The following is a 137,288-nucleotide window of genomic DNA, read 5'->3' on the forward strand; positions in this document are numbered from 1 at the left end:
CATTACATTACATGTCATTTAGCAGACGCTTTTATCCAAAGCGACTTACAATAAGTAGTAGCCTATGCAAAGGGAGGATCTGTTTTTTATCTCGAGCTTTTCTCAATCAATAAGTACATTTTTATTAGCAGGTTTATGATTTCCACAGTTTAAAACATGTAATGTTGACAATGAGTTAATAAATGATGTGTAAAGCATAGATAGTCTTCACTTTAGATGAGGTCACACAAAATACTTAACTAATGACTAACTACCTGAATTAATCATGAATTTCAAGATTAAAACATGTTCAAAAAGGACATATAATATCTATCTATATTATTATATGTATAAATAAATGCATGAATAATTGACATTTAAATCTTGTTTTTATCATCTACTTATGTGTTTGTAATCAGTGGCGGCTGGTGAATTTTTTTTTTGGGGGGGCGCAGTTGGGCGACGCGGTTTAAATAGCACTCAACAATGAGAAGAAAAGAGGTTTTGAGTAGAATATTGTAAAAACCAAAGCTTTATTTCAAGAACACAGCGTGCTCATCAACACTGTCCAATAACAACTATCAACACACTGTAACTTTGGGCATGAGAGGTTCAGAGCAGAATTCTTTAAGAAACATTGGGTTGGGTTTTAGAGGTTTGCAAAATAAAAGAGTTTCACCCTCACATGAAAGAGGTTCAGAGCAGATGTTACAGATGTGGAACGGGCATGGAAGAAGTCGGCTCAGATGGTGGATTTTCCCAGCACTTATTTATTCTGCAGAAGACAACAGAACACACACATTTGCCTTCTGATCTGTCTCTGCACTTCCACTTCCTCAGCAAAATAAAACCATTGTCCATGGAAGACAGGACCACATTAAATCTAAATAATAACAATTCTCATCAAAACCATGACATGTAACATACAAGGGAAAACAGAGACCCCTAATGGACAAAATAAATAACTACATGAGCTAGAGTCATTTCAGCAGAAACAGAGAAAATTCTAACTTTGAACAAAGGAAACACATACCTGCAGAAGACAACAGAACACACATTTGCCTTCTGATCTGTCTCTGCACTTCCACTTCCTAGACACGCAAAACACAATTTACACAAGGAAAATATACGTCGGGGCGACCGGATGTAGCTAAACAAACGGTGCCAAAGTGGCTCAATGAGACCGCCACCAAACGTATATGTTGACGGTCTAAATGACACGACAGCTGGACGCCGTGATCGTATTTGCGACCATTACTGTATGTAACATAAACGGTTAATTTTTATAAAAGAATATAGCCAAAATAGTGCAACATCGTTTTTCACTCAACTCACCCTCAGCAATATAAAACCATTGTGAGCAGGGTTGCCAGGTCTGTGTGACAAAACCAGCCCAATGGCCAATCAAAACCAGCCCAAAAACCAGCCCAATATCAGAACTCAAAATATGCCCGTGCCAAACCATATACACTGCTTTTAAAGTCCAACAGCATTGCTATCATTGCCAAATGTATTGTAATATCTACAAAGTAACAACATATGTTTAGTTTGCCAGCATTAAAAGCAGTTTTCCCTAAACAGTTATTTCCCCTATGTCCTAAAATGGCCTTGTGTAATTAGATACAGTATATTATCATAAATAAAATGTGTGTACGTGCTGATCTGGAGTCAGTTTGGTAGGATTTGGGTATGAATAAATTATTTCATTTAAAATATGGATTTTTATTTAAAGATATTCATGTAATTTGCATGCAAAATAGGTCTACCCGAACCAAGGACAAAAAATTCAACCCGCAACACTTCAAAGTGGCCCGATTCCGCAGGAAAACCGCGGACCTGGCAACACTGCTCTATGGGCTGAGGGAACATACGGGTCTCTGATCTGCCGAATAATCCAATCGCGTGCGCACATTTGTGCGCCCCAAGATTCAGTTTCATCCGCCAAGGTGAAGCCGGCCTTTGCCAAAACGACTGAAATGTTGTATCAATGGCGCACACACACGTTAGAGCAGCGCCCGAAAAGGGAGGGCTTCTCTCCGTGATAATGGCGATATATTATATTTTTCACATTAACTTAAGTGGTTGTTGACAGGGCTTACGGTCTCCCACACACATTTAGCGCGTCAACACGGTATATTTACTATTTAAATGATTTGGCATATAATGTTTTTTGACAGATTTTTTTTTTCTTCTTCTTTTTTTTTCATCTCCAAATTTTAAGAGGGGCGGCGCCCTAGCGCCCCCTATGGACGAACCGCCACTGTTTGTAATATATACTTAATTTAAAAATGGGGAATACATCATTTAAAGTATGAAAACCCCATCATGAAACGCATAATAGTCAACCTTATTAATCAAGAAGAAAATAGTTCGAACAGTTTTTATGAATTGCATACTAATGAGTGTTAATGTTGGAACAATGCTTTATGAATGATGAATTAGTTTTTTACTCATAACTCATGCTAAATAGTGTGTAGTTATTATAAAGTGTTACAAAACTTATTTCTTATCCAACATACATAACATAATTATAATTAACATGGAAAATTAGGCCAAGGCCTTGAAGCATTCACCAGACCTCTTGAGCTCTAACAGTCCACGAGTACATTGTTGTGTTTGGGCCTCCTCACAGTAAATCTCCCTGATGCAGTCGCTCTTACAGCATGGTGACAGACACCTCTGATGCCCTCTGAGAGGGTTTTGTTTTTTTAATGTTTTATTTACTTAATTTGCTTCAATATAAGTCACTTTTTAAAATGTGTATAAATCCACTATATTTAAAAATATATTTGATTGGGCTAGAAAGACCATTCCAGTCTGCATAGTTGTTGCTATAGAGCACCATCTCCACACATTAACACATCATATATTCTTGTCTCCGTCTCCCTTTCGTCCCAACGTACACATTTTTTGTTTCTTCCTTTTTCTTCCTTTGTTTTCTTCCTTTCCTTAAACACATATTCAACCTGTACAGCGCACCCAGCGTCAGATGCTCTTGATGTCATTTTGATATGCCACAGTAGGAGACGCACAGCTGTAAACAATAAAAGGAGAGGCGCTTCACACTGTCGTGACTTGCTAACTGACTTCAATAGAACAGAGGCATAGAGGCGTCGTAACACCTTTGCTTACCTTTTAAGGCAGGTTGATATCCCCCAATATGTCTCTTAATACTTTCACTTACACGGTTCACAGCTATTCTCTGTCTGGGATTGAAGTAAAAACATTAAACAGTAGAACATAACAGCAAAGATAAATCCTGACTGAAGAGTGCGAGGAATTACAACAAATCAAGTGACAAAAATGCAACGCATGCAGCGATGTGTTGTAATTGCAATTTATTTTGGTAAATAAATACAAAACAGAGACATTAACATGAAAATAACCTTATTTTGGACAGTTACGGTGTTCTCCACTCTTTCAGTTGTTTACAAAAAAAAAGAATCCAGACGTAAAAGCTTAATCTCAGAGCTATAATGAGCACCTTCTGCTTTAACAGGCATTGTTTGGGACGCCTTGGCAGGGGTCCTTTGAAGGCCTGTTGTTACACACAAGCACAAGTGTGTAATTATAGCAGCTACCTTTGACAGTTTAACTTAAGAAAACAGATTGCCAAATTAACAGTTTTGCTGCCATACAATGTGCTCATCATAAACACACACACAAATCCCAATAAGCACGCACGCACCCACGCACACCTAATAAAATGTATTCTGTATATAACGCTTTGCGTACTCTCCTACTAGAATAACCTGCCGGCGGTGTCCTTTTGAACCGAGTGAAACCGAAGCAAGTTGTGAGCCAAACGGCGAGTGTGTGCGTTTGATTCCCTCTTCGGAACCAAGCCTCTGCTCGTGTTCCTCCAGGACAGGTTCAGGTAGCTTCACATTGTTCACACTATTTAAACATAATAATAATGTAGTATATACTGTATAAAGAAACCTATTTACTGTACAAAACTATCCAAAACTTAGAGGTCCTACCTCTGTGTTACACACTTGTCTGTGCCGTTGGTTCCCTAAAGTCAGTGCGAGGAAAAAACTGGACGGGATCAAACCGTGGCAGACAACTGGCGCTGGACTACTCTTTTAACACAATCGCTCGGGGAAGCGAAGCGGGTGAATGCGTTGACATTTAGATGCAGGTGGTGAAATAAAAAGAAGAGAAGTCCACATGGGAATAGGCAGTAAGTCGTACGATAAAACCTTCCAATTATTTCACAGCATGGACGTGGAACCTACAGACGTTTAGAAAACACACCTGAATATAAGTAAAAGTCATTTGGAGAGCCGATAAAAGTCAACTCAGAGGGGAATTAGTTGATGGTGGTATCACGAGCACAGCCATAGTGTGTATGAATCTCTCGTCTGTCATTTCACACAATACACGGCAGAGAGATCAAAATCAAATCCCCCATAAACAAATGAGATACAGCAGATTACTAAACACTAAATTGGCTCATCTGTGCCTTAAATTGCAAAGGTGCTTTCCTCCTCGACTGTTTGTTTTGCAGACATAAATACAAATCTGTACCATAATACTCGACGGTTCCATAAAAGGTCTTTTATTTTTTTTTATTGTCCCTTTTTTCCCACACTGTTTTGTCCTGAGTGCAAAATGGTCTGTTGAGGATGATGAACGGGCGATCTTGAATTTTCTTCGATCCCAAACTCTCAGCTTTGCTGAATTACTTTGATCCGATCAAGTGTTTCATCAAGTCATCTCCAGCCAACAGTCTTTAGAGTCACTGTTATGAGTCTTTGTGGAAAACAGGACAAGGAAATAGGGACACAGTATTGCTTCGACAGCTCCGGCTTTGGCGGGCTCTTTCATTGGGTCTTTTACCACCTGAAGGAAAAGAGGAGGCCATCGTGGAGGACAAACAGGACAGAACAGGACATAGGGGCGCGTATCCTCTCCTCCCGGTCCTTAGCAGAGGACAGCTTTCAGCCGTGCGTGCCACGCGCACGTGTTGCTGTTCTGCCTCCTGTGATTGGTGGACCTTTCAGACCTGCGTGGATTTGACTCGTCTGAGAGGATGTCGTCCTACGGGGTGGGCAGGGCAGGGCGGGGGGCATTCAGTGGGCAGGTCTAGACTGCGCTGGTGAGGCAACGCCGAGAGGGGAGGAGCACATCGGGAGGGGCGGGGGACGGGATTGGCTGATGGTCATGTGATCTCAGTATACGGTAGCCCTGGAGCCTAACAGGACGGAAGAGGACAAGAGAAGAAGATTAGGAGAGATAGAGAGGAACAGATAAAGGGTATAAAACATTTAAAAACATGTGAGAAGTTGGAAACAAGGAGGAATAGAGCAGATAAACTTCACTTGACTGAGACGGCGAAAGACAAGAATGGAAGAATGATGATGTTTTGCAAGAGATGGGGTGTAAACAACATATCAGTGAGGACAAAAGGAGTCAAAGACACCCTGACGCACATCTAGACAGAACAAGGCCTTTAACCAACTAGCGGCTCTGTGAGGCAGTCAATCAATCAATTAAACTTGTATTTAAGACTCAAGGTCCAGATAGTACAAAACAATAAGTAGAATAAAATACAAATGTGTGCAACATGTTTAGTTTATCATGTTAACATGCAAACATATGAATCACTAAATTCAAAGCACAGCTGGACCTGATGGGAATGCAATTAGTTTGATAGATATTTGGTCAGAAACAAAACCGCAAAATCCGAATTGAAATGATGGGGAGCAGCATGAATGCGTGTGGGACTACTGTTTCTCATAATATTTCACTCATAACCACCAATGTCAGCCTCATGGTGGCGCTAGGGGAAAGTCATGGGACAACCAAAGTCAGCATTCATCTTCTCGGGAGTAGCCTATGAATGTCTCATAGCAGTTGAGATATTTACGGAGAAGTAAAATGGGAGCAGAACAGACATTCCCATTCAAATCAATGTAGCACGGTGGTCAGAGCGGCGGCCATTCTCATGTGTAGAATGTTTCCATTGCCACCCTGGTATGCGGCTAACTTCAGTTTAAACTAAACCGACTTACAGCGAGTTGCTGACTCACTGAGGTGAAGTTTTGCAGTCACGGCTAAAACCAGCGATTAAGTCGTAATGTTTCAAAGCGTAGAGAGTAAAACAGTAACATTTACCAACTTAAGGCTTCATCCACACGCTCTTCCTCGCTAGATAAGTGACTTTGTTAGGCAACATTTCTGGATTGCATGACAGCATGGTGGAATTCGCTAGATAGCTTATACGCTAGCGCACGAGTGCCCTAGTTAGCCAGCTTGCTAATCTCACAATGCTCGACAGCGCGGGGTTAATCGCTTCCTCCGCCTCATTCCCCTTGGTGGACTGACCACATGACGTTCCCAGAGCCGCGGCGCCAACATGTCGAATAACAATTTGCACACCAAAAGACACTTTTCAGTCAAAGAACATGATCATGATTGTGCTGCTAACGATTGCTTCAACTACTTAATCAATGTTTTTTCCATGATGTTCTCCCCTTACCTGGAGTCCACTTAACTTTTCGAGTGGGCTCTCCACGCGGGGCAGGCTGAGGAGAGGAAGGCCCATCGCGAGCTCTGGACGCCGTGCAGGTGGAGGAGTCTGCATTGCTATCTGGGTCTGCTTGAAATTGTTGATCACACACGAAACCTGAAGGAGAGCAAAGGAAAAAGTTAAGAGGACAGAGATTCACTCCACTGCACTTGGAAGAGGGAGGGTTTTCTGGTGCGTGAAAGAGATAAGATAAGATAAGATATATACTTTATTAATCCCCAAGGGGAAATTAGTTCTCTGCATTTAACCCATCCTTAGTTATTAAGGAGCAGTGGGCTGCAGTGATGCGCCCGGGAAGCAACTGGGGGTTCAGTGCCTTGCTCAAGGACACTTCGACTTGCAACTAATGGGGAGAGCGGGGATCGAACCCACAACCTTGGGGTTGCAGGACGACACAGGAAGAGCACACAGGAACATTACTGAAGAGGACACTTGCCGTATGAGAGGGAGACAAAAAGAATGACATATTGTAGGAGGCTTGGAAAGATAGGTGTGCCAGTGTGTGCGACGCCATCAAAGTGTTTCTCAAACTTTTTTCCTGGGGAAAAACATCACAACCCAATTCTTTGATTGATCTCTGCAATTCCCTCCATCTCTTCTTCCACCCTTCTTTCCCCACACCTCCCTCCCTCCCTCGTACCAGGAAGGCAGCGATGGCCCCTCCGGTGATGAACCCAGCCAGGACATCGTTCCAGTGGTTTCTGTGTTCGGTCACCCTCACCACCCCCACCAGCGCGGCCAGAGACAGCACCACCAGGCACAAGGTGGGCTTGGTCAGACGGGTCCCTTTGGTCCGGTACACCAGGGTCACGTACATCTGGGGGACAAATCAAGTCAAAACGTCATGGTACAAGTCTTCAGTCAGCCAACTGAGCAGATTGTGTCTGTCTAATGTAAGAACAAGTCTGTGGTGCGTTCAGAGAGAGGCTGAGAGAAGGTCTACAATCATCCAGGATGTCAAACTGACAGTTAAAACAGGTGTAAGAGAAAGGCACAGATCTGTGGAACTGAAGCACACCTCGCCTGGCGATCGAGACAGACGACAGTTGAGGAGCAACACTGTTCCTGTGTGACGATGTGCTCACGCACTCAGCCAATGCTAGCTCCACCAGCTTTTACGTGTTAACGTCTTTTTTTTAGAAAGTACCACTGTTACACAATGTTTAACCACGACTCGCTCCAAATCTACTCAACCAGCCTGAAAATGAAGAACATCTTAAATGACTGCACTAAATTGTCAGACCCTGGTCAGAGCTGTGCTATGACTGGCCAGTCTGTGTGTGAGGGGCATTTGAGAAGTAGAAGATGTGTACCCCATGGTTACAGCCCTGGTGCATCTCCTGTCACCCCCCCCCTAAAGTTTCCCTACCACTGTGTAGATGGCTGAGTAAAAGCTGAGCGCTGCGTCTTTGGAAGGGAAGGACTTGCGGGCGGACGCCACCAGGTAGGGGTTTCCTGTGCAGGCCCGGCGCTCGGCGATGTAGTGCAGCGGAGAGTGGCAGCCCAGAGCCGTGTAGTTTGGCCTGCAGGCCGACAGGAAGTGCGGCGTCTGGTTTCCGGTCACCACTTGACCGGTATTGGCAAAGATGGTGGTGGTGAAGAGCCCGAAGGAGTAGACACCTGTGTGAACGGGGGTGGGGGGGGGCGAAGAGACACAGTGGGTGAAGAGGGAGGGTTGTGCGTATGTAAACACAAAATGTGTGAGTCGAATGAGAAACAAGCACTTGAGTGGGGATTCGATGCTTACGCTGACTGCTAACTGTGTGGGAGTGAAAGGCCAGACATGGCCTTTGCTTTTATGCTTCATATTTAAGGTCCATCAATAAGATTCATAATGTGGATAAATAAAGGCAACAGAGAAGATGAAAACGATTATCAGCAAAACATGAGGAGAGGGGAAATGAGTCCACAGGAGACCTAAAAGGACAAGCTCCCTCTGGCCTCGTCGGACTGCTGGTGCGAGTCTAAATGAGCCTCGGTCCCAGCGCACAAAGGCTCTATTCAGTCCGAGCTGCAGAACCTCTGATCTTTATACTAGAACTGACCCAGAAAACGTACAATCCTGCGGAGGAGAGGGTTGAAATAACAGCAGTCGGCGGTCACGATGGTCTTCTCCTGAGCTCCCTCTGTCTTCACAAAGAAACTGGTCACTTCCCCGATCAGAATCTGGGACAAAAAGAGAGACGGCACACATTATATTTACATCTTTGTCAAACAGACAGCGAACACTGTGTGATTAAGGATTCATCCGCTTCACCAAATATTCTGTCAGTTAAATGTGGTGCGCAGCAGAAGTTATTCACAAGTGTTCCTCCCTCGGCCTCGCAACCTTTACATTTCTCCTCCTTGGCTTTTAATTCTTTATAGCTCCCTCACCATTTGGCTGCTTTTATGCCGCTTTAGTAAATCCCAACATTAACACCTCCCATTCACTCTGATCAGTTGGAGTTTGTCGACCTCAAGGTCTCATACACCTTCTATCTCTCCGTTTATCTCTTTGTATTCCGTACACATTGATAGCAGCTCGATAAAACCAAGGCTACACTTTCATTAATAATGATGGGCGGGTTAATAACCGCAAAAGTGAACATTGGGTTTGCCAGATAGCATAAATCAAACACATCTTGTACTATTTTCATTAAATATTTGAAACACATTAATGAATGTTTTACCCCACCCGGATCGCACCTCAATAGAAGCTCCATTAAGTCTTTACCATTATAGCCGTAACACATCCAGAACACCTTTTAAAGAACGCACCCTGCAGGCCTCTGGCAGCCGTTTGAGTCAAATCAGCAGGACATTGATCCCTTAGATAGGGGAATCAATCAGCTAAACACCACGGAAAGCACATTCTTGGACACTGCCCCCCCCCCCGACAGAGTCATGGATGGATGTAGGCTCCATGCTCATCCAATATGTATGGCCCTGAGCCAGGATGCTACTGCACCAGAGTCCACTGCGCTGCTCGTGGCAGAAGAAGGTGGAGGTTTTACACCTTAGCGCCGACTGTTGTGGAAAGTCTCGGCAAGGGGTCGTGGGCCTTGTGTGTCAACATGAATTATGTCCTTTTTTGGAGTTTCGAGGTGACCCGAGTGCCGCAAAGTGATGCAGCTCCGAAGTCATGAGAGGTGGTGAGAGAGGGTTTTAAGAGATGAGGTGTGCTTGTCTTCTGCAGTGCTCCGCTCAGCTTACCAGTTTAGAGAGTCTGGTGGACTTCGCTTTCGTCTGGGTGCCTTGATACCGCTTTTAGAGCCAGGCTAAAAGCTATTAATATGTTGCTTTATCAAGTTTTAATATGTTGTCAGGCGAGAAAGTAACCACTAAGATTCCCAATTTGGGAATTGCATTTTTTATAGCACCTTTCAAGTCTCCCAGGCCACAAAAAGTGCTTTACATTCACCCACTTATGCACTGATGGAAGGGGCCCGTCAGGATCTCATCTAAATATTCATTCACACACCAATGGCACAGCCTTCGGGAGAAGTTTGCCATTTCTAATCTTGCCCAATTTGTGGACAGTTTATTTTAAAAAAAACATTTTGCAAAACACAACGATATTCAGTGAGTCTCAAAGGCGATACACTAGGTAGGTATTGGACTCTTATGGGTCAAGCCGTGTTCATAATCGGGACCGGAACGCACAATCTGGTCCCCATCCCTTTTTTCTAGTGAATTCAAGGGTCATTTTGCTCCCCCCCCCCCCCCCCACACACACACACTCTTACTTCTATAAAACAGGGACTCGAAGCCTCCCTCCATTAAAGCATGCAGAGAGCATCACAGAAGGAGAAGGAGGTGGTGGAGGAAGAGGAGCGGAGGAGACAGCAGCCAAAAGGGCAGAAGGCATGAGAGACTTGCAAATGGCAATTAATCAGCATGCAGCTGAGATTACAGATTAGTGAAAAGAGGATGATTGCAACTTGATTGAAACAGAAAAGTCTCACTCTGAACTTCCCGAGCTGGCCTCAACAGCTGTGCATGCAGCAGCGCGGCCAAAACAAGTGTGAGTGGTGCGCATTACAACGGGAAGATGCCATACAATAATAGACAAGTCTGCAGGGCGGCAGTGTGTGAAAACACACACACACAAGGAAGCTGCGAAACATAAGAATAACAGAAGAAAGAAAAGGGAACTAACAGGAAAATCTGATGTGTGTGTCTTTGTGCACTCAAAGAAATGACTCATTGGATGAACTCAATTAAATTGTTGGCAGATTTTCCATCCAATAATTATATGCCACTCCAACTCAAATTTAGCACATCAGTGCAATAAAATGTAATTAAATTAGTCCAACTCATTTGTATCAAATACATCTAAAATAAAATAATGATATTTATTAAATTAAATTAATTTGTGTTTGTCCAACTCAAAATATAAACTAACTAACTAACAAAATATGCAAACTCCACACAGAAGGAACGCCCGGACTGGGAATTGAACCCACGGACAGTGGCGGTTCGTCCATAGGGGGCGCTAGGGCGCCGCCCCTCTTAAAATTTGTAGATGAAAAAAAAAAAACATCCTGTCAAAAAACATTATATGCCAAATCATTTAAATAGTAAATATACCGTGTTGACGTGCTAAATGTGTGTGGGAGACCGTCAGCCTGTCAACAACCACTTAAGTTAATGTGAAAAATATATAATATATCGCCATTATCACGGAGAGAAGCCCCTCCCCTTTTCCGAGGCGATCTAACGTGTGTGTACGGCATCGAGAAAATATTTCAGTCGTTTCGGCAAGGACCGGCTTCTCATTGGCGGATGAAACGTGATTCCTTGGGCAGTGTTGGGAGTAACGCGTTACTTTGTAACGCGTTACTGTAATTCCACTACTTTTTGCGGTAACGAGCGTGTAACGAAGTATTTTTTTAATCAACTAACGCAGTTACAGTTACTGAAATTTAAATGAGTTCGTTACTCGCGTTACTCTCTTTTGTGAAAAATGAACACTTGCAGACAAGAAGACAAGCTAGGCTACTTTAGCTGCTTCTGATCTGACATCGCAGGACCTTGGTGGCGCAATGATATTGTAACGTCTCGGACGTTATGGACTGATGACACGGAGGCGGGCGGCGTTATTATTCCTCCCTTTATTGGGCATTCACAAACACAGACAGCGTGCTCCTCTCAGCTCAGCAGCTCGAACATCAACAACAACGGTTCCCGTCAACCACCCGTAACTTCCGTTTACGACAGGTTAACCCGCCTCCCTCTACTCCGCCAATCACAGGCACGCCCCTCGACCAGCACGCACGGTGCCACACTGTGATTGACAGCCACTTCCAGTGTTGCCAGGTCCGCGGTTTTGCCGCTGGTTGAATTTTGTGTCCGCTGGTCCGGGTAGACCTATTTTGCATGCAAATTACATGAATATCTTTAAATAAAAATCCATATTTTAAATGAAATAATTAATTTATACCCAAATCCTACCAAACTGACTCCAGATCAGCACGTACACGCCTCACTAGCACCCCCCCCTCAATTATATGCAGCACCTCAAGGCACCTTTGTTTTCTCTTTTAATTAGTGTTAATACTGTAGGCCAATCACTTTTATTTCATTGGGCCTAATGTGGTAAAAAAAAAACACTGTTAAATCACTGAGACAGTTATTTTGTATTAAGTTAACTAAAAAAGGGACTTTTGTACTCCTGCTTGATTTGAAGGCCTGTTGCCCTGTTGATTGCAATAAATAGGTCTACAACATATGTTTATTGTGTTTGACTGTTCAGTACTGTTCATGACATTAAAAAAGCAGACATAAAAGTAACTTAAAAGTTACTTTCCCTAGTAACTAATTACTTTTGATATACAGTAACTAGTAAAGTAATTCAATTACTTTTAAAAGAAGTAACTAGTAACTATAACTAATTACTAATTTTCAGTAACTTGCCCAACACTGTCCTTGGGTCGCAAAAATGTGCGCTCGTTGGCCAATGACATTGTTTTATTATTTCACGTGATTGGACTATTCGGCAGATCAGAGACGTATGTTCCCTCAGCCAGAGAGCTCCACGGAGCTACACGAGCAGGTTGCTAACGGAGCTGTCAGCTGGTGCTCAGTGAGTAATGCGCTGTTTAATTTCCCCTGTCTGTTGTTCCAAAGGGACTGAAACTCTCTGGACTACAACGGGGTGAGGGATCTAAAGAGCTTCAGACAAGTGTAAAGCACGAATCTTGCCGCAGTTATCTAGCTAAGAGCATGGAGCTAACTCGCTAACAGCCTGAAGCTAACCCTGTTTACAGTCAGCAGAAGGAGACCGAACTGGCATCGAAACACAACAAAGAAGTTCTGAAACAGACACATTCCCTCAAGAATAATGAAACAGGCTGGTTACAGACATGATTGACTTTAACCAGAGAGTAAAGTGACCACTTTAAAGAGAGGAGGCTACTTGTCTTTACAGTAGTGGGTCTGCTCTGTCACCCAATGTAACATGTGATCTCTTTCTGACTCTATTCTGCTCTGAACCTCTTTTATTTTGCAAACCTCTGAAACCCAACCCAATGTTCCTTAAAGCCGCTCTGAACCTCCCATGCCCAAAGTTACAGTGTGTTGATAGTTGTTATTGGACAGTGTTGATGAGCACGCTGTGTTCTTGAAATAAAGCTTTGTTTTTTACAATATTCTACTCAAAACCTCTTTTCTTCTCATTGTTGAGTGATATTTAAACTGCGCCCCCCCCCCAAAATTCACCAGCCGCCACTGCCCACGGACCTCTGGCTTTGAGACGACAGTGTTAGCCACTACACCACCGTACAGCCCTGAAAGTGTGTTCACCTCATGTAAACAACTGATTTTCAGCTGGCGCATGCGCAAAGGGTAGTCCTCAATGAAACACATTTATTTTGAGTTGATATGCACACCATCTAACCTAAATAAATCTAATAAATGAAAGTATTCCTACATTTTATGTTACACCCATTCAATATAAATATCTTCGTTTTGTAATTGATTTATTTAAATGTATCAAACAATATTTAAATGTGTCACCTCTAAGAAGGGCTTGAATCGTTTTTTTTAGTGTGGTTCCTGACGACTGGAGCCAATTGGAAAGCTCATGCGTTGTGAGAAGCTGCAGGTAATAACATCGGCCTGTTCCCGATCTCCATGTTCTCTCACTGTGATGCATAATGCAGTCTGCCCCCCCCCCCCCTCATTTGGGAAGCAGTTGCCATGTCTACTCCTTCATCGTTCGCTCAATTACTTTCTCTCAACGACAACCGAGCTCATGCGTTCACATGCGTTTCTGCCGTCGATACTAATCCCTTTTCATCTCACCGAAAGGTCGCTTCCTGTTGCTCTGCTTTAATCACAACAAAAAGGTGTGCGATAGAAAAGAACTATAAAAATGCATCGATAGCTCCGGGGCTCTGATGTAACCATTCTCCTCTCCAGCAGCTCAGACGACTGCGGGGATCAATAGAAAGAATGCACAAAGGCTGCAATCGCTTGGTCTTTGGTTAAAATGCTAATACGCTTGCAGACGGTTTCAATGGCGGCTGGGGAGTTAATATGATATCTGAGGAGTCAACAGAAATAATTAAGGCTTTATGTTCAGCATTGAATTTTCTACTTCACTAAAATCTTGAATTATACTTCTTTCTACATGTTTTGTAACGTGTGTGTGACATCAGCTTTAGATGGTGGACAAGGAACATATACATCAATGCAGGTGTTGTGCTGTGGGCGTGTGGAACTTGCCATGTTCAAATAAACATTCATGTTAATTTGACATTTTAAGGCACCAAATACAACACTATCACCACCATGTTTGCTGATATTGTGGCCAGGGGGTATTTATGGTATTATACAAAGCACTGTAATGGAATATATTGTGATAAAAAAAAAAAAACTGCTTCAGTGGTTTTATGACAATATGTTATTGTGACAACTTGGTGTTATGGGATCTTAATGACAACAAGAATGCGTCTTGTCTCAACCAGCAGCGCATATTTCTTTTTCATTCACACCTCTTCATCTCAGCAGAAGCGCTCTTACACCACAGGAAACGAGTCGAAGCAACAATCAATGCTGTTCAACATTTACAATACAGCAACTGGAGTCCATAGGTCTCATTGTGGTCGTCACTGGGAAACAAATCAATCGGCACAACAAACTGCAGTAGATCGCTGGAGATCTTGGCACACTCAGCACTTTATTTTCCTGGACACTTTAACTTGCTGGAAATCCACTTGGTCACTGCCTTGTGGAAATATATATTGTTTCCTCATTATATTTAGTATTTTAGTAACAGTATTTAGTATTGTTATTGTGTTTTGTGTTTCATTTTAATCTTTTATTTTTATTAATGCTCTAATGTGCACCCACTGCTGTGATCCTGAAATGTCCCCACTGTGGGACTAATAAAGGAATATCTGATCTTATCTTATAAAAGGCACACATGCAGAGACACAAGCAAACATAAGGATGTCAAACACCATTCAATGCAACATACTTGGCAGAGAAACACAAAGCAGAAAGCCAGACGCACTAATGGAAAGTTAATGAAAAAAATGTGTATGTGTGAGAGAACAACATAATGAGGATCGAACACAAAAAAAGTAGGGGAAAGATTGGAAAACAAGCCACAATTTCTAGGAAGAAGATGAGATGGGATGACATTCATCAACCCTGAAACACAACGCACAACAGAGTTGCTCTGCTTTGAAAGTAATAGGCGGCCGCAGACGGAAGAGAGGATGCTCATCTAGAGTCTTCCCGCGGTCCAGCAGTAGTCAGCGTGGTGTCATGCACAGCTGAACGACACTCTGCTGTCCACGCCGAGGTGTCGGCTGGACCACGTCACTCAGTCTGTGGATATTACTTTGAAAACTCTGCACAACATTTGACTCAACGAAACAAGCATCCATAGGAATACCGTAGCAGCAACTTGCTGCACCTTGGCAGCCAATTAGCGGTGAGCAGATGTTGACTGCTTCCTCGAGGCAATCACGAGGATTTTTAGGGTGCAATTATTTTACCCTCAGATCGTCAGATGGATGAAGAGAGATCTAAACTAGTCAGAGAAGATGGTGTTATTAGAAGACAGGCTGACGTGTACGTGTCTGTGTGTGTGTGTGTGTGTCAATACCTATAGTTAGAGAAAATGGAGGAGTTGATGAAAATGAGAAAGATAAAAAGGGGCAGACGAGGAATGGCTGACACAAAGTGCCTCAGAGAACAGAGATCACACGGCCCTCTTTTGTCGCGAAAGAAGTCGACAACCTTGTGTGCATGTGTCGCTGCTGTGAGTGGGACTTTGTTATCTACACTCAAAGAAATGACTCATTGGATGAACTCAATTAAATTGTTGGCAGGTTTTCCATCCAATAATTATATGCAACTCCAACTCAAATTTAGCACATCAGTGCAATACAATGTAATTAAGTTAGTCCAACTCATTTGTATCAAATACATCTAAAATAAAATAATGATATTCATTAAATTAAATTAAATTAATTTGTGTTTGTCCAACTCAAAATATAAACTAACTAACTAACTAAGAAAATATGCAAACTCCACACAGAAGGAAAGCCCCGACTGGGAATTGAACCCACAGACCTCTGGCTTTGAGGCGACGGTGCTAGCCACTACACCACCGTACAGCCCCGAAAGTGTCTGCACCTTGTAAACAACTGATTTTCAGCTGGCGCATGCGCAAAGGGTAGTCCTCAATGAAACACATTTATTTTGAGTTGATATGCACACCATCTAACCTAAATAAATCTAATAAATGAAAGAATTCATAAATTTTGTGTTCCACCCATTAAATATAAATATCTATTTTTGTAATTGATTTATTTGAATGTATCAAACAATATTTAAATGTGTCACCTCGAAGAAGGGCTTGAATCGTTTTTGTGAGTGTAACCTAAATAAATCTAAAAAATGAAAGTATTCATACATTTTGTGTTACACCCATTCAAAATAAATATCTTCGTTTTGTAATTGATTTATTTAAATGTATCAAACAATATTTAAATGTGTCACCTCTAAGAAGGGCTTGAATCGTTTTTTTGAGTGTAGAGTGGATAACAACTTTGGAGACTGTATAAATATTAAAAGCATGTAGGGCGCCGCAGAAGAGGAAGAAGAGCATGTGTTTGTTTTTGGAGCGATGGGAGAAGCTCTGGAGAAATTGGCCTTTTGGGATTTTTCTATCCTTTGTGACACTGTGACAGTCGACTGTTGGGACGTTTCTGTTTGCCTCTTTTCTAAAAGCGTGACAAGTGCACTTTCACTTCACGGTGCCTCCGCAAAGATAGAAAAAAGAAAAGACACCACACACTGAGGGATGTAAATGAATAATACACCGCGTACTGTGAGTCATACGAGCGGGAGCCGGTGACGCAGCATTAAATGCCGGCTTGACGTCACAATGTATAAAAAGCATCTAAAGCTCAGAGGGGGGTGGAGGTTTGCGCCAGTCTCACCGTGTGTTCTCCACAGATGTTTTTTTATTTTTATGATCAGTCTCATTTTGGAGATATTGTGAACAAATAAAAATACACTAGCTCCTCATTTACAGTGTGACCTGTCTGGTGCAGTGTAACTCATAAGTGTTTCTGTGTGTCATGTACACTTAAGCACTTTCTAAACAGCTCTGGTTGTGTAAAGAAAATACAAAGGATTACACCATGTCTACATAAAGTATATCACATGACACTTGTTGACATTACAAGCGCTGTGCTCTGCTTTACACACACACACACACACACACAGGCAGCCTTCTCACACACCGCACCAGCGATGGTAACCATGACAATTTAGCTGCTTCAGCATCACCCACACTCTCTCTATCCGTCTCTCTTTTCTCTGTCTCACTGCTTTTATTCTGCAGCGTTCCCAGGTCTTTGTGGAGAAGAAACTAGGTTAACAAACAGCGATTCAAATATAAATGGTCCTTTCTCGCCGGCTTCTTGCTCTCTCTTTGTGTTCAGTAAGGTTTGATATGATCCATGATCCTGTTTGTCTCCTCTGCTCCCCCATCTTTTCTTGTCTCTTTGCATTTCCCCCCCCCCCCCCCCTCCTCACTCTCCATTTCTCATCAAAGTAGAGGCGACTCTTTCCGTCTCAACGTGAGGCAGAAACAGAGGGACCCTGGATCAGTGTGGGAGGAGGCCAGAGTGTGAGTGGATGGCTGGATTAGGCTTCTCATCTCTGGGTTAAAGCTCTTATTACAGGCGATCGCAGTGGGAGCGCACGGCCCGCCGTCTGCGTCTCTCAATCCTCCATCCAGTGTGATTGGCAGCGACCGGATAAAGCCGTGATCATCCCTTCTTATCCCTTTGCCCTTTTTTCCACTGTTCCGTCTCATAAGCACGACCGCGGACGCACCGAACTGTCTGTCTGTCTTACTCTCTCTATCTTGCACATGCAAATAGACACAGAGAGGAAGAATACAAAATGGTTGGACAGATGGTGATGGGCAGTGGTAAAACAGATTATACTAAATACTAATAATTAAATTAGCTTATAATAATATTACACTGATGCCAGCAATCATGAGACTAAATGTCAAAATTATGACAATAGGCAAACAAAAGCAACCATCTGAACCCCAAAACCCGGCGGCGGGATTTAAAGGCACGTTTCCTTTGAATTGTTTTTTTTAAAGAATCGCCAAAACTACACCTTTCATTCTAGCCAGAAGCTGTATAAAAAAAAGGTCGATTTTTTTCCAACTTTCCGACGTTTGTTGAACACATCACACCCAAACTAAAACAAAGCTTAAAACTATATTTCATCCCCAAAATTGATTCCACGCCTCATAAAATCTCGTCCCAAATAAACCTTTTGCTTTTACCAGATTCTGTAAAAAAACATTACGTTCTGCGCTCCTCCGCGTCAGGAAGCCTGAGACCAAAACATCTGTGAAACTTTGACTGAACAGCTGCTGAAGACAGAGCATTGAGGAGAGGACAGGAGAGGCTGTAAAAATATCCCCCCCCCCCCCCAACATTGGTAACATCGGCACAGTGTTGTCCCATTTTTGTAAAAATAAATTATCAAAGACATTTGATGGCATGATGGACTGTGATTTACATCCTCTCTGCTGCGAGCCCTGATTGTGAAACAATCTGGAAAAATGCCCCCAACTGATTGGGGTTGACAGGGTTATTAATCTCTGATATAGGTAGTTTGTGTTTTGGCCTCATTTCCTGTCATTAGCCGTGTCGGCCCCTCCCACTCCAGCAGCTGTCCTCAGCTCCTCCCGCTTGATCCCTACTCACCTCCTCTCCACCTGCCTTCAGTGCACACCTGCTCCTCATTAGCCTGATTAGCTCCTAAAGCACACGGCCCCAGAGACTCTCCCTAGTCTGCCGTACTTTGGAACATGACCACTCTGTTGGCTATCATCGGTTCCTTGGCATGGCGTCCAGATGAACATCACATCTGGTCTTTAAGATTTATATGTGATCTGTATTTTTATTTGATCTGTAATTTTATTCACAATTCTCAGAGACACACAGTCAATATTTTTCTTAGACTTTTGGTATTCTATTGTAAAACACCCACCCACAATGCCATGCTTAATCTGCTAATATGTTGTGTATTTCATAAAAAATATAAATTGGACCCAAAAAGTATTTATCACAAATTTAAAAAAAGATAGCCATGAATTGTACGGGTGGCAAAGTATGATGTCATGTGCTGCTCTTTAGCACGTCAACATAAGAACCTCTTGTTTCTTATTCGTCGTTCATACACAGGTGAACACTAAATGTGCTGAAACAAACAATGGTCTGTAGAACCAAATATTTGCAAATGAATGCGGAATCCGTCGGCTACGGGACAATATTTTGGAATCGGGAGTGTCCTGGTTTCCGCTTGTAGTCCGAGTAGTATTAGTAGTATTAACCAATCACGTCTGAGCGGGCTTAGGCGTGTTGACAGGAAAAGAGGCAGAACTCGAAATGCAATGCATCTGTCTGATGACTATCTGGCTTTTCCCTTTTCATGTTTACCGAGAGTAGACTCGTGAAACAATTCGGTCCGAGACGTCTTCTCTCAACTCCGACTTGCAATGACCGGCGCACGCAAAAGGAAGTCTTCGCCCACCCTGATATCCGCTGACTACGCCATGAACCCCTGATATACTGTCTGTTGCCTTCACAGGCGAAATCACGGTCAGACTGATTGCCGTAATGATACGCTGATTAACTATTAACAGCACATCTCACATCAGTGCCAAAAATCACTTTTGTTGAACTTTTGCGTTATTCCTCTCTCCTACATTCTCCCTGAAGAGGAATTCATCAAGGGAGCTGACCTCACAAACCGATAGAAGAGTTTCAATGTGACACCCACATTTTTTTTTCTCCCGCTTGATGGCGCTTCCCAATCCACGTCCGTCTGTCATCTAGGACTCCATTATTCATGAAGGATTGTCCCCAGGCTGAACAGTATGCACACTTTTGGCACATTTGCATATGGGCATTGGACTGATTTGTGTGTTAAGGAGTCTGGGCCCGTGTGTGTGTGTTTGTGTGTGCACACTTTCCTCCAGCTTATGTGATATCCCGTGAGTCCGATGACACCCCCAATCAACTGGAAAATGTCAGAAGACAAGAATGAACCGCTCGAGTTCTCCTCTCCCCAGATCCATGAAGACGTTCACCTCGCCTTTACTGCGCACAGGTGGGAGTGTGTGATTGTGCGTCTGTGCACGATAGTGTGCGCTTGGGCGATTTCTTTTTGGTCGCTTGTCAAAGATGACAACTGTGATTGCAGTAACAATAGGAGCTAAATATGAAATATAGAAAAGGCGAGAGAGAAAAAACGCAAAACGGGGAAAAGCCTGGGTTTTATGAACAGCATAATTTGAAACGCATTAGCATAACAATGGAGCAGTCAGAGAGCATGATGGGAGCCTTCTAATGCAGGGGAAGTGTGCTGGAGCAGGGCCCACCTACAGCCTCCCACCACCAATCAGACGTGTCTACCTCAAACACCTTAGCAGGGAGGAGAAAAACATTTCCTCATCCAAGTGTTTATGACAGGGAGGGAGAGTGTACGGTCTACATTTCCATATTATATCTGAGATCCAATCAAGAAGATTGGATTTGGGGATTTCGCTGAAGCTGGAAGAGCAGCCTTGCGGTTAGAGAGGAGGGGGTTTGTCTTCACACATTTATATTTGCGGCTGAAATACAATCAGCAGAAGGGGGAGAAGGATGTGTATTCACCTTGGACGTACAGCAAGAGTGTTGATCTTTGATGGAGCACGAGACAACTACATAGTCAGGGCAGATCGTAAAGCCCTCTGAGGCAAATTTGTGATATTGGGTTATACAAAATAAACTGAATTGAATCGTCCAGAATCATATCAGCTGTGTCACTCAAATCAATTCAATTCTGCATAACCCTGCTCTACTGAATGAGAAAGTACCCTCTTCGTGTCCCTTTTGCCACATATGAAACTTGATGAAGATTAATGGTAGCCACTGTAAGCTTTCAGCACTATTTCAGGAGGTTGGACAAATACATTTTCCAATCATTTGGGATTCGATGTGCTATTCTGTAAAGAATATTTTTTTCTTTTTTTGCATCTTTTCAAAACAGGCCTTTCGGCAACCCTGATAACGAGTTGTACTGGAATGTGAGTGATACAGGTAAGTACAACAAGCAACAGGGAAGGTATAGAGCAACACGTTGGAGATGCAGTTGGTCTATTGACGCTCCTGGTGACCTGTGCCTCTTCTTCCTCAGTGGATTTCTACCAGCAACTCGACCTCTCCGTTGTAGTAGCTCTGGCGATATCTCAACAGCATGTTCGTCCTGGAGTCTGCAGGGGAAAAGATAAACCACCATACAACAAAATAAGCATTTCTAAACAGAGCCTTGCTTCTTTTACCCTCACCCTGATCTTTGACCTCTGGAAAGCAAAACAAATTGCCTTCTTTAGCATCCTGCAATCACTTAAATCTGCTTTACTTCTGCCCGTCTTCCTCTTCTACTCCGACCATTGTCCCTCCTCATCTCCTCCCACTGACACTGGACTCGATAGCCCCTCTGAAGAAGAAGACAGTGAGGAAGAGGAGGTTTGCTCCCTGGTATAACCCTCAGACCCGCAAACTGAAGCAAACGTCACGAAAGCTTGAACGCATATGGCGTTCAACTAATCTCGAAGAATCCCGCTTAGTTTGGCGAGATAGTCTTAAAACATATAAGAAGGCCCTCCGTAATGCCAGAGCAGCCTATTACTCATCAGTAATAGAAAAAATAAAACAACCCCAGGTTTCTCTTCAGCACTGTAGCCAGGCTGACAGAGAGTCACAGCTCTGTGGGCCGAGCATTCCTATAAACCTCAGTGGTAATGACTTTATGAACTTCTTTAATGAAAAGATTTTAACTATTAGGGACAAGATTAATATTCTCTTGCCCATAACCAGTGCCAATCTGTCCTCAAGTGGAATGGCCTTGGAAACCGCTGTATGCCCTGGTGTATATTTGAGGGCTTTTCTCCCATCAACCGTGACCAATTATCTTCAACGGTTTCTACTTGAACACGTCTACCTGTCTCTTGGACCCCATCCCGCGAGGCTGCTTAAAGGCGTTTTGCCTTTAATTGGCGGCTCTCTATTAGATATTATCAATGTGTCTCTGCTAACAGGCCACGTACCACACTCCTTCAAAGTGGCTGTTATTAAACCTCTCCTGAAGAAGCCCACTCTGGATCCAGAGGTGTTGGCTAACTACAGACCGATCTCTAACCTCCTTCCTCTCCAAGATCCTTGAGAAAGTGGTGCAAATCAGTTGTGCGACTTTCTACATCATAATAGTTTATTTGAGAAATTTCAATCAGGATTTAGAAAACACCACAGCACCGAGACAGCACTGGTGAAAATTACAAATGACCTCTTAATGGCAGCAGATAAAGGACTCCTCTCTGTCCTGGTCTTGTTAGACCTTAGTGCTGCATTCGACACCATTGACCATGACATCCTGTTACAGAGACTGGAGCAGTCGATTGGCATTTCAGGCACGGCACTAATTTGGTTTAAATCCTATTTATCAGATCGATCTCAGTTTGTATTTGTAGACGATGGCCTCGATAACCACCAACGTTAATCACGGAGTTCCACAAGGTTCTGTGCTTGGACCAATTTTATTTACCTTATACATGCTTCCTTTGGGCAATATTATCAGGAAACACTCCATAAACTTTCATTGTTATGCAGATGATACTCAACTATATTTATCGATAAAACCAGAGGAGAGCAACCAACTCGGTAAAATTCAAGCATGTCTTAAAGACATAAAAACATGGATGACCTGCAATTTCTTGATGTTAAACTCAGACAAAACCGAAGTAATTTTAATCGGCCCTGAGCACCTCAGAGATCAATTATCTGGTGATGTGGTTTCTGTAGACGGCATTGCCCTGGCATCCAACACCACTGTAAAGAATCTTGGCATTATCTTTGATCGGGACTTGTCCTTTAACTCCCACGTAAAGCAAATCTCAAGGACTGCATTCTTTCATCTACGTAATATTTCAAAATCAGGCACATCTTGTCTCAAAAGATGCAGAAAAATTGGTTCACGCGTTCGTTACTTCTAGACTGGATTACTGCAACTCCTTATTATCAGGCTGCTCTAATAAGTCTCTTAGGTCCCTCCAGTTGATCCAGAATGCTGCAGCTCGTGTTCTCACTAAAACTAAGAAAGAGATCACATCACTCCTGCACTAGCTGCTCTGCACTGGCTCCCAGTAAAATCAAGAATCACTTTTAAAATTCTTCTCTTAACGTACAAAGCCTTGATTGGTGATGCACCATCATATCTTAAGGAGCTTGTAGTACCATATTGCCCCACTAGAGAGCTACGCTCACTAAATGCGGGACTACTTGTAGTTCCTAGAGTCTTAAAAGTAGAATGGGAGCCAGAGCCTTTAGTTATCAAGCTCCTCTTTATGGAACCAGCTTCCAATTTCAGTCCGGGAGGCAGACACAGTCACCTCGTTTAAGAGTAGACTTAAGACCTTCCTCTTTGACAGAGCTTATAGTTAGGGCTGAATCAGGTTCACCTGGTCCAGCCCCTTGATATGCTGCTATAGGCTTATAGCTGCCGGGGACGTTTTAGGATGCACTGAGTACCTATCTCCTCTTTTTCTCTCCTTAAGGATGAATTTTCATCTCTCAATCACACGTTACTAACTCTGCTTTCTCCCGGAGTCCTTTTGACTTCACGTCTCATGGGGTCATCGGACCCTATGAGACGGCATAGATCTATCTGCCTGATGGATCATTGAGGTCTGGGTGGAATTCCTGCTCTGACTACGCCACTGTCCTGTTGAGACTCCGCCTACTGTTGAGACTCCGCCCACTCCTCCCCCCCACCGCCATCTGCCTGATGGATCGTGGAGGTCTCCATCGTGGAATATGCCTACTATGAACTATTCATACACTCTGTCATATTCATTGAATGTATTTTAACTCTAAATCTGTCCTTCTGTACACATGACATCTATTGCACCTGTCCATCCTGGAGAGGGATCCTCCTCTGTTGCTCTCCTGAAGGTTTCTTCCCTTTTCCCCCTGAAGGGTTATTTGGGAGTTTTTCCTGGTCCGATGTGAGGTTTTGGGGCAGGGATGTCTATGTGTACAGATTGTAAAGCACTCCGAGACAAATTTGTAATTTGTGAAATTGGGCTATACAAATAAACTGAATTGAATTGAATTGAATTGAATTGATATCAGACCGCACACACACACACAAAATGTGGTTATGACCGTCATCTGTTTTTGAAGATATGACGGCAACAACAGTTCAATGCGGCTGTTTGTTTGTTTTGCCGCATCAAGCGCTCTCACTCAACCAACGGTGGCATAAGTGGATGATATGGTCTGCTTGCATGGTTTGCAACAATCTCCATCTTTCTGTCAACTGGAGCTGCGTCACGCACAAAGGCTTTTCCCAAGTTTAAGGAGCACACAGAGAAAACAAACTTGGAGCAGCGAGTTGCCGCTAAACGGCGTCAGAAAGGCGGTCTCGTTCGCTCTTCCCTCTTCTTCATATCTTTTTTTGGGGTCGCGCCGGGGACAAGCACGGCCGGAGGGATGATGTTTTCAGGTCGTTAGTCGGTCCGTCCGTATCAGAATGGACCGGAGGGCTTTTTTTTCTTATAATTTGGCACAAATGTAGACTTGCCCTCAAGGTTGAACTGATTCGGTTTTGTAGGTCAAATGTCAAGGTCACTGTGACCTCACGTTCCTTTTATTCTCTTGAATGTGATATCTCGCCTCGAGATAATTTCTTTAAATTTGGCAAAAACGTCTCCTTGGGCTAAAGGTTGAACTGATGTGGTCAAAGGTCACTGTGACCGCAACTCAATAATTCTAATAATGACAATTTGACACAGACTTGGACGTAAACTGCAACTTGACCGGTTGGTGGAGGCACGGAACTGTGACGCGGTAGTTCTAGAGGGTTTTCTCTTGTTTTCTACTCCGTCCAACCATTGTGCTCTGCATTTTGAACTCGCTTCGTCTCTCCTCTCAAAGAGCGCGCTCGCTTTGCCTTCCCGCTCTGTTGAGTGGCTTATATTTAGCAGCATGAGAACGGGCCTCCCGGGGCAAATGTATTCAGCATTATTCTCCTGACCAACATGAGACAAAAGAGGTGGAGAAATAAACCTCTAGGTTCAAGTCGTTTAATTCATTCCCCGCCTCATATCCCCTTGCTTCAGCTTACAAGTGCATGTGTGTGTGTTTGTGTGAGAGGGCTCACATTGTGTCACTTGCATCTTAATTCCACAATTACCATTTGATCCTGTGATTGGTCGCCGCTTAACCGCATCGACCGATGGGTGGGTTTGTGGTTTGCAATCAGACCACACACACACACACACAGTCTGCCTTACATAACACACACACATAGACACCCACACTAATAATTAGCAAATGGTTCAAATGGCACTTCACCGTGCTCTTTCAGCTAGCTTGGCAAGAAAATTGGCAGGAATGCAGAAATATGTCACTTGTAGGAATGTGTAGTATATCGGCTGCGTTGGCTGGAGTTGAATATCATATGGATCGCCTGTAGCCACTCTGACTAGTACTCAGATCACAGCACTAGTCTCACACACACACACGCACACACCGACTCCCACCTGCACATGCAGAATCCGCTTTCAGTGGTAGTGGAGGAGAAGATGTGCGCCGTCATCCACCTACGCACTTACCTTCACTGATCCACTGCAACTTCCAGCATATTTGCAAAGTACCATACAAGTGCTTCTATTCCCCTCTCTCTTTGCCTCTTTATCACACTCACACACCCACACCCACACACACACACACACTAATTCTAATCCGGTGACCACATCAATGATCAAATGGTGGTTGACTCAATTGTGCGTTGCCCATATCTCACAGGGCTGCGTTTCAACAGTTTCGATACTTTTGATGAGGCTCAAGAGACGCGGCAGATTCTGTTCTAACCTGCGGGTTTGAAACCCAGACCCAATTTTGCTACAACTCACATCTTTGGTGGTCTATGAGAGTCAGGAACTGTTGTTCCTCATTTCTTTTCTGGCTGTTCTCATTTACTCTTTTGACTTCCTAAGTTTTCCTACTCAGGAAGTTAGGTGACGAAGTTCTTCCGCTATTTCTGGAGCTTATCCCATGGCCTCAGTCAGAGGTGCTGGACTTCGGTCATGTGAAAACTCTAATATAATTTAGAAAATCTACCAGAGATCTAGTATCTCAGACTCTTTGATTCCCACCTTATGGAAGGAATAACACTGAAGGTCTGGAATATCGCTGTTCAACCTCGACGATGTTTACGTTTTTAAGCAGATAAAAGAGCCACGAGGGCAATAGAGTGGTGCAGGAATGACGTGGGCCAAAACCCTGGAACCCTGGTTCCCCCGACAAAGCATCTAATAGTTTCCATTTGATTTTAGATTATTGAAGGAAAAAAACTCTGTGGCAAACAATTGATACTATACTTTCAGCAAGATTATCTCTTCAAAAAAACACAATTTTTATAATTTTTGAAGCCAAAATGCAATCTATAGTAAGGCTGTAAACAAACTACATCAAGGTCGCATGAGCGTTTACACAACAAGGCTGTGAGGGCAGACAAGTTGGGTTTTTTAAGACTCAATTGCATGTTCACAAGAGGGATCCATTTTATATCACAGAAATCTCCTAAGTTTGTGTTCACGACTGAACTTATTGAAGTCATCCAACCAAAAACGTACTCAGAAAACCCATCGTCTTCGATTAGAAGGAACAGGAAGTGCACAAATGTTTGTTCATATCCGGGTCTCATTCCTGCTGCCCAACATTGAATGATTTAAAGTGCTTGTGTTTGCCACAGGGAAACCTAGTTATCCTGAGTTCCATGCCTCCACATCACTGTGCAGAGACGGCAGGAAACACGGAGATGGTCTGCAGCAAAAGCAACAGAGAAGACAGTTCTGAGCTGTCACACGGATACGAGATCGCTGTTCGCCAGTCGAGGAGCTCGTCTAATTTCTGTTCGCGGCTGAAAGGATGAGTCAAAATTCAGAGAAAAGAGAGATGAATATCTACTGTTCTTTATTTATTTTTGCATTGTATCTGAACAGAGGCCCGTGGGATGGAGCGATATCTTGATGCGAGAGAGAACACAGATGCTCTGATTTTCAATGAAGCCGCAAACACTCGCAGGCAAAATCACGCCACTCCGCTTTCAGCACAGCTCAACCGAGCCCCGGTGCCGGCAGCCGCCATCCAGTCCGGAGTTCGGCTCCGAGCAAACGCACACGCAAATAAACAACGTGCGTCTGTCATATGTCACAATGTGTGCGAATGTAGGCAAAAAAAGTCAAACAGCCCTATGTCTTCAAAAACTGCAGAACAGACAACGGTGTGACAGAAGAAGATATACGAGTCACGGCTGTACAGAAGAAATGACCCAGGATCGGTCAACTATGGGGTCGGATCAGTCTCAATAATTAGAATGCATAAATATATTTGTGATTTTTCTTTAACATTAATATAAATCGTAATGTATTTGAATTGTTCTGCGTGCATTTGTGAATCTTCGTGTTTTCATTTGTGAGTCTCTCTGTGTGCATTTGCAATTGTTGAGACTGATCTGACCCCATCGTCAATCCCTCTACTTGTACGTGTGTGTATTTGTCAGTGTGTGTGTGTGTGTGTGTGCATGTGTTGCTCAAACATGTCCTAACCACGACCTAATGCCACTGAGCATTGCAGGGCATCAAAGGGACAAACCCCGGGTGACAAGTCACAGAGACGGAGCTTTGATGAGGACGTGAACCTATGCTTCATTATTAATAACACTCCACTGTGCTGGCAAAAAAGTATGGTGGCCCTAATGGAATTCACCATCTACACTTGTAACATCTACGAGCCTCGATATGTTCATTTGAAACCGGTTTCGTAGAAATGAGAAAAAGACGCTGAATATTTATCTTTGATTCGCAGCGCGTTGCCAGGAACTCGTGACCTACAACTCGCAGTTCATTATTAAAAAGGTGCTTCAACATGCATTGTGCAGCCTCGGAAAAAATTATAATGCGCTCCTTCATGTACACGAAGCCATTTAGAGCTCATGGCTTTATTCCGTGTTCTTAGCGTGCAGTCTGTGAATATGGGCAGACTGTGCACACTGTAGCTATCTCCGACTACACAGTGGAGGACAGATTTAGTGCCCGTTGCCATGGTTATGACAGAGAACGCATCCACACACAATCGGAGCAGCGAGACCACGAGGATGCACGCCTACACAGCTCTGCCCTCTTTCAATCCACAAACACCACGTGTAGATGAGGAGGAACTATGTACGTGTGTATGTGTGTTTGTGTGTGTGTAGGGGATTGTCATGTCTGTCGCGCATGAGGAGCACCTGTGGAAGCACTTTTGTTTTTACAAGTTGAACACAGACTCACCGTCACAGTGGGGATGGCGGTGACGAGGGAGTAGACGAGGACGGGCGGCGCCTTGCTGTTGTCCTCCGGTCCCGGGTTGGGCTTGGAGTAGGCTTTGTCGAAGCAGAAGAAGCCCTGGATGTGCACGGGGAACGTGTCCGTGTACTCAAAGTAGTACGCCAACAGAACGGTGCCTGCCATGATGACCAGCTGGAAATAAAACATAGTGGTTCCAGCTTTAGGATTGTATCCGCAGGAGAGGAGGTGAGAGAAGAAAAGACGGCCGGGGAAGAGAAGTGGAAAAAAATATTGTCATAGGATTTATAGGAGAAAGAAAAAGAAAAAAAAGAGAGAGAGATTTTTCCTTCTCAGAGCAAAATGATGGACGCTTCAGTCATGTGTAAAATGAATCAAATGTGCGTGGAGGGATAGTGAGGGACGAGGATGAGCGGGAGGGAGACAAATATGGAGAAAGATGGATAGAGAGGGGGAAACAGAGAGACCACTGACAGAGATACGAGAGAGAGAGAGAGAGAGAGAGAGAGAGAGAGAGAGAGATCCCTTCAGCGGTGTGAGCGTGCAGAGTGGGAGGGTAAAGAAACAAATGGAGACCGATCAAAGAAAATAATGCTGTATGGAAGCTGATCGAGGATGATGAAGAGCCGGGAGGTGAAAGAGGGGGGGGGGAAGAGAGAGAGTGAAAGAGAGTGAAAGAACCGTGGGAAAAGACAGAGTTACGTGTGTGTGTGTGTGTGTGTGTGTGTGTGTGTGTGTGTGTGTGTGTGTGTATAAGTTACCAGATGTATGCAAAGCACAAACCATGCAGCATAAAATATGATCTTCATAACTATTTAAAATAGTATTTTATAATCGAAATGCATTAGCAATTCATAACATAGAAACAAACATGCCCTTCTGCACAGATGAGAGGGATGCACAAGTACTAATTATTCATTTATACTAATACTACCAGCACTTACTCCTTCGCCCAACTCCCTGAAGGGGAAACAAAACAAAAACATCTACAACTGCACAGTCGGCTTCTCTAACTGAAAACTGAGGGTTTGTGCAATATTTGTTTGCCCTGCGGCTCTGGGCCTGAACCAAGAAAAACTATAAGTAATAAAAGGAAGAAGAGTTTAAATACAGCTGATTAGTCGCTTCATAATCTGAGTCGTTTGTTCGATAAACCTCTCTTGTGCGTGGATGACAAATGTATCGGCACCAGAGACACAAGGAGCCTCACGAGGCAGGAGAAGGATCAGCCGTTTGGCAGTTTTTGGATACAAATTGCTCCGCTACCTTCAAGGGGTTCCAGTATTGGATGGCATTTGAAGGTTAATAATACAATACCGTTGCAAATTATATGATATGAAACAGTTACTATTTACATATGTCAAAGCCAGACCTCCAGCAAGGAGATGGGTTGAATAAACAGAGTCGGTGTAATTATTGACATAATTGCTTCTATGATCAGTTCCACCTGTGAAAAACGTCTGGAAATCTGAATCTGAACCGTTTGGGGTGGAGATTGACTCGATATTAGAAAACAAATGGGAAACGGGCCGTTCCTGCAGCTCTTGTAGGCGTTATTTTGCATTAATGTTGTGTTACTCGGACTGGCGCCCTGTTCGAGGTGTACCCGCCTTCGCCCGTTGTCAGCTGGGATCGGCTCCAGTGCCCCGCGACCCTAAAAAAAAAGCGGTTTGGATAATGGATGGATGGATGTTGTATTACTCTGGTTGCCTGGCAACACTCCCGGAAGTGTCACCATGCAGGGAAATCTTCTGATGCTCGACTGGAAAGCAGGTGAGCATGTTTCCCAAAATGATGAACAGTCCTGATAAGCTTTTAATGCGACTACAACAACATCTACAACCACAGTTGTTCGTATTTATCTGAAATGATTCTTGGACGTGAGAACAGTGTCAGAACGAGTGAGAAACCACTGAGAGAACCTCCTCCAACATCTTAATATTCTCCAGCAAAGTGACAGTATAGCCCAGAGGGCTGTAGGAGGGAGGGGGATGGTGGGGGGAGGGGACTTGTTACACGTGGCGCATTTCAGCATTTTTACACACTGAAGAGTGATAATGAACATGGGAGAGAGCGGCTGACCTAATTCAAACCGCTTTGCGTTGCACGCTCGGCCCCGCTGTCAGCTCAGCTTCTCTGTATCCTTCGTTTTGCCGTTTCCTTTCTTTTCCAGTCACGCAAAATCTGTGGACGACTCCCTGTATGAAAAATCAAATCAGATAATTGATCTGTGCGTACCCGTGGCAAACCTAAGTGACCTAATCAGGGACGTTGTACTGAGGGTCCCCAGTGATGAGAGCATTGCAATGGGGGGAGGGGGGAGCCGATGTGTTAGGTGACGACACACATGCCCCAAGGCCTGTAAAAGCAAAATCTGTATATATAGTATCAACATAGAGAGGCAAACCACACAAACACCTCCAGCTTGTAGTATATATATAAATATATATATATATAGTCCAGGAATGCCAAGCATCTCCATGTTTTCCATGTTCCTTTCCATCTGCATGAGCTTTGTGTGTCTGAGTGTGTGTGTGTGTGTGTTTCCCTACATGTGTTGTGCTATGTCTGTAGGCATGCGGGTGCATTCCCATGTCTGCGCAGGAACTCTTGACACAGCCAGGCTGTGTTGAACATTTCTTTCCATCATCCGTTCCTCTCTTCTCGCCGAGCTACAGAAGGCTTGAGGGAGGGAGGCACAGAGACGTTGTCGGGAGCGAGCGAGGGAGATCCACGAATGCGCATCAAAGTTTAAACAAACACTTGATGTCAACTGTGGAAAAAGCCTCCTGCGCATGTCGTTTCACATCTAATGCTGCACTGCTCATCGGCATTACACGATGTCCCGCAACCAGTGGCGGCTGGTGAATTTTTTTTGGGGGGGGGCGCAGTGGTTTAAATATCACTCAACAATGAGAAGAAGAGAGGTTTTGAGTAGAATATTGTAAAAAACAAAGCTTTATTTCAAGAACACAGCGTGCTCAACACTGTCCAACAACAACTATCAACACACTGTAACTTTGGGCATGAGAGGTTCAGAGCAGCTTTAAGGAACATTGGGTTGGGTTTCAGAGGTTTGCAAAATAAAAGAGTTTCACCCTCACATGAAAGAGGTTCAGAGCAGATGTAACTGATGTGGAACGGGCATGGAAGAAGTCGGCTCAGATGGTGGATTTTCCCAGCACTTATTTATTCTGCAGAAGACAACAGAACACACACATTTGCCTTCTGATCTGTCTCTGCACTTCCACTTCCCTCAGCAATAAAAAAACATTGTCCATGGAAGACAGGACCACATTAAATCTAAATAATAACAATTCTCATCAAAACCATGACATGTAACATACAAGGGAAAACAGAGACCCTAATGGACAAAATAAATAACTACATGAGCTAGAAAGTGGCTCAATGAAACTGCCACCAAACGTATATTTTGACAGTCTAAATGACACGACAGCTGGACGCCGGGATCGTATTAACATTCCATTACTGTATGTAACATAAACGGTTAATTTTTATTAAAGAATATAGCCAAAATAGTGCAAAATCGTTTTTCACTCAACTCACCCTCGGCAATATAAAACCATTGTGACGGAAAGACGGACTCAGGAGCAGGAAGTGCAACAGATGGAAAGCAATTTCCGCAGGAAACAGATTTTTAAAAATAACGCTAAATAAAAATAGCTCATTAAAATAAAATTCACAAACACTCAATAATATCGTTGAACAAACAAAAATAAAATACATTGAAAACAAGAAATGACAGAGTGCATTTCTAACTGTTTGACAGAGTAGACCCACTATATGTAAAGAAAAGTAGCCTCCTCTCTTTAAAGTGGTCAAACTTCTCAATAACTCTGGTTAAAGTCAATCATGTCTGTAACCAGCCTGTTTACATTATTCTGTGTCTGTTTTTCAGAACTTCTTCGTTGTGTTTTCGATGCCAGTTCGGTCTGCAAACAGGGTTGGCTTCATGCTGTTAGCGAGTTAGCTCCATGTTCTTAGCTAGATAACTGCGGCAAGATTCGTGCTTTACACTTGTCTGAAGCTCTGTAGATCCCTCACCCCGTTGTAGTCCAGAGAGTTTCCGTCCCAGGACTTTGGAAAACAGACAGGGGAAACAAAAAACGAATTACTCATGGAGCATGCAGCTAACCAGCTCCGGTTAGCATATAGGCTTGAGGAGAACCTCCGGTGTCGTCCTCCAGCGGTCAGCGCTTTGCTGCACAATTTTTAAATCCGGATGTTCGTCCCAACTCTTTCAGCCTCTTCTTGTCAATATCTGACCGTCGATTGAAAGGTGTTTGGTGTAGAGATACCAGAGTTTTCAGTCGCCGACGCCATACTAACATAAAGCTTCTGCTAGCTATGTTGCTCGCGTACCTCCGTGGAGCTCTGGGCAGCAGGGTTGCCAGGTCTGTGTGACACAACCAGCCCAAAACCAGCCCAATATCAGAACTCAAAATATGCCCGTGCCAAACCATATACACTGCTTTTAAAGTCCAACAGCATTGCTATCATTGCCAAATGTATTGTAATATCTACAAAGTAACAACATATGTTTAGTTTGCCAGCATTAAAAGCAGTTTTCCCTCAAGTTATTTCACCTAGGTCCTAAAATGGCCTTGTGTAATTAGATACAGTATATTATCATAAATAAAATGTGTACGTGCTGATCTGGAGTCAGTTTGGTAGGATTTGGGTATGAATAAATTATTTCATTTAAAATATGGATTTTTATTTAAAGATATTCATGTAATTTGCATGCAAAATAGGTCTACCCGAACCAAGGACAAAAAATTCAACCCGCGCAACACTTCAAAAGTGGCCCAATTCCGCAGGAAAACCGCGGACCTGGCAAGAAGGTCCTGGGTTCGAATCCCGGTCGTCCCGTTCCAGGTCCTTTCTGTGTGGAGTTTGCATGTTCTCCTCGTGTCTGCGTGGGTTTCCTCCGGGTACTCCGGTTTCCCCCACCATCATAAAGACATGCACCGCAGCCTCACCCCGGTTCGTATGGATGTGAATGAGTGTTGGTGGTGGTCGGAGGGGCCGTAGGCGCTGATTGGCTGCCACGCTTCCGTCAGTCTGCCCCAGGGCAGCTGTGGCTACTGATGTAGCTTACCACCACCGGGATGACTGTGTGTGTGACTACTGGACTCTGTAAAGCGACTTCGGGATGTCGGCATGCCTTGAGAAGCGCTATATAAAATAAATGATTATTATTATTATTATTAACACTGCTCTATGGGCTGAGGGAACATACGGGTCTCTGATCTGCCGAATAATCCAATCGCGTGCGCACATTTGTGCGCCCCAAGATTCCCGGTTTCATCCGCCAATGTGAAGCCGGTCATTGCCAAAACGACTGAAATGTTGTATCGATGCCGTACACCAGGGGTGCTCACACTTTTTCAGCATGCGAGCTACTTATTATGTGACCAAGTCAGGGCGATCGACCAACGGGGGTTAGTGACTTTTCTTTGCTCCGTCCGTCCCGATGCGCGCAAACCGGTGTCGGGAGCAGACGGGGGCAGAGGACTGTTAACGCGACACGTAGAGACAGAAATGACATGCTTCTGCTGTAATGTGGCGCTATAGAGAAAGTGACAGGGGGGCGGGCCAATTTTTTTTTATGTCATGCGATATATCAATACTACGCAGCGATCGACTGGCAGGTCGCCGCGATCGACCGGTCGATCGCGATCGACATATTGAGCACCCCTGCCGTACACACACGTTAGACCAGCGCCTCGAAAAAGGGGAGGGGCTTCTCTCCGTGATAATGGCGATATATTATATTTTTTCACATTAACTTAAGTGGTTGTTGACAGGGGCTTACGGTCTCCCACACACATTTAGCGCGTCAACACGGTATATTTACTATTTAAATGATTTGGCATATAATGTTTTTTGACAGCATTTTTTTTCTTTTTCTTCTTCTTTTTTTTTCATCTCCAAATTTTAAGAGGGGCGGCGCCCTAGCGCCCCCTATGGACGAACCGCCACTGCCCGCAACCGTGTGTGGAATTACACATGAGAAGACACGAGCTGACAAAGCTTCGTGTTCATTCTGGGACTCGGTTATCACAATCAAAATTGTCAGTATGACTAAAATAGAAAAGTTGCAGTTCGTCCATCTCATCGCATTAACACAAGACAGGAAATACAGCCTCCTTCCGGAACACGCGCTTATGGGAAGTTTCCGTCAAACAGGAAGCACATTTCTGCCTCGTTTACTCGTGAAGCTTTGACCGCAGCATCATTTGACGGTTGGCTCTGTGAATTTCAACGAGCTTCACCGTATCGAGCACAGAACACCATCGGCTGGTTTCCGACAGCCGTATAAACCCAACAGGTTTTGCTGTTACAACGCCTTAGTGATGCAGATCCATAAAACAAGTCTCTGGTTTCGTACACATACATTTACACACATAGTCGTGTCTCTGTACAAATATGAGGCAATGTAGAGCTTACAGACAGTTACTGGGTATTTTTTTCATGTCTAAATCAACAACTTCAGGACTTTAGTGACTAAAGGAGGAGACTCTTAACACCGATAGGCTTTTGGGAGAAACCATCCAACAAAAAACAACAATCTTGATAATGTGCATCTCATCGTGTCAAGCAAAAAGGGTGCTTTGTATTTGGGGTGAACACTTTTCACACTAATGCTGTTATTTGACATTTCACTTCCCACCCACATGAACAAATAACCAACTTCCTGCACACTTTGCTGCCACAGCCAGTTTGTCTAAATATGAATAAAGGTCAAGGCAACTTCAAGTTGATGGTTTCTAATTAGCACATTCTGCACAGGTCACCTTGGAATATTCATTTGCATAATAAATTATCTCTAAAGTGTCGTCTGCATGTGCAGCATGAAACTACTGACACGTTTAAGCCGCAAAGGGGAGGGGGGGGGGCACGTAAGGCCGACATGAAATCATTCTGTCACATGACTCATCTCCAAACAGGCTGTTTACCCAGGGTCTCAATCACATGGCAGCCATATAGGTGATTGTAAGTTGGAGGAAGTAGACAACTTTTGTAGTTTATTGTCCCCAAAAGCCCCTGGGTCAAATTGGTACTATAGCTTTATGGTGCTTTATTGTACTCTTCCAGATTCAGTCTCAGGAATCCGTCAGCTCAATCCAACTCCGTGATCATGTGGGAAATCAGGCTAGCAGACAACGTTTAAGACAAAGCACCTACGGTCACAAATCGCCTCATCGAATAGAATTGTTAATTGAGGAAAAAAGGCATTAGAGTTCTATCCATACGGTGTAACCAGACACGTCATTTATCCACACCCTCGAGAACAACTCATCCATGGTTTATTGATTTGATGCTCCTATTGGCAGCAAATAATCATTTACCGCTGTTACACATCACTGTTAATGGAGCAATGTTTAAGGTTTGGTTAGGTACAGGGAAACATGGTAGATACAGGGAAACATGGTAGTTACAGGGAAACATGGTAGTTACATTGTGGTTGTATTTATCGTTGATGATCTGTATGCGTGAGGAATGAACAGCAGCCTCCCGTGTTGAGTTGTGATGCTTCTATTGACCCATCCTCCTTTTGAAATCAGCGTTACACCTCGCCAACAAAATAAAAAACAACGGCGGCCGTGGTTGTCGGAAGGCACAACATACCGCAAGGTTTCAAAAGGCCCGTGGATGTTTTCTTTGACAAGAACCAGATCGCTCGAATTGCAGCAAATGTAGATTTGGGTGATTTTGTATGATTCATACAAATTTGGTGTTGTCACCTTAAAAATCTAAAGTGGTTTCACCGACAGGCGTGACAAACGAATGATTTCACCGTTCTGCAAAGTAACCCAATTTAATTTAACATTAATTTGGCCACCAGAGTTTACAACATAAGGCAGCTTTACGATGCTGACCCCGTTCTAGATGACCCAGTAAACTCAACACACTTATCAGGCCGCGCAACTCAGACTCAATGCTCATATTAACCTCTGCACTTTAGGCAGCAAAAGCACAAACAAAATCTAAGAGAATATTACGACACAACGTGACAGAAACAATCCTGCACTCAAAAACCCTTTAACCAGAAAAGATGAAGATAAAACGTGACAGTAATGAAGTGTTATGGGGAGGAAGAGGGCGGCGAAAATTGACGTGGCCATCGCTGATGTCTCCTGGGGCCCAAACTGTGAGCTGGCACATAAGTGTTGCATGTCCACCCTTTGGCCCGTGTGGAGCGGCCAGATGGCGGGAAAGTCAACTGATAAAGTCAAACATGTTTACAGAATGTGAGAATGTGAGGACGGAGGCCGGTGTTGAGATGACAGCCCCCTGCTGGGAGACGACGAATGTCACGCTGCTCAGGATAAACAGGAGACATGCTGCTTCATTTTGCTCTCAAAATGTCGGATGTGTTTTATAATGAGCACTAACTCCCATGTTGAGTGAGTTGCGCCACTTTTTGTTCGTCCCTCCAAGTGATGAAATATAATATTCACAGTTCCCATACCCCCCCCCCTTTTTTTTTAAAGCGCTCGAAGATTAAATCACCACTAAAGCGTATACGTCATACGTCGCAGTTGTTATATATTCAAAGTGTGTTGATTGATTCACATCAACTCATGGGTTGAGTGAAAATATCCACCTAAAAAGTTGCTGATAGCTGCCTATATAATGCATAGGAGCGTCACTGTGAATTAAAGTTTAAAGCTAGCCAACTCTTTAGCTCGGCACACATAAGTAAATGACATCATTCAAATGTCAAACGGATTTAAAACAACAATGCATTTGGTCTTTGGAAACAGAAACGGCGTACGTGTTTATTTGCATTTAGGGCAGGAAAGTGAGATTCAATCACAAGTGGAAGAAGAGCACAATTACATGAGCATTTTTTAAATACATGGTATGGTATTGTATAGAATAGACAAAGAAAAAAAAGGAATTCTACAACACTTGAGTTTATCCTGATTGAGGGCGTTTTTTACCCTCATCACCTAAACTCCCTCTGAGTAACTGGTTAATTAAAACATTTAATATATGAACAGCCATATAAATCTTTGTACAACATCTTAAAATATAAAATCAGTTTCTATATCTCACGAAACAAAGTATCAAGATGGTTTAAAAAATAAAATGCAACCAATACTCTATATAGTTTTGATGGGACACTGAATAAATCAGCTTTTATTTCCAAAACAGTTTTCTTCCCCAAACTGTCTAATTTCATCATTTATACGTTAAAGTGTTTATTATTGTAATGTATTTGTCAACAACTGTAAATTTTCATCTGAAGACATATTTTTTAATTTGCCACCTGTTGTCATGAGCCCACAGGAGGATTAAACACATATTTTGCACACTTATTGTGTTATAAACCATTTATTAAATGTTATAAGTCCCTTATGAATAGGGACTGAAAATAATGCGTTGGCAAACATAACTGCTGAGAAAATCAAGATCTCCTCTTCTTCAATTAAACAACATTATTCTCCCGACTTCATTTAACTCATTCTGCTTGTGCTCATAATCAGCTCTCAAATTAAGTGACATATCAAAAAACATAGAGCATGGTGAAATAAGCACCTCTGTGAGCACATGAGTGTCAGGTTGGTCTTCACAGAGTTAGTCATCAGCACACAAAAAAACAACCCTAAATTAGCACGAGACGAGGCTGCAACACGTCTCCTCCTTTTTCGTGTGATTTGGTTTCCTGAGCTCACATAATCACAAGCGCACGTGATTAGAGCCGGGAATATTTTACCACAGCAGAGGTTTCATCTCTCTGATTTCCAGCAGATGATTAAGAGGATTTTTAGACCGCAAACACACACATCCAGAAAGACACAAACCACTGCACATAAATGAGTGAACCCCCCGCACCCACCCTCCTCTTACACATACTCACTCATCTGCATGAATAACATGTAAATGATGGACACCCCCCCCCCCCCCCCACCACATCTAAAAACCAGCATATCATTGAATCAACATGGATAACAAGCAAATGAATGGCCTCGACTGCCGCCTGCTGTCACCAGATTGTACTGCAACACACTGAGCAAGACAAGCGAGAGACAGATGAGCCGACTGATGGAAGAAAGTGGACGAGCCAAATGGGGGAGACTTAAAGAGAGGACCGGGAGTGAGAACGGGGAGGAAGATAAACAGACGGATGAAACCGTTAATGAGACATTAGTACATCGCAGATTACGCGTGGTAGGGCCGGCCGTGCCGCTGGGAAATAAAACCGAGGAAGGCGCCAGAGAGGAGAGAAAACAAAAAGGGCAGAGGAGGTGAAAGAGAGCAAATGAGGATGTATGAGAGCTTGAAGTGGAGTGAAATGTAAAATACAAAGAGGGAACAAGGGAATAGGAGAGGATCAAAGCAGGCATTCATTTTCAGGGCACCCATAGGCCCTCCCCCCCTTCTCCCTCGCTTCTATTCCACCTCTTTTGTTTGTGTATTTTATCTTAAATTCATCAGCTCTTTTTTCTCCTTCCGTGATCTGTCAAGAAAGATCTTAATCTCTTTATATCTGAGGCACAAAACTTTATGGCACCGTTGTGTGTGGTCACCACGAGAACTAACAACAATCACCATTTTCTTGTAATACTAGTCAAATGACCACAGAAAACAGTTATGTCTGTTTTACTCCTCCTCATTTTCTATAATCTACAGCCTCTGCTTTGCTCCCTTCACACATTCTTCTTCCCTTTCACTTCTCCCTCCCTTTGTTGCAGCAACAATCACATAATCCTCCAAAATCCTCAGTCCTCAAGCAAACATACCCCCGCATCCTACAAACGAAATAAAAGCAGATGTAGGCTCACAAAATACAAACATGTTCCCTGCAGTGCAATCAAATGATCCATTGCAGAGGCCTCTGCTTATATTTATATACATATATATGTATTTATTTGTTCTTATTATTTTATAGGATTTATGTATTTTTATGGTGTTTCTTTAAGCACAGGCAATTCAATAATTTCCCAGACACGTTTCACTTTGATGTCATCTGCCTGAAAGCTAGAAAGGATGCCATTTTCATAAATGGCAAATCTTGATTTTGAAAATCTGAATTTATGTGTTGACATCAGCGAGAATTAATCTGCATTTCTGAATCCTATAATTGTAGCTCAAAAGGAAGCAAGGGGCAAGATTATATCTTACATAATCAATTTTATTTTAGAGACTTACTCCAGCAAAGATCTTATATCTATTTTATGATACGATAATTTGGCCACGTTGCTGCTGCCTATATATAAGAATCAGTGATATATATATATATACAGTGCTGCCGCTAGCCATGTTGGTGCCCTAAGCATAACTCCTTCATGATGCCCCCCCTAAGATAGGAAATGGAGGGACCCACGGCGAGCGGCGGGGGGGGTCTCTTGTTCTGCCTGTTTTGTGATATACATGCCTAAAAGGTGCCTAATATTTCTAGACTGAAATAATATCGTATAATTATTAGAACTATGAGGATTTTTTGTTGTTGCCTATTTTGTGGTGCCCCCTCAGGACTTGGTGCCCTACGCACAGCGCGTAGTGCGCATTATGGGAGCAGCGGCGCTGTAAATATATATATATATATATATATATATGGGGTCTCCCGCGCCTTCATTCCTCCTTAAAGTTATAACATGTGGGAAGCAGCAGCTAACAAGTGTTTCAAACATCCGCCCAGAGTGCAGAGAAATCCCAGCGCAGCAGACAGGCGGGCAGGAGCTATTCATGGAGTCTAGAGAGAATGAGTGGGAAAGGGAGAGAATAATGTAAAAATAAGCCATTACTCTGGCTGTGTCTACTACCGCACACTTTACGTAGTACACTGCAATATAATTCAGTGCACTGTATTGCAGTGCACTGCGTCGCTGATAAGTGCAAATGGAACACTTACGTTTACCACTTGGCGGAAGTGACGGACGCAAATCTGTTCACGGCACCCGCGAAATTAAGCCGGGAGTGACATATGCAAATCTACTTGCCATACCCGCGAAACTCAAAGTGACAAAATGAATGCACTTCTTGCCCTATTTGTGTCCCTTGTTTACCCCTTTCTCCACCCCATGTGGAAACTGCGATACCTCCACAATCGCGGCAGGAGCCTCCGTGGTCTACCGCTTGTGCTACCGTAGCATCTCATCCGCCATTGTTTTAGAAATAAAATGAAAAGCTGGCGAAAGGGCTCCTCCTCTTCCGCTACGTCGCCAAGATGGCGGCCGTTTAGGGCGAGTAGTGTCCATCGTTTTACACTACATTTTTTGCCCGTTTGCAGTGCACCATCCGGGTACTTTCAGTGCACTGAATTCTGCTGGTTTTTTCAGTGGCGCACTTCGAACACTGAAAGTCAGTGCTCAAGTGCTCAAGTGCGCGGTAGTAGACACAGCCAATGTCTTTGTGGAGGTGTGCGCACGAGTGTGTGTGTGTGTGTGTATGTGTTAAAGAGGTAGGGGACACATTTTTATAGAATGAGCACAGAAACTAACACTGGAGAATTAATGGAAAATATATAAACGAGTCTAAGGTAACGTGTTCAGGGACGTGAGGTATTATTTTCTCCGACGTGGTGTATAAATTACCCATGAAAAGGTTAAAGACAACCATTAGTTGTATTAATAAATGTCTTCAAGGGATGATGTATGAGAAGTTGAGCTGCTTCTCCATCAAAACGTATATAACGTAAGAACTTGTAAGGCGTCTCTAGAGTTAGCGTGGAAGAGAGCACTACTTGAGTTTAGTCGGCATATTTGGTGCTTGGATACGGAGAAATTGTGAGTAGTTTGTTTGGGGGGCGGGGGGGATCTCTGTCTCGGCACAAGTCAAGCTGTTCGTAACAAAACATATTTAGCAAAGAGTAAACACATGGAGCAAATATGTTTCTGGGAAGTATAACATGTTCTGAGGCAGTATCAGAGCCAGCAGGGAATACGGATGAAGTGAGCGCTAAGAGAGGAAGATGCTTTGTTGTAGGAAACTGTAGGCCTGATGCATTTAGGATGCTGTTCATTATTGGAGCAATCGAGGCTGTGCTGCCTTCACAGCTCAACCAAAAAAAGACGGAAAAAGATGTCAGAGGCCGTCCATGCTGATACACAGCAGCAGATAGCGTAGACTTCCGGTGTATCCTGAAGTTGCACTAAAAAGCATGATCCTCTGCAAGACATGAAATCCAACAGAAGAGTGGTCTGTAATCCTTCAGAACCACCCTGTCTTCTAGAAAGTATACGTACTGTGTGTATGTACTAATTTTGGCAACGATTTCAGGGAGGAAATGTATTTGCCTTGTTTGATTATGCTCAGTGACTATGCTTTAACAAAAGGAGTAGGGAGATGTTCAGGTTGCAATCATTCTATTTTACACTGGCTTTTGACAATGTTGTTCACATACAATACACGGCAGCACTCACAAAGACTTCTAAACAAAGTTTCCTCCATAGCTCAGGGCTAAACAAAAGTAAGCAGAAGCATAACCGACATTGAACGGTTCTCTCTGGTCATTTAAATAGTAGCCTACTAATGACAATTATTGTTATTTGTTACGATGACCACACGTCACTTGGTCCGCAAAGTGATATTGCAGAGTGGACGCAGCTTCGTAGATGGATTGCTAGCTAATTATCTAGTTAGCTTGTCCTTCTACGGTTGTATGGTTAACAAGCTAGCTAGTCAACTAGTTAGCTCTCCAAAAAAATTGCCCAACAAAGTTGTCACTCATCTAGCAGTAGCAATGTGCTTTTTTTACGCAATGGCAAGCACAGTAAGAAATGACTGAACAGACACAATCTAGAGTCCAGTGATTCTTAACCTGGGTTCGATCGAACCCCAGGAGTTCTGCGAGTCGCTCTCAGGGGTTCGGCAGACACACACGCAGCGTTTCCTCTACCATTATAACAGGGTGACCCGCCCCCCTGTGATTTTCACTTTAGCGCCAGATTACAACAGAAGTGATTTACGCTTCCCCACCTTGTTCTTTGATGAAACTAAACGGCCGTATGTTGTTGATCGTATCTACACAGCGGCATGTCATTTCTGTCGCTTCTCCTGGCTCTCTGTATTGCCGGCGGCAGAGCTCCGCCCCCATGCGCACAGTAACATGCGCAGACACGTGCACACACACAAGTGAGCAGGCTCCCGCCAGCCCGCAGAGAGCGGCCAACATGACGCGTGAAAAGTAAACCGATAAATCAGAGTTTTTTTTTACGTTCCCAAGGTGGTGAAGATGGGACAAGTAGTTTCGGTGTAGCAGAAAACGAGTTGAAACGTGGTGGGGCGCGAGGGGAAATGCAGATTATTTTTGAATTTCAAGACCTTTTTTGAGAACTTCACATATTACAAAGTACACAGACATACAACTAAGTCATGAATAAATAAAGACCGAACTGCCTGTGCTTTCGTGTAAATGTTTACGTTACGGCATTAACATATTCCCTGGAGTTCTGCTGTGAGGTGCCACTTATCAGTCAATCAAAAAGAAGAAATGGGCTACACAATAGGCAATCAGAAAAAAACGTATCTGTTGTATCTGGGTAAGATTTAATCCAGCAACCAATGAAAATAAAGCATCCTGGATAGATATGTCACTCTTGCCTGTCTTCAAAACTTGAGAGCCCTGTTAATGACATGTGGTTCAATTAAGTTCTCACTCTCTTAAACTTTAAATCTTGAAATAATGTGTTGTGTTTGTGCGTGTGATTTTGTGTGGTGATGTAAACTCAGCTGTCATAAAAAGCAGCAGGAGAGCACCTTGTTAACCTCTTGGTATACTGCATGTTCAAAACATCATAGCATTGTTTGTTAAGGCTGCTCACATAGCATTTATCACTTTATTTGCAGGCCTAGGAAAAGGACCCTCTCAAAAAATTTCCAAACAGCTCTTTGAACAAGTAAGATGTATTATAAAGAATTTAACATAAAGACAGGACATTTATGCAATAGAATTAGGCATGTTTTTGTAAATGAGAGTAGAGTTATTAAAAAACATTTTAATTATTTAAGGTAGCTAAGATGCCTCGTAAAAGACCTTTGCCAGGCCAGAATGCAGGGTGCAACATGGGTACAACGCCACATTAATTCAAATTTACTGATATTTGAGCCACCAACGTGTGTGGCTGCGTGCGCGGCAACATTTTGGTCACCCCCGACAAAATCTCACTCCAAGGTTTTTTGAAAAGTTGGCAGCTCTGTTGTAGTCACTTTGTAAGTCATCTTCAGTACAGCTTTTCTCAGCAGGTCAGTCTGGCCTAGATCACACCAACTCCCCGCCGTCCTCCCATCCAGCAGTGTCCAAAGCCCATCAGGAATCACTCAAAATGACTTTTTAAAGAGGGCCCTTTGAAGCTTTGCCTCTGTCGGGCAGCGGACTAGTCCCCCGTGTGGCTTCACAGCACAAAAGAAGCAACAGCAGCAGCATGGAGTGAAAACAAAGAGCGAAAGACATGGGGTGAGATATATTGAGATAGGGCAACTTATCTCCTTTCCATTGTGCTGTTTTTCATCCAATGCAACCAATAGTGACCCCCCCCCCCCTCATTTTGTATGGGAAACCGATCTCTCGCATTTGAACCAAGCAGAAGAATAAAAGTGATGACTATCGGAGACGGAGGAAGGACGGTGGAAGAAAGACACATGGAAAGCGGGGACAGAGGGGAGGGAGAGATAGAGTCATCAAAGTTAGGAGACGGCAGACGAGCCTTGAGATTCAAGCAGCGATGAACTGACAGCGGGACCTGACCGAGAAAGAGGAAAGAGGGCCAGAGACGGAGAGTTGGATTGTGAGGGGAAAAAAGAGGCAAAGAGTGAGGCAAAGAGAGAGGGAGGGAATCGGCGACAAGATCACAAGAGAGGAAGAGGCGCAAGATTGTGCGTTTGAAAGGAAATGGGTAATGAGATGTTAATGTAACAACAAAGGAGCGAGTGCCCTCCGGGGGGAGCTACACTACAGCAAGCTGCTTCAGTGTGAATCACATTTTAAAATGCCCTTTATTAAACTATAGCAATGTACACAGGTTGATTCAGGCTCATATATTTGTGATAAAAACTTAATTACTTTCACATCACCCCACCCTGTTTGAACAACATAAAAAAAAAACAGAGAGAGGGACGATTGAGGTGACAAAGTGGTAAAGAAACGAGGCGCTGAGAGGGCATCAGAGCCTTGTAACACCTTGTCCACAGGAGAGAACAGTTCATGTTCATGACACCCTCCAGCACGCGGTACGAGGTGAAGGCGAGGACAAGTGGGGAGAACAGAAATGAGGCGTTGGGGGGCTGGGGAATGAAAAGAGTGAAGAAGAGAGGATGGAGACCCGTGGGGGAGCATGAGGCTGAAGAAGAAAGGAGGCATTGTGAGTGGGAGAGGAAGCTTTACAAGTAAAGGGGAATAATGGTGAGATGCATCGTGCAAAAGATTACCCAAGAGAATAAGTGCAGGAAAGGAGTGATGTGGAGGATCTGTGTAAAAAAGAGTGACTGGGCAGTACTCAAGAGACCGTCAAAGATAATACTGCAAGAAGTGGGGGGGGGGGGGGGGGGAGCGCCACTGACAGGTATGTTGTAAGCCTAGAGATATTAAAGACGCACGATGAAACAATTAGAAAGCTGGAAAATCATTATGACAATTCCTCAAGAGAAGGCTGAGAATGAAGAAGAATAGGAAAATGAAGAAGAAGAAAAAAGCAAGCTTAGCGCCGTGCATAAAACCCCCAGGGGATTGTGGGAAGTCTGCACTATGAAGAAATGCGGCAGGAACAGAGAGGTGTGTGATGAGGAACATTGTTATATGGAAAGTGTGGCAGATTCACATGTTGGATGAGTTCACAAAGGGAAGATGAAAAAAAAAAAAAAAAAGCCATACTGTGGTCTCAAGAAGATGTTGTGAAATATAGGAAGAATCCTTCAGGAAAGATGCAGTTTACCTCAGTTTGTGTCAACCGGTGGGCCGGAATAACGTCCATATTGGTCCTCAGCTAAAGCTGAACTTCTGACTTTTCACAAACCTCAGACTTTAATACTCAAACCCGAACAAGAATGCAACACAACATCTTTAGGATGAATTAAAAAGCAAAGGTTATTAATGTCATACCCCTCTGCGTATTCAGCTGTCGTTGCTGTAGCTCACAGGACCTGCAGGCTTGGAGCCCGTTCGCGGGGACACGGCCTAATTGGGTTTCCGTTCTTAATTAGGCCAATTAATTAGGCAACGCAGCTGAGAGCCGAGGCCATGAGCGCTCCATCAGGTCATTTAGGGATTACAGGGAGAGGGGACGAGTCGTGGGAATAGTGGCGGAGAAGAGGAAAGGAAACAAGGACTTTTATGAGCAAAAAGGTCACTTGAGAGGTGCCTTTGTTGCGAGAATACCTCAGCAATAAACCCCTTCGCTCCCTCGCTGAATGTTATCTATAAATGTTTCATAGAGTGATGGTAATTACCCGTTTGTAACAATTCTATCCAATCAATCACTGCTTCTTTTCGGCGAATTGAAAACAGAGCCGGCTAATTCATGCAATTTCCCGACTGACTCGCAGTGTTGTTAATCTGCCACGAGAAACATGCGAAGTGATGGAAGAAAGACATTTGAAGAAGAGAGGAAGAGGAACATTCACAGGCAGAAGGCTGTAAAATGTGCTTTCATGTGTCCATCAGTTTGCTCCGTGTGACTCCAAGTTCCAAGAGGTTTTTCTAAATCCTCCAACCCCAGCAGATTGTACAGCCAACTCCTCATTTCTGCCAACTGTACACTATCAGCACATGAAAGCCTGAGATGTAGGATACGTCCAATATGGCAGACATTGCCTTCAGTTGTTATCGGGACAGCTACAAAACTACGCTCCCATACCACTAAACTACACCTTGAGGGCAATGCATCATGGCCGCAGTTTTAAACACGTTGAACATTGTAACTTCATAAATAGCTAAATAAAACCACTTATTTTGGCTTTCAACAAGTATGTTTGTTATGTTATGTAAATCACTCACTTATCTTGACTTGATGAATGAGGGAAAATTGTAAAGCATTTTGGAAAGTAAGTAGATTCTAAAAAAGAAAGGCGCTCCATGCATGCTGTACATTTACGATTGCTGGTGCAGAACGACGAAAATAAATGAACAAACCACCTTCAGTGTTGAGCTCGGGCTCAACAAGCGACGACAACAGAATGTGTCCGAACACTCACCTCCACAAAGAGGAAGCAGGGCACGATGTAGGTGCTGGTCTTCATCAGGCCGATGTCTCCAGGAAGACTCCTCATCGGCCTCCTCTGAGCCGCCAGCTGGCTGTCGATCATCTGTGGGGGGGTCAAAGGTCATTGCAAAGCTTTAGTTTACTTTTGTGCAGAGCTACTGTGCAGTAGGAACACTAATTGCTTTTTTTGTGTTTGGCAAAAGCCAAAATTGCAAATGTTAAACCTAACAATGATTACAATCCATTATCACACAAGCACAAACATAATGAATAAAGATGTGAATCAAATTCTCAGTTGGGAGGAAAGAAGCCTGCATGTGTTGGATTGTGCTTTGTTTGTCCGCAGCTAATCACTCCCACACTACTGGACCCAGCATTCAAATATTGTCCGTGCCCATTTCAGACCGTGGTTGACTCCTGTGAGTGATCAACAACTGTCTCAGCAGCAAAAAGCATTCCCAGCATTTGGCTCCGGTATAAAAAAAGCCTCACCGAGTCTGTTGCAAGCCACGTTTGGGCCTTTGTCGTTTGCTCAATAACTGACATCCATTGAAATGTTGTTGTCCATAAAAGTGTCCAGAATACTCTATTTATCTCTGTGCCTATTTGTTCATCTTTGGGTTTCATAGTCTGTTAAATCATAAGAAGAAAATAATAGTTTGTTCAAGAATTGATTTTTTTACCAGATGAACCTCTATACATTTTTATTTGTTTGCCACCAAATATGTTACGAATAAAAAAAATATACAAAAAGCTGCACGTGTGTTACATTAATGCTGCCGCTTTTGGAGAAGCAGGGCAAAAGTTGACGCCATGCGATAAAAAACTAAGCAGTGGAGACACGTAACCAATCACATTTAATCAAGTTGTACGTACAGTTCAGATGCACTAAGTCTAATCTACAATTCAGAGGGAAATAGTGTACTCTCTATTCTTCTACAAGTATCAGGCAGCTGTAGTTACTGGTGACTTTGCAGATATAGATTATCAGTACAAAATATAATTAACTAAATTATGATGTACATGGCGCCACCTAGTCGGATCAAACCTCCACAGTAAACACTGCGAGTCCAACCACATGCGGTCTTCATTGACAACGAGCACTCTATACCTCTAGTGCAGTGGTCACCAACCTTTTTGAGCCCAAGATCACTGACCTCCGCCTTCATGACCGGCAAGATCTACCTATTGAGGCGTTGAGAGAAAACGACGGTCCAGACTGGACTTACAACTTTTTATTTGGCCTAATTGTCATTTTGGTCCAGCGTTCAAATTGATGTGACCAGGAACACAGAATTTAAGTGTAATATAACAAGTAAGATATTTGTTAACCGCACAATATATGAACAAGAAAAAACACATTTGCAATGAGCAGCTGGATGAACTACCAATATAAATGTTGTATTTATTTACATTTCGTTGCCTCTGTACCTGGACTCTAGCAATGACAATAAATTGAATCCAATCCAATTACAACACAACACTGACAACATGATCAGTCAGTGCAACTCATGTAAGTTCAGCTCTCATCATAATGCCATCAAGTCATGTGACTCCAGTCAGTGTTATGGCTGTGACTGAACTCTGCATCTATGCTTTTTCAAATAATAGAATAAATACAATTGCAATCACTTTCAAGTAAACCAGATTGCTCCATCAGACAAAGACAAAAAAGCTCAATGTTGAGCTTTTGTTTTGAAGGACAACAGCAGAAAAGCCCAACTCACGGAGGTCAGACCTGGCAAGTCGCCAAGAATCTCGGCTGTCGCGCATGCGCAGGCGTAACCTGTTAATGCCTTAACGTAAACATTTACATTAAGGTACAGGCATTTCAACATTTATTTATTGATGACTTAGTTTTATGTCGGTGTACTTTGAGCTTGTGTAATATGTGAAATTATCAATAATGGTGTTTCTCTTTTTCCCCCTGCGCCTCACCTGTAGTGGTACGTTCCCCTCTTACGGGGAGCACAGCTGACAACACGGCTGTCAGAGAACCCGTTTTCAGGCGTTCATGAATCAGGCGGAGATGTTTTCTGACGTCAATCTTCCAGTCAGAATGAAAATGTTTCAGAAGACACTTCAGAAAATGTTCGAAAACAAGGAACAATCTGTTTCTGAATTTATTTTCATTTTATTTTGGAGATCGACAGGGAACGTCTCCGAGATCGACCGGTCGATCGCGATCGACGGGTTGGCGACCACTGCTCTAGTGCCATCCATCCATTAGTTAACAAATAATCACGTCTACGAGCACAAAGAGAATCCCTTTATTATGTGTGTCTTTAATACGCACGCCTAGTTGCCAATGCAGAGATGACACACACACACACACACACACACACACACACACACACACACACACACACACACACACACACACACACACACACACACACACACACACACACACACACACACACACACACACACACACGCACACGTTGGTCGGCAATCAAAAGGAGGAGAACTAGAGTGGAAACAGAGGAGCGAGCGATGATCAAAATCAAAAGCCTGACAGAAAGAGATAAGAGAGAGAGAAGTCATGATGCAGACTCTTCAGACGTGAGGAGTGTAAGGGGAGTGTCAGCAGACTCAGCAACGGGGAAACAACAGCAATCGGGGGATAACAAGTAGAAGTTGGGGGGGGGGGGGGACAACCAGCCTCAGCCGTTCCAAGTGGGAATAGAAGGAGACAGGGTGGGGGATAGTGGGGGAAGTTAGCGCAGCGCGAGAAACGCTCGCAGGCTCCCGACATGCAAATGACGGCACTCGCGCTGAATAATGTCCGCTCTCGTTTTCATTTTGAGGGACGCTTTATTCAGAATCCTCTTTGAATCAAACAGCATGTGCAGTTTTTCCAAGAACTTTGAATTTGTGATTGTATCAATCATGAAACAAGTGCCCTCAGCAGTCTTCAATATCATTGTATTCATTCAGAGATCAATCGGTTCTCCTCTCAGATATCGGGCCTAGTCCCTTATCTCCTTGACAACAATGGCTGACTTTATGGCAGAGGGCAGATCTTGGCGGTCTTTGTCAGCTCTTTCTCCTTCTCTGGTGGCTCCTGGTGAGAGCGTTAGGAAGCAGATGCACAAGTTTGGAATGTGTCCAGGTCTCATCGGCGATCCAGTGAAATACATTTGGGATGTGAAACAAGGACAGAAACTGACATTATCAACAGGAAATGAGATCGGAGTCTTCAAGAGCACATTTTAAAAGTGAAACAGGGTTTTTTTCTGACACAAATACAAGAATCTTCATCATCGTTCGCAAAGAAGACACAAATTGTATATTTGAGGAGGGCAGGAAAAGATTACGATAAAATACTGATGCAACATATTTTAGGAGCATCACAATATATGCATTTATAACTGAAGCATAAAGATGTAATAATCCCAGTAAACCCAGATTCATCATCACGGCCCTCTATTTAAAGCAGGGGTCAGGAACCTTTTTGACTGGGAGAGCCATAAAAGCCAAATATTTCTAAATATATTTCATTGAGAGCCATATAGTATTTTTAACGTATAATAAATTAAATATGTCTTGCTTTTTTTTATTTATGCGACTTCTGGTCGCATTCTGGTCGGTTTTTTTTTTCAACTCAAAATTGTCTCGGAGCCATATGCCGTCACCGGAATAGCCAAATATGGCTCGCGAGCCATAGGTTCCCGACCCCTGATTTAAAGCATCAGGTGAGACTTGACAGAGTCGTTCTGATATCGATACCAGTATCGTAAATTCCTGTTATACAGCCAATAATGCTGCATCCCTCATGATGCTACGCTATCAACAACAAATCCGCGGCGACATCTTTAGGAGGGGATCTTTAACGTTAGTGGTTAGCATCCAGCGGGTAGCGTCGTCCCGCCCGGCTAGATAACGGAGCCGACAGCTACGAAGGTTGCATTGTAAATTTAAATGATGTGTTTAAGATCTGTTCAGTATAAAATTAGTAGTGGACAAAAGTAAATTATCCCGTAACCATGATGTGTTTAATTAAATCTTGTTCATATTTAGGTTTTGACAAGAAACTTGAATAATGCAGTCGTTTTCAAGCAGATGTGTTCACAGCAATATGAACTAGATATTATGAGGGAATCATTTATTTATTTTCACGCACTGGTATCAGATCGGCCGATAGCCAAGTTATCAGAACGGTATCTGGCAAGAAAAAAATGGTTTCCATACATCTCTTCTTGTTAATGGCAGCAAATTAAATGTCTGAAAATGTTCCTTAAAGAATCATCACGAGCCACAAATACAGTATTTCTGTCTGTGCATCGTACAATGTTTAGCCGAGTGACGTGCACACGCAAGCGCAGTGTTTTAAGTGTGTTAATTATTCATGCTGCGGTTAATATACTTGTTCTTTCCACTATTGCCTGTCTTCCTCATGAGAAACGCTACCCCACTGTTACCACTCTAGTCCAATATAAGTACAAGCTTCTGCTATTATCGGTCCTCGGCTACAGCATGAAGTGCTTTGATTAGTGAAACGGCATTTTTTTGCAAGAGAGGGTTGTACAAGTTGTGGCAGAAGATAAAGGGGATTGCAAACACACACACACACACACACACACACACACACACACACACACACACACACACACACACACACACACACACACACACACACACACACACACACACACACACACACACACACACACACACACACACACACACACACAGGAGGCTGTCTCCCTTGAAGCACCCGTCTCCCAAAGCAGTGAGGAGCAATCAGGCGTGTGGTTGGCATGACTGATTGTCTCTTGTGTTGCCGTCCATGTTGCTCACTCTGATGTGCATCCTTAAGCTCAGGCTCATTCACACGCACAAGTGACTGCCATCGCATTCCATGAGAACTGGGCTGTCGGTCCAACAAGTGGTGCTGCCCAGATGATGCCTGTGAGTGTGTAGAGAGAACATCTTGCAGATAATCCCTCTTGTGCTTCACCTCGGGGTTCAACTATTTGGGTCGCGGTGATGCACAATCGCTCGCTCGTGCACACGTGCACGCACGCACACCCCCACGCCCCCCCCCCCTCCCACACACACACACACACACACACCTCCACCCACACACACACAAACACACACACACACAGTCTCTCAAACTGACAGCAGCAGCTGGTTTGTCAGAACTCTCACCTTAAATGTCTGTCTGTTGGAAGCAGTGCCGCTGCACCGTGACCGTCGCCTCCTCCGGGTCTCCGTCTCTAGAAGGATTTGCTCCAGCAGCGGACTCCCATTGTTTGGTTACGCCGTGGTCTCCGTTTCTTTTTCCTTTTTTGTTTTTGTCGCTTTCAAAGCAAGACCACCCCTCACTTCCTCCGCTCCGCCACTGAGAAGCCCATCGGCGCTGAGTGGGAAGAGAGAGAGAGAGAGAGAGAGAGACCACTGCCAGGCACCCAGCCTCTTGGCAGCCTATATCTGTCTGCACTGTGTTGCTAGGTTGCTAAGCTAAATATGATGATCTTCAACAGCACTTCAAGGCTAATTAGTCAAGTGGAGGGATCCACAGGCTTGGTGAGGGAGGCTTCTCTGCGTGGTTGCCGGTGGATACGAGGAGAGAGTCTGTGTGTGTGCATCTGTACGCTTGTGTGTGAGAGAAAAGAGAAGGAGAGGCAAATAAGAGGAGGAGGAAAGCATTGAGAGTGGGAAGAGGGAATAAGAGAATACAACAGCTGGAGAGGAGACTGAAAGCAGAAATGAGCCAGAATGTGTATGAGAGAGAGAGAGAGAGAGGGGGGGAGAGAGAGAAGGAGGGACTGTATGTGTGTCAGAGTCTGAGGCAACACATTGGCTAAAATGGGAGTCTGTGCACCGCTTTGATACTGGGAGACACCATGTGAGTGCACAGGTGTGTGTTTCTGTGGGCACTTATTCGGACATGGACAGACAAAGCAGGGGAGGGGGGGGGAAAGCCATGCGTGATCTGAAGGTATAGTGTCAGTGTTTTGTGTTTGTGTGTCTCAGCTGAGCCGGTACCACGATCCAGCTCCGCTCTTTGGACAACAGACAGCAGGTTAATGACGCATCGTCAGGTGTGAAAGTGGGACGCATCCTGCGCATGGCCCGATGTGGGTCAGAGGCCCCCAGGTACTACATCACCAGCAGCTTTAGGCTGTGTGTGTGTGTGTGTACATCTGTTTAGAAATAAAAGGTGCTAGCAACAACCATATAGGTTCTAGTTAAGAGTCTGAACATTATGGGTTTTAGTTAGAACCATATGGTTTCATTTGTTCCCCCTGGATTTGTAATGGCACCTTAGACCCACAAAAAGCCCATGACAAATAATTTCTTCATAAATGGTTCTGGGTAGAACCTCAGCCCTCTAGGAAGAATCCGCTTGGAACCCTAGACTTCCTCTTCTTCTGTGGTGGTTATCTTTATGAACCAACTCCCGATATTTGCTTAACCATATTTTTGCTTCGCTAGGCAAATCAGCTGCTAGACGTAGATTCATATTTACGATATACACAGGAGTGGTGTTAATTTTCTTATCTGACTCAAGACAACAAAGCAAAGCGCATTTTCCAAATGGGAAAACTATTTCTTTAACCTTTTAGGAAAGTAAATATGATATCTTCTCATACCTAACCCAAAAAAGTATGACAAATCAACCAGGACGATGACACCCCCATCCGTTGGCGTTGAATTTGAGCAACACAATTATGGTGAAGTTCACAAATCTGAGATTTGTTTCTCAACACATTGCACATAAATAATTACCAAAAATGTGAATTGAGACAATTTTTTGGCACTTGATTGTGGAGTTGGACCATTTTGTTTCGGGTTTTTGGGGCGGGCCTGAAATCATGGTTAGATCACCACAGCCAACCGTTTGCTAGCTAGCAGTGGTGTCCCGGCCATTCTGGTATACCAGGACAGATCCTGGTGGGCCACCGCATTGGTTTTGTCCTTGAACCGGAATTTAAGAGAACTATCAGCAGAATAGGTGGCCAGACAAAAAGGTACGGCATCTCTCTTGCCCATACACATTTGAAAACACATTTACATTTGTTACAAAAGACTAATGTGTAAAGAAAAAATCTTCTAAAAGCTGCACACCCTCTCGCTGCACTCAAATCATTCACAGCTAGAAAGAGAGCACGGACCACTCACTGTAAAGTGTCTTTTTTTCCCTGATTGAATTATGGATAGAATTCCATGGTCTGACGGATGTCATAGTTCCCATGGCAACGTGCTGTAAGGACAAGCAAGGAAATGTGCATAAAAGTGCCCATACAATGCTGATGAAACAAGTGGCAATTAAAAAAGGCCAAAGAGCCAAATGAAACCCGTCTGTCGTGGGCTGGCACAAAAACACACTTGATGAAATATCTCAATGCTGTCTGGGGTGACCAAAAATGTCACTGTCTCCAAACGTAGAGATTGATGACAAAGAGGACTTCAGTGAGGAAATTAGCTTAAACATCAAACATTACACCATAAATAATGTGTAATCACTGACATTGTGATCAACAGCTCAACATGTAAGAAGGCAGTTAAGAAGCAGGTTAAGGTGCTGTAGGTTTTTCTTCTCTTGAATAGAAGGGAAAAGGTCAGTCGACTTCCGGTAAGCGCTACAACAAGATGGACGGGTGGTGGTGAGCTCCTCAGAGTCGGTTATTCAATATACCTCCGATTAATATAAAGCCGTACATGTATTATACTAAGTTGAATATGAGAGGATGGAGATTGCAAAGGAAGTGTAAGTCTGACAAGAAAATGAGTAAAAAACAAGAAAACACGGTTGTTACCGAAGTCGGTTATCAGGAAGACGGCGGCAGAGACGACACAGAATCAGCTGCAGGTGAAGAAGCAACTGTAGTTCACCAAAAGGTGCTGCCGGAAGGCCTCGCACAACTGTCTGAGGAACTGAGAGGATTCAAACAAGATGTGAAACGGGACCTTGGTGAATTTAGAACCGATGTCATGAAAACTATGAAAGAAAACTTTAATGAGTTGAAGCCATACGCGAGCTGCAGAGTCAACACTCAAGCATCTCCGAGGCACGAACCCGTATAGCAGACCTGGAATCAGTTTGTCTGGAGATGAAAGAGGCACTACTAACTTCAGAGGAACCAAATCGGTTATTGAATTTGAGATCGTTCATTGAATTTGTAACCGAGTTGTTTAAAAACAATCTTAAAAAGCTTCCCGGGGCTCCAGAGCCCCGATTCCAAAGCCGGCTACGACCTCAACCCCAAAATCAATACTAGTTAGCTTTTTACAGTTTTGTGTTAAAGAACTGATACTTAAGAAAGTGTGGCAGCAGAAGATTGAATTGAATGGCAAACAGTTGTTCTTCGATAATGATGATGCGCCGGTCAAAGCGGTATTGAAGGAGAAAGGAATCCGGTACCAGATGCCCGATACCAAGATGAGAGTGTACTGGGTCACCGGACTGAGGATCTACAAAAGCGCCGACGAAGCTGCACGGGACCTGAATAAAGGTTGGGATAAAGGTGTCGGTAACCTCCACCGCAGCTGCCGTGGAGGAGAAACTGAATGAGCTGTTGCCATGGAAACGTACCAACGCCACAGACAGCACAGCCCAGCGTGCGAGAGAGAAACTCAGACGGAGCCGACCGCCTTAAAACAATGGACTGAAATGAAGTAGACCAGATAAGAAATGAACACTCTGGATCTGAACCGGGTTCTCTCCTTTCTACTCATTATACAACTAAACTGGGAAAAAGGCTATGTCACATTGAAATAGTCAATAGGAGAGACAGAGCCATAGCTTTAGTTCTCTTTACTGCTAACAGCTCATTTTCAACCAGAAGTCTGGAGTTTGAGGTCTATTTTGTTGTTGTTTTTCTTGTTTTCTGACTAGTTTGGCAAGGTCTCTCCCATCTGAAATCACGAGGGAGGGGTCCTACAGTAGAGAGGAACTTAACTCTCCTCCTACCAACAGGGAACCCAAGGGATGGCAAGTTGCACCCTTTCCTTCTGAAGTCACTTTGTTCAATTCATGTTTTTTGGTTCATGTTTCTTTTTGGGTACGTTTAAAACTTAACCTTAGAAACACAAAATGATGGATAACAATATTCATGTACTCATTTAGAGGTGTATATGAAACGGCCAAAGGCCAAGAGTCAAATATGAAAAACTACAGATTGGGAAGAATAAAGGAGGCGTGGCATAACCGTCGGGCATATTTCCATGCAGCTCAAATTAGACGAGCAACCTACTGTGAACCAACGATTATGAAGCAAAATGGAAAAACCTCTAATGATATGTAGAAGGAAGTGAAATTCAAAGCCTTATTGGAAACAGAAATATAGCAAATGATTTACTTGAACAGATTGACGCTGTCACCCGATTTACATTAGAGACGTGGTTCAAATTGGTACGAAAATATAAATTTAGAAGAAGAGCTCAAGCTTCTGCGATGGATAGCCTGTGATAGACATTTTATTCCAGGTACTCTCAATCATAGATTTAAACAATAGATTTCATATGGAATAACAGCAATATGTACAGTTATTAAAGATGGAAGTGTCGTGAATTTCCAAGAGCTGAAAGATAAATATTAACCAAATAACCAGCACAACTTCAGAGACATACAATTAAGAGACTTTTTTGACAGAGAAATAAAGCAAAAAATTAATTTGGGAAAAAATGGGATGATTAGAGCCATAATAACAAATATAGAAACACATCAACTTTATATCGAAATTTGATGGAAAAATTAGAAAAAACAACATTGTATGTAAAACTGAAATGGGAACATGAACTTGGTGTGAATATTAGAGGATGAATGGTCGAATATTTGGAGGATACAACAATCCTCAACATCTGCATGAACTTAGATCATGTATTACTCCCCAAAATACAAGCAAATGTCTATAGTTCAACCATGTTGGAGGAAATGCGGGCCAGTAAATGTAGAGCATTCCCATCTATTTTGTTTATGCCCGAAATTGTACAGTTTGGGGGAAATGTCCATAAGGTTATTGTCAAAATTCTGGGCTATGACACACCCAAGTTTTGTATGTTTCTCTACTTTGATAATATGACAACAAATACTGTGTTAGGGGAAGACAGGTATCTGCTGGAAATTCTGCTAGCAGCTAATAAAATTGATATTATGAAGAGATGACACACGATAGAACCACCGTCACAAGATGGATGGTTGAAAATTGTGACTGATATATATGATATGGAAGTGTTAATTCACATAAAAAGAGCTCAAGAGGAGCAATGTCCTGAGAAGTTGGCGAAATGGATGATGTTTACAAGTCAACAATAACACAAGATAACACTTTCTCAGGATTTAAAGGCCAAGCCGATTTATTTATAGATCGGCTTGGCCGAATGTGCTCTATAAATAAATCGGCATAGCCTTTTCACTTTTCTTTTTGAATAGAGCAAATAATGTAAAGAAATTGCAGGGAAACTCAATTTGCTTTACATTGAAATAAAAACAGAAGAAGAAAGGTATAAAAGGAGGTCCACGATGACTAAAAGCACCATTACCAGCTCCTTCTTGAAAGTCCACTAACGCCATACTCCATTAAACAGCTTCACTAATGTGAAGCCATAAGTGGCAGTGCCTTTAAAAGCTCATAAAAGATGGACATTTTCCCCAGATACAAGTTCTTTTTTTCAACAACAGCACCTAGTTTCTGCAAGGAAAAAGAAACAACTGCAGTTTATATCACTGACTATATTAATATCTGTCTTTTTCAGCCTCTAAGGGAGCATCTGTATTATCCGCCCCATCACTTTTACCCACACGCTGCCAAGTAGCAGCTCTTCCATGACGGTTGACGGAAATGTCTGGTCTCATAGAGTAAAATCATTCTGGTAACTTAAAGAGTGAGAGGAGTTGTCAAAGTCAAGGGGGAAAGGTCAGACACTGCAAGTAGAGCAAATATCCAGAGGTACGCATGTGTAGCCTGCAAGTATCTGAGACACACACTCGCACAACTGTGTGCAAATACACACAATTACTTTCAGTATTTTTACAAAGTTCTTTCAACCAGTCTCCGTGTATCCAATGCGCTAAGTATTGTGGCGTATACGGTGTGTAGTAAGGAGTCACGTAAAAGGTATGGAGGTTGGGCTTGTGGAGTGGCATACAGCGTAGATGACTTTCATGCAGGAGGTCAGAGTTCGTCTCCTGTCACACGTCAGCAATTAATAACACAATCTTTCCCGAACGGTAACCAAGTGTTTTAGTGGCTAAATCGCAACTATGGGTCAGTGGTTAGCAGGTCCGTCTTTCAATCAGGGGGTTGGAGGTTCAATCCCCGCCCTAGTCGATGTGTCCTTGAGCAAGACACTTAACCCTGAGTTGCTCCCTGTAGCTGTGTCTACAGTGTATGTAACAGGATTGTAAGTCGCTTTGGATAAAAGCGTCAGCTAAATGACATGTAATGTAATGTAAATCCTAACCTTTCACAAAATAGGGTAAAATGCCACTGTACATGCTACATGCAGGTCATCCGACAGCAGACAGTCAAACTAGCTGGTGAACAGCAGCTTGGTGTTGGCCGAATGTGTAAAACAGGCAAATGTGAACATGTTCACCATAGCAACTAAAAATGTGATATATCTCAGTAATGTCAGTAATGTGTCTTTAGTGGCCAGCGCCACAATCTTTACTCTAATCATAGCCATGTGACGAGCTGGTCTCGCAAAGGTGAGATTTAAAAAACATTGTGATTGGACGCAAAATGAAAAAAAGCATTTTGGACAAACATTCATTCTAAATGGGTTTTTAATGTGAGGCTCAGGTTCTACCATGAACCATTTGATTCTGAAGAATCCTCTTTAAAGGGTTCTTTGAAAGACTAATGGTTCCATTAAGAACCATATTCATGCAAAGAACCCTTTGTGGAAGAACGTCTTCTTCGAGGGTTGTTGTGTGAACCGTTGCTTTGTTTTGTTCATCCTCAAGGCCACTGTAGGTAATGGTTCCCATGACATTTTTGCTTACAAAATGTTGTTAAAAAATGGATGAAAAACCACTGATTTTTACTTTTGTATGTATGCGAACAAACACAATTGCAGAGACACAAATGGTGCCCTTTTCTACAGTGTGCTTCGAAAACACATACAAGCCAACAAAGAGCGGTGTTTAGAAGGTGCTGGTAATGGCATGCATGAACACACAGGCACAACAGCACATGCATGCAGGGCATTGTTACCCAAACACCCACACACACACACACACACACACACACACACACACACACACACAAAAGAGAGGGAGGGACTGTTTTTTTTCCATTTAGTAAAAGGAAAAGCTGTGTGATACGAGCCTGCGCACTCCCACTTTCTGGCTGCTCATATGAAGATGTTCTCTTGTCTTGGGGAATCAGAAGTAGGCCGAGTCAGTGGATGTGCTCATTTATTTCATACACCATCACTGTGGACGACAGCAAAGGACATTCTCGCTTCAAATGGCCCTATTGGGGAATTTCAGCCGTAAAGTAGCAATATTTAGCAATATGGGATTATAGAATACGGCAGAGTTCAGCTACAAGATGTAATTCATGCGACTAAAACAATGACCATCTCGAAAGGTCGATGGTACTTCAGGGGTTAATACCCTATATTGGGAATTGAGAAAGCAATTCGTCGTGAGAAAATGTGCCTGAATTATATTGTGGTATTTATAAAACAAGAGTAGGTTCTAATGGAGTATACATAAAAATAGGTTGGCCTAGATGTACTTGGAGCTGTAGTAGATACTAGAGTAGCTGGACTGTGCCCTTGGTGTGTCCTCGCCTTCGCTCACAAACAAAATGTTTTATCTTTCCCACACCAGGGTCAACGTCGGTATTATTTTTGTCACATGACGTAAAACAGGACACTTCAAGGTAATTGTTTTTTCTTTTTTTGGTGTGAACAGTACAAATGGAAAAATACACTCCTAACATATTCCTTCCTAAACAAACATTGCAACGAATGTACACTTACACATCTAAATGGTGTCACTGTGGAGAGGCTGGAAAGAAAAACACAAAAGAACACAAGATAGTCTCCTGAAAAATAAAAAAACAAAGTGAGAACTGACATCCCAGCACACCCGGATAGATGTGTTGTGTGTAGTGTTCGACTGATCTTTTCAAATTAGAATAACACTCTACAGAAACCTACTTCAAGGATACACAAACGCCAGCGGCTTGAAGGTTTAGAGCTCCACAGAGGACGAGCAGCCAACGTGGATTTACAATGGATAACCAGTGACTCTTTCACAAAGTAGAAAGAAGTCTTTAAAGTAAGTCGCTTTTCAAACCACACCTGTATCTTAATCCAAGACCTACTATCCACCTGTCAGTTCATAACCTCTGTATTATTTTCCAGTCATTCATTCTCATTAAAATATACTGATATTTTAATAGGTTTTGGTTAAAAAACGCTTTACTCCAGCTATGAGCAGATACTATCAACAACCGATATTCTCTATAAAGTAACCAATGGCGTAACTATCAATATTAAGTTTAAAGTGCTTTTCTTATATGTATTACCCAAACTACTGAAATTCTTTATTTTCAACAAAACTAACAGTGCTCGTTATTGCAGTTCTGTTTTAACAATAGAAAAACATTGTTAGAATTGTATCCAGAGAACACATAGAAAGGGTCTAATTTGAAAAGTAAGGCAAACATAAATGTGGCCTCTTATTTCACGTGAAACCGCAGGATGTGGAATGAAATAGGTTATCCACTAGTGACAGCACAGCTTTGGTCCAGACATGCACGTTTCATTAATTATTTTTCTCACATTCTGGTTAAATGTTTATTCAAGCAAATATTACCTTTTTTCCCTCTTTTTTTTGTGCAGAAATAATCAAAATCACCTTTGATAACAGGAAATGACCTTGAGCACCTGCAAGAAACACACCACGTGCTGCTGCTACAACCAAATCCCCCCCTGGGGATGAAAGTAGGCTATCTATCCATATATCTATCAATATAATGTAATGGTATAAAACATTAAATGTGACCTACACATGAGACTGTGATAATGACCATGTTGAAACTCAAATGAACTTCTCAAATACAAAAGAAAGTGCAAATATAACGAAGTAACTATATGTAAAAGTCAATATCAGTGATATAAGTGGCTTTTTAAAACATGTATAGTTAGAGAAGAGCATCCCAACCTGTTACTTTCGAGTCAACGCTGTTTATCTGCAGTCATTCCGAGCGACAACAACAGGAAACATGAGGCTGCTGTCTGGAGGGTAATAACTGGAGTCAGGTAACCACCGGACAGAGCGGCTCTATTCCTCCTCGCAGACGGGTTCAGGCACGGAGGGAGGCGGTGTGAGAGAGAGCGGCTCACTGGGACGGTTTCACCTCGTGCTTCATTTTTGTAAACATTTTTTTTATTTTTAAATCAACGCCACCACTTTCTCTACCGGACCAAACTTTACGGACCTCTAATAAAAAGAAGAAGAAAAAAAAGTTCGACAAACGTCACACGATCCCGTCGTCCGGTGTCACTTGTGCAGCTCAGCGCGGAGGCGAGCTCAGGTGTTCAGCTACACGGAGAGGAGTAAACTACTTTAGCTCTGCTGCTAACGAATTACGCTGGAAGGACGGGTTTCTCTCTCTCTCTCTCTTTTTTTTATTCTTCGCGTGTCCAACATCTACTTATCGACTTCAGGTCCGTGTCCTTCCCGCAGGTCATTGGACTTGACACGTATCGAACCAAGTGGACACGTTTGAACAGGTACGTGTTTCTCCGGCCACCGTTTCCCTGCGTGAGCCCCAGTCGGTGAACGCGGTGGTCGGTGGACATCTATTGTGACCCGGGCAGAGAGGTGGAAGTGAGCCGGAGCTGGACAGCCCCATCAGCTGTTGACTCGCCTGACCTCTGTTCAGCATCGCGAAGCAAAGACTCAAATATGATCATATATTGATTTAAAATACGACGTGGCTGTCACAATTGACGTTTTCTGGCACTTTTAAAAACGTATTTTAATCCACACCGAGCTGTAAAAAAAAATGCACATGTTGCACTTTCATTCAGAAAATACTTTCACTGTGCAGTCGTCAATTTACATTGTCCACCTTATCATAGTTATTGTAGTATATCTTTTTTATCTTCAAAGATATGCCATGACCTGCACTTTTGACACTTTTCTGCAATACTTGTTTGTCAGTTTCTGAGTACTTAATCCTCAAGTCTGCAGGGCTTTTACAACAGTTTTACGATGCACTGGTTAAGATAGTGGGGCCATCTTTTCACACTTAGCTGCTGCAGCATCAGCAATAAAGATCTCGAGTCCTGTGTGTCAGATTTGTTGTCTGACTTTTAAAATGTGTGAGAAACACAAAGCTGTTACATCACTTTTTTAAACCATGACTGTGCTTCGGTCTGAGCTCAGCCGGTTTTGGCTCGCAAGCCAACAAACAAACAAACAAACGCCTCTCGGCGCATACTGATTTACAGGTCCCAGCAGGAGCTCCTGACGCGGCTGTTCTTCTGTCAGGCTGGAGAACAGAGGGGCCTTTGGGGTCATGTCCAGGGGGTGTTGCCCACCTCTGGCTTAATTTGACTCTCCGGAAATGGTTACCTTCTTGAGTTTTTTTTTTTTAGGGTTAACGAGCATATTTATGCATGAGGTTTCAAAGGGAAGTGTCACATAAAGGATCACTGCACAGGATACATGGCAACGTAACTGTCACAGCAGCCAAAGAAGCAAACAGCGCTGCTGTTTTATGACACACTAAATGGGATGTTCACTGCCCTGGGATAATTATTAAATCAACCTCAGCTGGTGTCAACCAACACTGAACCCAGTAGTTCTGTTTGCTGTTAGCCAAACACACTGCCCGAAACACGAGGAGCGAGCCAACTATTTCCCCCCACTGTGGCCCCAGTGAGGAGGAGGGGTTGGGGAGTGGGCAAGCGTTCAATGTCAGTATTAAGCAGGAAATAAAAGGTGTTTTCAGAAAGTGTGAGTCACTTCAACCTCAAGTAGTACTTAAGCATAGCTGAGCACATTTGAAATATTTCAACTTTGATGCTAAGTTGCGAAAGCCGTGAGGATGCTCCGCCCGTCATCATTGACGTCGTGCCGTTGGTGAATCGAACTGGCTGCTGCTGCCAGTAGTCCTGAAAGCGGCAGTTATCCAGACAGTCGGTGAAATTCAGCGAGCTGCCAAACATGAGGGCGTTAGATGTTCCGACGTTTAAGAGATGTCCACAACAACTATAAAGCAGAAATAGTGGTTATTTCTTCCATGGTGGATGGCTGAAATGATAACTGTTTCCACGGAGTAAAACCACAGAGCTAAGCCACGCCCCTTAAGGCGCGAATGACACAAATAAACCATAACTTGTCGGGTGACTAAACTCACGCAAGTAAAGCGTTGGGAATATTTGCAAAGCTCTTGGTGTGAACGCAGATTAAGAAGCTGCCCCACCTGCATTTATGGTTAAACTTATCAATTACTCGTAATCTTTTGATTACGATTGTATAAAAAGAAGAGGCTCTTATAAAGTCATTGGTCGCGTGAAGAAAGGTCATATCGACCAATATGAAATCAGATTATTTTTTTATATTGTTGTGGAACCAAAAGCTTGTTGAGGTCATCTCTCTTGCGCAACCATCACACAAGATATCCATGTGTAGCTAAAACTTGTGTAGCTTTGTGCACAGCGCCAAATTCAAAGGGAATTAACCGTCTGGTCTGCCGGCCTGTTTGTGTTTGTTTAGCTGACATGTTTTCTTCTTTGACGGATGCAAAATATTGTTGTGCCAGTCAACTTGGAAGGCGGTGTGGTTTTCTTCTGAAGCGGCAGAAATCTCCTCAAATATAGAAGGAGTCAGAGAGATGGGTCGAGTGGGAGGGGTTGTTAAAAGCAGAAACTGTGGTCGACGGCTCCAGAACCAATCGGCAGAGAGTTTTATCTTTTCAAACCGTGTTGGAGAGACTAGGAGCGTGTTGGCCTTTAACAAGGTGGAGGGAGATTAAAAAGATGGCGGGGAGAAGACAAAAGCGTAGCTGGAAGAGATGAAATTCACCACTTCTTTGCTTGGCAACCTGGGTAATGGATGGATTTTCACCAGGAGAGAAATTCCATGCTGCCACACTGCCCCCAGTATATCTCCTGTCTGTCCACCCACAAATGAATTATCCTCTTAGTTGTAGCATTGTCGCCAGAAACAAACTCCACTGCCTGCTGGCACATTTCCATGTTTCAACTAAGCTGTTAATGCGGGCCAAGAAGCATAGCTCTATGATTAATGATACCCTGTGAACAGTAAACTAAATAACAATATTCACACCTCCACCTTGCGCTCCCTCTCTTGAAGTCATGTTTCCACAGCTCATAATGGCTGAGACAGTGCCGCAGGCTGTTGTTTTTATTATGGCTGAACAGAAGATTAGACTGAACAAAGATGGTTCACCTGGAAACAAGAGATCAGGAAGACACTGGCCACACAGAAAGTTTTTTATTAGAGTTTTTATTTTTTGGAACAGTGGAAGTGATGAATAGTTTGTTTTATTAGAGAAATGACTTTGGTACAAAATGCAGAGGAGAAAATAGACATGGTTTGATGTTTACTCAGACATTACTGTATGTAGCATGCTTTTGTTAATACAGCTAAAAGTAGAATACTCAGCAATACTTTTATACTTATTCCAGCTACGTAGGCTTTAAAATCCGGAACCCAGACTTGCATGCAGATACCGTTCGCATATTCTGGTACGGTTTTCATACTTTGGTCCAGTTCACATTAGGTGTAAATACCAACGGTTCCAAAACACAGAGGTGGACTTGCATTTAATGTGAGTATCAGTCGGTGAGTTTTGAAAGGGCCAGGGTGGGTACATAGTACATGATAAGAATCATTAGCTCCTAATATGAAAATAACCTGTGTGACTTTGCTCTGATCAATGTTACTGGGAGACCCGAGTTATATGTAAGTTTATATCTTAAATGGCTTCTCCATCATTTCAGTGTTTCACTAATATGAAATGTGAAGAGAGGGATTCAAAAGTATCGGTCAGTATGCATCAGAGGAAGAGATATCTCGGCAGATATATTCATGACATCACTATGACGTCACCATGATGTCACCAGGGTTATTAGTTGCATAGACTTTGCAGAGCTTCTGCGTTTGACTGCGTAGCACTCGCAGCGATGAGTGAACTCATCTGTGTGATGGGTGAAGATTATTGCAGTCCGACTTGGCAAAATGTGTGCCGGGTCAACGACTAATACTGAAATTATAAGACATATGCTGAAATACTCTCCAGTGATCTCAGCTGACCTACAGTATTTTGCTGCACGGTACCACCATCCACTTCAGTCCAAACATACCTGAGATACCAGCCACGCCCCCACATTCAAGTTTAAACTATAGCCACCAACTCTTCCTTTTGTGCAGCGTCCCCTTTTCCTTTGTGTTTTTGTGTGTTGTTTAGGCAACAGGAGGTGCTTTTCAGGCGGCGTTCTTTAAATCATTCAGCTTGTGTGTGTCTGTGTGGTATTCCTTTCATTCGCAACAGTCAGTCCGTTGACTTAAAAGCCTCCAAAATCCTGGCTGACAGTTGGTGAGAGAAGTAGGACGTTAGAAAACACATTTACCTTCATGTCTGTTGCACACGGTACACTTGCCCTTCTTCTGACACCGGCAGCAATGTATTAATCAGGCTCACAAGGATTAGGCACTCAAGTAATGTGTTATGGCTGTAGAGGTAATGGTTTTGAGGAGATAACTTCAAGATTAACCTGAGCTTTTTGACGGCATATTTGTGCTTCTTCGCTTGCCAGCAATGTTCCCCTCTCTTATAGTCTCTCCATTAAGAAAGCTTTTTCTCGGAACTTTAGTGGCATATGAATATGAATTGAAAAGGATGAAAACATTACAAAACTGTCAGAAACTTGACAAAAAGCCACGATATTATAGATACTGTGAATATGTAGTCAGTTGGCAGTTGAATATAAGGAGCCCTGCCCAGTAGCGGCTGGTGACATTTTTTTTGGGGGGTGCGCAGTTGGGCGACGTGGTTTAAATATCACTCAACAATGAGAAGAAGAGAGGTTTTGAGTAGAATATTGTAAAAAACAAAGCTTTATTTCAAGAACACAGCGTGCTCAACACTGTCCAACAACAACTATCAACACACTGTAACTTTGGGCATGAGAGGTTCAGAGCAGCTTTAAGGAACATTGGGTTGGGTTTCAGAGGTTTGCAAAATAAAAGAGTTTCACCCTCACATGAAAGAGGTTCAGAGCAGATGTAACTGATGTGGAACGGGCATGGAAGAAGTCGGCTCAGATGGTGGATTTTCCCAGCACTTATTTATTCTGCAGAAGACAACAGAACACACACATTTGCCTTCTGATCTGTCTCTGCACTTCCACTTCCCTCAGCAATAAAAAAACATTGTCCATGGAAGACAGGACCACATTAAATCTAAATAATAACAATTCTCATCAAAAACCATGACATGTAACATACAAGGGGAAAACAGAGACCCCTAATGGACAAAATAAATAACATGAGCTAGAAAGTGGCTCAATGAAACCGCCACCAAACGTATATTTTGACAGTCTAAATGACACGACAGCTGGACGCCGGGATCGTATTAACATTCCATTACTGTATGTCACATAAACGGTTAATTTTTATTGAAGAATATAGCCAAAATAGTGCAAAATCGTTTTTCACTCAACTCACCCTCGGCAATATAAAACCATTGTGACGGAAAGATGGACTCAGGAGCAGGAAGTGCAACAGATGGAAAGCAATTTCCGAGAAACAGATTTTTTAAAATAACGCTAAATAAAAATAGCTCATTAAAATAAAATTCACAAACACTCAATAATATCGTTGAACAACAAACAAAAATAAAATACAATACATTGAAAACAAGAAATGACAGAGTGCATTTCTAACTGTTTGACAGAGTAGACCCACTATATGTAAAGAAAAGTAGCCTCCTCTCTTTAAAGTGGTCAAACTTCTCAATAACTCTGGTTAAAGTCAATCATGTCTGTAACCAGCCTGTTTACATTATTCTGGAGGGAATGTGTCTGTTTTTCAGAACTTCTTCGTTGTGTTTTCGATGCCAGTTCGGTCTGCAAACAGGGTTGGCTTCATGCTGTTAGCGAGTTAGCTCCATGTTCTTAGCTAGATAACTGCGGCAAGATTCGTGCTTTACACTTGTCTGAAGCTCTGTAGATCCCTCACCCCATTGTAGTCCAGAGAGTTTCCGTCCCAGGACTTTGGAAAACAGACAGGGGAAACAAAAAACGAATTACTCATGGAGCATTCAGCTAACCAGCTCCGGTTAGCATATAGGCTTGAGGAGAACCTCCGGGTGTACGTCCTCCCGCGGTCAGCGCTTTGTTGCAGAATTTTTAAATCCGGATGTTCGGGTCCCAACTCTTTCAGCCTCTTCTTGTCAATATCTGACCGTCGATTGAAAGGTGTTTGGTGTAGAGATACCAGAGTTTTCAGTCGCCGACGCCATACTAACATAAAGCTTCTGCTAGCTATGTTGCTCGCGTACCTCTGTGGAGCTCTGGGCAGCAGGGTTGCCAGGTCTGTGTGACACAACCAGCCCAAAAACCAGCCCAATATCATAACTCAAAATATGCCCGTGCCAAACCATATACACTGCTTTTAAAGTCCAACAGCATTGCTATCATTGCCAAATGTATTGTAATATCTACAAAGTAACAACATATGTTTAGTTTGCCAGCATTAAAAGCAGTTTTCCCTCAAGTTATTTCACCTAGGTCCTAAAATGGCCTTGTGTAATTATATACAGTATATTATCATAAATAAAATGTGTGCACGTGCTGATCTGGAGTCAGTTTGGTAGGATTTGGGTATGAATAAATTATTTCATTTAAAATATGGATTTTTATTTAAAGATATTGATGTAATTTGCATGCAAAATGGGTCTACCCGAACCAAGGACAAAAAATTCAACCCGCGCAACACTTCAAAAGTGGCCCGATTCCGCAGGAAAACCGCGGACCTGGCAACACTGCTCTATGGGCTGAGGGAACATACGGGTCTCTGATCTGCCGAATAATCCAATCGCGTGCGCACATTTGTGCGCACCAAGATTCCCGGTTTCATCCGCCAATGTGAAGCCGGTCATTGCCAAAACGACTGAAATGTTGTATCGATGCCGTACACACGTTAGACCAGCGCCTCGAAAAAGGGAGGGCTTCTCTCCGTGATAATGGCGATATATTATATTTTTTCACATTAACTTAAGTGGTTGTTGACAGGCTGACGATCTCCCACACACATTTAGCGCGTCAACACGGTATATTTACTATTTAAATGATTTGGCATATAATGTTTTTTGACAGGATTAAAAAAAAAAAATTCTTCTTTTTTTTTCATCTCAAAATTTTAAGAGGGGCGGCGCCCTAGCGCCCCCCATGGACGAACCGCCACTGGCCCTGCCGTACGTCCTTCCTCCATGAGGGTTCTATTCAGTTCTTCTTGAAACTGTAGATGGTTCAAACGTATTGCATAACATGGAGAGGTGTCGCTGTTTGGTATTCAGGGCTCTGTTGTACGTAGCTTCACCCTCTTGAATAACTTCTGGTTGCAAAAAGCCAAGATGGCAAAGGCCAAAATGCCAAACTCGAGGCTTCAAAACACCACTGCAAACCAATTGGTGGTTTCACGACGACTAAACTCCTCGTTATATGCAGTCTATGGTATGTCCCTGCAACATCCTTCCACCAGCTTTCATGAGACATCGAGCCAGTACTTTTTTCCATAATCCTCCTGACAAAAGTTAGTTGTGCAGCTTCAAGACGCCAGACAACAGCATGGCGCTGGCTCCTAGATTACAACGTCTCGTTGGCCGTGGACTGTGGTTATCCATTTTAAATGTTAGTTCTGGGATATGCTTTAAGTTACATTCACAGAAATGATTGAACACATTAATGAATGGCAGAATTAGGCGTTAATTAAGAATCTGTAGATCTTTGTGGCGGGAGAGAGGAAGTGTGCGATGCCAGCGAGCTGTCTAATAATTAGCGTTCTTCCAAAGCTGCAGTTAGTGTGTGATGTAGTCTAGTCAGTTAAAATTGCCAATTAAACTGTCACAACTACCAATTCACAACTACTTTGGTAGAAGCTTACCTGATGCTGAATTGCTCAAAATGGCAACGGCAGATCCACAGCCCATACAGAAAGGAATTTGCCAAGCCGATTATTGTTTGTGTGGTTTTGGTAGCTGTAGATTTGTTTGCGCAGAACTAACATCCTTTTTCACTATCGGAGAAATTTCTCTACCGTTTAATTTCTTGCTGACAAGGGGTGTTTTTTGTTGTTGTTGGTGTGCCTGCCTTTCATTGAAACCAAAATATTCCAACTCTTCTTACACTGCAGCTCGGCACAAGTGGCTTTTTGCTCAAGAACTGATGATCCGTTGAATGGATTTGTCAATCAGGCATTAGAGGCAACACCCAGGGAGAAACAACAGTCCATATTAAGATGTGGCCTTTGTTAGATTGTTATAAGTAGGGCTGCAACTAACGATTATTTTGATAATCGATTAATCGGTTGATTATTTTTTCGATTAATCGGATAAAAAAACAAAAATAATAATTTTCAACCCTTTATTCAAAACGGGGTCCGTACGGTCATGGAAAACCTGGAAAAGTCATGGAATTTTTAAATGACTATTAGCAGGCCTAGAAAAGTCATTGAAAAAAATAAAATCCCAAAATACTTTGTCATGTATAGACAGAGTTTTCACAAAATGTTTAATCATGGAAATTTGGTTTAAAGTCATGGAAAGGTCCTGGAGATCCACTGGTCAGCAGTATGAACCCTGTTCATTGGTCAGCATGTGTATGAACCCTGTCATAAACAGACTGACAGCGGTTTACTCTCCTGAGTTGGCTATTTATGGGTTAAACGCGTCATACGTGTGGTGAGAGCGCGGGGCTTATCTCCGTTGCCTTTCTCCGTGGAAAAATATTTTCCGCCATCCGCCACGGAATAAATAACCACGTTTTCTACGTTATACTCTTGTGGAAATGCCACACACATCGTAACATGTAACGCCCTGGTGTCTGGGTTCATAACATAGCCCGTAGGCGCTCACAGCTCCGTGAATGTCTCCGACTACGTAAATGACTTCCGCATCCAGCGCCACGTGAGCAGCAGCAGCCAATTGGATTCATCAACAGCGGGGCAGCTCAGCGTTGATTGGCTCTCACAACGCAGCGTTCTGTCCTCCGCTCCGCTCTTGTTTCTCCTACGCCGATCTGCGCTCAACTCAACTTTTATTATAATCCGCGACTTATTGAGTGCCGTAATAATCACGCGACACAACGAATCGATAATGAAATTCGTTGCCAACTATTTTAATAATCGATTTTATCGATTCGTTGTTGCAGCCCTAGTTATAAGCATTCTTTTATACCATTAAGGGACAACATATTGTTGCCATGAGCAATATGTTACAGTTTTATACTGTCATTTGAGTTTTTTATAAAAAATAAAAAAACACAAAACAAAACGGTAAAATATCTATTTTTGAGATGGTTTCAAAAACTTCAGTGTGATGCTGATTGTTGTCTGGAAGTGTGCTATCTTTGCAGTCACGCATTGAGCCATCGTTCTGTCTCTGATTAGCAGAAAGCCCTCCGTCCAGTGGTGGACAACTCACCTTGGTTACCTTCCCAGGTCAAGAGAGCGTATCTTGAGTTTCCTAGAAGTATTTAGGTCCTTATGTTCATGAAACCTGAAGAACAAGGAGGGGGGAAAGAACCAGCCTATAGCTGCCTCTGGTTCAGCCATGGTGGTGGTGGTGTAGAGCGCTGTTGACAGAAACCCCACAGTGCTGGGAACCCTCCAAGCCCTTTTAACCATGGACCAAAATGCCTTGGAACCAGACATGGGGGACAAATTAGTGAAAGAAGTTACATTGTCCGTCTGACGAGTTTATTGGTTTATCTAAAGGGTCCAAGAGGGGAACGTATCCTGAACAAGTTTGGCTGTGTAGTTCCGTAAATAACTTCACTCATCAGACATTATCTGAACAAGGTTTGTGAGATCCGTTCTTGATCATGTAGCCGGTTCTGTTGGCGAGTATCAGATTGTAGAACTCCTTCCATTTAAGATAACAAACTCAATAGATAATCAGAAAGTTACATAAAGAGCTGTGAAGAAAAGTTAACAAAGACTCAACCTTTGGGAAGTAACAGAAAGATTGGGCGACAGAGAAGTGGAGGAGGGCAGATGAGAACAGAGGAAGAGGAGAACCTAAGTGATTAGGTACACTGGGAATCCAATCGCATAACAGGTATCTTAATAAAACCTCTGAATATAAAGAGATCTGTTGAAATGGAATGTTGTTGAAATGGAATTGACAGATATCATCTATTGGAGTTTGAAGCGATACATCAAACGGGGAGGGCTGCAGCTCTGATTTTTTTCTTTTCTTTTCTTTACATCTTTGAGCTTTGAATTCGATACAAAAGAGTTTGGAGGTCTCACATTCTCATCTATCTGGTAACAATAGTCTGCCGCCTAGAAGAGATGTCTGACATTGAGCCAATCGCAGAAGGGGAAATCAAAGCATTGCACAGCTGAGATTTGGTCAGATCCTGTTTACATTATGCTGCCATAAGAATGGGAATTTAAAAAATGTAATAATCGATACTCCTCAAAGCCATCAGCGCTAATTAAGAAATGCTTGAAGATCTTTTTAACGCAAAGTCCTCGTTCTCCGCCTTCACAGCTATAACAATGCGTTGTCGCTATAATTTCTTTCATGACGGGCTGGATTTCAGTTTGTTTGTCCGCAGTCACGACGAGGATGGAGGGAAAGTTAAACATTACGTTGTTCCCGATTAAACATTTACAAGGTGACTCCCTCCTCGCATTAGAGATTGGACAAAAGCTGTGTGGCTCAACATTGCAACGTTTTTATCAGCCAGTGGTGAATGACCTACAGATGGACATTACGGTATTTGCAATGCTCTACTGTGTTGCCCTGATGCGGCTTGATTCGGATTTGGGCAGCGCTGTATTTTGTGAGATAATGTGTTTGTAATGACTGAGCCACGGGGCCCTGAGGCACACAGGCCTTCAGGCTTTTGACTCCATGACAATAGCAAAATTTAACCGAGACCGGATTACACCAGTCCTGCATTCCTCTCCAAACCTGTTTGACACACACACACACACACACACACACACACACACACTCACACACACTAATCCTGCACACAAAGACAGACAAATCAGTGAAGCAAGCCAATACATGTCATGTCACACACTTTCCGGTTACAGCAAATGTCACACCAGCGCAATTTTTTTTTTTGGTAGGGCCATCAAATCAATTTCAGTAAGCATCCCAGTATGATTCAATGCAAAAAACGTAGTTCAATAATTCAGTATATTAATATAAATATCATATGACATATAGATATATCATAAATATATTATAATAAAATTTGGGCTGTGAAACGATAAATTTTAATCAAATTAATCACAGGTTTCTGTGGATTAATCATGATTAATCACATATTAATTCAATTCAGTTTATTTGTATAGCCCAATTTCACAAATTACAAATTTGTCTCGGAGTGCTTTACAATCTGTACACATAGACATCCCTGCCCCAAAACCTCACATCGGACCAGGAAAAACTCCCAAATAACCCTTCAGCGGGAAAAAAGAGGAAGAAACCTTCAGGAGAGCAACAGAGGAGGATCCCTCTCCAGGATGGACAGGTGCAATAGATGTAATGTGTACAGAAGGACAGATTTAGAGTTTAAAATACATTCAATGAATATGACAGAGTGTATGAATAGTTTATAGTGGGCATATTCCACGATGGAGACCTCCACGATCCATCAGGCAGATGGCGGTGGGGAGGAGGAGTGGGCGGAGTCTCAACAGTGGGCGGAGTCTCAACAGGACAGTGGCGTAGTCAGGAGCAGGAATTCCACGACCCAGACCTCGATGATCCATCAGGCAGATAGGATCTATGTCGTCTCATAGGGTCCGATGACCCCATATTACCGATATTCTCGGTATATTTTTGTGAGAACATAAAGATTTATGACAAAAGACGGATATATACATTTATACACAGGGATGCACATAACTTGCTCACCAGTGTGCGCGCATCGCGGCTGAGCTCTGCATGTATGTGAGCAGGTGTGTCCCAGACCACATACAGGTATGTGAGCAGGTGTGTCCCAGACCACATAAAGGTATGTGAGCAGTTGTTTCCCAGACCACATACAGGTATGTGAGCAGTTGTTTCCCAGACCACATACAGGTATGTGAGCAGTTGTTTCCCAGACCACATACAGGTATGTGAGCAGTTGTTTCCAAGATCACATGTATGTGAGCAGGTGTGTCCCAGACCACATAAAGGTATGTGAGCAGTTGTTTCCCAGATCACATACAGGTATGTGAGCAGGTGTGCCCCAAACCACATGCAGGTGTGGCCTAAATCACATAAAGGTATTTCAATCAGGAGAGACTTGTTTGTCGAGTTTAATAATAATGTATTACAATTACATATATTTGAATATTGCAAATCGTTGGCGATTAGACTATCAGGATATAGCCTGAATAAGCAATGGGTCAGTAATGCTGATATCTGCGAAAGCAGAATCCCCCAAAAGGAATTATTTTATATGGATACAATAAATTCAAACCTTACCTACAGCCGCAGGGTTATCTAGGCACCCATAGAAATATTTCATGAGGAATTGTTATGGTTGGAATCTGTTAGGGCGAGCAGTACGAGTAAATATTAACCCAGAGTTAAGAAGGTCTAGTTAAACAAAGCAAAAGAGAGTGAAAGGTCTCGATGGACTGCAGACAAGTAAACGGGGGTGTCTATCAACCCCACAAGCTAATAGTGATCCAGATATACAGCACTAAGTATAGCAGGATCCAGATGGATCCTGAAAATGATGGCGGGGTCCGGACTGACCGCAGAGACATGCTTTGGGTCAGGAAGGACCGCAGACGAGGACAGATTGGGGTCCCGTGTAGACCACAGAAGAGGATAGTGTGGATCAACTACCACCGTAAAGTATTGGAAGTTTGTAAGATCTTGGAATTGATAGCGGGGGGTCTCGTCGCACCAAAGGAACGGATATGTCGCGGTCAAGTCGGACCGCAGACGAGAATAGGTTGGGGTCCTGTGTAGCCCGCACAACAGAGTAGCCGAGGGTCACACTTCTTAGACTGCAGAACAGAATAGTCAGGGTCACTCTCAGAAAGCAGGACAGGCAGCGTCAGATCGCATAGTCGGGGGAACACTACATCACTCGTCTAGACCATGTAAAGTTCTTTCGGGAAACGAGAAATTGTCATCTTTGACTGGTTGCTCTTCAAAAATACTTCTACAAATAAATCTACGTGAATTGAACTCTGATCCAAACTCTCTGTGTCCTGTGGGTGTTTGATTACTGAGGTCCAGAGGGTGAGTATCCTGTGGCGTCTCACCAGCAGTCGGATAGGAGAGAGATACAAGTTTATATGCATCAGGTTAAGAGATTAGTCTGAATGGACCAAAAAGGAAGAAATCCAGACACGACACCAAGAAAACAGAAATATCCAGGAACCAAACACTTTATTTCATCTTTGAAGGGTCAACTTCAGAACCAGGAAATAAGTCTGTTTTCCTACCATCTTTTATATTTATAGGAAACTGGAAGATTTGGTTTTGCCAGGCAAGGTAAACCTAGGAAAATAAGAAGGACAATGTTAAGCCAGGCAACGTTTAACCCAGAAAATTAAGAAAGGATCACGTTAAGCCAGGCAACTTAAACCACGAAACTATTACATTTAAGCCAGGCAACATCAACGAGGGAAGGAGAAACTTCACGTTAGTTCTGGGCAACATAAAACCAGAGAATGTTAGAACACGTTTAAGCAAGGCAACATAAAAGCAGGAACTGAGAAAAGATCACACTAAAGCAGATCACATTTGCTCTAAAAATTGATCCGCAAGCCCATTGAGACAGGTTTAACGTGTGGATCAGGATCTTTAGCCCTAATGAGATATGGCTGTACATCAAGTGACTGACACATCAATATCAATAATGCCAACCAAGACGTGAAATGAACACCACCGCCAGTTATATGCATGACTTACCATATAGTGTAAGACTACATTGCTGCAGCATGATGCTGCCACCACCATGCTTCACTGTAGGGATGGTATTGGCCAGGTGATGAGCAGTGCCTGGTTTCCTCCAGACATGACGCTTAGCATTCAGGCCAAAGAGTTCAATCTTTGTTTCATCAGACAGGAGAATTTTGTTTCTCATGGTCTGAGAGTCCTTCAGGTGCTTTTTTGCAAACTCTAGGCGGGGTGTCATGTGCTTTTTACTGAGGAGTGGCTTCCGTCTGGCCACTCTACCAAACAGGCCTGATTTGTGGCGTACTGCAGAGATGGTTGTCCTTCTGGAAGGTTCTCCTCTCTTCATAGAACAACGCTGGAGCTCTGTCAGAGTGACCATCAGGTTCCTGGTCACCTCCCTGACTAAGGCCCTTCTCTCCCGATCGCTCAGTCTGGCTGGGCGACTCTAGGAAGAGTCCTGGTGGTTCCAAACTTCTTCCATGTCCGCATGATGGAGGCCACTGTGCTCATTGGGACTTTCAATGCTGCAGAAATCTTTCTGTACCCTTCGCCAGATCTGTGCCTCGATACAATTCTGTCTCGGAGGTCTAGAGATAATTCCTTGAACTTCATGGCTTGGTTTATGCTCTGATATGCACTGACAACTGTGATACCTTATATAGACAGGTGTGTGCCTCTCAATCATGTCCAATCAACTGAATTTAGCACAGGTGGACTCCAATCAAATATCTCAAGGATGATCAGTGGAAACAGGATGCATCTGAGCTAAATTTTGAGTGTCATGGCAAAGGCTGTGAATACTTATGTACATGTTATGTTTTCGTTCTTTATTTTTAACAGATTTGCAAAAACCTGTTTTCACTTTGTCATTATGGGTTGTTGTGTGTAGAATGTTGAGGAAAATAATGAATTTAAACCATTTGGGAATAAGGCTGTAACATAACAAAATGTGGAAAAAGTGAAACGCTGTGAATACTTTCCGGATGCACTGTATATACTGCTATTCTTTCTCGTGTCCCCTGACAAATTGTTCTCGTTAATTTCTGTCATTAATTCCTGTTGTTAATTGCCGTTGGAAATTCTCTTTGTAAATCACTGCTTTAAAGGGCTCTCCTACAGGTCTAGCTGTTGCATTGACTAGTGAATATCTTAAAGATACTAAAATTGGTTAAACAATCAATTATTTTAGCATACATTTTAACCTCAGGCAGATAATTTTACAATTTAATTTGTAATGCAATGCATACGAGAATCCTAGTTGTTTAAAAAAAATCTAAACTTTGTCAATCAATACAACACATGATATCCTCTCTCCTTGAACCTTAAAATGTAAATTTAAGTGAGCATGTATAAAATAAAGACCCAAATGCAGCTAAACAAACAACATTTCTACACAAAATTATGTTTTTGACTTGAGAATATCCTTGTTGGCATATGTTGTTTTCCAATAAGCACTGTGTGTGTAAAACACTTCTTGTTGCTGTGGTTACCCTTTAAATATAAATTGTGGAGATACTTTGATGTGTGATCCTGCGGCGTACATAATAAATAATGAAAATACTACAGTTCAACAGCTGTTTTAAAATTCTCTTCATATGCACAAGCAAGTCCTAATGGCTCAAGTTTGATTGGCCTGAGGAAATACATCTAGTTAATGTGTTGCATAAACATAACGTATTTAGAAAAACCTAAATGGTGTATCTGTACATCCAGTCTGATAATCCCTAAACTCTTTTCACTGTAAGGTTCCCCAAACTGACTAAAGAGCAACTTCGCTGATTACAAAAATGTTGTAATTTAGCTGACTGACTTCACCATTCTGGGAAACCGCATACACTTCGACCAACACAACAATGTGACTTCTTCACAGTTGGATTAAATAGATAGTCCTGCATGTTAATCATACTCCGTGAGGCAACATGACTCATTCACGCTGCGCTTCCGCTCAACCATGCATATGTATGTTCCACATGATCGTGTTAATCTCTCTAGCCCCTCTGCCGATTTGATGGGTGGATGACGAGGTTTTTACTCTTATTTTATTTTTTTTACAAAGGCTTCCCCATGCTGTCACTTAAAGTCTGCTGCTTTGTTTAAAGACTACAGAACTGATTTTTTTTCCACCCCAAATCCTTCCAGATTTTATAATTCAAATGTGTGCGACAGAATTTTGACATGGCATGTTGGGAAACACACAGAGGGCAATATCAAGCAGTACAGCCTATGCAGCCACAAACAATGTTTAGCTTGATGTCAACTATCTGTGGGTTTGGCTGATGAGATAATTAATGGCAGTTTAGAATATGCCAGTGGGCTCAGCAAGACACACTTGGTGGACCAAGATAACTGTTGTGGATAGATAAATATAGCTGGTACTTTTTACAGTACCAGCTCTGTTGAGGTTCCAAGCGAGCTGGGCAGATACGAGAAGGTGGAGTAGGTAATTAATTTACGTATTGTGTTCATGTCCGATGAGGTAGTGCGCAGATCAACCGGCGTCGGTGAAGGTCAACTGGCAGCTTGAGGGCGTGGCATAGGTGTGTGTGATACGACACAGAGAGGTCACTGTTCGTTCTCAACAACGATGGCCACTCCTGAACAGGTTAGCGTAGATGCTGCAATAGTATCGGTATGTATCAGAACTTGATGACAAAGGAAGACATTGAAGGTTTGTCCTCAAAGGCCTAACCCTTTTCCAAACAGATTTCAATGACTGCTTTTCAGATGGTTACCGGTAACACCCCATCTGACAGTCCAGGTTCGGTACTATCGACAGTAGAACTCGGCTCGAGCGAAGCACCAACAAGCGAATCGAGTCTAGCAGAGCCGTACCCCGAACCTCTAAGCTTCTGGAGTTTGCCCATGTGATCATAGGCAACGTGGACTGGGTACATCCCCCATTTACCCGATGAGCATCACTACAAAAGCTGCAATAATTGCCACGTTGTAAAAGCCAGTCCTGAAGTACTGCAAACTGCTGGGCGGTTTTTTTTTGGCATCTGAAGTCTTTCAAAACTCTATGTTCTCTCCCTCAAACTGGACTTGTGTCATATTTCACTGGGACCACCGAAGCAGCTCCTCTCATTGTTTCCTGCTGCATGTTTTCAGTGCAGAATGACTTGCTGTCAATCACTGCAATTAGATTTTCACATATGAATCCATGCAGAGGTAATGGTTCGGACCAGAACTAATGGGACTGACTAGACCAGACTACAGGTGTGAAAGTAACCCCTGTGACCATGACGGGTAATGTGCCGTGTGTGTAATGCTTGTTCATGTTTGACTTAAAGATGAATGAGCATGGGGAGTTGTGTGTGTATGTGTGTGTTTGTGTGTGTGTGTGTGTTACCTGACAGAGCTACACTGATATGGCAGAGGCAATAAAAGAGGGTTGCTCCTTTTGAGATGCTATTGTTTCATCATAGTCTCCTCTGTCAACACGATTTAGTCAAATTGCCAGCGCATTAAATAGCTTTAGTCCAACCACTGTACACCGCAGCATGAAAGATTTATTTTGAAATCCCCTCGCAGCGATGCCTTTGATGCTCTCTGTACACGTCTGCGCAGTTGCTGCCCCCCCAACAAGTATGTAAATCACGCAGAGTTGAAGGCGTCTTTTAATGCTTTGACGCGCAATGCACCGTGTGAGCCTCCGCGTTCGTTACCACTTGGGACTGAAGTCGGACTCACACGCCTGTGGAGTGCAGCGAAGTAAATCTTTGATGTGCGTTGTTGACTTTGATAATCCCCAACACGCTCCAAAGTCTACTACACTGTTAGCTCTGTGACGTAGGAGGCGCGCGCATATATTAACCTCCCATCTGTTACTGATACACACACACACACACACACAAAACAGTGGAATGCTGAGTTTTCATTCCCCTCGACCAAGACTGTCAATCAGAGGAAACTTGGCTGCGTGCTGTTGCAGCAGCACCGTCCAAGCTCCACAAATTACACACACACACACACACACACACACACACACACACACACCCTCCCACCCACTGTGTCGGATTTCTTCCTTTCTCGACTAGCATTCCATCTCCGATAATGCAATTTCTGCAGCGGTCTGCAAAGCAGCAGGAAATCGATACCTGATGAAAAAGCACTTTACAACAATCCGCTACATCCATCCCCCGAGCTCGAGAGTTACTGCCCCTTTGACCGTCCGTGATTGAAGCTCCATCTTGGAGTTTTTGTTTTGTTTTACAGCGAGCCGGCTGTGTGTCTGAGGCAGGCTCTTCCTGAGCGACCGGACAGTGACGACAGCAGAGGAAGCGCCGGTCCAGAGATCAGGGTCTTTTTGCGATTGCGTGTTCCGTCACGAATCGTCTGGAGGACGGCGACATTTATGCTCTTCCTGTTCCCAAAAACACGACTGGAAGGATATTATAATTTGACAGCTTCTCTCTGGATCACAGTCCTGGGACTGTCGCCACAGACAACCTTCCACTTCTCTGCTACTATCTTGTCCTGTTCTGTATTGGAGTGCCGTGGGAGAGGAGTTGAAAACACGGTGATGTTGAATAGAAGCAGGATAATGTGACGTGACGTGAATGAGCCTCTAGCCGACGAGTTGCACTTCAAAGCAAAGATGATTCCACAGCGGCCTCACTAATACTGTTAATAGAAATGAATGCATCTTTTAGTGTTGGTAGTCCAATGCGCTCACAGCGCCGCGCGTGATTGAGGAGCATACAATCTACTGTAACTCTCCAATCTTACCTCTACCTCCCACTCGCTTTCCTCAGTCGTCATTGTAATCATCCCCCACCTCCATCCCCTCTCAGCTCCAGGAAATGGAGCAGAAACTTCAAAGTGCACAGAAGCAGGGTGGCCGGCGGTCTAACGCCAGAGTAATTGCATCATCACACAAAAACACAATGTCACTGGGTGGCCTTTTAATGACTCTCCCTCCCAACCCCTACAGACCTGGAGCTATTTAGCAACTCGCGTTTACAGAATCAGCCATTTCAGAAAGACTAAAATACTTTCTGACATTAAGTGCATTGTATATATTCACTTGCCTCCCTGTGAAGTCAATGTCAACAACTCTGCATTCACCTTTCCAATAACATGAACAATCCATACCTATTTTGTATTGTTATTGCATTTGAATTGGCCTTTTTCTTTTCCTGATTCCATAGCGTCACATCGACATCTTCAGGGTCCTTTACGCCGTCACTGGTGTTACATTCGGCATCCAAGTTAATTCAGGCCTTGGTGGTTATAAGTACCTGCAGCTCACGCTGTTTGTGCTGATTGCCTCTCCCACAGTCTTTCTTTTAAGACCATTTTTTCGGTGGCATTTGTGCTGTTCTGCTTAGCTTGAAAATAATGAGAACTTGCACTGTAATTTGGATTTAGCTGAACACCAAAATAGTCTGCTGGTCTTTAAATCTAAAGACCTCTTGCCTTGACGTCGTAGTACCGCCTAAGATACACAGTCGGCTGTGCACTGCCAGCGAGTGCGTGTTGGAGAAATCCAAGAGCAGCGAGCTGTGATACTAAATGATTCTTATGGTTTTGCATACCAGACACCCCGCCGTTCTCCCATCTGTTCCCACAGAGCTAATGTCACTACGCCGGCATTTGGCATATAGGCTTCATGGCACCCTACTAGGCAAATATACATTGTTATGTAAACATGCACACACTCACACACACTCGCACACTAAAGGCAAATATACATTATTTTACACCAGAGCAGGAGGAATGTTTCATGCTGACCGTTTGCAGGAAGACTGAAAAACATTCCTATACACACACAGTCTGTTATGCTCCTTGAAATAGAGCTGCAATGTATGATTGCATCTGTTTTATTAACCACAATGGAGTTGAATGGAGCTGTTATTTTATTACAATCGTTTTGTTGTTATGCATATGTAATGGCAACGTGGTGGATGTTTTAACCACCTATGGGCTGCTAGTCTATGCTCTTTGCTCCTTTGTGTTCCATTCTACATTGAGGGAGAGAGAGAGAGACCATAGGTGTGTTTCTGTGCGTATGAACCTTGGAGAGAGGTTTTCCAATCTAGTCAAATAAATCATCACAGAAATTATTTTTAAATGTTTTATGATGTATTGCATGGTAACTGTCATATTACACAAAATACATTTGATTTCTCTATTCTTCTACCTATGTTTGTGCCGTTTTCATAGAGGTGCGGTGAAAATCAAAGCCACGGAGTAAAATGCGATGGAAGCAAAAAAACACCCCGAAACTGTTCTGAGTTCAGGGGGTGAAGTGGCGCCCTGTGATCATACAGCAGTTTTGTTTTTTTCAGTCAGAAGCAGCGGGGTCGCAGCAATGAAGCGACCAATCAGGTTTTCACTTCTTCCAAAGTAAGTTCTTCCATGTAGGAGCCATATATTTTGACAGAAGAAGAATGCGTTGGAAAAGAGATGATGCCTTTAGGAGAACAGAGACCATGTTGATGTTATCAGTAACTTGGGGGCTCATTGACTAATAAATGGACCAATAATTGCAGCAGCATTAATAAACAATGCATTCGTCTCCTTTCTCTGGATTTCCTCGTGCCTCTGCTCTAAATCTTTTGTCTTTGGCCACAGCGCCTTCAGTCAGTCATGTGTGTGACAGAGTGAGTGGGCTATGGAGAGGGAGAGACTGGGAGAGGCTGGGTGGTCATACCACTGAGGTCAGACAGCCCACGACTTGCTGTGTACAGAACACATATTATTCCCAGAAAGCTGACAGTTTGACTGGAGCTGAGGCTCATGGGAGTCACCTGGGTCGGCATGCAAAAGGCGGACCAGGAGTTCAGCGCCGTGTTGGAGTTTAACTGCCGCCGTTTGTCTCTGCTGTGTATCGGACGCAGTGCGGGGGACAAGTCGCACAGCACATCTGTGCTTTCTGAAGGTCTGTGGGTGTCGTGTGAGAATTCACAGGGAAGGCGCAAAGATTCAGATTAATAACACTTCTGATTGGTTTTATAATGTGGACGCTGCCAAATAAAGAACGGATATGGTCTAAAGCAAAATGCTGAATGGTTTGAAGTACAATAAGTATAATATCACCCTGGCTTTGCATATTGTGTTTTTACTACTGCGGCTTTGGCCATCTTGTGCATGTCGGTCCTTCCTGGAAGTGGAATATAGAAATGTGTCTCAAACAGTACACAAACATAAGCAAAATGTGAGTCGTACAATAATATATGTGTACAATAATACTGTATTTACTATAATTATGCTTGGTGGTTGTGTTGAAATAAAATTGCGACTATAGGTTTCACTGTGATTACCAAACGACATACACTGTATATCTCTGGTCTTAATTGGATCAGGTGAGTCTTGGTTTGTGAATTGAAATAAAAGCAATAAAGCACCGATGGATTTTTTTCCGCTAAACGTCCATGACCGATAAGTTTCATATTTCCGTTTTTTAAAATATATTCAGTTTGTCGGTCGCATTTAGAATGTTTAGATGTTTTTTAGAAAAGTTTTATGTCGGCACACCGCCAACAACGCCACAGACATCCACAACGAGTGTCGGTGACTTAAGTCCAAAACAAACCGAACAACTTTAAAAAACCATTGAGAAAAACCAACCTGTGATATCGCACTTAATTCCATGCGTGCTGCTCACAGCAGTCAATTATCTCTCAACTTGTATTGTAAGCGCCTCAGTGACCTTAACGCTGCTGACGGACCTTCAAATGAAACCCAAAGAGTACAACATGCGGTTCAGCTGGGAGCGGGGCCTCCCAAACCCGTCTCGCCTCGTCTTCTGCTCAACTCTCTGCAGCCGCCTTGACTTTCTCTGCCTCTTTGACTTTGTCAGCCCTCCTCTACCCTCCTGTATCATGTCTAATTATCGCAGTCAGTGCGAGTGTCTACGGGGAGCTCCTCAATACCTCCTCATCAAAGCCTCTGTTTGTGTTTGCTTGTTTATCTCTGGCTGCTATTCTGGGCGCTCTCTTGGAGCCCTGATGAGGCACCAGCCTCCACTCCCTACGGCAGACTTACTCAACAGGCGGCCCGCGGACGCTTATTTTGTGGCCCCCGACATGCCTGGTTATTTTTTTTAATTTTGTAATTTTTTTTTACATTTTACTTTTTTTTTTTATACACTTTTATTAATCCCCAAGGGGAAATTAGTTCTCTGCATTTAACCCATCCTTAGTTATTAAGGAGCAGTGGCCCTCTTAAAATAAATGCATAATAATTATAATTAGTCAACCAAAATCGTGTGAAAATTAGGTAGTGCGCCTTTAATTTAAGTTCCCGCCTTTTTATCGCGCCAGCTCATCTGTTAAAATATTTTGCACCTTAATTAATGATGGCGACAAAGAAAAGGAAAGTGGATGACAAAAACAGGGTTTTCAACTCTGCATGGAAAAGTGAATTTGCTTTTGGGAGATACACGGAAACCAATGTGTCTCCTCTGTCAAAAAACAATCTCTGTCTCAAAGCGAGCGAATTTACAACGCCATCACGAACAGCTTCACCCGGAGTTTAAAGATGCCTATCCACCTGGCAGCGACCTGAGGAGAAACAAAATACAAACGTTGCTCAGTGGGTTTCAAGCCCAGCAATCCATGTTCTGCAGCGTTGTTAAAAGCAGCGACAACGTTACAGAGGCCTCGCTCAACATCGCCTGGAATATTGCGAAAGCCAAGAAGCCAGCTACAGAGGGAGAATTTCTTAAAAATACATTTGCGGACTGTGCGGAATCACTGTTTTCGGAATTTAACAACAAGGACGACATCAGACAAATCTCAAAGCTGCAGTTGTCTGATTCTACCGTGACCAGGAGAGTGGAAGTCATTTCAGACGATCTTTTATCAAAGTTGCTAAAAGACATTGAAAGTGCCGAGTACTTTAGTCTAGCATTCGATGAATCCACCGACCGCACAGACATCGCGCAGTTTATAGTCTGGGTGCGCTTTCTCAAAGGGGACACATTTGCCGAGGAAATGCTGGCTTTGCTACCGCTAACAGGGCAAACACGGGGAGAGGATATGTATTCTGCAATGATGTGCTTTTTTCACGGACCAGGCAAAAACATCAACTTAAAAAAAGCTGGTTTCTCTGACTACTGATGGGGCTCCTTCCATGGTAGGAAAGGAGAAAGGATTAATTGCTTTGCTCAGAAAAGATCCTGAAACGCCGGACTTCTTCTCATATCACTGCATTTTGCATCAAGAGCAATTGTGCAGCAAGCTGAGAGGTGGAGAGCTCAAAGTGACAATGGACTCTGTGACACGAACAGTCAATTTTATTCTTGCACATGCATTGAAACACAGACAGTTCCGTTCCTCGGTCCAAGAGTTTGAAAGTGCATACACTGACTTGGCGATGCATGCGGAGGTCAGGTGGCTTAGTCGCGGAAAGGTCCTCGATCGCTTCATGGAGCTGCTACCAGCTGTGCGCATATTTTTGGAAGAGAGGGGCCGACGTGATTTACTGGCACCCCTGGAAGATGACACATTCATGCACAACACCGCTTTTCTGACTGATATAACGCGTCACTTGAATTCACTCAATCTTAAGCTTCAAGGAAAACAAAAGGTTCTGCCGATGATGATGAATGATGTGGCTGCATTTGAAACCAAACTGAGCCTGTTTGCGCAGCAGCTTGAGGTAGGAAATTTCACACACTTTCCTGTTCTACAGGCCCAAGTGTCAAAACCAGGTTCATTTTCACCCACCCCTTACTGCGCCTACCTCATGGAATTGAAAGAGGAGTTTTCCTCCCGGTTCGCGGACGTTAAATCCTTGGAACCCGTGCTGGCATTCACAGAGAATCCCTTTGCTTGTGACTTACAGGCTACTTCAGTCTCAGTCACATCTGGGCAATTTGGAGTCGAAAGGGCTGCGTTTGAGAAACAACTCATAGAGCTGCAGCACAACAACATCCTCAAAGAAAGACACAAGGAGGAGAGCATTGACACATTCTGGATATCCTGTGTTCTGAGGAACACAAACCCTGCATTAATCCTGTGTGCTCAGAAAATCCTGACCTGCTTTGGATCTACTTATGTGTGTGTGAAAGCTCCTGCTCTGCCATGGGAATAATAAAATCAAAGCAGCGTTCCCGTCTAACTGACAGACATTTGGCAGACTATCTCAGAGCAGCTACAACTGAGCAACAACCAGATCTGAAAGGACTTGTGAAAAGAATGCACACTCAGAGCTCTCAATAGGAATACGTAAACAGTTGTTTGTTATATTGTTATTGTTATTAATATTTGTGAAATGCAGACTCAGAGCTCTCAATAGGAAAAGTAGCAATTGCAAACTTTATCAATGTCATCAATGCAAAGCTATTCACTCCAGTGTTAATAAAACATCAGCTTGACCAACACTTGTCATCCTTGGAAACGCAGTCGCTACACTACATTTGTTCCTGAAACTAAGAATATTTGTTAAATATTCCATGATGCTTTGGAATGCATTAAAAATGACTAGCAAGACAGCATATTAAACAGCAGTAGTAAATACAGTGAATAAAATAGTACAAATATATGTTAATAATAATGTGTGGCCCTTTGCACCTGTTGTGGTTTAAATGTGGCCCTCTTGGCCTCCGAAGTTGAGTACCTCTGCCCTACGGGGACTGACACTAAGCTGTCGCTGCACCTACAGTCACTCAAAACACTGCCACAATGACACTTGTTCTTTCTACCTCTGTTAGTACATTGTCTCTCAATCTCTCTGAGATGATATATATTATATTTGCACCTATATTCACTGTCTCGCAACTCCAGAGTAATGATAGGCTTGCTGGAGATTTGTTTCCCCATCAAAACATTCCCCCTTACCTATTCTTCGCCTCCACCCCCATGCGCAGTGCACCTACATTTTTCACATCGTTTCATGTCGGCCCTTCTCTGTTTTGCCTGAGGACTCCTTCAGGTGTTGTTCCTCTGCGTGTTAAGCGTCGCCCCCCCTGAAGGTGCTGTAAGATCTATATTGGAAGAGCAACAATAGCAGCAGCTCTATTGAGTTGCCTTCTGGGGAGAAAAGAGAAAGCTCATTTGTAGAGGATGTAAGTGGCAGGTTTTGGGGGTGGGATGAGTAATGTGACTGATTTGTCAAAGCTTATTATGACGTAGGGTGTTTGAGGTTTAGTTTTTTTCTAGTCGCTGCAGGTAAGAGGCGGTCACCGTTTAAGTTGTATGTTCCCATTGCTATAGACATGAGCTTGTACTTGATGTTTTGCTGTGTGTGTGTGTGTGTGTGTGTGTGTGTGTGTGTGTGTGTGTGTGTGTGTGTGTGTGTGTGTGTGTGTGTGTGTGTGTGTGTGTGTGTGTGTGTGTGTGTGTGTGTGTGTGTGTGTGTGTGTGTGTGTGTGTGTTCATTGGTAAGCACTTATTTTGCGCTTCAAAGCTCCGTGATGGCGATTAGCGACAACTGCTGTGACAGTTTGGTCTTTGTTCTGTAAAAATAGGGTGCCGCGTCGCTCGGATCTCCCCCAATACGAGATCCCAGATGCTGTAATGACTAAATGTGTCTTTTTGGTGTAGAACCGATCTCTTTCCACGCAACACGGGATTGTCAGTGACTGAGATCATTGCTGCCATCGTGGATAAAGCTCCAATTTCAAATAACAGTATTTTTCCCTATAATTAGTCTTTTTCTGGTAAAAACCCACACAGTGCAGGTCCATGTGGACCAACAATGAGTTTCTCTCCAATAAGTTGACTAAAAGCAGAGCTATGGTTTGTAATGGCAGAAACTTGCTAATGACTGAGTTGCTGTGTGTGACTCTAGCTGATGCTTTCTCATGTGCCTTCGAGGTTGAGTTCAAATAGGATTGAAGAGGATACATTTGAAGTAGAGCCCTAGATGGGTTCTCTCCAGCCAGTCTTTACTGTATGTATTTAACCTCTGACCTTCAACCCTGTCTTGTTGTGTCACAGCTGCCAGGATGGATGAGACGGAGAAATACAAACGGCGTCTGGAGGCCATTGCTGTGAGTCCACACACACACACACACACGCACGCACACGTCTCTGTCTATTGATGTTTATGTTGCGCTCTAAAGAGAAGTTGTGTTGGGTAAATCACAGCTGTCACAACCCGGCTCAGAAAACAAAACAGGGAGACAAAAGAACTGCTAACAAGAAGCAATTTATTTTTAAGTCACCGTTCAAAGTGGAGGTATCAGTCGTGTGTACAAAGAAACGGGAACAAAAACACAAGTCAAAGCAACTGTGACATGCCAAGAGAGACATGCTGCCAAAAGAAGAAGATATTTTAAGGCCAGGCCACACCAGCTTGAAAAAAACAAACAAGGTTCCCCTCAGGAACCCTGACACGACACAAAAACACGCCAATTTTAGGGCAATTTACATGGACTACATTTGAACGTGCAATACCGGTAGCCTGAGTTTCATACCGTACCGGTTCTGAACTGCCCCTTTCCGTTCTGTTGGTGACAACAAATAGTTCTGCTCAGAAACCTGATGAAAAAAACTGAACGGACCATGAAATTTGGCCTGAAATATTGAACCCACAAGTGGCAACAGAACCTGATGGCCACGACTGAACTGCTGGATCTCAGCTCGTCATAAAGATGCTTTTTTTTCTTTTCTGGGCAGAGGCTAAACTCTCTTTAGCCTTCTTTCTTTGTGAATACTTACCATGGCAACAAGTGACAACTGACGTTAGCACATATTAGCTTTCTTATCTTAATCGTCCAAACAACCATAATCCATAAATTACAATCTGCCATATTTAATCCACCAACAGCCATAGTCCTGACAACATTAACTGGTCTGTAAAGGAGCTACGTTAGCGTCAGTGACGGTTTGGATCCCGGAGTCACGGATCAGATCAGCACATGAGAAAAAAGGAAGTACATGTAGCTTTTAGAGATTATTTTAGAGCTCTAGAAATATTTTATTGTCATTTGACATCTACGCAAATCCGCACTGCGCTCTAGACGTGTTTATAGGTGGACGTCTCCGCTGCTCGTCTACTTCCCATTTGTCTACATGGAGAAGGAGCTCTCCGAGCTTTCCGTGACTCCTGAATAATTTATGGGGTGTGCAGTGTGATGAGTCAGGGTGTCCCGGGTCCCACGGAAAACAACACCGGGTTGCCATGGGGACGGTTGCTCTGAACATCGTGAGATCTAGAGTCGGCCTGATGTCTGTGGTGATGGTGTCCTTGTGACAGATGGTTGACCAGGTGTCCTTGTTTTGACTCTTTCCACGGGATGTTTTATTCACGGCCGTCTCTCCCTGTTCTTTTTTCCTTTTCATTAATTTACATCGGCTCGATTATGTCTGACTGCCGTCCCGAGTTCCCTCCATCGTCCTCTTCGTTTGACTAAGTGTACCTACACTCTTATCTACATTCTACACGTCCTCATTCACTCTCTTCCTTTGCAAATCCTCTCCCACCCTCCCTCTTTTCCCCTCCGTCAGGAGAAGCGCCGGCTGCAGGAGGACGAGGACCGAGCCCGGAGAGACATGGAGGACGAGAAGCTCCGACTGCAGCAGCTCAAGGTCTTGACTTGCGTCGCACGGGAGGATGTTGCCCGTCCCATTCGCTTCCACACACAGGCAGCCTTCATTTCACTCGGATGAAAATCCTCTGCAGACACATTCCAGCTCGTTGAGGAGCGAATGGTCTCAAAATGTATTTTTGCTTCCCCCCCCCCCCTCCCCCCCACAAACACACACACAGGTGAACTGCACTTCCCTTGCTGAGATCAGTCTGAATGCGAGCGCTCACACACTCTGCAGATCCCAGAGCCGCTCTATTTTGTTCACATCATTTCCAGCCCGGCATTCCCACTTCCTACTCCTCGGAGCACATTCCTCAAATTGTGGGACATTTTCGTGCATGTGTGCTTGTGTGTTCACGCATGGGAATGTTGAGCATGTTGAGCATGTTGTGCTCCCCGTACTTGTGTGCGTGCGTGCACAGCGCTCCGAACACGGACCTCTATAATCAAGTTGCAAGAGGCTTCGGAGATTAATATAAAATGGTGATGCGGATGCTCTCTCTCAGGCCGCGCGATACCATCGGTGCGTTTGGTGCATTTATTACTTCTGACATTGACTCTAACCCCGGGTAGATGTGAGGATGCAGCCCCTGGCCTGCAGGAGAGTGGGGAGGGGCTTGTGTCCAGTCAGCCGGCCGGGAACAGAGCGGCGCTTGTTCGGCGCCGCGGGAGAAAACACAGAGATGGTTTTGTGACTCTTATGGTTCAGCAGGTAGCCACCGAATAACAGTTGCCAGATTCCTATGTATGGCTTTTCAGACGCTTTCCCCCTCAGCAGCAAGTGAGAAGCATGCAGACGTCCCCGGCTTATGAGACGGTTCAGCTGCTTTGAGTGGATTGGATTGCGTACAGCCACATTAGATATTGTCGAGGTTAAGTTCCCCGCAGACAGACTCTTGTTTACTTCCGCTCGTCTGGGTCAGCTGCAGACCAGCGTTTCCTGGCAGGAGTTTATTTCCTGGCTCGAGGGCACTTCAGCAGCGCTAAAAAAAAGCCATCAAACCTGAAGTCATCTGGGTGGGAATGCGGCCTTTACTAAGTCACCCTGCAGCGCCGGTTATTAATCCTGACCAGTAGTGGGCCGTGGGCCTGGGGCCTGGGCCTTCAGTGAGGTCCTACACAGTCCCACCCGAATTAATCCACCTCTTATTACTATCATTATGATGCCATGGCTCTAGACCAGGGCTGCTCAATACGTCGATCGCGACCTACTGGTCGATCGCGGCGTAGTATTGGTAGATCACATGACATTAAAAAAAATTGGCCCGCCCCCGTCATTTTCTCTATAGCACGTCTTTGTTCATTTATTAAACTAAACAGCCGTCTGATGTTGATCGTATCTACACAACAGCATGTCATTTCTCTCGGCTCTCCGTCTCGCGCTGCAGAATGCGCGCATCGGGACGGAGAAAAAGAAGAAGAAAAGTCACTTGCACTAGTTTGTTCACTAAACAGGGCATTGTCGCACCAAAGCAGTTTCACCGTGATGATAAAGACACATAACTATTCACTGAAAATAAAAGAAAGAAAACAAATAATTTGCAACATAGGCTATTTGCCATTTTATTTTGTGCCAAACATACATACACATTTAATAAAAAATAGAATGCATTGTATGCCTACTCACCAAAGACTGATTATTTGAACACAAAATCCATCCTTCTTTCTTTCCTCAAGAAGACTTCAATGACTCTGTTGTACAGTCTATCTGTGCGTTTTAGTTCCACCAATAAGTCCTTTTCTATCGACATGGAGGCTAATGCTGAAAGCCGAGTCTGTCCAGTAGCAAAAGTTCGTCTTGAGAAAGGCGTTAAAAGTATATGCTCGACCAAATCGACATCTTCTCCTCCTTCCGCCATTGTGGGTTGAAAAAACAGCTTTGTAGTCCGCGAATTAATTCCTTTATCAAACTCAGTTTCCTAGTTCTGAGGTTTTGCATATACCTGCCCATAGGACCCGCCTCTCAATATTGGTAATCCAATCAAAAGACGTGCAGCACGACGCCTGCTAGCTGCTCCTGTGCCGGTTCCGGGGCCTGCTAGAAGGCCTAGAGGAGCCAACTCTAAAGCTGATTGGTTGACACAACATTGTCATTCCCATTCACTTGAAGCTACCAGCGCCCGCAATGTTGATTCTGAAGGCCTAAGGGCAGATTTTAGCCCCCTGGCAACACACGATGGCTGAATATGATTGGATAAAAGATCTAACATAAAGACCAGCCCTCCAAATCTCAACCTGGGGCTGGCAGCAGTGCAACCAAGAGGAAAGCTATGAAATGAAGAGTGTAACTCTTACTTTGGGGAATCATTGAATACATATTTGTGGGAACATTTATTTTAAAAAATATATATATTCTGATGATGTTTAGGCCAGCAGAGAAGGCCTTGCTGGCCCTGACGGCCCGCCACTGATCCTGACATCCTGGGAAACTAACGGTTTGAGGGAAGAAGTTTGCTGCCCCTTGACAGTTCCCTGTCTACAACTATCGGAGTGAAGGGTTTAATATCAACACAAATGTGTCTTTGTTTATTTGTCATCATCATGACATCAATTTAATGTCACTTTCATCACCAGGATGCTCTCTCTGATTGTGCAGTAGTGTATCACCACGTTTTGTTTCTGATGATTTCTGGACGTATATGTCCAACTTTTGTTGAAGGGAACGTCGTTTTCAAACTTTTTTTCCTCGTTAAAGTCCCAGTTTGCCCAAGATCTGGAAAGTACCTGGAAAAAAAGAAGTAGTGAATGGTCTGAAAAGGAGGAAATGTTGCGTTATCTTACTGTACACACTGTTGTTTTTCTGCTCAACCTAAATGAATCTGCATGAAAAGAAAGTAACTTGTTTTATTGTAATTTGCTATTAGGAGAATACATTTGAGAAACCGTATTTAGATGCACCAAATGTTTACCAGCCTCCCAAATCTGGTTTTAACTAGGTGTGCTGAATGATGATCAATGGGAGGCACGTGGCTCGATTTAAAATTATTAACCTAGGCAATGCCCAAAAGCACCATATAAGGGCAGGTGTGGTGCCGTGTGCAAATACTCTGGCAATAAGGAGAAGGACTCCGGCAGCAGTGAGACAAATAGACTTAAATAATGTAATAAATATGTGATTTATTAGTTCTGGCGTGCACACGACATCATCCAAGGCGTCTATCGTCTTAACCGACCAGTAGTATTTCTTTAATGATCCAATAATTAGAATTACTGTCGAGCATGGAATCATCTTAATTATTAATTATCAAACCAAAAAATTAAGAGGAAAGTTGTTCTCATGTGGCTTCCTGCATGAGGCCCATTTTCACACAAACACACACACACACACACATTGAGCATGTTCAGAGTGTGTGCTAGACTTCCAGGGGAGGTCTGGAACAGAAGGTGAAAATAAATTAAAAGGCTGGAAATTGGCCGTTATGTAAAAGAGCGTTAGATTTAAAGGGATGTTGTGTTTTTGTGTGTCTGTGAACACTTGTAACGATCTATGAGGAAGAGGAGAGTAGTCTTGTGCTCTTGTTGTTGCGTCCAACTTGAGAGTGTTTGTTGTTGTGTTCTCTTTAGAGGGAATGGTAAGTAGCCCAGGGCAGCGAGCATTCACTGGGTCATGGCTATTTACTGGAGTGGTGTCGGAATAGGATGAGTTAAATTCCTATCCAACAAGAGAAGTCCTGCTCGTATTCTCTCTTGTTGGATAGCTCTGATGAGCTGACATGGGCACTCAGCGGGTGTTTCTGTCTCTCACCATTTTTCTCACCTCTGCACCCTCAAATAACCACACTTTGAATCACCCCCCCATTTCAATTTCTCACGCTGGTCTGTTATTCATCTGACTTCTCCTCTCCCTTCATTGTCTCTTTATCTCCCAGGCTGTGTCTGACATCATTGTTTCAAGCACCACATAACAAAACAGCCTATCCTTCGTTTACTCGAGTGAGAATAGCATTTGGAGTGATCATTTTGCATTATTACCGATCATGACCATATGTTTTTATAGCCATCTAGCATTTTGCATGTTGTAGGCTGTGTCCTAATTCAATACTATGTACTAATTTTAAGTAGGTCTTGAATAGTAAGTTCACACTAAAAAAAGTGATCAATTCAAGTATACTTAGGGTTAGGGTTAATAGAAAAATGATGGACACAATTTTATATTGACTATATATTATTTATTGATTATATATATATATATAATGTATTTATATAATTTATTTATTTTATTTATATATATATATTATTTATTCATATATGTATATACATTAAAAAAACAGCACTCAAGATTAGTGTATGCATACTGAATGAGCAACACTGGTGTTACAAGTGTTTTAGTCCCGTAAAATTATTCCAGTCTTCCTCTGTTCCTCAACATTCTTTTACCAGCACTGAGTCTTCAGTTTTTCAGTCAGTTGCCAGTAGCAACCAGTCCTGACAGTTCTGTGGCAGGTGAGTTAAACTCTGGGAACAAGCTCAACAGATATCTGTTATATAATTCACTCTCAAAATGACCTTGTTGGACTATTGTCTGAAGGTCCTCCATGTATTAAGCATATGTGACAATCTCATGTAAAATCGCATGTAAAAAGAGGCTTCACGGATAAATTCCTTTAACGCTGTATAATTATTTGATATCTTAATATCAATGCATGTCTTATGATGCAAATTTTTTTGCCCAAAAGTTTATGGATATAAAATAACTACAAAGGTTTGTGTGTTTTTGTCTTAACCAGCAAATGTTGGATTAGATTATATATTACTTTATTCATCCCCAGGGGGAAGTTTTGTAAAGCAGCAGAAAATATGTTTACAAATATATAATAAAATTGCATATTACAGAGGGCAGGAATGTTCGCCTGTATCTGTCTTTGTTACGGCGGAGCTGAAGATTACTCAGCAAATCACAAAGTCCAAATCAATAAAGAAATAAAAAAGTATTTTTGCTCATTGACTTGTAGTACTGCTCATACAACCAGAGATATTAAAGGAATAGCAACCGTTGCATGACTGGTACTGGACAGCAACATATGATTGACACATCATCTCACACAAAACTGTAGTTTTAATAACAGTTTGCTTAATATGCCGAAATATAATCACATCACCACAATGCAATGCTTCTGGAAGTTGACTGAGACTCTCTCTCTCTCTCTCTCTCTCTCTCTCTCTCTCTCTCTCTCTCTCTCTCTCTCTCTCTCTCTCCTCACTCCAGAGAAAGTCTCTGAGGGACCAGTGGTTGATGGAGGGAGCTCCCTTGTCCCCAAAATCCCAGGGAGCCCAGAGCCCCCGCTCCCCTCTTCTGGGCTCCCAGCCCCAGGAGATGGAAAAGCACATTGACAAGCAAGTTGTGTGTTTGTCTGTGTCTAGAAGACACACAGGCAGTTTGTGACCTCACAGATCTGGAGAGAGAACAGACACATTTTAGTCGTATTTGTTCATCAGGGACTAAATGTATAACTGATAGTTGCAGCTTTCCCCCTTTTTCTACTTCCTGTCATTGTTGCTGTTGTCGTACATTAAACATGATTTGACAGTCAAAGAGTTGTAATTCCCCGCCAGCACTGAACGGCACGAAAATTATTACTGTCCAAGAAGCCTCCTCACACACACTGCACATGGCCCCCGGGGGGGAAAACCCGAACTTCAGTGTTGCTTAGATTGGGAACATAAAATGAGGCGATATATATATATATATATATATTTGATGTTTTGCGTGCGTTTGTCCGTCTCAGGTTGCAGTCAGAGAGTCAGCGGTTGGCAGAGGAGGAAGAGACGCTGAAGCAACAGATGGGGGATGGCCAAACGGTGAGGAACATACACACACACACACACACACACAGACAGTCGCCCACTCACTCTAGTACACACAAAGTGGCTTGGGATATGTACAAGCTTGCTCCAGTATCTTCCAGCACAGAGAAAAAAATCTACTAACAACCTCTGTGGCTTTTCTCCATGAATAATTTGTTTCCTCTTAATGTTTGATGTCGCACCTCTTGTTCAGAACATCATGGATGTGAGCAGCACCTTACAGAATAGAATTGGGATTATAGTTTCACCCTCAAGCGCAAGTGTGTGTCCCTCACCTCACAGAAGGTCTTCGTGGTGAAAAAATAAGTTGTCCCTTCCTCGTCCTCGTCCTCCCACCGTCCACTCCAGAGGATGATTGTTTTTAAATGTCTGTACCAGCCTGTGATGGAGGAGACGTTGAATGTTAGACCTTATGAATGTGTGTGGATAAAAAACATCGCTTTAAACCAGCAAAGCCGTCGTCTAGTGGGCCGACTGGGAGTGAGTGACAGCTGATGTCTGGCAACGCTCTCTGATTTTCTTTGGCCTCGTGCCTTCTGAAGTGTCCTTGTAGAAAAAAGAAAAGAAAACTGCCTTTTAACTGTAAAAGGTTCACACACATATACAGGATAACTGTTTGTCTATGCAGATCTGATGCAGTTAAGTGCACACTAGATCAAACTGTGAAGAGGGGGTCAACCTCTCAAAGGTCAGCAAGCGCTTCTCAGCTCAACCACTCCCCCTTGTGACCAGGCAGAAGGTCATGTTGTCACAGCTTCATCGGAGACGCCACAGGGGGGCACATTAACCATTTCAGTTCAGTCTCGAGTGTTGGATGTCTGCCGAGACAAAATGAGGAAAAACATCTCGGTTCCTTTGACGCTTGTGTGATGTTCCAGTACTTCAGAGGTTCAGGCGGCGCAACAAACGCTTTCATCCTTTAAAATCAGTCAAAGTAATCCTTCCACTGTGTCTGTTCCCAGCAGGAGGCAGGGCATACCGTGGAGGCTGAAGCAGGTGAGTGGGATCAGTTACACTTTTTTGGTACAGATAAATATTACAATTAAAGTAGACAGAAAATTGCATCTCCATTAGCTTGTTTTTCTCCTTTTTACCAGAGAAAGTGATAAATCGCTGCAAATTTCAGTGTAAAAGTCAACACGATGATTTTGAAGCAATCTGACAAGCTCATTGCCCCCCCCCCCCCCCCCACCTGTCACCATCCCGAGAGTCTTCGCTCGGCCACCGCTGCCTCTTACAGGGAGAAATATTACAGAGATAAACACGTCTGTCTTTAGTCAGGACTCATTACAGTTACAGGTGCATCATACTTTGAATAGTTTGATTTAAAAGCATTCTTATGTTAATTTAGGAGAAATCTGGGCTCCATCTTGTTGTATTTCTGTACTGAATGTCTGACTTGGAAAACCACGGCTACCAGTAATAAATAAATAAAAAATCCTGCTCAGAGATAGTCCAAGACGCTGTCGTGCAGAACAGGAAAAACAATGGATTGGGTGGGTATGGAGTCGCCTCGTGTGCCCTTACATGCACACAAACATGCTCCACAATAAAGCTCATGAGCCAAGTGCAACACCCCCATGATCCAGAAACAAGTCCTGTGCACATTAAACCACAGCTGTATTGTCATTGATGTCAACATCTCTCTCCTCATCCCTCTGAACCTGAAAAGATCTTATCTTATTGTTAATTATAATCTAATTATCATCTTACCCCGACCTCTCAAAATCCATGAACCCCCCCTATAAATAAGTGTATATGTCATGCATACTGATGCACGGCATTTACTAAGAGATTATCATCATAAAGGAAGGAGGGCGAGCAGAGCTGCACTTAAAACAGTTAGTACATACTCATTTGTACGCATGTTTATCAAGATCTGAGCATGTATATTCATGCAAAGTTGCATTTTTAGAGGGCAGCGTGGACGTGGACAGCGGCCTCAGCTGCTGAAGTGGACAAGAGTTGTTAGAAGTAAAAACACCATTTGTGTTGAAAAATCTCTCTTTTACGTTTCCCACGCTTGTTGTCCTGCTGCAGGTTTATCCGCCGCTCACTTTTGTATCGAACTTCTTCATCAAATATTGTTTCTTATCTCTTACCTTAAAGCCATAAAATGCATATCGTATTAAACATTTCTCTTTTTTTATTTTTTATTCTGTGTTGTAGCTTGTTTTTAGTTTTTTCTCATTTCCATGCAATGAATATCCGCTTCTTCTGCTTTGTGATAAATAAAAGCCTTCATTCATTAGAGTGCACCTCATGGCCTGTCGCTAAAACAGCGCTACTCTCTTAGCTTCTGCATTGTGTATTAGAGCAGAGGTAAATAACTTCATAATAAATAGCAGAACCTTGTGAACTGCATTACAATAACTAAAGGAGCTTTATTGAGCGCTGGCGTGTTGGTTGCAAGTCGCAGTGCAGCCACACAATGAAAGCTAATAATCTGTGTAAAAATTCTCAGCCTCATCTAAATGCACAGCGATAACTTTTCTAATTAATGCGCATAAATCTCCCCAACTCTCAGTGATATCTACTTCCTGTTCTGCATTCAGATGAAGTGAAGACAAAAAGCACACCGCTGGACGAAACCGCAGCTGTCCTGACCAATGGCGGAGGGGACACCGATCTCGACACCCACGGACCGTTGGAAGCCTCTGGGGGCGGCGGCATGGAATCGGAGCCGTGGTCGAGCGTTTCTGAGGCGGAACCTGCTCGGGTTCCACATGTCAACATTAATGAGGAGGAGGAGGAGGGGACGACTCTGGTGATGAGAGCAGAGCGTGTGATCATCACAGACGAAGGGGATGATGTACCTGAGGCACTTGCACACATGCAGGAGACCCCGCAGACAGAGGGAGGGGGGGATGCGGAGGGGCAAGCAAAAACAGATGCAGAAACGTTCACACAACCGGAGAAGAGCGAGGCCCCTGAACCCACCGGAGAGGAACCGTCGGCAACCGGAGACGGCGACTCGCAGGGCGGAGTGAAAAAGAGCGAAAGGGAAGACGGAGAGAGACCATCCGAAGGGCTGGACGAAGACTTGGAGGGCCCGACCTCTGAGCAGGAGCTGCCCGTAGCACTGGAGGGCACCGCGGTGGCGTCGGTGCCGGTCTACTCCGAGGTGCAACCCTTCGCCCTCGAGGCCGAGGGTGAAGCTGCCGAGGGTGAAGCTGCCGAGGGTGAAGCTGCCGAGGGTGAAGCTGCAGCGTCACCAGAGGGAGCTGAGGGAGCGGTAAAAGCCCCAGGCCCTGCCGCGCTGCCCGGACAGTTCCAGGAGGTGCCCCTGGAGAGGAGGCAGAGGGCGGAGCCGGGGGAGAGGGAAGCCCTTCTGTCCCGGGCGAAAGCCAACGATGCCCCGGCTAAGCCAGCAGCCGCCGCCGCCGCCGCCAGCACAGGGACATACAGCGCGACACGGGCCGGCCAGGGGGAGGAGGCGAAGGCCCCCGAACAGAAATTCTGCCAGTGCTGCTCCTTCATGTAGACGCCCTCGCTGTACATTCACCTCCTCTCTCCCTCCTCAGCCTCTCTGCTCTTCCATTCAACACACACTCCTCCCCTCGCCTCTTCGTTTCACCCCCTTCTAATTAGTCCATAAGCTAATTGTCTCTCCTCCCCCCCCCCCCCCCCCCCCCACACTCTCTGAGAGCGCCCCTCAGCGTGAAGACAGGGGAGGGATGGACTGGACTTGTCAGTGTTTAAGTGCCTTGAAGAGCTCTCTACCCGGAAACTACTCTTTTTAAATTCTCTTCTCACACAATGTGGACCAAAATATGAGGTTTCTTTTTTAAAATTTGTATTTAATTTAGCTGGTTAGCCGAGGAGCCAGCCGATCTGAAGAGGATCATAAAACCCACATCGAAGCTGCAGTTGAGCAAAAATAACAAACTGTATTATATTTCTACAATTCATTAGATCGTTTTTATTATACTAAATATGAGATTTGACATCCAAAAATCTGTATAGTGTCAGAGAGGACATTCTTCTTATTTAATGACTTTAGAGCTGAAATATTTTACAGATTTTGGTCTTTTATTAGAGATCCTTTTAATCCAAGTATAGGGCCTGAACATTTCTGTTCACTGTAGTACAGGTTTTGACAATACACAGACTAATAGTATGAAATGGTGTAATTTATAAACAACAGCTTGCGCCACTGAATATTTTGTGGGCCGTTGCCAGTTTTAAAAGAGAGATTATTTTAGGATACCTGAAAGTATGAATTTTGAATTTTTACCAGATGTGCTTTCAAAGAGAGCGGCTCGAGAGCTCCGGACACAGCTCTGTGCACGGATGGATACACCGGAGACGGAAACACGGGCCATCCCGTATCCGAGAGGTCAGCCATGAAATGATTGATGAATGATTTAATGATTAAACTGATATTTGTGATAAATTGCTTGATGTGCTTGTTTCCCAAACAACAAAAACAACAACATTGCACCATGCAAAAACAAACCCTAGATAATCTTTAGCCATTTGGTGCGTCATGTTCTTTATTTCTTAGTCCTAACCGCGGGGTAGTTGTGTATCTAACATGCAGTTTGAGTTTTGTTTCATGTTCCCCTGAATGGGAGGAGAGAACTAACGGGATGTTCTGCAAAGCACAGGATCAGGATCCCAGGGGCTGAACTGGAGCACCCGCTGTTCCCTGCAACAAGTCCTCCACTTAAGCAAGTCCATGGCGCTGTCTACCGGCCCTCGTGGTGGGAGCCGGGGCCTGAGTCGCGGGGGGAGGGATGCTGAAATGGGCCCTGTAACTGACAAGGAGTCCCGCTGAGCTGAGAGCTCCCAGGGGGTCCTATCCAACAGCAATGGGATCCTAGAGAACCATCATATGAGGAGCACCTTTTGGTATACTGGAAGGGGAAAAAACCACAGCGAAAAAAACAGGAATTCAACCTGTTAAATGTTTTGTGTTCTTAAGAATGGGCTTTAAATGAACTGATGCTTTTCTTCAGTGACTTCATTTAAATTCATCATAATATAATTTATCTTGAGCCGGTTCGCTCCGTAAAGTGCAGGTCTTTATCAGATGTGTCTGCAATGGCCACTGTTGTGTCTCTAGACACCAATAGTAAAACCCTTCATTCAAACAGCGATGCATTTGGACACGCGGCGTGACGTTGTGGTACAGGACACCTTAAACTATTTTAAAAACTGAAAAAGTTAGCGGCTGGGGGTCAGTGATGCATTCATTTATGTTATCGCTAGTTTTTGAGCATACAGTCATAACAACATTTGAGAACACGAGAACAACCAGATAGTGCTGCGGCTGCCTGTTTTCACAGAAGACAAACTTCAACAGCTACGGGATTCCAGAAATACATTTCTGGTATTGCTGGAATATTCTAATCCAAATTTCACCATGAAAACCAAAGTGCAAGTAAGTTGAGCAAGAAATATACTCCTATACATATATAATAAATGTAGCTGTGCATTAGGTTTCAAATTATTCATATTTTACGATAGAGTAAAGCCCGATTGTGCTTTCTATTGTGAAACTGCATTGGATGCGACCACAAAGCGGAGAGACGCTTCAGTGACGCTCAGTGTTTGATTTTCAACACAGCCATGTTTGCTGTGCTCTCACAGAGACTCAACTTTGACTTCAAGGTGGGGCAGTCTCACGTCGGCGGGACCCTCTTCCACACGTCCTGTCCGGACCGTGTGATGCTGAGGTTAACCGTGTACTCGCCAAATCACAAGGCAGGTGGACCGGAAGGAGCTGGAGGAGTTCGGGGCTCATGTGGAGTGTCTGGACATGCCTCCACATGTTGAGATGGATCCCACCAAGGAGTTTTGTCCAGTCCAGTCCCTCCTCAGCTAATCGGAGAAAACACGTTAGGGGTCATGACTTGTATACTCGCAGTATCAATAAAGTGGTTGTGGCTCTTTATATGGTGTCCGTGATTGCTTTTAGGCAGATGGTGAAAAGTGAATATGAGATTTCATGAATAATCAGGAAAGCCTGCAACCCAGTTGGTAACCGTTAAACACCAGTGTGAGTTTGGTTATGCTTATCTTCAAGCCTGTATGTTATTCCATTATCCAAACCGCTTATCTTATAGAGCAGGGGTGGCCAACCCGTGGCTCGCGAGCAGCATGCGGCTCTTTGCCTGGTGTCATGCGGCTCTTACGTTCATATCTAAGTTTGTGTTTTTTTGTATGTGCGTGTTCGCTTCGCTTGAGTTCAATACGGTATTTTTCGTCAAACGCGCATGCGTGAGATGAAAAAAACGCAAAGTTTCCCAGTAGGGCACGGGTCTCAAACTCGTGGGCCAAACCCGGAAAGACCACATCCGAATGTCGAGCGGGCCGTTCTACGGTGGGTTACGCGAATGAAAGTGTCCACAAATCAAACACTGCACTTACGCCATGAACGCCGCATTATGGGCAGCTGGATGTCCCGCACTTTGGCTAAAGTAGTTTACGGTGACGCTTTCTCCAGCCGCCTCAATTCAGCGGACACGGTAAGAGCAGCGCTATGGAGAACCATCCGAATGTCGAACACTCTCTTCGGCTAAAGTGGTTTATTGGTGGGCGTTTGATTACCCAGCACCCCATAATGCGGCATTCATGGCGCAAGTGCACCGTTCGATTTTCGGACACCTGTTCTGATTGACACCATGTGAAGGAATTGCTTCGAGTGGCAACAACGGAATTAAGCCAGATTTGAAGAGGATTGTTCAAGGCAAGGAATCCCATAAGTCCCACTAAGCAACATGCATAGTAAAAGAAAAACGCTATTGTAAATTATTCTATTTTTGTTTGTGGACTTGGTTGAACTGAGATAATGTGTGTTTGTGTGTGTGTGTGTGTGTGTGTGAGACAGTGTACACAATGTTCATTGTTGAACATGACAGACCTGTTGTCTTAGTACTGTAGGAGTCCATTTCTGTCATTATCATGTTGGTGTGTGACATTTACAACAAATCTGGCTGATCAGAGGTGTGTGTGTGCGCGCGCACACATATGTGTATGATGTGGCTCTTTGCGGTGACACAGTAAAAAATGTGGCTCTTAGTCTCTGACTGGTTGGCCACCCCTGTTATAGAGGGTTGTTGAAGGCAGGGTTCACCCTGCAGAGGTCGCCAGTCCATCTCTCTCTCTCTCTTTATCTCAGGGCACATATAGACAGACAACCATTCACGCTCACATGGACCATTGAGAGCCTCCAATTAACCTCAGAGGCAAGTCTTTGAACTGTGGGAAGAAGCCGGAGAACCCACGCTGACACGGGGAAAACATGCTCCACACAGAAGGACATAGTCGTGTTTCTTGTGTGTGTCAGAGATGTATCTCAATGTGGGTCTATGGGAGGATACATTTCAGTAGTGATACCTGTTAGTCTGGCACCAATTGGTGGTTTTTTTCCCCATTTTATTTAAAAAACAGTATCTGCTAGTCGAACTGTGACCCATAACATTACCACAGGTGAGAGGTACTACACTGTTCCTTCATTCCACAATCAATAAATCCACAGCTGGATCTGACGATAAATCCAGCTGAACCTCTTTTTCAGTCAGAGCGACTAACTGTTCTCTACTTTATGTCAGTGAGCCATGCAGCTCCTCTGGCCTACTTTAAATAATAATAATAATAAAACTAAATACACAGTTAAAATAAGTTTAAGTTGTTAGTAATATACATTTTATCAGAGTTTTGGATTATGTATGTATACATATGTTTGTACATTGATGTATGATGACTTTTACTGCAGTAAAGGGTAATTTCCACCACTGCGTAAATAAATGCTAATAGTCATAATTATTATTATCATTGTTTTAATTATTATTATTAGTTAGTCATTAAATGTGTTAATATGATATATATTGTTGGAATTTTTTAGTTGACTCCGATATTTTGCTCACCCAAAATTAACAATTAATATACAGCTTTCATCTTCGACTAATTCATAGTCTCATGTCCACTCCATGTGTGTCAATGTTCTAGAAAAGAGCGTGTCTTTCATCTGCAATGAAATGATACTTAGTTGAGGTGTCTCCCCCACCTCTCAGGACGAGCGTGAAGACGGAGGAGGACTGATGTAGGAGTCTTGAGAGCCTCTCGCTGTTTGAATCTTCACACATGTGGTTGGGTTTCAATGAATTGCGGACGACTCACCATCTGGGGCAAAACCCAGTGAAGCCATTAGCTAAATGAACGTACCTAATTCTACTCTTTGTACAAAGGATTGCCCAAACTGAAGTTCAGGACTTCGTTCTATTTACATTTAGAGGAAATTTACAGATTGGTTATCTGAACTTTTAACAAGTTGCGAACTTCTGTGACTGTAGACATTTACCACAGTTGAGAAGGTGACTTAACACGCTGGATAATTTTGGCCTTGCAGTTTTCGCTTATCTAGATCAATAGAATTCATTTTACAGGCTTCAGTGTCTTGATATCGAACGTTGCCGATGTATCCTGAAACAGCATCCTATCAAGTGCATGAATGTTGATGCTAATGTTAAACTATTTAATTGCTTGTATGTTTCCAAAGAGAGCCACGCACCACAAACTGAGCCTAAAATCTTTAGCATTGACCAGTTCTATTACTAGCCTAAGCGGGTAATTTACAACGATTTATGTTTTTTAACGTTCAAGGTGTAAGAGGGATTCGAAACGTAGTCCAGGAGGCTCTTCCTGTTCCGTGTCAAAGCTCATACAGTCATGGCGAGTTATGCCTTTTGTGACATTGTGTGATGACTTTTATGCAGAAAGGCTAATTTAAGGACCCATGAATCCAAGGGCTACAATAGCATGATTAAAATATTAGAGCACTTGATATGAGGGAAACCAAAAGTTACTGTTAGTTTTTGTCTTAAGATGGTTAATACTGATGCTTTTGTGACTTCATTTAATTGACTATAATTTGAGTCACCCAAAGTCTCTAACAATGTCTAATGACAGCTGTGTTCTTAGCACCAATTAAAAGCTCATTCCACGCATCTTGGTCAGACGTCTTTGGTAAGAGACTTACTTTTAAACTGCAAGTCCGGAGATTGATATCTTAGTTGAGTTGTTGCCACAGTGCCTTACATCATTAGAACACTGGAGACAACGATGGCTCGGATGCCTTCTGAAGAAGAAAACCAGTGGTCCAGAATTTGTTCCGGATTCTAATCCATCCAGACCAGCAAGTAAAGCAAACTCCATCACAAATTGAAAGTGTGTGTTCAGGTCAAATTTCAATTTACATAGGAAGCCTTGCTTTCTATGGAAACGTGGGACAATGGAAATCTTCAGTGGATTTTGTTCAACAACAGTGCGGCTCCACGCAACTTTATAAGGTGGAGTTCACTGCTGGACTTCGTCTTCCGGAGTGTGAGCTGGTCCGTACCAATCAGCAGTGGACCGAGGGCTGAGTTCGACATGTGGTATGAAGCCTCCACATTTGGATGATCCAAAAATTCAGTCCATCTTATATGAAACTTAGGGTCATACTTGTTCTCGCTCTAAGTGGTGTGTTTTGCTCCGGCTGGCATGCAAATATGATTTTGATAATCGGAACTTTACCCAGTTGAACCGTTAACACCAGGATTGGTTCTATCTTCAAGCGTGAGTATCATCACCGCTTTCTTTAACAGGGGCACCCGCTGCACAGAGGCCTGCCTGGAGGTCTGATCTTCTATTTTTGATTGCTATTCGCTGATCAATATATTTGTTTGCATACTGGTGAGATTAAGAAGTCTTCCATAGGCACGGGTCCCTGGGCCAATCGGAAAGCAACCGAATCGAGGCGTCATGGTCCGCAAGTGTGAAATCAACGTTGCGCCGAACACGTTAGGAGGATTCCCGCACGTGGCTAAAGAGTTAGACGTGCCACCATTCAGTCGTGTAAACCTTGTAAACCGACGAATGAAATTCTTGGAATGTTATTGTTTTATTACCAGTATCGGCATTGGGAAGTCACTTGTTTGACCAGTTGATTGATCATGTGAATCCAGTGAACAGGAGTTAGCGATTTGTGTTCAAGCATTCCATGTCCCAAAGCAAAAAAGAACATGATGATTCATTTTGTGACTGGGAATAAAATGTTAGTTGTTTGGGTTGTAGTTAAATCATTTTGAACTGCAACCTTGTTTATATGTGAGCATTCTTCATCTGTAGCATTTAAAAAATCGTAAAGTGGGAAAACAATGGCCACATTTATAAGTAAGCCGTGCGAAAATGTGGCTCTTTTCTCTGATGACCTGTTAGGTGTGAAGGCATACTTGAAGGCAGCATCTCTATCTGGTCACAGGATTATAGTACACCATTGCTAATAATGAACTCAATTAACTCAGAAGTTTTACTTATGAACATGTTAACCCTACCTGAACATTCAAAGGAATTCGACTATTTTCATGCATATTGATTCAAGGAGATCTCAAATACCTTAACAGGACCATTGTGTCCATTTTTTATAAAAGTACGTTCAAGTTGACCAAACTTAAGTATAGTTAATGTCTTCATCACATTAATAGTGATGACTAACCACTGATCTTTTCATCACATTCTGTCTCTGTTTTCATAGCCCGCTCCTCGGCACTAAAAAAGATCATGTAGGACATCACGAAAGTTTGTTGTTATAACTTATCAGTTTTGATCTATTATAAATTACATCTATATATACTTTTATCATAAGGTTTTCACACTATATAAACTATATAGCTCATATATTTTATATTAAAGTAGTCAAATGGTGAATATGAAAGTTAATTTTATTGATAATTTTGACCAAATTAACATAATATATTCACATGACATCAGCCTGTTCATTTCAATGTTCAGAAAATGCTTTTGTATTATACATGTGGTGTCAAAGGTTCTTACCTTATACTGAAGGCCGAAACTTAATTGACAAAGTTGAACTATATTTATAATGATAAAAACTTTTGTTTTAATTTGATTATGTTCTACTTGAGGTCTCCTGCAAATTCTGTGTTCCTCAGTGTCTTCCCATCCAAAATTATTTTCAACTGACATTTGTAACAACAGAATTCGCACCGAGAAAAGGGCAACCGTGGAATGATTTGAGTAGCCGATCTGTCCCTTCCAACAGTCCACAGATAAAGACATTGCCTGGCTCTGAAGGTCCTAATATAACAGCGACGCTTTTTTCAGTGATTACATTTATCGCCTGAAGACCAATACAATGTAATAGTTTGACAGTACTAGGGGTATTGTGAGGTCACGGAACCTCTGGAAGGCCAGTGGAAGGGACGGAGCTAGGTAACTGCGCTGTTGTAATGGTTAGTGGCGATGTGTTACTTGAGATTAGGTGTGTTTAAGTCAAGCACCAGTAATTTGGAGCTTTTTGGTTTTAACTTTAACTGTAACTAATACATGTTGATCTTTATAGTTTAAGCATGAATAACTGTGTTTCATTCTATATTTTATGACAATGAAAATAAGAGCATTGAATTATCTTTTGAGTAATTCTTTAATGTACATATTAAGCATACTAAGGCTAAACACAAATGCAGAGTTCATCAATGTTTTCAGTCAATAACTAATTAAAACAGATTGTGGCTGTATATGTGGTTTAGTTTATAAAGTCTTCCAAATTTATTGTATGTGTTTCAGAAATGAGGAGAGGTTTAAATAAGTCAACGTATTATACCTGTTAAAACAATGCATTTAATGTATTTTTAACTTTTATAAGTCTGTTCTGACCTTATTGATCATAATGCAGTTAAAACTGTGCTTTACGCTATCAATGACGATTTGAACTTTCATAGCAGTTGGCGCTAACCTGGTTAACGACAGTTTCAGCTGTTGAATCTGAGTGACTTTGTAGTTATTGATTATTACCTTTCTATATTTTACACTACTGGGAAGGTTTCTTCAACACATTTATCAATCGTAGTCTGCAAGCATTGGAAACCACAGTTCAATGACACTGTAAAAAAGGACAGTCACCAAATGAATTTTAATTAAAGTTACAGTGTTGTTTGAAGGTAGAATGAGAAGTTCAGAGGTTACAGCACATGCAATGTTCATGGCTTGAAGTCTTTACTAACGTTCTGTTCCAAATTGTCTTCGATACCTTACTGTGCGTGCTGCTAGTTGTTTACAGGAGTCCCGGACAAGCTCACTTGGTAACTGAGCATCCATCAACGAGCTGTGTCGGAACATGCATACAATAATATCTATATTATATGAAGCATTTTAAATATCAGTAATATTGTTGTTAAACATTTACTAATCATTGTCTAACATGTTATATAATGCTTATTGAATATTATGAAAGAATATTATTTGAAAATGTACATGATCATATTATAACATGCATGACTTTACATTAGCATGAAGTATTCTCAATTCATCTTTATATTTTAATGTGTGAAGGACATCATTATATTAAATGAATTTAATTTAACAAATAGAACATATTTACATGAAATCATACTTGATTAAATTTCTTTTTTAACTAGTCTTTGTAATCCATGTTCAACCAAAACTTGTCATGAAGGTGTTGAAATATACAATTTTTTAATCTGAATCAATTTTCACTTTAGCCAAATTTTTCATACAATTAGTAAACCAGACAATTTATCAGATATAGAAGAATAGCAATACAATATTTAATGTTTAATACAATTAAATATTGACTCTATTTAATATTCATGTGTATAATATGTTAATAAAGTGATCCTGTCTTTCAGTGACAATGTGATTCTTTAACTTTACTTAATAAATGTATAAAATACCAGGATTTTCAATCAGTTTTAATTTACTATGTTCCAATGATCAATTCAAGTGTACATAATTAGAACCAGATATGGTAGAAGCAAGGAAGGTTAGCAGATCCAAGTGCCTTTCAATGATGTACATGACAGATTTCTTATGGATTAACTGATATGACAGTATTTGGTTTGTATGTGTTGTTTTGGCTCATAAGCTGTATAGTTTAAGAGGGGTGTTTGGGGCTTTATTACCGGATGAAGGGATGTTATTAATGAGTAAGTGACATGTATAGTTAAGTGATATTAAACATTGTATATAGAAATAAAGAGTGGTTAAAAGGGTATGAATTTGTGGTTTATTTAGTTTTAAAGGTGCTGGCCTTTATTAGCGATATATATGGGTTAAGAACAGTGCTATGTATCCATCATATGATTTTAGAATTAGACGGTAATAAATGGCAGCATGTGGTTTAGTAAAATCTGTAGGTTGTTTTACTTTTATAAATCATTTATCATGGGTGCATTTGTCAACTCCAGCTGTATCAGAATATTATTGTTATTTAAGATAGTGAGATGTAAGGAGTTTTTAAATCATTTATATAATAGTGTAAGGGTTCTTTTGAATGGCTGTTGTTGTTGGATTTGTATAGTCTCTGTTCCTACCTTTATTTCATAAGACTGTTATTAAGCCTTTTGCCTTTATTATGATATATGATATTTAGAATTATAGCATTGTGTTGATCATATATACTTGGAAGACAGTGTCTTAGATTTGATGTTGAGCTGGCGTTTGTATTGTTACATTTTAATGCTGAGTCTGTTCTATTATCTATTATTTATTATACAATGACATTTAATAGAGCCATAGACCTTCACAGATTGTAACTCGTATTTCTGCAACATTTGGACAACATGAACATCATAAATACAAAGACAGCACACTACATGGTGTAGGTATCTTTAGAATCAGCCAGTATTTTATGGTTCAAGCTGTGTTCATAAAATACGTTTGGTTTTAGAGGGGGCTCAAGCACTCAGGTGGGGAGCTGTTTGGGGGTCAGCGATAAAAACCTTGTATTCCCAGCCATTTTATGCATTCAGGCAGGACAGCTTCTCACCAGTGACACAGCAGGCCTCATTTGCATCCAGTCAACAGATTGTCTCCCCCCGTGACACCACAGATGAACAGTATGGGTGTTGTATGTGTTGTTTTAGGCTTTTATAAGTCCTTTTCCTGGGCTTTTATTATCGATATAGGGGTGTTTTTTCGAGGGAGGAGGAGGTGTAGGAGGGGAGTAGGATATTAAATAAGTATATATGATAAAAGTGTTAAAAGGGGTATGTTATTTGAATGGGCTGTTGTTTTATAAGTCCTTTTCCTGACATTTATTATCGATATATGACTGTTTTAAGAGATTTAGTTGTGCTGCTGCTGTATTGTGTGCTCTTGCTGGGAAAAGACAGTGTGTCTGCATGGGGCCTGAGACTGGAGGGGCGTATGTTAAACCTTTTTTCGAGGGCTGTGGAAGAGGATGAGGAGATTAAACAACTATATTAAATCTTATGGCACAACAAAGTAAGAAGACAAATGTGGTCCAAAATTGGTGTCAATAAAGCCATGAGGAGTTGTAACAAACTCCTGCTCAACTCGTTATGGGGGTCGTTTCAGCATGAGAAACAACATGCCCTCCTGTGAACTGATCACGGAGCCGACACGTTTCACCCAACTGATGTTCAGCGACCAGTTTGATGTCCGGCAGTTCTGTTTCATATCGGATGATGTTGCGTTGGTGCAGTGGCGACATGCCGACAGTCGAGGGTCTCGCATTAAAGATGTAAATGTCTTTATAGGGGCTATGACAACAGCCCATGCTAGACTGGTGCTGTACGATGTGTTAGACACCCTACAGGAAAGAGTCTTGTACTGTGACACAGACAGCATTGTGTTCACATCTGTGGCTGGAGACCTTGTACCGCCGCTGGGGCCCTATCTCGGAGATCTAACAGATGAACTCAACAGTGGTGACGGGTGTGGCTCCCCTGAGGAGGATTACATAACAGAGTTTGTCTCGGGGGGCCCCAAGTGTTATGCATATACCACTAGACATGGCAAGACCACTGTGAAATGCAAAGGAGTGTCTTTGACGGCAAAAAACGCTGCGGTTGTCACACATGCTTCTTTAATAGGTATGGTGCACACATTTGTAGCCAATCAGCAAGCTCCAGCTCCGCCCCTAATGACTGCCTCTGACACCATCAAACGGGATAAGAGACACTTTCATCTGAGAAATGAGACAGTTTTCAAGAAAGTGCGAGTTGTGTACAACAAGCGTCGAGTCATGCTGGATTACACCAGGCTCCCCTATGGCTACTGATATAACCCAGGGTTTTGACGCTCGTTTTCAACATCCCTTCAGTCTGGGGGGTAGTGGTCCTTCAAACTGTGGGAATACTTTTTTGTCAAGGATATTATTACCAACGCAGATAGGGTTATTTCACATCGTTTTGACAATGTGGTATACATATATTCGTGTTGGCAGCCTCTATATGACCAACTACTGCAGATACGCAATATCAATTTTGTAAATGGATTACCCGAATGTCTTTGTGATGATGACTTGTTACCCATAACCCAAAACAATCTACTAATCATAGACGATGTGATGAATGATGCCAGTAACAGCCTCGAAGTCCATAATGTTTTTACTAAATATGTACATCACAGAAACCTAAGCTGTATATATTTAGTGCAAAATGTATTCATTCAGGGAAAGGCTAGTCGTACTATTAGTTTAAACACAAACTACCTCGTTTTGTTTAAGAATCCTAGGGATAAATGTCAGATTATGTTACTGGCTCGACAAATGTTTCCAGGTAACACGCAACATTTTTTAGAGTCATTTAATGATGCGACACATCTACCCTTTGGTTATTTACTCATAGACTATAAAGCCATGACACCCGAACACTTAAGACTCAGAACATCTGTGTTGTCAGACCACCCCGTTGTGTACATATAAGAAGCACAAGAGATAATGTCTCAGCGTATGCAATGGAATCTTGCTCGGTTAGAGTTGATATATAAATCGCCTTCTAAGGTGCGGAGAGTGTGTAATGCCGGAGCTGATTTTGTCAAGTCACTGTGTGAGATTGCCCCTAAATGTTTTGAGCGGTAATATCCCATTGACTGACAAACAGTACAATCTCTTAAAGAAGAAGAAGAAGCTTATTAGATTGGTGGCATTAAAGAAGGGTTCACTCACTAGCAAGAAGAAGAAACTCAATCAGACAGGTGGTTTTTTTATTCCCTCTGTTAGGGGCGGCTATTCCTTTTATAATTAATCTTATCAGAGGTGGTCAGTGAGTACAAAGTAGATGGATCATAAACAGAAAATGTTTCTGGTGCCTCAGCAACAATTGGACGCTCTAAAGCACACTATGCCTGACCAGCGACAAGGTTCTATAAGACAGGCTGTGGAATACGACCTTGATAGAGCCATGAGCGATGTGTTAGAAAAACCGGACACGGATGTATATGAAAAAGCTAAAAAATATGAGGGTATTTTCCAAAGATACTTGAACATTGTGAGACAAGGTGAACAAGCGTGGACCACATTTGTCTTCTTACTTTGTTGTGCCATAAGATTTAATATATTTGTTTAATCTCCTCATCCTCTTCCACAGCCCTCGAAAAAAGGTTTAACATACTCCCCTCCAGTCTCAGGCCCCATGCAGACACACTGTCTTTTCCCAGCAAGAGCACACAATACAGCAGCAGCACAACTAAATCTCTTAAAACAGTCATATATCGATAATAAATGTCAGGAAAAGGACTTATAAAACAACAGCCCATTCAAATAACATACCCCTTTTAACACTTTTATCATATATACTTATTTAATATCCTACTCCCCTCCTACACCTCCTCCTCCCTCGAAAAAACACCCCTATATCGATAATAAAAGCCCAGGAAAAGGACTTATAAAAGCCTAAAACAACACATACAACACCCATACTGTTCATCTGTGGTGTCACGGGGGGAGACAATCTGTTGACTGGATGCAAATGAGGCCTGCTGTGTCACTGGTGAGAAGCCGTCCTGCCTGAATGCATAAGATGGCTGGGAATACAAGGTTTTTATCGCTGACCCCCAAACAGCTCCCCACCTGAGTGCTTGAGCCCCCCCCCCCCCTCTAAGAAGGGCTTGAATCGTTTTTTTGAGTGCACCGCGCTGCTCGCCAAAATCACTGCGGCTGTTTCTAAATGATCCTCTCCTGTGTGGTGGGCTGGTCCTTTGTGATTTACTGAGTGTTCATTGTTTGTTTTTTTCGCAAAATGTTGACAGACAAACGGATTGACAAATCGTGGTGAAGGGTACATGGCCTTTTTTCCTCAGTTGTGTAAAATAATAGAAAAGGGAATACAGCGGCCAATAACATACAAACCGCCAGCCTCAGGACACATGCTGAGACACTGTCTTTCCCCCCCCCCCCCCCAAGGTTTAGGCCACACTGCTACTAATTCTCAAAATCAGTCATATATCGATAATAAAGGCACAGGATCTCTTAAAACAGTCATATATCGATAATAAAGGTCAGGAACAGGACTTATAAAAGTCTAAAACAACAGCCCATTCAAATAGCATACCCCTTTTAACACTTTTATTATATATACTTATTTACTAACCCCTCCCCTCCTACACCTCCTCCTCCTCCCTCGAAAAAACACCCCTATATCGATAATAAAAGCCCCAGAAAAGGACTTATAAAAGCCTAAAACCAACACATACAAACCACATACTGTTCATTTTATTAAGTTAATTCACTAAAACATTGCATGGACTACACTAGTTAACTGATAAAAACCTTGTATTCCCTTTTCTATTATTTTACACAATTGAGGAAAAAAAGGCCATGGGAAAAAACCTTAATTTTGGTTATTTGTTTTTAAAATGTAAACATATTAAGCAGGTATATGCAGGTAAGACGGAGCAGGCACACTATTATTAGTTATTTCAGCGGTGTAAATAAAGGCAGCCCCAAACAGCCCCCCCCCCTGCAAACTACAGCATGTGCATGAGCCCCCCAACACACACACACACACACACACACACACACATTAACATACAGATCTGTCATTAACATACATAGCTGCCGCCCCCTCCCCCTCTCCCCTCCCCACCTCCCCTCCCCTCCCCTCCCCTCCTACCCCCATATACTGTCAATCTATTACTACTTGTATTGTCTTCAGGCAATAAATTAAACTGATAGAAAAGCGCGGCTGGTTTTTATAGTTGTGTTAGAGACCTCCAGGCCGCAGTGCCAAAGAGCAGAGTCCCCTTTTTCATGTGTGGATCATGAGGTTGTGAAATGAGGGAGCATTTTGGAATCTGTGGCTATTAAACATTAACACACCGGTTGGCTCTCTCTTCACTCGGTGCTGTTTTTGTTGGTTTACTAATTTGTTATTTGAAATAATTTTGGAATGAAAAGTACAGATACAGAGAATTTGTTTTCAGAACCTTCAAAGGTATGTTAACATATTCAAACCTTTAAAAAAAAAATTATCAGTATGAACATTATATGTTCTATTTTGTTTCAATTAAAGGTTTCCACTTCAGTATATATAAGATACCCTTATACACACATGTATAATATATATATATATAATTTGAATATAATGTATATTTATATACACATGCATGTTTATATATTTATTCATTTAATTTTTCAATAATTTTCTTTCACTAATTTCCAGTGCTTTCTCTTTGTATGACAACATTGGCAAAATAGTTTAAAACAATATGTATATATATATATCTATATATATAGATATATATATAGATATATAGACATAGATATATATTGTATATATCCACCCGTCGTGATGGATCCTACCAAGGAGCTTTGTCCGGAGGAGACGGCCGTAGAAAAAACACAGAGACAGAAGGAATGAAAGACAATTTAGACAAGATAGTTAGTTGCACGTCAACATCATTGCATGTGCTGGAAACCATCATAATTCTATTTCTTACATTTCAACTAAACTGTAACTTTAATTAAATTCATTTTTGAGACATAGCCTTTTTAGGTGTATTTAATCTTGTTTGAAACAATTTAGCAAATGTTGTGATACAAAGAGAAAGTGCCGCAAATTAGTGAATTAAATTTATTGAAAAACTAAATGAATAAATATACATACATGCATGTGTATATAAATACCTTATATTTAAATTATATTTATTCATATAAAGTATAAGTATATGCAAGTAGGTGTACATTGAAGTAGAAACTTTGAATTGGAAAAGCACAAAATAGAACATAACATGCTCATACTGATAAATTACATTCAACATTTATTTATTTTTTAAACGTAACTTTGAAGGTTATTCAAACAAATTCTACTTTTCAGTACTTTCCCAGGTTTGGAGGTCAGCTTTCAGGAACTATAAAATGGGATTTTAAAGTAATTTTAAGACCACAAATACCAGGCAAAAAGGGATTTATTCATATATTCATATTTATTTATATAAGACAATTCATACAGTGTGTCAGTTTCAAACTGTTTTTCCTCTAACCCCAAACTCATTATCCTGACTAAAAACAAGTTGTAAATAAATGTGATATTTGCTAATGATGACCATGCGTCCTTGTTAGTAGATTTCCACCAGGCTTGGGGCTACAGCTTGCTGAGTCAGTAAATATCTAGAGGAGAGGGTGCCACATCTCTTGTTGTCCTAATGAGGATTACTGTTGGCAAATGTGGATAATGTGGTTTCTCATTTAAAGTCCTCTTCAGACAGACCCGGAGAGCTTTCTCTGATGTCGTGACAAATTAATTTGAATAGAAGAAAGAAAACTTGCCATGAAGAGTTACATCTCAAAGCCAACTGTTGTTAATGTTTCATAGCCACAGCTCCCAAAATGTTCCCTCATTTCACAACTGTGTGATGCACACATGAAAAAAATAAGATTTAATGTAACTCTTGTGAATTTTCCTTTGGAGACACAATGTAGAAACAGAATCTAGTCGAGCTCAATTATACATGGTAAAAAGCTTACATGTAAAACCACAGATTCCTAAGTCTTCTCCCCACCACACCCCGGTCGTGACAATACTCTTATTATACTCCTAATGCTCATAGTGTGCTTGAGAGAAAGATACATTATTAGAGTTAACTGTTTTCCCTTTTAATTACATGATGTACAGCAAATGCTTTATTTAAATTGAATATGCCATCTGAGCAAGAGATTAAATATGAATTCTGGAAAAATACTTTAGTTCTGGTGGCAGGTTCCTGCCTTGAAAGAAATCATTTCATGGAATTAGGACACTATATCTGTAATTGACATTCCTACATCTTATGTTTAGCTATTTGATTAAACTCCATTGATTAAAATCAAATAGCTAAACATAAGACGTAGGAAACTTTTCACCATGTAATACTTGTTTTTCATGCATTATTAAAATATAAGTGCATGCCATCAGGGTGTATTTTAGTTAGTTTTCTTGTTTAGATTCATATAGCGTGCAGAGTGAGAGAGAAGCAGGTGATGTTGGGGCATGGTGAGAGTGTTCGGTGTGATGGAAGATGAGTGACAAACCTTGATGAGCTACAATTGCAGATTGATAGTGATACAGCAACAATGACCGCCATAAAGCGTACCACGTACTTTAAACCTAACGTTTAAGTTACTGGTGACCTGTAGAATGAGCAGTTCCTTTCCGCCTTGAGGGAGCAACGTGTTGGTGCATAGGCCTACCTATGAGTACATGTTCATTGAGCTTTATATCAGGCCTTCTTGCAGCTTGTTTTGAGTAACTGTCTTCATAATTATATTTCTTAAATGATGATATATGATATTGTTGCTATTGCATTTGCTCATATGTATAGCTTTGGTTCAACTCCTGTATGAGTTTCTCATTCTAAACCCTCGGTGATATTCTCATGTTAACTTATTATCATAGTATAACAGTCATTGGTAAGTTATTTAGTTATTCCAGTACAAATTCTTAATTGTTGGTTGGGTTTTTTCTCCTAAATCCTAGAAATGGCTGAATTTTTTTTAAACTGTGGCTGTTGGTGAACTTCAAACACAATGACACACAAACAAGTTGAGCTCCAGTGCAAATATACAGTCTGAGTCACAGTATTTCAAATTTGTATTTCACAATTTCAGAATCAATAAGAGACTCTGGCCGGGACGAGATGTACAGTTCTACGATTTCAATGTCATGTAAAGATAGTTGGACACAATGTTAATGGACTTGCACCTCTATACTCTGTCAGTGACAGTGGGTGCTTTGTGATTTGTAAAATGGTTAGCTTATCCTATTACATAGAGTTCTAATTTTGCTGGGAATTACAACATAAGTATCACGGGTTGTCACGGGTGAAGCTCAGGTGCAGAGAAACAGGCTGGACTCCAGGTTTGGGTGGGGAAAAAAAATCACTTTTCACTGAGAAAAAGGGCAGACACACTGGTCGTAGGCAAATTGGCACAAGAGACAAAACACACCAGAACAAGGAGACTAAAGAAGACAACAATCTGACAGGAGACAAGGGAAAGACAGGCACAATATATAGGGGGGGGGGGGGGGAACAGGTGTACGGCATGAGACACTAACGAGACAAGAGTGGCTGAGGGCAGGTGAAGGGAGACAGAGTAGTGGCTGAGGGCAGGTGAAAGGAGACAGATGAGTGGCTGAGGGCAGGTGAAAGGAGACAGAGGAGTGGCTGAGGGCAGGTGAAAGGAGACAGAGTAGTGGCTGAGGGCAGGTGAAAGGAGACAGATGAGTGGCTGTGGGCAGGTGAAAGGAGACAGAGGAGTGACTGAGGGCAGGTGAAAGGAGACAGAGGAGTGACTGAGGGCAGGTGAAAGGAGACAGAGGGAGGACTGCGGAGACAGAGGGGTGAGGGCAGGTGAAAGGAGACAGAGTAGTGGCTGAGGGCAGGTGAAAGGAGACAGAGGAGTGACTGAGGGCAGGTGAAAGGAGACAGAGTAGTGGCTGAGGGCAGGTGAAAGGAGACAGAGGAGTGACTGAGGGCAGGTGAAAGGAGACAGAGGAGTGACTGAGGGCAGGTGAAAGGAGACAGAGGAGTGACTGAGGGCAGGTGAAAGGAGACAGAGGAGTGACTGAGGGCAGGTGAAAGGAGACAGAGTAGTGGCTGAGGGCAGGTGAAAGGAGACAGAGGTGACTGAGGGCAGGTGAAAGGAGACAGAGTAGTGGCTGAGGGCAGGTGAAAGGAGACAGAGGAGTGACTGAGGGCAGGTGAAAGGAGACAGAGGAGTGACTGAGGGCAGGTGAAAGGAGACAGAGGAGTGACTGAGGGCAGGTGAAAGGAGACAGAGGAGTGACTGAGGGCAGGTGAAAGGAGACAGAGGAGTGGCTGCGGGCAGGTGAAAGGAGACAGAGGAGTGACTGAGGGCAGGTGAAAGGAGACAGAGGAGTGACTGAGGGCAGGTGAAAGGAGACAGAGGAGTGACTGAGGGCAGGTGAAAGGAGACAGAGGAGTGACTGAGGGCAGGTGAAAGGAGACAGAGGTGACTGAGGGCAGGTGAAAGGAGACAGAGGAGTGACTGAGGGCAGGTGAAAGGAGACAGAGGGAGTGACTGAGGGCAGGTGAAAGGAGACAGAGGAGTGACTGAGGGCAGGTGAAAGGAGACAGAGGAGTGACTGAGGGCAGGTGAAAGGAGACAGAGGAGTGACTGAGGGCAGGTGAAAGGAGACAGAGGAGTGACTGAGGGCAGGTGAAAGGAGACAGAGGAGTGACTGAGGGCAGGTGAAAGGAGACAGAGGAGTGACTGAGGGCAGGTGAAAGGAGACAGAGGAGTGACTGAGGGCAGGTGCAGGCAGGGGCGGTTTTTCCTACAGGCGGTATAGGCGGCCGCCTATAGGGCGCCATTCAGAGGGGGGCGCAAAAAAATTGCGCCCAGCAAAACAAAAACAAAAAAATATATATATTTTTTTTTTGCTGGGCAGTTTTTTTTGCGCCCCCATCTATATCTCCAACCAATATTTTGACATTTAAAAAATGTATCTAACAATAGGGTAAAATGAGCCAAAGATCGAAAGCGGAAGGGGTACGTACCTCCTTGGTGTTATCAGAAGGCCAGAAGGACTGCACTGTAGCTCTTGAAGTGTGGAGTGAAATGTATATAGTGCTTTAGACAACGTTCATTTGCACTTTTTATATTTTACAATTCATTTGTTTATTTTTAATTTTATATTTTGATTATTTAACACTCTTAAATTTACATATATTATTGTATTGTTTGTTATTATTATTGTTTGTTAACTAAGTTGTTTATTTGTTTTGATTCTATAGTGTACACTTTGCACTCTTGTTCTTGCAATGAATAAAGCACTACTGTTAAGAATAGCGTCAATGATTTTCCGTTTAAAAAAAAAGAATGTTCCGTTTCACATTTTGGTGAATTCCGTTTTATTCCGTTTTGTCTAATTTTGTTCAGGTAGATTGATTGCTTAAAATTAGTGAATAATATGAGCCACAAGTGACCCAGACCTTCTAAGATTGTTGTTTGCCAGCCATCAACAGAACAGAAAACAAAAAAAACATTATTTGCAGGCGACGAGGGAGTGAATGTGCACCGTTGATCAGGGGGGCGTGGCCGGAGCGTAATTCAGCACAGACGTGACATTTTATCAGGGATTTTGTTCTTTATTTAATGTTTGTTCATTGTTGCGATCGTTGTTCTGTTTATTTGAAAGAAATTCAGTCTTGCAGGCAGGCCCGGGGTGGGTAATCGGGAGAATCGGGAGAGTTCCCGGTGGGCCGCTTCACTTCTGGGCCGGTCGAGAATTGTATTTGTTGACATTTGTCACGTTCGTCCATCTTCTCTTAAAGTGGGCTACACACGTTCCGCATTCTGACAGCACAGCCTCTGCATGGGTTGTACCATGCGAGGAAGTTCACCCCTCCCAAATATTAGAGTTGGTTCAGTCCATTATGGAACCAACCAATACAATTTGGGAGAGGAGCGCTTCCTAATCGAGTTGGTTCGGCCCTTCGCTGTCTTTTCCAAAAAGTTTTCTCAGCTCCTGATAGCTGGGCCGGCCCGACCGCAACGATACGCGTCAGGGAGGATGGACGGGAGGAAGAGGGCAGGAGGGGCTGGAAAAGCCAGGTTGAAAAAAAGAAAGGCATTGGAGGAGGATGCTGCCAAATGTGCCAAGCTTACAGATTTATTTACAAGAGGACAAACACAAGTGGCAACTGGTAAAGAGAGACAAAGGCCTAATAATTAGCAACATAACTATTCGGCTAACGTTGTAGCCTTGATTAATATCATTGTAGCGTTGTCAACCTATTCCCAAGCAAAATATTAAATTGAATTACAATATTAGCCTTTTTATATCACCCAACATATGGCGATCCATAGACTCTGCAAATATTATGGAAATATTGATCTAAACTATTGATATTGATTTTGAAGTATGCAGTAATATGACTCTTAATTTTTCTTTGTAGCTTCGGAGCAGCAGATAAGAGTCTCCTGCTGAAGATGATGAGCCCGACATTTGCAATGAGGCCATGACTACAGGGACAGGTAAAGAGGATAACAGTGGACACTATATGAATTAAAGTTATATATTCTAAGAAAGAGCAGTATATGACAGTACTTGATGAACCAATATGCATTGTTTGCTCAGAAGTGGGTGTAGTAAAGGAGTAAATCACCACTATATAATACTCATGCAGAAAAATGATAATGACCATGACAATGACCATGACAATGACAATGACCATGAGGTCTCACTCCAACAAATCTGGCCTACTGCCTCATCTGAGTCTGACACCCCTGCTATGCCCTTCTGCCTTTTTTAATGTTATGCATATTTTTTGTTAACTTCTCATCTTAAGTGGATTATTATTGTTGTATTTAACCTTTACATTATTTGTTGGACCATGGTATTAATAAAAGAACTACAGGATAGTAAGTGCTGAACTGTTGCTTCATTTATCCAATTTCCACTACCATGAAAAAAGTGGGCTGGTCTTGAGCCTGAAATTCCCGGGCTGAAAAGTGGCCCCACTCCGGCCCTGCTTGCAGGGCAAAATAGCATTTGAAAGTTGCAATTCCGTTTTCGTGCAAAATCGGGGTTTTTTTGTTTTTGGGGGGGGGGGCGCCACGAGTGAAGCTCGCCTAGAGTGCCAAATGTGCTAGGGCCGCCCCTGGGTGCAGGGAATGAGCAATCAAGACAGAGGTGACACAGAGAAGAAGCAGAACAGCGCGTTACAATAAGTAAAGAAATGAGACTGAGCTGTACACATTATCACGTTGTATTTGTTGCCCATTACTCTCTGTGGAAATACAATAAAGTGAGTAAGTGTGATTGACAAAATGTTCAACTTGTACTTTAAATAAATGTATTGAACGTAAATTAGACTACTGCAGCATGCAGATAAGTGGATAAACATATTAGAGGTGGAAGAGAGGTGCATTCATACATGTGTCTCCACATCCATATTAGTCAATACAGTTCTTTAATGATCCAGTCTTTGTTAACGTTTTTTAATAATAAGTCGTTATCCCAGTAATCCCGTAATTTCTTCGACACAAAATAAATCCTCTTGGGCAGTGATTCTTAACCTGGGTTCGATCGAACCCCAGGGGTTCTGCGAGTCGCTCTCAGGGGTTCCGCAGGGGTAGAGACACACAGTGTTTCCTCTACCATTATAACAGGGTGACCCGCCCCCCTGTAATTTTCGCTAAAGCGCCAGATTACAACAGAAGTGATTTAAGGTTCCCCACCTTGTTCTTTTATTAAACTAAATGGCCATTTGTTATTGATCGTATCTACACAGCGGCATGTCATTTCTGTCGCTCCTCCTGGCTCTCCGTATCGCGCGCGATGGAACTCCGCCCCCATGCGCACAGACACATGCGCAGAAACGTGCGTACACACAAAGCGAGCAGGCTCCCACCAGCCCGCAGAGAGCGGCCAACATAACGCGTGGTTTAATTGAAAGTGACAGCGATACATTTATTACATTATAAGCACCCTAACCACACCAACTAGCTAATCTGTTGGGTTGCACCTATTTTTTTACATGTTTATCGAAATGTTTGTGTTATGTGATCGCTATATATTGACAATGAATTAGATTTTTCTTGAATAATATTTGTTAAAGAATTCTTATCCTGCATTTAATTGTCAAGCGTCTGTTAACTTTTCTAACTTTTTTTTAGGTTTGCAAAAGCACCAACTATAGGTGCTCGTATCGGTCGGTCCCCGTCCCCTGAAGCTGTAAACCAGGGGGAAACACTACACAGTAATAATGGATAATGGAATGGATAGTCCGAAGCGAAAAATTCGCCAATCAGCTACGTTAGCTATATTTTGAAGAAATCATATTTTATTTCTCCAATTACGAAGGGTTCCGCTAATGCACCGGTGAAGCTTGCAGGGTTCAGAACCTCCAATAAGGTTAAGAACCACTGATCTAGGGTGTGTTTCAAAATCACAGAGTTCATTGCCTAAAGTGACAAGCTTGTGTCTTTTTTATCTCTAGATTCCACACATTATAAAAAATACTATTCCCTTTATTATGAACTTGATTATACTTAACTGCTGTGTGCATTGTTGTCTGCTGTTTCTGTAGAATGACTGTAAGAAAAGACAAGGTTGATTGCCAGTTTGGAGACTGGTGACCTAATTTCAATGTAAAACACTGTTTTATTTCCGGAAAATATCCAAATAAATAAAACTACAACAAGACTATCCAACTAGTAACCAAATGTCCTGATTTACACAATAATGGAATCCACAGCTTGATAAGGTTCGGTGAACATGCAGTCTGTTGCAAGACTGGAGTTTCTAAATGCAAGTTGTACTATAAAATAGGACAAGTGTTCTCATCCAGCTTCATTCTTGGTTCGAACTGAGACCTCAGTTTGAAAGGTGAATACTAGCGGCACAGAATCGATAAAATCTCATCATGTTTTCACGCTTTGCCGTTTTCCTCATCTGCTTGATGTCTGTGTGCTGTTCGGCTCATCCGGTCTGTGAAACCTTGCTCCACCCGCTGTCTCAGCTGGACCCCCATCACCTTGAGGGTGGATGGGCTTTAGTTGCGGGCAGCCTCAACCACCAGCCGTCCATGAAGGCCCTGGAGCTTAGAGACAGCATCACGATGTTCTTCTCCAACTCCAGTGACGCCTCCAACTTCTCCTACACCCAAATCAACCGCTTTGGTGATCAATGCCAGTACCTGCACTACAACCTCTCAGTCGGCGGCAGCAGCTTCGCCTTTGACGTGGGCGGTCGCTTCGACCTCACGGGGTCTTTCCACAACACGTCGTGTCCAGACTGTGTCGTGATGCGGTGGATTGTGAAGTCCAGGAGGAGGCAGTCTCTCGACTTGTACCTGCTGAGCAGGAGGAGGGAGGTGGACCAGAAGGAGTTGGAGGAGTTCAGGGCTCAGCTGAAGTGTTATGGACTGCCCACACCTGTCGTGATGGATCCTACGAAGGAGCTCTGTCCAGAACAACCGACAGCAGCAGCTGCTCAGATTGAGGAGAAAACTGAGGAATAAAATGCAGGAGGGACTTTGGCACATTTATGAAACATATTCAGTTGCACTGTGTGGAAAAAGTAGGACCGTTTTAGATCTTAATTTCTTGAATCAATCGTGTAATCCACAGAATGCATATCGCTCATGGAGAGATGTGACTCTAAGACAACCGGTACAGCAGTGCAGCGTGACATGATGGGATTTATTTAGTTTGAATGTCCATTTCTGTTTTTGTCATTTAGCATTCATATCCATGATGAAACTATGAGGGATTGTTTTTCTTCTGTCAATATGTGGGTCACTGCATGCTCGGAATTCCATTAACCCTCAATGGAAATTAAATTGTAATTTTTGGCAACCGTATTAAAAATATCAGACATTCAATGGTCCAAGGATGTTTTATGCCCTTTTAGGCACATTTGTGAATTGTGATTTGAGGCAATATGAATATAATTACTGCTTACTACTTAAAAAGTACTACAAAGAAAGTCATTTTGTGTCGATTTTAGTGTTATTGTTTCCGAGTCCCTTAATAAAACATTGACAGTCTACCCCGCTTATCCCTGGTTCAGGTTCTCCCGTGCCTCCCTTCCCTCCAGCAAAGAATACCAGAAGAGAAACCGCGTCATGATTAATTTGAGACAGTTTTATGACCACATAAAAGTATTTCACTGGAACTCAAACACATGTATGTAGTGTGCTGTTGCTTTGAAACAGGTCAATGAACTCCATAGATATCTGTTATTAAATTTTAATTTACGGAAAATCTGAAAGCATGTCATGATTTATAGAATCACTCAGTTGTATTTTTCTCCCCCAGATATAAGAGGAAGCAATTGAAGTGTGTTTGTGCCATAATCACTCAGTGAACCCTCTGGTGCATTCCTCACTCACGTCGCATGGTGGAATAATGAATGTGTGTTGTCACTAATTGGATTAGTGCGATATATATTTAGATTCACAACAATGTGTTACGACTCAAGCACATGCGTCTGTGCATGTGCTCGGTCCTGTGTACTTATTGTGTCAGTGAATGTTTGCTAGTGTGAGCAAATTATGCAAATGTGGGCGTGCACAATCCGCTGAGGGTGTTAGTGTGCCCGAGGGACGAGGTACGGGCGAGAGAGGCTACAGAGCTGTTGAGGGTGAACTGAAACAAGACAAGGTGTCCGTCATATGGAGGGCATCTTCAAAACGTTTTGTTAGCAGGTACGTGTAACTGTAGGTTTTAGTATTCTGGGCTTCACTCTGCTTTTGTTGAACTTGACATTTGTGGACACGTTATGTTCATTAAATTCCATCAGATGAATGATTGCAATAGAAAAAACTACCCGCGTACCAGAAATTATGCTTCACCGTCTGTGGAGACTTGCTTTTCCTGGTGTTACACTTTTGCCCCAGTGACTGAAGCATATCAAAGAAAGTGAGTGTAAAATGAGCAAATAACTATGTCAGCACCCATTAGACAGCAGAAAAACTCATTCTAATTGGGGATGATGATGGCTGCATTCATTTCAAATCATTTGCATTTTTGTCAAATGGCCTCAGATCTAAAACTACCTTAGGACACTACTGACCCCGGAAAGGAGGCCAAGTTTATTTGTAAGGCCCGTCGTAGATGTATTTTTAATGATGATCATGATTTTGCTGTTCTTTTGTTAAAGTGAGCCTCTTTGTAGATAATGAGCAAAGCATAAATATGTTATGTAAAGGGTGTTTTAATCCACAATCTCTTTCAACCTCACTTACCCAACGAGAGAGTTGGAGAATCTTTGGTCGAGTCTCATTTAGACACAATGATTACTCTCTGGGAATGCCAACTATCCCACGACCCTTCCCACTCCCGTCCTATGAGAAAACAGCCAGTCTGATCGCAGCCAACATGTCATTTTGGTTATTGAATGAAGTCACTGGCACTCTAATAAGCTGTTTGTTCATAATGTAGACATAACCTCTTAGAAATAAGGGCCCAAAGTGTTCTTCCTGATGGGCTGAAGTTCTACCCAGAACCATTTGCTCCTGAATAACCCTTGTTTGGAGAAAGGGATTTTTAGGAATTGTTTGTAAGACTAAGGGTTCTATCACAAACCCTTTCCAAAGATTTATTCAAGGCTTGTTGAAAGCATCAGTGTTAAAAGAGATAACCCGCAATTAAGCACACACAACCCCAAAAACTGTGATTGTTAAAGGAGTGCTGAACCAAATCAGCCCGGGCTTTTAGGGTTCTAGATGAACCCCTTGGCATAGAGAAGGGCTTTCAGTAGAACCCCCTTTGATGGATTTTTCTCTAAGCAGCCTTAGAAGGTGGAATACAACCTTCAGAGAGGGTTCTTTGTGGAACCATTACACAGGAGAAGGGTTGTCTGTAGAACCTCTCACAAATAGGTTTCTAGTTGGAACCTTTCAAATATGATTCCGGGCATAACCCTTTATGTTGGTGTCTTTAACCGCTGAAAAGGTTCCAGGTTGAACCATTTTAACAGGTTCTCCCATGATGCAGAAAAGGACTCTATATAATTATAGTTAGCACCTTTATTGTACAAAGTGTAGGATAACTATATTGATGATTTTACATGAGAACATAATGGTGGAATGATAGAAACACAATTTTACCAAATGACAGCCCAAAGTTAGTGATGGTATGCAGCCGGTGAATGGTTCCCAAAACCATGTTGGCTGTACACAGTGTCTGTCATAGCTCTCATGACTCACTGCTCACACACTGATTTACCCACAATGGGACACTTTGTTCTGCCGTGGCTTACATGCTCTGCCATCATTGTCACAGCGTTCCCCATTCGTCCTGCCATGTCATGCGGCCAGTCCTTATCTATTGTATCTGTCCAACCAAACCTGTTGGTCATCAGAGACCTTGCCGCCCCCAGAGCTGTGATCCACTTTCCCCTTAATGACCAGTCCATCCAGAGTGGCTTGGCGAGAATCAATATGGATGGGAACAAGGGTTTGTCAGGATGCAGTCTGGAAATAAGACGACTGAGGAGTTATGTGTGTGTGTGTGTGTGTGTGTGTGTGTGTGTGTGTGTGTGTGTGTGTGTGTGTGTGTGTGTGTGTGTGTGTGTGTGTGTAAGAGTGTGTAACAGTGTGTGCGTGTGTTTGTGTCTGTGTGTGTGTGTGTGTGTGAGAGAGAGAGAGAGATAGTGTGTGTGTGTGTGTGTGTGTGTAGGAGCTGGGCCCCGATAATATAACAAAGAGTATCATAATATTCCCATCCCCCCCCTCCCATAGTCAGTATACCCTGCGGACAATCTTATTGTTATTTCAGATTGTGTGTGTGTGTGTGGTACTGAGCCTTTGCCCAGCCTGTAAGCAGATTAAAGAAAGGTGTGTTCAGCAGAAAACGTTATATGTTGCACAGTGGAGTAAAGTAGCGTTCACCTTGCAGCCCAAGTTGATCACAGAGTTATGAACTGTAACAAGAGCACTAAGTATCTGCCATTAAAAATCAACTGGATTGCTCTGTTCCTGTACCAAATACTCACAAATACACTAATATATTTTGTGGGTATTTTCTTGACACACTTTGAGTTTCTTTCTTCAGTACTAGCTGCAGTGTTGCAACACAGGCTCAAAGAAAACAGGAATGTAAAACAAAGCATTTAGCATTTCAAAGTTATTCCATATTAAATACAATACGATGAGTCCATCGCGTATTAATACCACAGCTACTCATTTAAACTGCATTGGAATAAAACAGGGTTGTGTTTTGTGTGTTGTAGAACTCCGTTAATCACTATGCGTACCTCCGCTTTCCCTCAGACCAACCGCTCCAAAGGGTTTTACATCCACAGTCTCGTCACCATGGCAACAAAGCCAGTGGCCTGGCAGGAACAGGGTACAGTCAACTCACTAGATGAGCGGGTCGAGGAGTTCCGGGCTCAAGGTGAGGAGAGAGCAACCGTGATCCACAACTTCCCTCTGCACGACAGAAAGCCTCCAAGGGCAGAACCTGAAGAGGACATGGACGTCCTGGAGCCAGGAGCTCGGAACCAAACGCTCTCAAGGACTGAAACATCCGATGCAACCGAATCGGAAAATCAGGAATCTGCGAGAATTAGTCAGTACATCCCCAGGAAGACACAAGAGATGGTGACAGGATTAATTGCCCAGCAATTCGAAGAATCACAGGCTCAAGAGGAGAAGTCAGTTGACTCAGGTGAGGATCCTCCCCTCAGTGCTTCATCAACAGAGGAACGCTTCGAGAAAGAGAGCCGTTCCAGCCTTGAGGGGGAGGTGACTGAGATCTTGTTGGACCCAACAGAGGCCCTTACGTCTCCTGATAGACAGAATCCTCAAAATTGGCCCCCTCTTCACTCTGAGCCATTAAATAGAGAGGTAGATGCATCATTGGAGGAGATCACATCAGAGGAGAAAGGCACACTGCTGAACGTCTTACAGGATGGTTTTGACGACAGTGAACCTGAAGATAAGGTGTCAGCGGCTGCAGCTGCTGGATCAGATTCAACAGCTCGCCATTCTCCCTTTGACCGAAACTACTCAGATGATGTGTACACTGTTCGCTCTCCTCCTTTTGCTGATGAGAGCGAGGAAGAACAGGAAGTGAGCATGGATGTTATGTCTGGTCAACCTCTCCACCCCTCACATTCTGCCAATATCTTCGTTTCCACTGAACAAGACCAAACATCAACCCTGCCTTCATTTCTCTCAGCCAAACAGCAGGAGGAGCTGTTTCACCAGAGCCAAAGTGAGCTTTCCCCCAGGGGAGGAAACCAGGAAGCTACACAACAGGTGCTCAGCCAGAGTTCTTCACCTTTGTCCACCGTGGCCACGGAGCCGTCCAATCAGGGCGCGGCAGGCTCTGGTTGTGCTGTAGCTGCGAGAGAAAAACACAGCAGGGCGGGGAACATGACTGAAGGAGGAAGCAAGCAAACAGGTGGAGGGGGAGGACAGAAAGAGAGTGGACTTGAAAGGAACAAGGCTGTTGGGCAGCAACGCGGCGGAGGACTGTTAAAATATTCAAAAAGAATCCAAACGCAAAAGGTTAAGACACAAAAAGACGGCTTTGTGTCCCGTGAGCACGCCAGCATGGAGAGTGACTCGTGTGATGATAGCCAGAGCGACAGTGGAGTTTCAGCGGACTTCTCCCCATGCAGCACTTTGGAGGGCACCACCACCACCTCTACGGTCTCTCCAGAAGCTGTACCCAAAGAGACTCCCATTGACAGAGAGATCCGACGGGCTATAGAGCGTGAACACAGCCTCAGGAGATCCAGAGGGCTTCCGAATCCACCCACTTCGCCAGAGTATGTAAAGATCCCTTTAAGGAAAACGTCTGAGAGGAGTGAAGGCAAAGACAGGCAGTTTGCGGGCAAAAAGATGGAGTACGAGATTCACAATGACACCCAGAGGGAGCAGGATCTGGTCAGGCTTGGGAAAGTTCCAGGCTTCTATGACAAAGGCACGGTACGTGAAATCAAAGAGAGGAAACAGCTTTTTGAAGCCTTTCAGAAACCCAGTGACTCAAGGTTGACTGTGTCGGCCAAGGCCAAGTCCTGGTCCTCCGCGAGTGATATTTCAACCCTGGACAACCAGGAGGACATCTCAACGCAGACATCCACCTTAAGAGGCTCATGTGGGGAGGGGATTCACACACAGAGCCCAAGCTTAGCCTCGGCTTGGACTCCCAGAGGACCAGGGTTCCCTGAGGGGACGACCTGTCAGATCATCATCCTAGAGAGCAATCTGAGTGCTCCAGCGCAGAAGCTCTGCCACGCCAAACCAGAGGCAGAGCCCGTTACTGTAGTCGACTCTGGACGTCCTAACACCGTATCCTCCAGGACAGGAGGTAACAGTGGGATTGAAATAAAGGAGGACGGGGATGAAGAGGCACCCAAGAAGAACCCCTTTTTCAAGCTGCGCCCCTCAACAAATGTAATTAAAGTGGAGCAGGACATCCGGGAGGCTCAAGAGAGGGAAAAGGAGCTTCACAAGCAGAGGGTCCTTGTGTACGGGGGCACAGCAGAGCGGAGAGGAGGAGGGAGGCCGGTCGCCACGCTGTCTCTTTCTTCGTCACTGAATGAACTGCCTGTTCCTGACTTACCTGGCTCGTCATCCAACGGGGGAACGAGACCTACAGCAGGTTGGTGTAGCGCAGAGTGTTTGAAGTGTGTGTGTGTGTGTTTGGGGAGGGGGGGCGTATGACTGAACCCACACAGACAATGTGTTTGTGTGTTTGGATGCTTGTGTGTGGGATCATGTGTGTCATTTTTTTTAATCTGTAGTGATATGATGTAACCCCCCCCGAGCAGCACATTATATCATTGTTCTCACCTCAAAACAATTTTCGAAATCAGACTGTTTTGAGCAGTACTTTTATACCGTGGCGAAATTCTGTAATTTCATAATAAATAAAGCTCTTATTGTCATATTAATTGCAAAAGCTGAGGTGGGCAAAAGTCCTGAGTTATATCGCAACACTTTATTGTGTCAGCAGGACAGGAATTCAATTCAATTCAATTCAGTTTATTTGTATAGCCCAATTTCACAAATTACAAATTTGTCTCGGAGTGCTTTACAATCTGTAGACATAGACATCCCTGCCCCAAAACCTCACATCGGACCAGGAAAAACTCCCAAATAACCCTTCAGGGGGAAAAAAGGGGAAGAAACCTTCAGCAGAGCAACAGAGGAGGATCCCTCTCCAGGATAGACAGGTGCAATAGATGTAATGTGTACAGAAGGACAGATTTAGAGTTAAAATACATTCAATGAATATGACAGAGTGTATGAATAGTTCATAGTAGGCATATTCCACGATGGAGACCTCCACGATCCATCAGGCAGATGGAGGTAGAGAGGAGGAGTGGGCGGAGTCTCAACAGGACAGTGGCGTAGTCGGTAGCAGGAATTCCACGACCCAGACCTCAATGATCCATCAGGCAGATAGGATCTATGTCGTCTCATAGAGTCCGATGACCCCATGAGACGTGAAGTCAAAAGGACTCCGGGGAGAAAGCAGTTAGTAATGTGTGATGGAGAGATGAAAATTCATCCCTAAGGAGAGAAAAAATAGGAGATAGGTGCTCAGTGCATCCTAAAACGTCCCCCAGCAGCTATAAGCCTATAGCAGCATATCAAGGGGCTGGACCAGGTGAACCTGATTCAGCCCTAACTATAAGCTCTGTCAAAGAGGAAAGTCTTAAGTCGACTCTTAAACGAGGTGACTGTGTCTGCCTCCCGGACTGAAATTGGAAGCTGGTTCCATAAAAGAGGAGCTTGATAACTGAAGGCTCTGGCTCCCATTCTACTGTGTTCTCATGTGTTGGAAGAGTCCAATTTTCTGATGAATAATTTGAAAAGTGCATAAAATGTAGTTTTATTTAGTTGTTAGTGTGATGTATAGACTTATGACAACACAAGCAAATGTGAAAAACCGCTGAGAGGACAAGTTATGAACATTCATCTCGGTGTGGTTTCAACGTTGCTGCCATTGTGTGCGCTGCACTATTGAGCAGTGATTCCCAAACAGGGATACTTCTGCCTCCATACAGCGGAACTGCATTCTCAGTTTATTATTATTCTCCCAGATTAGGGTCACAGTCTTAAAAAATCTGAAAAGCACCAACATTCAGTGGCAGCTGGTGAAATTTGGGGGGGGGGGCGCAGTTGGCCGACGCGGTTTAAATAGCACTCAACAATGAGAAGAAAAGAGGTTTTGAGTAGAATATTGTAAAAAACAAAGCTTTATTTCAAGAACACAGCGTGCTCAACACTGTCCAATAACAACTATCAACACACTATAACTTTGGGCATGAGAGGTTCAGAGCAGAATGGTTTAAGAAACATTGGGTTGGGTTTCAGAGGTTTACAAAATAAAAGAGTTTCACCCTCACATGAAAGAGGTTCAGAGCAGAATAGAGTCAGAAAGAGATCACATGTTACATTGGGTGTTTGACAGAGTAGACCCACGACTGTAAAGAAAAGTAGCCTCCTCTCTTTAAAGTGGTCAAACTTCTCAATAACTCTCTGGTTAAAGTCAATCATGTCTGTAACCAGCCTGTATTCTTGAGGGAATGTGTCTGTTTTTCCGAACTTCTTCGTTGTGTTTTCGATGCCAGTTCGGTCTCCGTCTGCTGCTCTGCTCTGCAAACAGGGTTAGCTTCAGGCTGTTAGCGAGTTAGCTCCATGCTCTTAGCGAGATAACTGCGGCAAGATTCGTGCTTTTTAGATCCCTCCCCCCGTTGTAGTCCAGAGAGTTTCAGTCCCAGGACTTTGGAACAACAGACAGGGGAAACTAAACAACGCATTACTCACTGAGCCTCCAGCTAACAGCTCCGTTAGCAACCTGCTCGCGTAGCTCCGTGGAGCTCTCTGGGCTGAGGGAACGATACCGGTCTCTGATTTGCCGAATAGTCCAGTCACGTGAAATAATAAAACGATGTCATTGGCCAGGGCGCACATTTTTGCGCCCCAAGATTCACATTTCATCCGCCAATGAGAAGCCGTCCTTGCCGAAACGACCGTGAAATGTTTGCTCGCTGCCGCACACAAACGTTGGGCCGGCGCCCCGAAAATGGGGAGGGGCTTCTCTCAGTGAGGATGAGTGGCGATATATTATTTATGTCACATTTAACTTAAGTGGTTGTTGACAGGCTGACGGTCTCCCACACACATTTAGGGCGTCAACACGGTTTATTTGCTCTTTAAATGATTTGGTATATAATGTTTTTTGACAGTATATATAATATTTTGTTGTTCTTCTTTTTTTTTTCATCTCAAAATCGTAAGAGGGGCGGCGCCCTAGCGCCCTCGATGGACGCACCGCCACTGCCAACATTACTTGGTTAGGTTTGGTCAAACATAATGGTTCGGTTAGAAATAAGTTCATACGTTTGTTACGTTATTTAAGTTGACGTACATGAAAATAAGCCAACGTTGACTTTCAGTTTTACTCGGGACAAGAACGGGGCTCGCCTTGGTGAAAGACCTGTGTCCTATGATCAGAAATATATTTGTGATCCGTCAAAAACAATCAAATCAGTTTCCCTCGAAACATAATTGACAATGGTGTTTAGAGACCAGGCTCATATACATTATATATATATATATAGTTAACCAGCAAGCAGAGAAGTCAGTTAGTTATGAGTAACTTATGAATGGTTAAATAGTTGTTTGACGAGGAGGTAGCTGGACTTCCTCTGCAGGTCTCTGGGGTTTCGTACGTCAGACAACAGGTTGTTTGTGTTTTGTTGGCAGAAAGTGTCACCAACAGGTTTTTTGTGTCACTGGCCCTCGTAGGTTTCACAACTGCGTGACAAACCCATCAGGGTGTGGTGTCCTACTCCAGTACCTGAATGGCCATGACGCGATGTTGGTAAATGAACAATCACGTATTGTTTTACAGATAATGAGCTATACAACCTAATTCCCGGTGCCTACTTTTTGTTTTCCTTTCACCAAGAAGACGTTTTCATTCCTTAATGCTGCACTCACACGGAATCAGGTAGACGGCAAACTCTGCACAGAATGTACAGCTGGATGATGCGTTGATGGCACTCCTTCACACAAGCAGAGAATAGTTTAAGTTACTAGAATTACTAGAATAATTACATAAAATAGTAAACACAAAGTGATTTTATTTCATATATTTCATTCATTCACCACATTAAAATATGTTTATTTAATATCTTTATTCTGGTTGTTTTTCCCGTGCCGTCCAGAAGGTGTTGTCCGTCCGCCTGATTGCATGTCAGAGCAGCCCCCGCTTCTTCATGTTGACTCTTTAATTTGTTTAAAGCGCATTCATTGCTCACAGTGTAGGAGCACAGATAACATTTGCCTTATTGCCACCCGGATGCAAACTCTTGCTCACCCTTTTGAATGTATTCTCTCTCTCTCTCTCTCTCTCTCTCTCTCTTTCTCTTTTGCAGCCCGCCATTCAGTTGGCAAGTTAGGCCAGTGGCCCCCGTGCCAGGCTGAAGAGGAGAGGATTTACCGGCCAGAGGTGAGTCAGCGTTTCCCGTCAACCTAATGCAAATAAGTTGAAACTAAACTGCGGCTTGCTATAACCTTCTAAACATTTGACCAAGTGGAAGAACACCAGGACTGCCCACGTTTGTCTTTTTTTGCTTGATAAACCAACCCTACCTATCGTGTAGACTTGATATGGGACGTGAAAATGTAGGCAAATCACCTTCCTGAGCCTCAAATGCAGGCAAAAAGAGGATATCAGGTTCCACAACCAGAAAGCTTCTGAGACTTCATATGGGAATCACAATGTCACTTAGGTGGTTCAGTTCAGTCTCTCAGCGGCATAAACACGAAACCGTGTGTGCCTTCGTCGGATTTGAAATGGGTCCAATGACGAAAAGCTCTTGGGGGGATGTCAGCCTCTCTTTTGCACCAAATATGGGCCACACACATCTGATAACATAAGAACACACAGTAAGAAGCTTATCTTTATAGATAAGGGAAAAAGTCGAACAACTCTGAGAGAGGGAGGTCAAGACTGTGTGTGTGTGTGTGTGTGTGTGTGTGTGTGTGTGTGTGTGTGTGTGTGTGTGTGTGTGTGTGTGTGTGTGTGTGTGTGTGTGTGTGTGTGTGTGTGTGTGTGTGTGTGTGTGTGTGTGTGTGTGTGTGTGTGTGTGTGTGTGTGTGTGGGCGGGAACGTGTGTGTAGTCAATAGTGTGGAAAGAGAAAAGTCAATTCGCCAATCCCACTGATTTCCGTTACCTGCCTTGTGGGTCTTGCATCTCTTTGAAACTGGTATCTGATTAGAGTTGAGTGCTTTTAGCTCTTTAATTCAGTTTGGCATTGATACGCTGGGTTAAAGCTGCACGCTTCAGTTTGACGCTGGCATTAAGAATGTTTTGCTCTCCTTCCTGTCCCTGCCTCTCTCTCTCTCTCTCTCTCTCTCTTGCTCTCTCTCTCTGGTTGGTTATCTGCTTCGTGCACAGACCTGGTTCCTGATTAAGGTTCAGAAATAAATGCGGGATCGCAGGATAAATTGGCCTCAGTTGTTGACTGAGTCACACCGAACACGGTCTTGGACCAGACCGCATTAACCTCCCTCTGACTCGCAGAGCTGATGATCCTCGTCCAACGAAATCCATCCATTCCTTTTTTTTAAAAATCTTTTTGCTCCGACCCCCCCATGTGTTAGCTTATTGGCTGTTTCTACTCTTTAATTATCTTTCCTTTTCCTACTCCAGCTTTCTTTCTGTCTCCGTCCCCTTTACTTCGGAATTGCCACTTACTCCCGCTGATTCTTTACTCCCGTCTTTTCACCCAGGTCGGCCAGAGTCCCCGGAGCCCGAGACAGAAGACCCCTCTGGTGCATCGCTGGGAGTCAGGCCTGGTTAACGGACACAACTTGGAAGACGACTGAGGAGCCGTTAATGGAGCAAAACACTGGAGTAGGGAGGAAAGTTAACCGAGAACTATAGTTTATTTTTAAGTAGAGGGCTGAAAGTAAGATTTACAAAAAGGAGAACAGTGTAAGGAAGCATACTTGAGGAGGAAAGAAAATTTGAAGCGAGAAAGAGGTCAGGCATTGAGGCTACGAAGGGGGTCAGGAGGATTGGGAGCGAGGAAAAGGATTGACAATGGATTAAAAACCCTGAATAGTCCTTTATCGAGGAGGAGGAGGAGGGCCACCTATTTGTGGATAAACCCTTGGCTTGTTTCTGGTGCTGGAAAAACTCTGAGACTAATGAATGTAAAAACGCAAATAAATAAATAATAACTCTGCACTGGAGAGAAGGAAAATGTAAATTTAGTAAGAATGGGATTTTCGAACGTTAATGAAGTTCTTTATCATTTGGATTTTTTGAATATTTTTGGAGTTATTAGTTGATGAAACTAGCTTGAGTGAAACATTTTCCAGCTCGAATAACAATGCATCATCGTTGATTTTATGCCTTCAGCAATGTCTTACCCCGAGTTACTTGTTTATTACACCTGTACAAACTAATGCAGTACTACCATAAAAAATGAGCCATGCAATAAATCCCACCTTTGTGTATCTCGGTCGGTTATTGTGTCAGAGAGCTCTGGATTTAACTGTGGAGTCAGTGTGGGGGAGCACAACACCCAAAAAACACTCACTCAAAAATGTCTGGCTTCACAAAGGTAATCAACCTCCGCGCTATTGTGTTCCTTATAATCTGGAAACTAAGTGGATGTAGGCCAGTGATCTTAATTATTGCACCAGTCATAATCCATGAATGCCTCCTTCATTTGTTATTTTTCACGCATCCCCACTGAAAGCTGGATTTCTCAAAGAAGGATTTCAGAACCGAATGACACCACATAATACACACTTATTACCGACATAATAGCTGCTCCTTTGCTCAGATGTGTAATTTTTTTGAGGATTTTCCCTGATTAAGGTTGTCTCCTTTATTTTATTTTTTATATCTGAGTGGCAGACATGATATCACAGTAATGCATGAAGTATTTTTCTATTAACTAATGTTGCACAGCAGCCAAAAATAAACTAATTAAAGGCACAGTGGGTGGGATTTAGAGGGCTCTATTATGGAATATATTAATCATCACCATGTTTTCATTGATGTACAATCACCTGAAACTACGCTCACATTAAGCAGTCTTGGAAGGGGAGGGGTATTCAGTTGGCTGCGATCTACCACATTACCATTAGAGGGCATCACACACTGTCCCTTTAAGGTTTGCTGAAGTCCATAACCGTTGACCCGTTAGCACGATGTTTCAGCCACCATATATGTATGTACTTATGTCTTTATTTGTGTCCCTCACACTATCGGGGGGGTCAAAGAGAAAATGCGTCACCATGGATACAGCTTTGGAAGAAGATTTGATGCTTTGCTAGATTAAACAGCACCTTTCGCGTGGAGGTGAGATCAGCAGACCACGCTTTGGTGACCTCTCAATCTCCTCTGAATAATTCATCACCTCATTCTCACTGGACGCCGCCCGCCGACACCGCCAGCACATTATTATTATGCTGCGGCAACTTAAGTGCTCAAAATTATTAATAAGCTCCATTCCTCACAAGGCAACTTCCCCCATATTGCCCCGCTGAATACATTTCTAATGGCACACAACCAAAAGGCTGGTCATCACAGCGAGTGATGTACACTCTGTGAACATATTTGAAAACGAATTATAGCACACAAACTGCGCTCCCTACAAGACTAAAAGCTTGGCGCTGAGGAGAAAACCTGTAAAGCACAGTATAGTTTTATTAGCTATGAATAATGTCAGAGTCAAAGATCAAAGATTCATCTTATATTGCTCAATAAATAAAACATGGCAATCTATAGAGGCGGGTCAAACTCCTTCCAGGTTCTCTCTCTCTCTCTCTCTCTCTCTCTCTCTCTCTCTCTCTCTCTCTCTCTGGTGACCCAAAAATGAACTTGCACACGGTCATCCGCTCAGCTCCAGACTCATTTCCATGATATTTCATTATCACCGGCTTTCAAAGTCCGGCTGGCACAAAGTCTTTGAAGCAGCATTTAGAGGATCGGCTGGCGCTCCTGTAATGCCTTTTGTCGAGGGGACAAAAGTGTGAGAGGAAGTGATGGGGATATATGTGTGTGTGTGTGTGTGTGTGTGTGTGTGTGTGTGTGTGTGTGTGTGTGTGTGTGTGTGTGTGTGTGTGTGTGTGTGTGTGTGTGTGTGTGTGTGTGTGTGTGTGCTTTAGGCATCATTGTTATGTGTGGATGTTATGTGAGTGCCTCAAATGAGTGTGCGTTTTCCGTGTGTGTGGAGATAAACTCTCCTTCGCAGTGGTGGAATGTAACTTAGGTGTATTCACTCGAGTGCTGTTATTAAATATAATTAAAGGTACTTGTACGTGCCGCCATTTTCTGCTAGTCAATTTTGTGATGCTTTCTTTGAAACTAAAGCATACTAAATATATTTCCCACTTTTTGGACGAGAGGTTTTATTGAGGAACAAGGTAGAAATATAGTCGTACTGTGCCCTGGCCTTAGGTTATGTTTTCTTTGTTTCAAGCTGCTCGTTAATGCTCTCCTCCCGTTTCAGACCACTTCACTTCCTGCCTTTGCGTGTTTTCCTGCCCTGATTAGTAGTATCCGTCTCTCCTTAACCCTGCAGTCACCTGACCCCCTAGCTCACCTGCTCCCACTTCCCCATTAGTCACCACAAATATACCCAGTGCATTTCCACCAGTATAGAGAAGAGTACATCAGCTCACCTGTAGCTGCAACCATTTGAAAGTGGGACTGATTAAAATTGTGGTGTTGATTTTCGAAACTGAATCAGTGCACTGATATGTGTACGATTTGATAATTTTGTAGATATTTAAGATGATAGTTTGTGTAGCACTACCTCAGCCCTGTTATAACCGCAATTCCGTAATGACATTTTACCTTGATATCACTACTATAACCCCGACATGTTTACAAACGCATTAAGCACTAATTTCATGTTCTCAGATAGACAGGACCGTGTTAGTGTGTGTGTGTAATATATTTAGCACTCAATCAAATGTCACACTATACTTTTCTGTATGTCAAATAATAATGCATGACATTCTTGTCGCATTATGCCACAATGTGAAGTGAATGAATCGTAAATATATCAGTCATGAACACTGTCATATGAAAGAGATCATAGACAATAGACAGCTGATGCAGCGAAGCCACGCATCACATTAAACTATTGTTGCTGACTGCGGGGCAACAGTGTCTCATTTGTTAAACGCCTGTTGCCTCATCCACTCCCTCCTTGCGTCTCTTCCTCAGGGGAGGCGGTGAGGAGTGTTCAAACTGGGAAATGTTCTTATATCCCAGTTTGAACTCTCATGTGGCCTCATGTGTTTGATGCAATACACACAGGCCTTCAGTCTGTCATATGTGTGTGTTGTCTCAACAGACAAATGGAATATGGAGAGTATTCTTTTTCCTCACATATGTCCCTTTTAGATATCATAATGCTTTACGTGGGTGTGTGTTTTGTTACTTTGAAGTTCAAGAGTAGAGGAAATAAAATGGCACAGCTGAGTCACAGAGAATCACCATACCAGCACATTCCTGCAGTCTGTCTTACTGTATGGAGAGCAGGAGAGGACCTATTAATATATAAACTAGAGTGACAGAAGTGTGGTTCAGGATCTGTTCCAAACAAGTCTTTTATGGAGATCGGTACCAATATCTTTAAAGATTCATATTTTTTTTTTTTTCATACCATCTGAATATATCTGAATACGTCTATCTGAAACACCTGTCTCTTTCAGCCTCCCTCCTGAAGTCTGATAGGTTTGACTTTCGTCTCATCAACAGAAAAATGCCTAAAAGTGGCTCCGTCGTGGGACCAAAAGGGCAAAGAAACCAGAAGAAATTCTTTGTGCGGAACCGAAAAACTGAGCCTCCACATGATAAGATACCAGGCATCTGCAGGAAGAATGGTAGGACAGATGGATCCGGACACTCAGTATTTTTAGCAGCGAGCATTTTGTCCTAATGTTTTTAGGCTAACTATGTATTGCTAACACATATGATATAACTTCTGTTATCGCGGAATGTAGAAATCAGAAAGGTATTCACTATTATGTTTGCAGGTAACTTAGATAAATACACTATCCAGGTAACATGAAGCCAACATTAGCTTCCTGACAGCTAACATCAGTTTAGCTATCGACTGCACCCCTCGTGGACATCGGGTGCTAACATAATCAATTGCCATGCTTTGTAATTACATTACACTCAATAGCTCAAATTAGCTTTTGCCCTTAAAATCTGAATTATTTTTCAAGAGAGAGAGAGGGAGAGCGAGAGAGCGAGAGAGAAAGAGAAAGAGAGAGAGAGATTTGAACTAATGTGTCTGAAGTAGACAGGAAAAGATTTGATTGATCGCAGCATTTTTCTTTGATATAAGACGATTGCTTCCCAACCTAAATCCTCCTTCTAGCCATGAACCCAAACCGACTGCCAACACTCGCACAGTCTTCAGATGTCAGCACACACCTTCATGTTGAGCCTCTGCACACACTCTTCAGCTATTACATAGAGACACAGCATGGGGCGGCAATAAAAGGGCAATTATCATGAGTGTCAAGATAGCCTGTGTC

General features: G+C 42.9%; 3 protein-coding genes and 1 long non-coding RNA gene across 9 annotated transcripts; 2 read left to right on the plus strand and 2 right to left on the minus strand.

The window, feature by feature from the left end:
- Positions 1 to 3,300: 3,300 nt before the first annotated feature.
- LOC130190009 (phospholipid phosphatase-related protein type 5-like) lies at positions 3,301 to 58,768 on the minus strand. 4 transcript variants are annotated; one of them, XM_056409111.1, is made up of 9 exons: positions 53,759 to 58,768; positions 51,782 to 51,992; positions 46,617 to 46,727; positions 28,437 to 28,625; positions 8,563 to 8,683; positions 7,887 to 8,137; positions 7,158 to 7,334; positions 6,483 to 6,613; positions 3,301 to 5,179 (listed from the first exon to the last, which is right to left on the minus strand). In XM_056409111.1, the coding sequence occupies exons 3-9, from the start codon at positions 46,725 to 46,727 to the stop codon at positions 5,071 to 5,073; spliced, it is 1,089 nt and encodes a 362-aa protein (XP_056265086.1). In that variant the 5' UTR covers positions 51,782 to 51,992; positions 53,759 to 58,768; the 3' UTR covers positions 3,301 to 5,070. The 4 variants fall into 4 exon arrangements, with proteins under 4 accessions (XP_056265086.1, XP_056265085.1, XP_056265088.1 ...); XM_056409110.1 differs by having other exon boundaries at positions 51,782 to 58,768; XM_056409112.1 differs by having other exon boundaries at positions 5,065 to 5,179; positions 6,467 to 6,613; positions 51,782 to 58,767.
- LOC130190010 (uncharacterized) lies at positions 31,392 to 32,629 on the minus strand. Its single transcript, XR_008830891.1, has 2 exons — positions 32,019 to 32,629; positions 31,392 to 31,645 (listed from the first exon to the last, which is right to left on the minus strand). It is a non-coding gene; the product is annotated as an uncharacterized LOC130190010 (long non-coding RNA).
- A 2,152-nt stretch (positions 58,769 to 60,920) lies between the features above and the next one.
- palm3 (paralemmin 3) lies at positions 60,921 to 98,414 on the plus strand. 2 transcript variants are annotated; one of them, XM_056409309.1, is made up of 7 exons: positions 60,921 to 61,333; positions 86,616 to 86,668; positions 88,128 to 88,208; positions 93,417 to 93,544; positions 93,937 to 94,009; positions 94,978 to 95,011; positions 96,571 to 98,414. In XM_056409309.1, exons 2-7 carry the CDS (start codon positions 86,624 to 86,626, stop codon positions 97,497 to 97,499), a joined length of 1,290 nt encoding a protein of 429 aa, XP_056265284.1. In that variant the 5' UTR covers positions 60,921 to 61,333; positions 86,616 to 86,623; the 3' UTR covers positions 97,500 to 98,414. The 2 variants fall into 2 exon arrangements, with proteins under 2 accessions (XP_056265284.1, XP_056265285.1); XM_056409310.1 differs by having other exon boundaries at positions 94,981 to 95,011.
- A 23,843-nt stretch (positions 98,415 to 122,257) lies between these two features.
- misp3 (MISP family member 3) lies at positions 122,258 to 133,235 on the plus strand. 2 transcript variants are annotated; one of them, XM_056408821.1, is made up of 4 exons: positions 122,258 to 122,443; positions 124,972 to 127,352; positions 131,143 to 131,216; positions 132,504 to 133,235. In XM_056408821.1, exons 1-4 carry the CDS (start codon positions 122,268 to 122,270, stop codon positions 132,597 to 132,599), a joined length of 2,727 nt encoding a protein of 908 aa, XP_056264796.1. In that variant the 5' UTR covers positions 122,258 to 122,267; the 3' UTR covers positions 132,600 to 133,235. The 2 variants fall into 2 exon arrangements, with proteins under 2 accessions (XP_056264796.1, XP_056264797.1); XM_056408822.1 differs by having other exon boundaries at positions 122,356 to 122,443; positions 125,012 to 127,352.
- The last annotated feature ends 4,053 nt before the right edge of the window (positions 133,236 to 137,288 follow it).

The sequence above is a fragment of the Pseudoliparis swirei genome, chromosome 24 (assembly GCF_029220125.1).
Source record: "Pseudoliparis swirei isolate HS2019 ecotype Mariana Trench chromosome 24, NWPU_hadal_v1, whole genome shotgun sequence".
Lineage (NCBI taxonomy): Eukaryota > Metazoa > Chordata > Actinopteri > Perciformes > Liparidae > Pseudoliparis > Pseudoliparis swirei.

Coding starts and splice junctions, on each gene's coding strand:
- misp3 (XM_056408821.1), top strand. CDS start 122,268: ATGTTTGCTAGTGTGAGCAAATTATGCAAATGTGGGCGTGCACAATCC. Junction 122,444..124,971: donor TCAAAACGTTTTGTTAGCAG/GTACGTGTAACT, acceptor TGTGTGTTGTAG/AACTCCGTTAATCACTATGC. Junction 131,217..132,503: donor AGAGGATTTACCGGCCAGAG/GTGAGTCAGCGT, acceptor CTTTTCACCCAG/GTCGGCCAGAGTCCCCGGAG.
- LOC130190009 (XM_056409111.1), bottom strand. CDS start 46,727: ATGATCGACAGCCAGCTGGCGGCTCAGAGGAGGCCGATGAGGAGTCTT. Junction 8,138..8,562: donor CAGGATTGTACGTTTTCTGG/GTCAGTTCTAGT, acceptor CCGTTCACACAG/GTGTCTACTCCTTCGGGCTC. Junction 5,180..6,482: donor GTGGAGAGCCCACTCGAAAA/GTTAAGTGGACT, acceptor CCGTCCTGTTAG/GCTCCAGGGCTACCGTATAC.
- palm3 (XM_056409309.1), top strand. CDS start 86,624: ATGGATGAGACGGAGAAATACAAACGGCGTCTGGAGGCCATTGCT. Junction 86,669..88,127: donor GGCGTCTGGAGGCCATTGCT/GTGAGTCCACAC, acceptor CCCCTCCGTCAG/GAGAAGCGCCGGCTGCAGGA. Junction 88,209..93,416: donor TCCGACTGCAGCAGCTCAAG/GTCTTGACTTGC, acceptor TCCTCACTCCAG/AGAAAGTCTCTGAGGGACCA.